Raw genomic sequence first — 120,419 nt, 5'->3', positions numbered from 1 at the left:
GTTGTTTGACCTGAGGCCAAACTATGATGGAGTTAATGAAGATAATGGCAACCTCCTTCAAAAGGCCCTGTGCATACACTGCTTCACTCAGGGCCCCCAACCCTGCAGCAGGCCATCGCCAGCCCATGTCTCCACCTGAGACTCCTGGACACTCAGGGGCAAGCTTGAGTCAATCTCTTGTGGGGTCACTGCTCTTTTCTCCTGAGTCTTGGGGCCCTCCAAGAGTCTGTTTCCCCAGTCCTGTGTAAGTTCTGGTGGGGCTTAATGGCCACCTCTTCCAAGAGGGCTTATGCCATACCCAGGTCTACTGCACCCAGAGCCCCTGCCACTGCAGCAGTCCATTGCTGACCTGTACCTTTGCAGGAGACAGTAAAACACAGTTCTGTCTCAGTCTCTGTGGGGTCTCTGGGTCTCTGTGGCTCAAAACAAGGTTTGTTTGAGCCCTCCGAGCATCTCTGGTGGATATAGGGTTTTATTTCTAAGCCCTGATTAGAAATATTTATTTGCCAGGCCAAAGGAAGACAGATGTAATTCCAAACTTGCATACGTGTGTGTGTGTACACAAATTTGTGTGTATGTGTATATGTGTGTGCACATACATGTGTGTGCATATGCACATGTACATATGTACTCACTGACATAAAAATGTTTGCAGAACACTACTCTATTCAATTTAATTGTCTTGGAGCCAGGAACCAAGTGCATCTTTGAGTCCTGTATTCTGAGACTGGGCTTCCAGAGGTCAGATAGAGAGTCCTACATAATTGATTAGCTGAGGACTTCAGCACAGGTGATTCAGAAGCCTGGCTAATCATATCTGCAGTTTTAGGAACAATCTTTGGCACTTTAGAAAACTATTATTAAATGAAAGACAAGGGCCAAAGAAAGACCCAAGGTTAAAAACAAATCAATATTAAAAAACAAACAAACAAACAGTGGTATTCTGAGAGCCAATTTCAATTGCAGATACTCATTTTTTCAGTGATACTTTTTGTGGGAGTCTGCTTTAGGTGCTGCGGATACAGCCTTGAACAAAAAAATAAAAATTCTTGGCCTCATGGACTGTAAATTAGGAGGGGATAAAAATGATAAATAGATTGAGAGAAACATTTTAAGTTCAATAGTAGTAAATGCTAAGGAGAAAAATAAGTCAGGGAAAAGGGATGAGAAGAGCCATGATTTATAATCTTAAATGGAGATCAGAGAAGTTCTCTTGAGATGACATTTGAGTAAAGATTGGAAGAAGCCAAGTGGACACTGGGCAAAAAGTACGCAGGCAGATGGAATCTTGGGTACAGAGGACCCAAGTAGGAGTAGGCCCGGTGTTCAGGGATGAGCAAGGAGTGCACGGAGGGGAGGGTGGAGTGGTAGGAGGTGAGGTTAGGGAAGAGCAGGGTCAGGTCTTACAGGGCTCCAAGGTCAGAGTGAGGATTTTGGCTTATATTCTGAGTGAGACTGAGTGGTGTTGAACGGCTTCCACCAGCAAAGTGTCATGTGCAGACTTTCCTTCAGAAATGTTCACTTCCCAGGGTAGAGCAGGCAGACCAGTATTTCACCAGGGTGTTTCAGAGAAAAAAAGACTTCAGAAAACTGAATGGTTTTCATGAGTTTAGTACTCTTCCATATATATATATATATATTGGTCAGCAGAATGCTTCAAGAATAATTATAAAAGTAGTGTTATAAGTCATCAGGGGAAATTCCCTGGCAGTCAAGTGGTTAGGACTTAGTGCTTTCATTGCCAAGGGTATGGGTTCAATCCCTGGTCAGGAAACTAAGATCCCACATGTAACGCAGCACAGCCGAAAAAAGAAAAAACAGAAGTCGTCTCAGTAATTTACATAGAAAATGAGGTTATGGTGTTAGAAGTTATAGATCTAAGTTTTAAGCTAATATATGATGTTTATACTTCCAATGGATAATGAGAGGGGTAGATTTTAAAAAGGAAAACCACTCTTGTTGACAAAAGGACAAAATTATTAATCTTTTTTACCATGAGATTTTGCTACAAATGACAAATTTTACATGTTATAAGAAAAAGATGCTGTATTAAATATAAAAGAAAGTAGCAGCTGTATAATATGATAAAGTTAATATTGATTAGAAAATCCAATTATTTCTACAATTTATTCTGATCTATCCCAAGATAGCTGTTTGTCAGCAGGTGGAAGTTCCTATTTAATTGGCATGATTGAGTAATTAGATGTATTCTCAGAGCAGCAATAAAATGAAATTCTCATGTCTCAGGGACATGGTTGAGGTTTTTGTTTTACCCAGGTTTATCCAACTGAAACAAGACTTGTTTTATTTGGGAACAATTTTTGATTTAAAATATTTGTTAATTGTGTGGTTATGTAATTGCTTTTTATCATAAGAATGATAGGGAAAATTGTATGAATTTGACAAATATTTGTGATGATATATCTTTCTCTCATACAAAATCCTTCAGGCCCTCACTATCTCCTTCCTGTAAGACCCTTCTGATTGTTCTCTCTCACTACCTCCAGACCTTTCCATCAGGTCAATTTATATTCTAGAAGAAAAATTTGGTCTGTGTATCATATCTTCTATATCATGTAGTAATTTTCATTCATTCAGGTAGTAAAATTCATTCATCTGTAAATAACAAAAAAAAAAAAATGCTATTCTGGTGGATTAAAAAATAGGGGTTCATTTGTCTCATGCATTACAAATTCTGGGGATATAGTAACTCTGAATTGCTTCCAGGGTCTGTCTCTTCTATGTTTCTGCTCTATAATTCTTATTATGTAGGCCTTCACTATGATGCCATTTGCTGCCTGAATGCAAGATGGCTGTTGTACCTCCAGACCTTACTTCTAGAAAGTTAGGAAGAAGGTAGAAGGATGAAGAGGACAAGAAAGACAAAAAAGCCTCAGGATAACTTTGTCTCTTTTTCCACAAAGAGAAGCTCTTTCCAGGCACTTTGACTAGTTCCAGGGAAGCTGAAGAATTGGATATTTTGGCTTTTAGCCTCAATAGTAGACACAGTCAAAGGATAAAGTAGATTATTATTGGCTTTTGGATAAGCAAACTTATCTTCCAGAAAGAATCCTTAAAAATTCACTATTGCTTACTGTGTGAAGTTCATATCTTTTATTACTAAATGATATAATGTCACAAAATGAGTTCTTACATAACTGGGAATTTGTAGATATCTTAGGGCTTCCCAGGTGGCTCAGACGGTGAAGAATACACCATCAATGCAGGAGACCTGGGTTTGATCTCTGGTTGGGACGATCCCCTGGAGAAGAGAATGGCTATCCACTCCAGTATTTTGGTCTGGAGAATTCCATGGCAAAAGGAGCCTGGAGGGCTACAGTCCACAGGGTCACAAAGAGTCAGACATGACTGAGTGTCTAACACAAGTACACAAATTCAAGTACACAATAGACTGACTACATTAACCATGCCTGAACGTTAGGAAATGACATTTTCTAAAAGGCAGAGAACAAAGGGCTCACTAGACACTGACATGAGTTCTGTAAGACTGGACATTTGAGTAGGAAAAGATGAGAAAGATGAGACTCGGGGAGGAAAAGGGAAATACAGGGCACTATAAGCCCTGATGAGGAGAGTCCGAGTAACTGAGGAGAAATGACCTCCACGGGTGATTCCCTTACCTGACTAAGTAATGAACCCATTCTTTCCTCAATCAAGAAGAGTTTGCATCAGAGAATGATCTTCTAAAACCCCCAGACACCAACAAAACAAAACAACATCGCAAAGCAACAGCAACAAAAGACTAATTATGTCAAGAGCAATGGGGAGTGAAAAGTTTTAAGTCACTTAAGGCATTTTCACATCCATTTCCTCTCTTTTTCATTCTGTCCCTTCTTTCAATGGGACATTGAATGTAGTTCATGTAGAGTTGACCTTGGATTGGCCTAAGTTATTTAGCATGTCTATTCCCATGGCCTCAGCAAGTAGCTCAGGAATGAGCCAGTAAGACACAATATACCATTTGCTGGAGTTTCCAAGAAAGTGTCCCCTTTTGCTGGATATCCTAGTGTCACCATGTGATACTCATAAACTGCTGCAGCCATGTATTTATCCAAGAGGTACCAGCTGGAGATAAAGCTGACACAGAGAAGACAGAACTACAAGACGAAAGGCTTGGTTATGTAACACAGTCTGAGTCTTGGATCAGTTCAGTTCAGTTCAGTCGCTCAATTGTGTCCGACTCTCTGCAACCCTATGGACTGCAGCATGACAGGCCTTCCTGTGCAACAACCCCCGGAATTTACTCAAACTCATGTCTGTTGAGTCGGCAATGCCATCCAACTATCTCATCCTCTATTGTCCCCTTCTCCTCCTACCCTCAATCTTTGCAGCATCAGCGTCTTTTCTAATGAGTCAGCTCTTTGCATCAGGTGGCAAAAGATTGGAGTTTCAGCTTCAACATCAGCACTTCCAGTGAACACCCAGGACTGATTTCCTTTAGGATGGACAGGTTGGATCTCCTTCCTGTCCAAGGGACTCTCAAGAGTCTTCTCCAACACCATAGTTCAAAAGCATCAATTCTTTGGCACTCAGCTTTCTTTATAGTCCAACTCTCACATCCATACACGACCACTGGAAAAAAATAGCCTCGACTAGATGGACCTTTGTTGGCAAAGTAATATCTCTGCTTTTTAATATGCTGTCTAGGTTGGTCATAACTTTCCTTCCAAGGAGTAAGCATCTTTTAATTTCATGGCTGCATTCACCATCTGCAGTGATTTTGGAGCCCAGAAAAATAAAGTCAGCACTGTTTCCACTGTTCCCCATCTATTTGCCATGAAGTGATGGAACCAGATGCCATGATCTTAGTTTTCTGAATGCTGAACTTTAAGCCAACTTTTTCACTCTCCTCTTTCAGATTCATCAAAAGGCTCTTTAGTTCTTCTTCACCTTCTGCCATAAGGGTGGTTTCATCTGCATATCTGAGGTTAATGATATTTCTCCAGGCAATCTTGATTCCAGCTTGTGCTCCATCCAGCCCAGCATTTCTCATAATTTAGTCTGCATACATCCCTGGTGGCTCAGAGGTTAAAGCGTCTGCCTGCAATGCAGGAGACCCGGGTTCGATCCCTGGGTTGGGAAGATCCCCTGGAGAAGAAAATGGCAACCCACTCCAGTATTCTTGCCTGGAGAATCCCACGGACGGAGGAGCCTGGTGGGCTACAGTCCATGGGGTCGCAAAGAGTCAGACATGACTGAGAGACTTCGCTTCTTCTAGTCTGCATATAAGTTAAATAAGCAGGGTGACAATATACAGCCTTGACGTACTCCTTTTCCTATTTGAAACAGGTCTGTTGTTCCTCCAGTTCTAACTGTTGCTTCCTGACCTGCATACAGGTTTCTCAAGAGACAGGTCAGGTGGTCTGGTATTTCCATCTCTTTCAGAATTTTCCACAGTTTATTGTGATCCACACAGTCAAAGGCTTTGGCATAGTAAATAAAGCAGAAATGGATGTTTTTCTGGAACTCTCTTGCTTTTTCAATGATCTAGCAAATGTTGGCAATTTGATCTCTGGTTCCTCTGCCTATTCTAAAACCAGCTTGAACATCTGGAAGTTCACGGTTCATGTATTGTTTAAACCTGGCTTGGAGAATTTTTAGCATTACTTTGCTAGCATGTGAGATGAGTGCAATTGTGCGGTAGTTTGAGCATTCTTTGGCATTGACTTTCTTTGGGATTGGAAGGAAAACTGGCCTTTTCCAGTTCTGTGGCCACTGCTGAGTTTTCCAAATTTGCTGGCATATTGAGTGCAGCATTTTCACAGCAGCATCTTTTAGAATTTGAAATAGCTTAACTGAAATTCCATCACCTCTGCTAGGTTTGTTTGTAGTGATGTTTCCTAAGGCCCACTTGACTTCACATTCCAGGATGTGTGGCTCTAGGTGAGTGACCACACCATCATGGTTATCTGGGTTGTGAAGATCTTTTTTGTACAGTTTTTCTGTGTATTCTTGCCAAGGTTACACCTTTTCTTAATATCTTCTGCCTCTGTTACGTCTATACCATTTCTTTCATTGAGCCCATCTTTGCATGAAACTTTCCCTTGGTAGCTCTAATTTTCTTGAAGAGATCTCTAGTCCTTCCCATTCTATTGTTTTCCTCTATTTCTTCACATTGATCAGTGAGGAAGGCTTTCTTATCTCTCCTTGCTATTCTTTGGAACTCTGCATTCAAATAGGTATATCTTTCCTTTTCCCCTTTGCTTTCCCCTTCTCTTCTTTTCACAGCTATTTGTAAGGCCTCCTCAGACATTTTGCTTTTTTGCATTTCGTTTTTTTGGGGAGTTCAAATAGCTCAACTGGAATTCCATCACCTCCACTAGCTTTGTTCATAGTTATGCTTCCTAAGGCCCACTTGACTTCACATTCCAGGATGTCTGGCTCTAGGTCAGTGATCACACCAACGTGATTATCTGGGTCGTAGAGATCTTTTTTGTATAGTTCTTCTGTGTATTCTTGCCGCCTCTTATATCTTCTGCTTCTGTTAGTTCCCTACCATTTCTGTCCTTTATTGAGCCCATCTTTGTATGAAAGTTTCCTTTGGTATCTCTAATTTTCTTCAAGAGATCTCTAGTCTTTCCCATTCTGTTGTTTTTCTCTATTTCTTTGCATTGATCGCTGAGGAAGGCTTTCTTATCTCTCCTTGCTATTCTTTGAACTCTACATTCAAATGGATGTCTTCCCTTTTCTCCTTTGCTTTTTGCTTCCTTTCTTTCCACAGCTATTTGTAAGGGCTCCTTAGACAGTCATTTTGCTTTTTTAAATTTCTTTTTCTTGGGGATGGTCTTGACTCCTGATTCCTGTACAGTGTCACGAAGCTCCATCCATAGTTAATCAGGCACTCTATCAGATCTAATCCCTTAAATCTATTTCTTACTTCCATGGTATAGTCATAAGGATTTGATTTAGGTCATACCTGAATGGTCTACTGGTTTTCTCCACTTTCTTCAATTTCAGTCTGAATTTGGCAATAAGGAGTTCATGATCTGAAAGTGCAGCCCTCAATATGCCAGCAAATTTGGAAAACTCAGCAGTTTTCTACAGGACTGGAAAAGGTCAGTTTTCATTCCAATCCTAAAGAAAGGCAATGCCAAAGAATGCTCAAACTACCGCACAATTGCACTCATCTCACATGCTAGCAAATAATGCTCAAAATTCTCCAAGCCAGGCTTCAGCAATACATGAACCGTGAAGTTCCAGATGTTCAAGCTGGTTTTAGAATAGGCAGAGGAACCAGAGATCAAACTGCCAACATCCGCTGGATCATCAAAAAAGTAATAGAGTTCCAGAAAAACATCTATTTCTACTTTATTGACTATGCCAAAGCCTTTGACTGTCTGGATCACAATAAACTGTGGAAAATTCTGAAAGAGATGGAAATACCAGACCACCTGACCTGCCTCTTGACAAACCTGTATGCAGGTCAGGAAGCAACAGTTAGAACTGGACATGGAACAACAGACCTGTTCCAAATAGGAAAAGGAGTACGTCAAGGCTATATATTGTCACCCTGCTTATTTAACTTATATGCAGAGTACATCATGAGAAACGCTGGGCTGGAAGAAGCACAAGCTGGAATCAAGATTGCCTGGAGAAATATCAATAACCTCAGATACGCAGAGGACACCACCCTTATGGCAGAAAGTGAAGAGGAACTCAAAAGCCTCTTGATGAAAGTGAAAGTGGAGAGTGAAAAAGTTAGCTTAAAGCTCAACATTCAGAAAACGAAGATCATGGTATCTGGTCCCATCACTTCATGGCAAATAGATGGGGAAACAGTGGAAACAGTGTCAGAATTTATGTTTTTGGGCTCCAAAATCACTGCAGATGGTGATTGCAGCCATGAAATTAAAAGACGCTTACTCCTTGGAAGGAAAGTTTTGACTAACCTAGAGAGCATGTTCAAAAGCAGAGACATTACTTTGCCAACAAAGGTCTGTCTAGTCAAGGCTACAGTTTTTCCAGTGGTCATGTATGGATGTGAGAGTTGGACTGTGAAGAAAGCTGAGCGCCGAAGAATTGATGCTTTCGAACTGTGGTATTGGAGAAGACTCTTGAGAGTCCCTCAGACTGCAAGGAGATCCAACCAGTCCATCCTAAAGATCAGTCCTGGGTGTTCATTGGAAGTACTGGTGCTAAAGCTGAAATTCCAATACTTTGGCCACCTGATGAGAACAGTTGACTCATCGGAAAAGACCCTGATGCTGGGAGGGATGGGGGGCAGGAGGAGAAGGGTACAACAGAGGATGAGATGGCTGGATGGCATCACCGACTCGATGGACATGAGTTTGAGTGAACTCCGGGAGTTGGTGATGGACAGGGAGGCCTGACGTGCTGCAATTCATAGGTTCGCAGAGTCGGACACGATTGAGCAACTGAACTAAACTGAACGGAAGTAAACTATGGTGGAGGTAATGAAGACAATGGTGACCTCCCTCAAAAGATCCCATGCATGTATTGCTACAGTGCGTGCCCCCAACCCTGAAGCAGGCCACCACTCACCCATGCCTTCGTTGGAGACACCCAGACACCCACAGGCACGTCTCCTGTTGGGTCACTGTTCTTTTCTCTTGGGTCCTGGTGTACAAGGTTCTGTTGTGCTCTCCAAGAGTCTATTTCCCAGGCCTATGTAAGTTCTGGAAGTCTATTGTGGGGTTAATGGTGACCTCCTCCAAGAGGAGTTAATGCCATACCCACACCCAGATCCCCTGTCCCTGCGGCAGACCACTGCTGACCCGTACCTCCACAGGAGATGTTCAAACAGTCGGATCAAGCTTTAACAAAACTAGACTACCCCTAAAATGCTCAGTTGAGACAGACAATTCTTTTTCATTTGATTTAAACCCATATGGGTTAGGCTATCTGTCACTTGTGACAGGAATATTCTTAACTGATATATGTAACATGATCACATTTACATTTTATAAAGCTTGTTTGGGCTACAGAGATACATTGTAAGCACGAAGGCAGGGAGAACTGTTAAGAGTTGAATAGTAATCTGGTTGAGAAATGGTATGGCTGGTGGGGGCAGGGATGGGGGCAACTGGAGCAGAGAAAAGTGATAGATTTAAGGGATATTTAGGGTACTAGTTAGAGGATTTGGATGTGGAGAGAAAAGTTAAAAATGACTTGTGTCAATAGGCTTTCTGACTTGAGTTAGTGGATTGGGGGCACCATTCACTGAGGTGAGGAGATTGGATATTGTTTGCCAAACAATACTGGATATTGCTTATTCAATCCAGATTGCATAAGGTTTGCCTATAGAATGTCTGTGTGAGATGACAAATGGGGTACTGAATATATGGGTCTGAAATTCAACAGAGAGGACTAGGCTGTTACAGATTTAAGTGTATTCAGAGTAAATCAAGTTGTTTAGTAAGAAAGACAGAATATCAATATCTAAGAAAAGGCAAAGGAGATGAAGAAGGAACAGACAGAAGGTAATTCATGAATGTGCAGCATCACAGGAGCCAAACACACACACACACACACACACACAAAACGGTTTAGGAAGGCCAGAGTGGCAAATGCTGTTTTGTTCAACTCTCTGTGACCCCATGGACTGTAGCCCACCAGGCTCCTCTGTCTATGGAATTTTTCAGGCCAGAATACCATAAGGGGTTGCCATTTCTACTCCAGGGGATCTTCTAGACCCAGGAATGGAACTCACATCTTTTGTGTCTCCTGTATTGATAGGTGGATTCTTTACCACTACTGCAACGTGGGAAGTAAGAGGTAAAGTTGGATGGAAATGGAAAGGTTCCTTTAAATCTAAGAACATGGAGGTCATTAGCAAATTTTGAACAATAATGGGTACAATCTAGATTATAGCAGGTTGAGGGTAAGTGAGTGTGTGTTTGTGTGTGTTGTATGTGAGAAAGTAGAATCATCAAATGAGAAGAACTTTTTCTAGTTATTCTACTTTGCAGTCACATTTTTCAAAAGTCATGAGCTAAGTCATCAGCCCCCTTTAGTTTCTAATACTGACCTAGTTGGTGCTCTTATCCAGTCTCATATCTTTTTGGTGGTTACCAGTTTGGAATAATTAGAAATCATGCTCCAATAAACACTATTTTACACATTAAAAAAAAGTATGGATGAGATGGTATCAGACCATTATCCTTCCTCTAGTCCTTGAGGTCCTATGCTGCTACTCTGCCCTAATACCTACTACTCTGTCCCTTGGTTATTTGGTACTCATTAAACATAAGACACCTTCCTGTTGTAGACCCTTTGCACTGGCTATTCCTTGTTCCTGGAGTATTCCTAAGATCTTCACAAGGCTCTCTCCCTCTCCTCTTCTAAGTCTGTTCCTATGGCACCTCCACAAAACTCACCTGGCCACACTATTTAAAATTCCAATTTGCTTCCCTGATACTCTCATTCCCCTCTACCCTGCCTTACTTCTTTTCTTCACACAACTAACATGTATAAGTTCAACATACAGTGAATTTCATTATGTTTATGACAAAGATAAAATATTAAAAGCAACAAGAGAAAAATGACAAATAAGATACAAGGGAACTCCCATCAGGTTATCAGCTGATTTCTCAACAGAAACTCTACAAGCCAGAAGAGAATGGCATGATATATTTAAGTGATGAAAGAGAAGAACCTACAACCAAGAATATGCTACCCAGCAAGACTCTCATTCAGATTTGATGGAGAAATCAAAAATTTTCCAGACAAGCAAAAGTTAAAAGAATTCAACACCACCAAACCAGCTTTACAACAAATTCTAAAGGAACTCTAGGCAGGAAACAAGACAAGGAAAAGACCTACAGAAAATAAACCCAAAACAATTAAGAAAATGGTAATAGGATCAAACATATCAATAATTACCTTAAATGTAAATGGATTAAATGCACCAACCAAAAGACACTGATGAAAACATGTACTTCCACTTACCACATCACTGTTTGATCCCCCAAACTGTATGTAATTATGTTAGAGTTAGGTTAATCATGTTCCCATTATGGCTTGCAATTGTCATTATCCTTTACTTTTTGTCTGGCTATTGATTGTGAAAACTGATAAACAACTTTTATTATTGTGATTGTGTAACTTATTCACTTAATACCATTGTATCATGATTGGTCACAGAAAAATAATAGAATTCTACATCACCAAAACTGTCATTTAATAGAAAAACCTGTAATCACTTTCTAAAATCCAGATGCATATCAGAATTATCTTGGGAACTTTTGAAAAATACAAATGCCCAGATACTGTTTTTTTTTCCTCCAAAGCTCCAGATATGTTTCTAGTGAGCAGTCATGTTTAAAAACAACTGGACTCTGATGATGTTTTACTTTTACCTAGTTTGTTTCACTTTTTCTATTTCATATTCAGTGTTCCCGTTTCATTTAGTTTATGTTTTCCAGTTTCTCCATCTCTCTTTGGTTGTTGTTCTTCCTCAAGCCTTTATTTAGTAGAAAAACTTTTGTATACGTATATATATAATATATATATTAGATAACATTAATTTTTACCTGATAAAAAATTTATGGCATTAAATAAATAAATCTAAGTTGGATAAGGAAGGGAGTGAAGATATAAAGGGGCTGAGAGGAACTAAAAGGTTCCATGAACTACAGCAGTGATTGTCAAACTTTAGTGGTGTAAGAATCACCTGGAAAGGGGCAGATTCTGAATTATTCTGTAGGTCGGAGTGAAGACCAAAATTTATTTTCAACAAAGATCCTAGTTGATTCTGATGTAAGAGGGCCATGGACCAATTTTTGAGTAGTAGTGGATGTGAAATGATAGTTTAAAGTGCTATTTTGAAAGAAGCTGAGAGAAAGAGAGAGGGAAATAGTGGGGGAGTGGTGATATTTACTGCAGGAATAGGTGGTTACAGTGTGAGATGACTAATTTATTATCTCAAAGATGGAACAGCCTAGAATGATGAAAGGTTTAGAGTATGCCCAAGGCAGTGGGTGGCTGAAGTGGAGAGTGAAGTGGAAATAAATATCACCAGGGGGGAGTGCCAAAAGTCTAGGTAATAATCCATGTGGACCCTAAAGCTGCCCCAGATGATGGCAGTACTTGTAAGCCACAGGCAAAACTATGAGCAAAGTTCAAAACCATTAGTAAATGAGGGGAGGGAACTACAGGTGGGTAGAGACCAAGCCAAAATATGAAGTTGAAGGACCTGAGTTTTTATGCAATGGCAGAGAAGTGAAACTGGCCAATAGTAGGTGAGCCCTTATTATCTGGCAGGCTTTACTTACATCAGTCCATTTCACTCTCACCAACAACTCACAAACTTCATATAAAGTGAAAGTGAAAGTGAAGTCACTCAGTTGTGTCCGACTCTTTGCGTCCCCATGAACTGTAGCCTACCAGGCTCCTCCATCCATGGGATTTTCCAGGCAAGAGTACTGGAGTGGTTTGCCATTTCCTTTTCCAGGGGATCTTCCCGACCCAGGGATCGAACCCAGGTCTCCTGCATTGTAGGCAGACACTTCACCATCTGAGCCACCAGGGAAGTCATATAAATAAAGTAGGTGCTATTTTTATTCCACTGTTATGAGGAAACAGAAGCTGTTTTAATACAGTTTAGCAAAAAAAAAAAAAGATCTCCAGAATATTGTTAGGGGTGAGGTTACCAATGGAAATATTCCTTTAAATTTTATTTTTACTGAAAGATTTTTTGTTTTCAATATCCAGCAAGTGGCAGCACCAAGTAATTTTATATTAGATCATTTAATAGAAACAACACACTCTGCGTGTATCAAGAGTTCTGTCTACTCCATGCCTTGATGATTTCTTCAGCAGCATCCAGTGTACTGTCTTTCTGTAAATTAATGAAATAGTTATCATTACAAATCAAAATAAATTCAAGATGAAGTAAAGATTTAAATACAAAAAGTAAACCAAAGTCAGTCCATCTGTAAGAGTCATGTAGTGGTTTGGGAACTGAGTGGTCCTCAACCCCTGATAACTTGAGCCAGGCTTTAGCTGGTCCTTAGCCTCTGCAGCTAAGACAGAGTCCAGGACCATGGCATGGGGATGGGGGATACCTTGAGTGGTGTCACTGGAAGCTCTACTTCATTTTAAACCACTTAACCTCAGCAGGAACACAGAAACTGGGAAGTGGCATCTATAGCATCATCCTTTGCCTTGGTGGCCAAATACACAAGTCACAAGCTCTTTAAGGAGCCTAGCAGCAAATCAAACAGGCCGAATATTTATAATGCCATTATCCCATTGCTGTTGGGCTATAAAAGTGAATGAGCCTCACAAGAATTCAATGTTAGGGGAGCTATAGACGTGTCAACAGCAGTCATTACATTATACTATTTTGTGATGCTGGCTGCCAGTTCAGAGCACTTTATTACTACTATCCTGACACCAAAAGAACTTTGCAAATTAATTAATATGGGGCCAAGGAACATTACCAAGAAAATGATCAACAATCTGTATATACAGCTCAGTCTGAAAACAGCTTAACCTAATTCCAGCCAAAACCATGTCTGTCAGATCAGTGTGGATGCCCTCACTGCCAAAGACTCAGACTTATAAATGACATTGATGCGGGAGAGCCTGAAGGATGTACTGATGAGATCCATATTTACGGTTTAGTTCGTTTGGGTAGAAGAGCGCAAAATCACAGACTTCTCTCAAAAAGCCTTGTAGACAACAAAAGGAAACCCCTCCCTTAGCTCTCAACAAAGAGGATGCCAGGCGGAGTGAGACTACAATAATAAATTAATATACAATTACAGAAAAAAGTCAAAGGATACAGAAGAGTTTACACTGAAAAACAGTCATCTGTTTCTTCCCTTCTTGTGCCTTCCTACTACTCCCATCATCCTCTAAGTCAACTTCCTAAGGCAATCGTGATTTTAGTTCTAGTGATTACCATCAAAATCTAAGTAATGTATGCTCCTAATTTTTTAATTTATCAACTTCAGACAATGTTTACCATTCTCTGCTCTGAATGAGGAAAAATTGGTTCTTTCATACTACTCTGCTCCTTCCTATTGAAGTCTCACAGTTATAAACTCCTAACACCACAGTTAGAGGGCCAACTGTAATGATATAATTTATTTGTTTTTTGAATAGGTAATATGTACATATGGTATAGAATTAAATTGATGGATAAACTTCCTCTTGCTTTCTCTACTCTTTTCCTTTCTCTTCCATCTCTACAGAATGACTTACTCCAAAGCCATTAGGAGGGAAACAGATCATGTATGGGGGTGGGAGAGCCTCATCAGCCTGGTGCAGGATGCTACAGGCAGAGTAAGTAAGAAGACCTTCCAACATGGGTGGCACGAGGTGGTGGTGATGACAGTAGTGGCACTGATCAGGATCAGGGCGTCAGAATCGAGGGGTAAGTAAGCAAGGCATCTGTATGGCAGGGTAGTTCCAGGCAGCATGGAGCCTGGAGGGGATGAGGCAGGCATCTGCCAATGCAGACGGGTATGGAGTGTCAGAGCCTGTAAGGGAAGAGGAGCGCTTCTATGCAGTGGGTGACAGTGGTGGCTCTGTATGTGGTGCTGGAGACTGAGGAGAGTATCTCTGCAGGAAGGTGATGGAAGCAGGTCAGCACATGGTGCTGAAGCTCAGGTGAGGTGAGGACGGTGACCATACAGGGGAAGGGCCGGCAGACTGGTAAAAATGTCAAAGCCTGAGTAGGGTGAAGGGTGTCTGTTGGGGTGGTGGGTGGAGGGGCAGTAGCACGGACAGGAGACTGGTCACACGCAGAGGTACCAATCAAAGAAGTGGTTAAGTGATGAGCAAGGTGTTTCTACTGTCAATACTGTCAAAGAAGGTTGTGACTAACATGTATAGGGAGAAAGCTAGAATAAACTTGGAGGTGGTTTCAATGTATTTAGATAGTCATAGGAATAAGTAGAATAGATACAGACATAGAAAGGATGGACATACATTTACATGTTCCCTATCTCTGTCTTCTGGGAGGGCCTGGGAATACTAATACCCCAATGAGCACTCGTCATGCCCAGATCTTGGTTTCTTAATACCATTCTCCAGTAAAAGGTGATTTCAGGTTGAGCTGGACAATGACAAAGTGAACCTACTGCATCTTGAAATGCCAGAAAGTAAGAAAATGCTCAAAAAATGATGGGAGACGTGTCAAAGGAAACAGAGAACAGCTTAACGGGGTTCCTAATGGCCAAATTTTGGAAAATTTGAGCATCAAAATAAGTAATAATAATAAATTTTAACCCACTGAATAAAACAAGAATCTATGAGTCCTTACATATATGAATGGTTAAATGAATAAATTATTTGATGTGATATGGAATATTTTCATAGTTTCAAAGTACTTCACCACAAAACATTCATTATTCATCAAGGAAAAAGTGAAACTTTACAGTAGAGAAGCCTGGCAGACACCACCTCAATAAACTTATTAAACTTAACATCACCAGTTGTAGATAAAACTAAAATCATGTGCTATCTGATAGGATGCAAAACAATGAACAAAATATCACTTCTGTAGTTTCTACCAAAAGTGCATAACCTGAATCTATCCATGAGTAAATGTCAAACAAACATTGAGGGACTTTCTTCAAAATAACTGGTCAATAATTTTCAAAAGTATCAAGATTATGAAAATCAAGGAAATCTGAGGAAACTTCCCAGCTTGAAGAAGACATGACAACTTAATGCAATGCACGATTCTGGCTTGGACTGACTGACTGATGACTGGTTGATTGACACAATTGTGGCCTGGGTTTATTTATTTATTTGCTTGTTATAAACAAGGACATTATTGGGGCAATCAGTGAAACCTGAATTAGATCTGAGGATTAGACAGAATAATATAGCACTCTTAAGTTCATAATGTTGATGGTTATATTGTAGAAGAATGTTGTATAATGGAGAATGCATAATAAGGTATTTGGTGGTAACAGAGGCATCAATAATTAAGTTAGGAACTTGCCCTACAATTGTTTGGAAAAACAGGTTTCAAAACTTATTTACTGAGACTATTTAAACATATATTTCTTTAGGTAATCCAGCCTCCCATCCATCTCTCTCAGCCATTCAGTTTTCCTCCCCAGAAGCAACACTGGATTTTATTATGTATCCTTCCAGAGAGACAGTTGAGGCATTTAAAAGCTTCTTCTCCTTCCCTTTCCTTCTTTTCCTTTTTATGTAAATGATATCGTTCCTCACAAACTAGTCTGCTCCTTGCTTTACACTTATTCTCTAGCACTCCACAGAGCTGCTTCACTGGTTTAGGTATGTGAATGTACCATAATTTATTTAAGCAGTCTGCACTGGTGAGTATTGTGGTTGTCTATTATAACTTTTTGATATTACAAACAATGCTGCATTGAAAATCGTTGAATATAGACCTTCAATATGCAAGTAAATCCACAGGAAAAAATCCTACAAGCAGAATTGGTGGGCCAAAAGACATGTGCATCTACATTTAAATAATTTTCAAACTAACCACTGTAGAGATTTTACAAATTATACTTGTACTCTCAATCAATGCATGAGAGTATCTTAGGAAACTTTCCAGTTGTTTTGGTTATTTCCAATCTAACAGATAATATAAAATTTCATGGAAGTTTTATTTTTCATTTCTCTTATTATTGAGATGTATCCTTTTATATATTTGACAGCTACTGAGGATTTTACTAATAACCATTGTAAAGTGCTGCCTTTGGTTTGTTTTGTCCTAAAATTCGACCTGCTTTCTTTCAGCTTCCACTTTCTTGGCATGTTTTGCCATCCTTTTCTTTTTCGCTTTTCCAAGCAATTGGGTTAGGTGTGTCAGCTTTCCCTAGGGGCTTGATGTTGCTCCAATACTGAATGCTGACGCAAAGGAGGTGAGTCTACACTGACCTTCCTCCTTTCCTGTCTCCATGGAGGCCTCGATCACCTTGTGTAGGTACCAAAGGATCATTTATGAAGTCCAATATATTAAACAAGGTACATCTCAGCGTTTTTCTGTGACATTCTGTGACATTCCTGAGGCAAGCCATTTCCTTCCTTGTTTCAAATGGAAAGGATTCTCAAAGCTATAAAATTCTTTCCCAATTCTATTTGTTCTGCCCCCCTCACCCCGACCCCCCACTCCTCCAGGAACTCTAGGTGTATCATTTGTCTTCCACATTTATACTTTTTCTAACATTTAAAAACTCTTTGTTCCTGGGAATTCCCTGGCAGCCCAGTCCTTAGGACTCCATGCTTTCACTGCTGAGGGCCCAAGTTCAATTCCTGGTCGGGAACTAAGATCCTACAAGCTGTATGGTATAGCAAAAAAAAAAAAAAAAAAGAAATTCTTTGTTCCCTTCACTTCTTTTCACCCGCTTTCCTCAATCCTCAGTGTGCTTACAGAAGAATTTAGTGTTCTCTATGCTGCTTCCAATGTCACTACAGTTACCAATAGCTATATTTTTTCCCCTTCAATTTCTTATCTGATCTCTGACAGCTACCATTTCATCTTCTTACATTATCTTACTCTAGCTTCCCTGAATTTTAAAAAAAACTTCTGCTGTTAACTCTTGTTTTAAATGCTTTGAATTTGAAATGTAACACTTTTTTTTTGCTCTATGGCAACAGTTCTTTTTGTTTTTTGTTTTTTTTTGTTGTTGAATATTCTCTGATACTTATTTTTCATTATATCTTTCTCCTTCTCCTTAATAGCATCTTTATAGATTCATAGCTGGTTCCTTTTTATTACTCATTTTTGGGTGAATTCTCTTTGTAAGATGACTAAGCTACTTGCTGGCTCTGATTTGAACATGTATTTGTAGATTTGTATAAAGGAGGAGACAGGAAAGAACTAGAAGGGAGTAGAAATTATCTTTGGCTCACAGTAAAGTTAAATGATTGATGGAGAGTTCAGTGAAGGGGAGTTCTTTTAGACTTTATTTCTTTTTAACTAATTTAACTGTCTCCCTCCGATTTAATGTATCCACCCTGCCTCAACACAGCTTTAGAAAAAATGAGAGGAAAGAGTAAATCTATAGCCCTTTCTTTCCACTTGGTTCGCATAGGTACTGGATGACATGACCATATGTTTCTACTCTGCCTTGTCCATGCTGCCAAATGGGTTTGGAGAAGTTTCCACTCCCAGTACACGTACTGTTCCTGCTGTTCTGGATAATGAGTAGGCTACCTATTGGCTCTGCCTATTAGGCTGTAGAAGCAGGAGCTTTTCTCCATGTCTTCCCTCCACCATTTCCTTCACTGTATTTGGCAACTCTTCCTCATTTACTGGGGGATTTGGAATTTTTTTTCTATTTTCCTAGCTGTTCTTTTTAAAAAATAATTTCCAAGAAGAGAATGGGAGAAGGCCTGTTGACCATTTCTAAAACTGAAAGTCTTATGTTACTTTTTTGTTCTATTAGTTATGCTTATAACTTCAAACAATATATATTTATTCCTCTATAAATCCACTATAAGATACAAGTATTAATGGCCTTACCCTTTCTTCCACATTTCAGATAATCAAATGTTGACACTGTTAGACTGTTAAAATTTATATTCTATTCTAAATAAGTCTCCCATAGTTTGTCTACATGGTGTCTCTAAAAGTTGAAAACAGTGTTTACATCATTCTGACCAGACTTAAAGATGAGTGTGTTGGTATAGACAGTGCCTTAATTTTGATAAGACTGTTTTCAGTAGTGATAACATCTTAAAAATAGCAACAATACATTCAGATTATTTTTTTTAACACAGATCTGATGGTGCTGAATTATCTTAGCTTTAATTTATCAGGGATGTATATTTTGTTTTCAGTGTAAAAGGATATTTTCCTGAATATAGAATTCTGGCTGACATATTTTTTATGTCAGCACTTTAAAGGTGCCACTTCATTGTAATCTGGTCTCTACTGTTTCTGGTAAGAAATTAGTCAATATTCATATCTTTGCTCCCATGCATGTGAAGTGTAGTTTTTCTCTGGCTGCTTTCAAGATCTTATCATTATCTATAGCTTTCAGCAGTTTAATTATGATGTGTCAAGTTGTGATTTTATTTGTATCCTGTGTGGTTCACTGAATTTTTAGATCTCCAAACCGCTATTCACCAAATATAGGGAAATTTAGTTCTTTATTAAAATATTTTTTCTGCCACATTCTCTCTCTTTTTTTTTTTTGGATACTCCAGTTACATGTATATTATTACTTGACATTGACTCTGAGGCTCTGTTTATTTTTCAAAAATAATTTTTCCCTCTTTTTTCAGATTGGATGATTTCTATGGATCTGTATTAAGGTGGACACTTTTTTCCTCACATCCTCAATCTTCTGTATGTTAAGACTATATATTTTTCATACCAAGTATTACATTTTAAAATTCTTTAAGTTCCATTTGGTTCTCTTTTTAATTGCTTTAATCTAGTTGCTCATTATGACCATATTTCCCTGAACACATTTATAATATCTGCTTTAAAGTCCTTGTCTACTAATTCCTACATATAAGTAACCCTTAAGATCTGTTTCTATTGATTGTATAGAAGTCACATTTTTTTCTTTTTCATTAAAGGTTGCATTTTCTTGTGTCTTCAAATGTGTCTGGATATTTTAATGTTATAGGTAAGGAGTCTAATTATGTTGTAATCCAATAAACTCAGCTTCAAAAAGTGCTGAGTTTTGTTTTGATAATTTTATGGTAGCAAGCCAAAACTTAAAAACTGCATATGAGCACATCATGCCTAGCAATAGAAAAAAAAATGGTGCTTTATAAACCGAAAGGAAGGACATTATAAATGTGTAGAACAGGGAACTTACTTTAATGAAGCAAAATCGCACAAATTTCTCAAACTGTGATTTGGTTTCTGCATTACAGAATGCTGAAACTGGGATGGCTGACAGTTTCTGAAAAACAAAAAGAAAAATATAAAAACTACGTACACTTTAAATATTAATTTTTAGAGCACAAACATTAAAAGCAAATAGATACTTCCAAATACCCACAAGAATTTCCAAAAGAAATGTATTTTTAAAATCCTCCAGAGAATTCTCTGGTAAACCAATGGTTAGGATTCTCTGCTTTCACTGAGAAGGGCCTAGGTTCAATCCTTGGTCACAGAACTAAGATCCTGTCAACTTCATAGTGTGGCCAAAAAATAAAAATAAATAAATAAAATCTTCCAAATAACTGTGAGTAGAATATCAGGGAATAAAACTACAGTTCACATTTTTCAAAGCATGTCAACAGGCTTCCTTCATAAATCAACTATAACATACAGCACAATATTGCAAAAGCCAATAAACATTACCTTATTTTTAATCATCCATTTCACGAATTTATAGTCATAAGGTTCATTGCTGTCCTTCATATCGAAGAGGTCTACATCTAAAACAATAATAAAAATTGGATGGCTATGTATTATATCTGAGGCAAAGTGTATTTCATTTGTCTACTAAGATTCAAGATTTCCTCATGCTGGATTCATACTGCATGGTATGGTGGGAAGTAAGGAATTCCCAGAGAAGCTTTACAGATATGATACTCTAAGGCACTACTCACATATACATCTGGTTGATCATGTTTGTGTTTTAGCACTGGAAGACAGTAGGAAGAGGCAGGACAAACAGCAGTGTTACCTTTCCACTTAGAAATAATATATGCCTCTATGATCATTATTAAGGAAATAACCTCAATTTTTAAGGTATTCATCTATAAGAATTTTATTTCCAAATGGTAATTCATTATTAGATTGTGAGCTCCACAGGGATATTGCAATTTATCACTATCCCCATTTCCTAGGTCAGTATCTAGCATGTAAGTACTGAAAAGCATGTTTGTGGAATGAGTAAATTAATATAATTCACTATTTATGAAGGGAAAACATCTATATAGTTCTCCCAAGTGATGTATTTATTGTTTCCCTCTTCTAAATATTATGCTTAATTTTTTTAAAAATTTGGTGAAAAACTTCAAATACACATTCCTATATTTATCTCTTGTTCCAATCTTGCTTTAAGGTCTGGACAAGATATTTCTCTGGCACTGGGATTCAGAAACCTACATTTCATATTGTTTCAACTGTACTGACTTGTACTCAAGATCTTTTTGAATGCCCCAAAGCAACAAACACTGATGGTCACTGTAATCAATTATTTTATCCTTTATTGTGGCTACCCTGGTAGCTCAATTCATAAAGAACGTGACTGCAATGCAGGAGATCCAGGTATGATCCCTAGATAGGGAAGATCCTCTGGAGAAAGGACTGACAACCCACTCCAGTATTCATTCTTGCCTGGACAATTCCATGGACAGAGGAGCCTGGTGGGCTACAGTCCATGGGGTCGCAAAGAGTCAGACACGACTAAGCAACTAACACACACATACTTTATTGCTCAAAATAAATCAAGGCAGTTATCTTCTTTCTTTTATTCACTAAATTTTATTCACTAAATTTTTATTCACTAAATTTTATTCACTAAATTCACTAAATTCTGGGTTTCTTCAAATTAATAGCGTAAAAACCTTGACACTAAAGAAAGTTTCACTTTTATTTTTTTAAATGACTTAATATGGCTTTCCTTACTGATTTTATTTCAATTTTCTCCTGTGATTTAAGAACGTAAAATTTCCATGTAATAATGCTAATAATATTATACCATTTATTACTATCTGTTAAACACGTTACATGATTCTCTCATTCATTTGTCCTATAATTCTGTGAGATGCAACAATTCTCATTTTACAGATGAAGTTAAATTACCACTTTAAGTCATATGTATGTATGTATGTTTAATTCAGATTTGACTCTAAAAAAATGACAACTTAAAACAGAGTCTAATTGCAAATTATGTGAAAACTCCAAGTGACAATTACATAAGACTTAGCAGCAGTAGCAGCAGTAGCATACTCAAAGTTAACCTGGAGAGTAGTGATTACAACAGTAGAAGGAAAAAAAGGAGGCTACTGACAAATTGTAATTAACACTGTCTAAGAGTCAGATACAACTGAGCGGTTTCACTTTCACTTTTCACTTTCATGCATTGGAGAAGGAAATGGCAACCCACTCCAGTATTCTTGCCTGGAGAATCCCGGGAAGGGGGAGCCTGCTGGGCTGCCGTCTGTGGGGTCGCACAGAGTCGGACATGACTGAAGCAACTTAGCAGCAGCAGCAGCATACTATTCATTTATTCTCTCTTTTTTTTTTAATTTATTGAGGTATAGATAGTGAGGGACAGGGAGGCCTGGTGTGCTGTAATCCATGGGGTAGCAAAGAGTTGGACACAACCTAGCAACTGAACAGCAACAACAAATAGTTGATTTACAATGTTGGGTTAGTTTCTGCAGTATAGCAAAGTGAATCAGTTATAAACATACATATATCCACTCTTCTTCAGACTCTTTTCCCATACAGGTCATTACAGTGTGCTGAGAAGAGTTCCCTGTGCTACACAGTAGGTCCTCATTAGTTATCTATTTTATATATAGTAGTGTGTATATGTCCAGTTCTTCCATTTATCCCCCTCATCCAGCTTTCCCCCTTGGTAACCATAAGTTTCACTCAGTATGGTAACCACTCATTTATTCCTCTAACACTTAGAAAAGAGAAATTTATTGCCATGGTACTGAAAGAAAAGGAAGGGAATAAATACAATTCTAAATATTTTATAGTTAGGACAAAGTTGTAATCTACTTCTTTTCAATGCTTCAGTTAGAGATGTTGAAACAAACTAAATAAAATATTTGTTTACTGGAGGTAGGAGTTTGAACCATATTACAGTATCACTCGCACAGAGTCGGACACGACTGAAGCGACTTAGCAGCAGCACTAGCAGCAGCTTATTTAAGTAATCTATGAAAACAAAAATTGGTTGTTGTATTCCCACTATCTCCTCCCTAATTTCACACCTTGTCTTACTATCTTCCTATTTGTAATCTTGTCTTCTGATTAAATGTTTCCCTTTTTAGTTCTAGGATGATGCTCACTGGTCAGGGAAGTTGCTAAGTATAGCAGAAAATATGTAAGTTTACCAGTTAGTACATGGATCTCTGCATTCAGAGTCTACCTCTGCTACTTATTAATTGATTAACTTCAGTAAATTTCTTGACTTTTAATGACATCTTTCTCAACTATCAATGGGGATATAACAGCACCAATCTTATGGGCTTTTGTGAGACTTTGATGTTTGTAAAGCAAATTACTGTATCATAATGCTCAAAAAATATTAACCAGTTAGTCACTGCTATGAGCTATAAAGAGAATTACTATGTCCATGAATTTTATGGTTCATTTTTATCTTTAAGCTACCATCAAATGAAAGTTTTGTTTCTTGCTTCTGTCTTTTGAAAAAGGTGGGACCAACCTCCAGTATATGGAAGAATTTCTATATTCAAAATAATCAGATGAAAGAGAAAAATAAAATAAATTTGTCTTCATATATAGAAGGGTCTTATAGACATTAACATTCTTTCTCACACAGATGAAGGACCATAAAGAACACACATCTTTTCCCCCATCATCATAAAAGTTGTTTTCTAGCCCAAATCCTTTCTTTTCCTATTACAACCATACTAGTTCAAGATCTAGGACCTAAACCAACACTGCATGCAGGCTGGGATTGACTGAGGATGAAATGGGAAACTATTTAAGAGCTTAATGCAAACAAAAGTTGCATTACTGTCTTTTTGATGTTTAATGTCAAAATCTGATAAATTTCTTTTAGAATTTACTACCTGGAAAAGTTTGGTTCCAGGAAAGACTTACTCTTATCTAAAAAGCTGTTAAGTTTAATTTTATAAGAATCACGTAACTAATTCCATTTTTCTATTTGTCTTTGTTGCCATCAAGCTTGGAACCAAGTTAAGGCTAATTACAATACAGCTGACCCTTGAACAATACAGGTTTGAACTGCTTAAGTCCACTTACACAGATTTTTTTTCAACAGCAAACACCATGGTATATACAATCCATGGTTGGTTGAATCCACTTTTGTGGAACCTTAGATAAGGAGGGACTACATACACAGAAGGACCTCAGATATGGAGGGCCAACTATAAATTATACATGGATTTTCAACTGAACAGAGTCACCATCTTGCAACCCCTGCATTATTCTAGGGTCAACTACATATGAACCCAGGTGACTAAAATATTTGCTTCCCCTACTCCATGTTACATTAACATAGGAATATTTCTACTTACATGTTATTGCATAGAAGACTTTAAGTATGAATTAGCTCAAAGTTTTATTGGAAGCAGATAAAAGTAAAATAATTTTCTTCTGAATAGATGAAAACTGTGCTGTTTCTTTTTATCGTTTCATGAAATGAGCTACACATTTAAGCCCAATACAAGAAAACTGATTTCTAAACCTTAGACTATAGAACATCATAAGGGTTTTTATATAAGAAGAGATCTTAGAAGCCTGACAAATATACCTCTCTGGCAACAGCAGAGCCAAGAACTCCTGGTCACTCTGCTTTTCTTATAACAAATGAGTAAATAATAATCACTGTTTTGTTATAATGTTGAAAGTTTCTAGCTTTGTAAAATTTAGTATATATAAAAGAATTTTCAAGCTCACTGGCATATCACTTCACTGTAATAAAACCTTAAAAACATTTAAAACTATGCAGAATTGCTGTAATTTCTGTCAAAATAAATTATGCTCTTAAATTTACTGTGATTAACACCACAGATCTGGGGAAGAAATATGTTATACATAAAATATTATTATGCTTCTAACTTTAGATTTGTACGGCATGTCAGAATTCCATATCATAGCTTCAAGTAATGTAAAGGTCATCGTTTTTTGGAGACAAAATTATTTGGAATCTAGCTGTATGACTTCAGGCAAGTTACTCCCTAAGTCTCCATGTCTTTAAAAACAGAGATAACAATGCTTTTTAAAAAAAGGGTATTTGAAGCGTTGGCATGCAGTAGACCCTCAATAAATATTACTTTGCTCCTTGACTTCATTTCTGTATACTCTAAAGTGACAAGTATTCTCCAATAGCATCAATATTTTAGAAATATTTTTTTTCTTGAGTAGAAAGGAAACTAAAATTTTACTGAAAGGAACACAAGGGACATATATTTTTTCATGTACCTGTTTTAAATTACATACCAGAACAAGGTTAACAGAAAATTCTATGTTTATTAGAATACCTAGAACAAATAACTCCATAATAGTTATATTCAAGGTCAATGGCCTAATCATCAAGATGATTGCAGAAAAACATTGACACTGTCGAAATCCATTTTCCCATAAATGAAAGGCTGATATTGGCTTTGGTACCAATCTTTTCTTCATAAATTTGATATAATTCCACACCTAGGTTTCTGCATATTTGAATAATAAAAACCTTTACAAACCTAGCATAGACACGTCAGCAATGATGAAGTATCCCCCATCAGGAACTATGGATTTTAGGCCAACACTTTCAAGTAAATGTACCATCCGATCTCTTTTTACTTCTAACTCTTTTGGCAAAGAATTGAAGTAACATTCTGGGTCATCCATGCGCTTGATGTCAATCCAGAAAGCTTGAGCCAAGGCTTCCTGTATATTAAGATTGAAAAATATGGAAAGGAAATATGGCAATGTTATGTACTGCCAAGTTTATTGGTATAATAAATAAAGATTGTCTGAGTAATATTACCAGAGAAGGCAATGGCATCCCACTTCAGTACTCTTGCCTGGAAAATCCCATGGACGGAGGAGCCTGGTAGGCTGCAGTCCATGGGGTCACCAAGAGTTGGATACAACTGAGCAACTTCACTTTCACTTTTCACTTTCATGCATTGGAGAAGGAAATGGCAACCCACTCCAGTGTTCTTGCCTGGAGAATCCCAGGGACAGGGGAGCCTGGTAGGCTGCCGTCTATGGGGTCGCACAGAGTCGGACACGACTGAAGTGACTTAGCAGCAGCAGCAGCAGCAGAGTAATATTACTGACAAGAAAGTCATTCAGGGAATTACAGTTGAACCTATGTGAAATTCTACAGACTAATGGAAGAATAAGTTACATGGAAATGATTACATCTAATGTGAAGAACTGAGGATGAACCACAAAAATTCAAGTTGAAATAGAAGTACAGTTGTCCCTTACTCTTCACACAGGTGACTGGTTCCAGGGCCCCCACAAATACCAAAATCCAAGGATGTTCAAATCTTTTATATGAAATGCATCCATGGGCTCTGCATCTGTGAATTCAACCAACCCTAGATCCACAATCTTTAGTTGAATCAATGGATGCAGAACCTGTGGATAGGGAGGGCCAACTGTATTATATAAAGATGCCTTACTTGGAAATGAAAAAGACAATGGTGTTTTCTACTAAGATTAGCGTTAGAGTGATTTGCTAGATCTAAGCCTGAAGGACAATCAGAGAAATGATAAACTAACCAGCGTTTCCCCATTACCTTTCAGGACAAGAAAAGTGTAAATGAAAGCTGATCGATCCACTGTGTCACCCTTCATAAGTATATGAATCCCTGTACTAATCATTCACATTTTTTCTCCACTGCTTTTATCAACATCTGACATATTATGTTATTAAAACATTTACTTGTTTATTATCTGTGCTCCCCCAACAGGCTATAAGCTCCAAAAGGGCAGGAATTCTTGACTGCTTTATCTCTGACACTCAGTAAGTATTTGTTTAATAACTGAATAGATTTATTTTGAGAATGAAAAGAGTTGAATACAATAAAATCAACATCCAACTAGCTTTTATCATGATATCACTCTATAGTCATTTGAAAAAAAAAATTATTAGGATTTTTTTTCTTATTCAGTAGGTATTTTTGATAGGAAACAAAAAAGTTTATTGTAGCCAACATATTCCCAGTTTTGGCTTTTTAACTGCTTCCCAACAAATAGTTTTCAGTATTCTGATTATTCACAGAATGATAATACATAGATCCCTGTTTTATAGATATTAAAAAACTAGAAACAATACAAAAAAAAATATACATTAAAAAGTCTTGCAACCCACCCCAGACCCTATCTATACTAGTTTCATGTGTTCCCTTTACCCCAGATAGCCACTTTAACTATTTTCATATGGTTCTTCCAGAGATTCTTTAAGAAAGTATAAGCAAATAGTTTTCTCCCTTTCTTATACAGAATACAACATAAATAATAATATATACTGCTCTGTATCTTGCTTTTATTTTTACAATGTATCTTGGATATCTTTCCATATCAGTAATTATAGAATTTTCTCATTCTTTTTTGTTTTTCCTTTCCCTTTCCTTTCTTTTCACTTTTAAACAGCCATCGTGATAGAGTAATGGCCCCTAAAGAAGTCCACATCTTAATGCCTGGAACCTGTAAATATGTTACCTTGCACGGTAAAATTAACATTGCAAATGTGATTTAAGTTAAAGACCTTGGAGATAGAGAGATTATCTTGGATTATCTGTGGGCCTAATGTAATCATAAGGATTCTTCTAAGAGAAAGAAGGTGGCAAGAGAGTCAGTGTTACAGGGGCTATGTGTTGATAGAGGCAGAGGTGGCAGTAATGTGACCATGGGAATGCGAGTACCACCAGAAGCTGGAAAAGACAAGGAGCAGATTCTGCCTTGGAGCCTCCAGGGGGAATGCAGCAGGGTCCACACTTGCTTTTAGCCTTCTGGACTTCTGACCTCCAGAATGTAAGATAAAAAACTTGTGTTGTTTTAAGCCACTAAGTGTACGCAAGTGTTAGTTGCTCAGTCATGTCCAACTCTTTGTGACCCAATGGACTATAGCCTCTGTGCATGGAATTTTCCAGTCAAGAATACTAAGTGGGCTGCCATCTCCTACTCCAGGGAATTTTCCTGACCCAGGGATGGAATCCAGGTCTCCCACAGATTCTTTACCATCTGAGTCATCATGGTGGTAATTTGGTACAGAGAACTAGGAAACCAATACAGTCATATAACATTAAAATGTTTAGATAGACCATAGTCTATTTAATCCATTGTCTATAGATGAACTATTCCCCATCTTCTGCAATGACCACGTACACATAGAGCTTCTTTGATCTGCAGAGAACAGCTATAAGGTAAGTGCTCAGAGGATACACTGCTGCTTCACAGAGCACACATACCTGAAATTTTGCTTGGGGCTGTCATATCCTCCAGAGAATTTGCAGCATTTTGCAATCCCCAGCAGCAATGTATGAGTGATTAAAGTTAAAATTTTTGTGTTAAAACCAAAACCATTCTTGATAGTAATGAGTATGTGCTTGCTTCTAAATTTCCAAATTATACTGGAAGGACATGAAGGAACTGAGCCAACTGAAAGTGAAAGAAAGTGAAGTTGCTCAGTCGTGTCCGACTCTGTGCGACCCCATGGACTACAGCCTACCAGGTTCATCCATCCATGGGATTTTCCAGGCAAGAGTACTGGAGTGGGTTGCCGTTTCCTTCTCCAGGATATCTTCCTGACCCAGGGATTGAATGTGGGTCTCCCGCATTGTAGGCAGAGGCTTTACCATCTGAGCCACTAGGGAAGTCTGAGACAGAAGTACACAACATAAATATAACACCTCTGCCCAAAGACCATGGAGCAGCCCTAAATTACTGTAACACATACCTGTAAAGGGGTTGCACAAGTATAAACGGTGTTTTGCTGAACTGTCTGTAAATGTTTTATCAAATGTTTAGGACCAATGGACCAGCCAAGCTGCAAAAGGAAAAGATTTAAAAATGAATCTAATTGTACGTACCAGATCTGATAGAGTAGCTAAGCTTAACGCAATTATTAAATATATGCATTTCTAAAATGTTCACACTATGAAAGCTGTGTAGTCTTAGTAGTTAGAAACATTTCAACCTTGATCTTTTTGTGGAATAGTTTCCAACTGAAGTCACTAAATCCTGCCTTCAGAAGGCAAAGAGTGCTTGCAATCATTATTATCTACCCCTCTCTTTGAATTTGCTATTTTTGATATTCTGAAAGTCTAATAACTGGTAACAAAGCTTCTTTGAATTAGATATAGATAAAAGTAACTTTCAACGAGGGCCTTAAGGGACTTTTCCACAATTTCATTCTCCAGGCTCATTTTTGATAATCCCTCCTTTGTAGCCAAGTTTAGGAGAAGTGAAACTGGAAGACAATCAAGTTTCAATTGGAACAACTGTGATTGTATTACATAATACAGTGGTTAAGTGCATGGATTCTAAACCTAGATTTCCTGCCCTGGGTGGAATTCAACTTTATTAGCAATGAAACCTTAGGCAAGTTACTTAGATTCTCTGTACTTCAGTTTTATTGTCTGTAAAACAGGAATAATAAATTATGCCCACCTTATAACATGGTTATGAGAATGAAAGGAATCAGTATGTGTAAATCTCTAGAACCTGGCACATAGTAAGTGTCAAAACATTCAGTTCAGTTCAGTTCAGTGCAGTTCAGTTACTCAGTCATGTCCAACTCTTTGCCACCCCATGAATCGCAGCACACCAGGCCTCCTTGTCCATTACCAACTCCCGGAGTTTACTCAAACTCATGTCCATTGAGTTGGTGATGCCATCCAACCATCTCATCCTCTGTCGTTCTCTTTTCCTCCTGCTCTCAATCTTTCCCAGCATCAGGGTCTTTTCAAATGAGTCAGCTCTTTGCATCAGGTGGCCAAAGTATTGGAGTTTCAGCTTCAACATCAGTCCTTCCAATGAACACCCAGCACTGATCTGCTTTAGGATGGACTGGTTGGAGCTCCTTGCAGTCCAAGGGACTTTCAAGAGTCTTCTCCAACACCACAGTTCAAAGGCATCAATTCTTCAGCGATCAGCTTTATTTATAGTCCAACTCTCACATCCATACACGACTACTGGAAAAACCATAGCCTTGACTAGATGGACTTTTGTTGGCAAAGTAATGTCTCTGCTTCTAAATATACGGTCTACGTTGCTCATAACTTTCCTTCCAAGGAGTAAGCGTCTTTTAATTTCATGGCTGCAATCACCATCTGCAGTGATTTTGGAGTCCCCAAAAATAAAGTCTGACAGTTTCCCCATCTATTTGCCATGAAGTGATGGGACCGGATGCCATGATCTTCGTTTTCTGAATGTTGAACTTTAAGCCAACTTTTTCACTGTCCTTTTTCACTTTCATCAAGAGGCTCTTTAGTTCTTCTTCCCTTTCTGCCATAAGGGTGGTGTCATATGCATATCTGAGGTTATTGATATTTCTCCCAGAAATCTTGATTCCAGCTTGTGCTTTCCCCAGCCCAGCGTTTCTCATGATGTACTCTGCATAGAAGTTAAATAAGCAGGGTGACAATATACAGCCTTGATGTGCTCCTTTTCCTATTTGGAACCAGTCTGTTGTTCCATGTCCAGTTCTAACTGTTGCAGCCTGACCTGCATACAGGTTTCTCAAGAGGCAGGTCAGGTGGTCTGGTATTTTCATCTCTTTCAGAATTTTCCACAGTTTATTGTGATCCACACAGTTCAAAGGCTTTGGCATAGTCAACAAAGCAGAAATAGATCTTTTTCTGGAACTCTCTTGCTTTTTCAATGATCCAGCAGATGTTGTTAATTTGGTTTCTGGTTCCTCTGCCTTTTCTAAAACCAGCTTGAACACCTGGAAATTCACGGTTCACGTATTGCTGAAGTCTGGCTTGAAGAATTTTGAGCATTACTTTACTAGTATGTGAGATGAGTGCAATTGTGTGGTAGTTTGAGCATTCTTTGGCATTGCCTTTCGTTGGGATTAGAATGAAAACTGACCTTTTCCAGTCCTGTGGCCACTGCTGAGTTTTCCAAATTTGCTGACATATTGAGTGCAGCACTTTCACAGCATTATCTTTCAGGATTTGAAATAGCTCAACTGGGATTCCTGCCTCTTGCGAAAACTGACCTGCCTCTTACGAAACCTGTATGCAGGTCAGGAAGCAACAGTTAGAACTGGACACGGAACAGCAGACTGGATCCAAATAGGAAAAGGAGTACGTCAAGGCTGTATATTGTCACCCTGCTTATTTAACTTATATGCAGAGTACAGCATAAGAAATGTTGGACTGGAAGAAGCACAAGCTGGAATCAAGATTGCCGGGAGAAATATCAATAACCTCAGATATGCAGATAACACCACCCTTATGGCAGAAAGGGAAGAAGAACTAAAGAGCCTCTTGATGAAAGTGAAAAAGGAGAGTGAAAAAGTTGGTTTAAAGCTCAACATTCAGAAAACTAAGATCATGACATCTGGTCCCATCATTTCATGGCAAATAGATGGGGGAAGAGTGGAAACAGTGGCTGACTTTATTTTTTGGGCTCCAAAATCACAGCAGAGGTTGATTGTAGCCATGAAATTAAAAGATGCTTACTCCTTTGAAGGAAAGTTATGACCAACCTAGACAGCATATTAAAAAGCAGAGACATTACTTTGTCAACAAGGGTCCCTCTAGTCAAGGCTTTGGTTTTTCCAGTGGTCATGTCTGTATATGAGAGTTGGACTCTAAAGAAAGCTGAGCACCGAAGAATTGATGCCTTTGAACTGTGGTACTGGAGAAGACTCTTGAAAGTCCCTTGGACTGCAAGGAGCTCCAACCAGTCCATCCTAAAGCAGATCAGTGCTGGGTGTTCATTGGAAGGACTGATATTGAAGCTGAAACTCCAATACTTTGGCCACCTGATGAGAAGAGTTGACTCATTTGAAAAGACCCTGATGCTGGGAAAGATTGAGGGCAGGAGGAGAAGGGGACGACAGGATGAGATGGTTGGATGGCATCACCAACTCGATGGACATGGGTTTGGGTAGACTCTGGGAGTTGGTAATGGACAGCGAGGCTTGGCATGCTGCGGTTCATGGAGTCGCGAGGAGTCGGACACGACTGAGCCACTGAGCTGAACTGGGATTCCATCACTTCCACTAGCTTTGTTTGTAGTGATGCTTCCTAAAGCCCACTTGACTTCACATTCCAGGATGTCTGGCTCTAGGTGAGTGATCACACCATTGCGATTAACTGGGTCATAAAGATCTTTTTTGTACAGTTCTTCCCATTAGCTATTATTTTTTCTCCTTTTAATTAATATACAGTAATCCAAGCATTGCAAAGAAAAGAGTATCATCAGTTGGTTACTTATAAATAAGCAAATTACCCTATTTTTCTTACTTCAAAAGAATGATTACATCTCAAAAAGGATAAAAACATGAAAACTGAATAAGAAAGCAGATCAGTAAGTATAAAAACCTGTGTAAACTGAGTATTTATGCATTTACAACACACAAAAAACTCTACAAGAAATAAGATATGTGCCTGTTTTCAAACAATTAAATTTTTCATCTTACCTTCCAGCCAGTTACACTGAAAGTCTTTCCAGCACTTCCTATGGTTATTGTTCTCTCCCACATACCTGGAAAAGTGGCTGAATAGCAAAAAAGCGGGGGAAAAGGTTAGTTAATTGCTTTATGATCCGTCTACACTCAGTATAATCTAATAACAAAAATGCCTTATAATATAGGCAGTATAGTTATTTCAATAGGTTTTTAAGAGATAATTTAGCTTTAACTGAAACTCAGCTGAAAATATTACCAAGCTTGAAAACATTTAAGTGGCAAATCATCTCCCAGGGCAGGAATGGTCAGAAGCTGCAGCCGGCAGCGCTCCGGGCCGGTTCAGTGCAGTGGTCATGGGAGCAACAGCACCCGGCTCTCAGTGTTAGTGGTAGCTGGCGGCCAGCACGATCGTTCTGTGGCACAGTTCTGGTTGTGGTTCCGGTAGTGTTTAGCTCACCTCTACTCTGTCCTTTTTCTGAGTCTGATTGCTACAGGATTCCTAAGGCAGTGGTTCTTAAAATACATTTCCCACTTAGCAAAATCAGTATCACTGGGGAAGTCATAAAAAAGACAAATTCTTGGATCCTCAGAAACTCTGGGGAAGGCCCAGCAGTTCGCAGGCATGTGCAAGAATGAGGGTGTGTATTTTAGAAATAGCACACTGAGATGTAAATCCATGATGTATCTTGAAGTCATCTTCTCATAGCAAGTAAAGTGTCTACTAAGATATCAGGTAGCTAAAGAAAGTTCCATAATGTAAACATATGCAATTTCAGCCTATCATGAAATATCCATCAATATTTATAAAGGTAGGAAAGCCATATAAATTGGAAGAGTTACCATTGTATTCTCTGTGAAACCCAAAAAGAAATCCCAAAAGGACAAATTAGAAAAATATTTAGAGGGTCTATTCGAAGACAGAACATTCTAAGATATATCCTCTCAAGTTTTGAGACATTTCTATTCTTCCAAAATATTCCAAAGGACATGGCATGTTTTACTTTCCTATTTGACCACAGAAATATCTAAACTATGTATAAGGCAGAGTATCAGTCCCTTTAAAGTAATAATAAATATCCCAAATCAGGAACATCTATTATTAAGAACAACACTTAGAAATAAATTCTTTGAAAATAAGAACTACCCAAACTAATACAAACCTAGCATGTTCTAACAATAAGTTAAACATGAAGTCAATAAAAACTATGTACACATCAAATGTAGGTTACATTCACAAAATATCAAAACTAATTAAAGTATTTAAAAGCTAAGTATTTTCTTGATGGCTATTTTGGCCATATAAAACTGAATCTTTTTGCTTTTTCTTTCAAGGAGTAAGATGATCAGCTAAATAATTTATGAGAAATTCTATACTAATTTTCCAAATATCAAGGGGTTAGTATATAAATACCAATGTATTAGTATAATCTCTTCCAGAACAGAGGTTTCTTTTGTTGAATGTAATGTCATTTTACTGAAAACTGGAGACACCATTTGAGTCAAGAATGTGACCCAGTATGAACAAATTCTACAATTCCAATTAAAAGAGTCCTAAGTAATTTAAAACCTGGCGAATGAAATGGCAACCCACTCCAATATTCTTTCCTGGAAAATCCCAGGGACAGAAGAGCCTGGCGGGCTACAGTCTACGGGGTTGCAAAAGAGACATGACTTAGTGACTAAACACACAGACGCACAAGTAATTTAAGAACATCTAGATAATCATGCCCTCTCTGTCTCAGAGATTTGGGGAGCTACAGAAGTTAAACAGAGTAGATGACCACAACACTGCATGTGCATATAGCAACAAAGAAAAAAAAAGTCTTTACAGATCGGATGATTTAGAAAAACCGTATCTAGTTTGAGTACTGGTAAGTTTAGCCTGCAGTTACACATGAAAGGCAACTGGTCTTTGCACTTCTCATGTATGACCCACCCTCCTTAAATCAACCACAGCAGCTATAACAGTTATTCACAGGTGACTTAGGCTTCAATAGAAGTCAGATAAAGATTAAGACATGATGAAGAGTGCAAGCTACACCTGGGAAAACTGTCTCTGTGACATGAAGCTGATGCTAATTTCATGATGTGTGGCCAGAATCTTATTGTATTAAAGAGCTACTATTGCACTCTGCAAATTGATGGAATAGCCATTTCGTATCTTTCAGGTAACAAAGTCCACCGTATTTAACAGAATACGTTTTCACATGTTTGTACTCTCTAAATAATGAAATAGAATGAATAATGAAATGAATAATAATGATAATGAAACAGAAATGAATAATGAATTCATTTTTTTCTTGTTTTAACATCCTGAGTTGTTACAACTAAAAAATCTGAGTTAAAAATATATGTCTTGATATCTTTAGCAAATAATATCATTTACACTTTTACCATAAAGTATTTATAAGGTTCAAACAAGAAGTTTCAAGATCATTTAAAGCAATATTTTGAAAAGAATATTGCTAAACTGAGTTAAATAAAATTTAAAAGCTTTGAGTTATTGCATAGACATGAACATTTGTAAAATGTACAAAATGTTAAGCACAAAATGTATTAGTTTTGCCAAATATCAAAATGAATCCGCCACAGGTATACATGTGTTCCCCATCCCGAACCCTCCTCCCTCCTCCCTCCCCATACCATCCCTCTGGGCCGTCCCAGTGCACCAGCCCCAAGCATCCAGCATCATGCATCGAACCTGAACTGGCAACTCGTTTCCTACATGATATTTTACATGTTTCATTGCCATTCTCCCACATCTTCCCACCCTCTCCCTCTCCCACAGAGTCCATAAGATTGTTCTATACATCAGTGTCTCTTTTGCTGTCTCGTACACAGGGTTATTGTTACCATCTTTCTAAATTCCATATATATGCGTTAGTATACTGTATGTTTTTCCTTCTGGCTTACTTCACTCTGTATAATAGGCTCCAGTTTCATCCACCTCATTAGAACTGATTCAAATGTATTCTTTTTAATGGCTGAGTAATACTCCATTGTGTATATGTACCACAGCTTATCCATTCATCTGCTGATGGACATCTAGGTTGCTTCCATCTTGGCTATTATAAACAGTGCTGCGATGAACATTGGGGTACACGTGTCTCTTTCCTTCTGGTTTCCTCAGTGTGTATGCCCAGCAGTGGGATTGCTGGATCATAAGGCAGTTCTATTTCCAGTTTTTTAAGGAATCTCCACACTGTTCTCCATAGTGGCTGTACTAGTTTGCATTCCCACCAACAGTGTAAGAGGGTTCCCTTTTCTCCACACCCTCTCCAGCATTTATTATTTGTAGACTTTTGGATTGCAGCCATTCTGACTGGTGTGAAATGGTACCTCATAGTGGTTTTGATTTGCATTTCTCTGATAATGAGTGATGTTGAGCATCTTTTCATGTGTTTGTTAGCCATCTGTATGAGAAATGTCTATTTAGTTCTTTGGCCCATTTTTTGATTATTTTTCCTGTAGGAAGAGATTAGTTGTTTGGGAGTTTTATAGTTTCTGGTCTTACGTTTAGATCTTTAATCCATTTTGAGTTTATTTTTGTGTATGGTGTTAGAAAGTGGTCCAGTTTCATTCTTTTACAAGTGGTTGACCAGATTTCCCAGCACCACTTGTTAAAGAGATTGTCTTTAATCCATTGTATATTCTTGCCTCCTTTGTCGAAGATAAGGTGTCCATATGTGCGTGGATTTATCTCTGGGCTTTCTATTTTATTCCATTGATCAATATTTCTGTCTTTGTGCCAGTACCATACTGTCTTGATAACTGTGGCTTTGTAGTAGAGCCTGAAGTCAGGTAAGTTGATTCCTCCAGTTCCATTCTTCTTTCTCAAGATCGCTTTGGCTATTCGAGGTTTTTTGTATTTCCATACAAATTGTGAAATTATTTGTTCTAGCTCTGTGAAGAATACTGTTGGTAGCTTGATAGGGATAATCTATAAATTGCTCTCATTTTCACTATATTGATTCTTCCAATCCATGAACATGGTATATTTCTCCATCTATTAGTGTCCTCTTTGAACCAGTGTTTTATAATCTTTAGGATATATTCCTAAGTACTTTCCGTTGCAATGGTGAATGGAATTGAATTTCTCTTTCTGTTTTCTCATTATTAGTGTATAGGAATGCAAGGGATTTCTGATTTTATATCCTGCAACATTGATCTAGTAATTTTCTATCTTTAATTCATGTCATCTGCAAATAGTCTGGATAGATTGCTGTGGCCAAAACTTCCAAAACTATGTTGAATAGTAATGGTGAAAGTGGGCACTTGTCTTGTTCCTGACTTTAGAGGAAATGCTTTCAATTTTTCACCATTGAGGATAATGTTTGCAGTGGGTTTGTCATATATAGCTTTTATTATGTTGAGGTATGTTCCTTCTATTCCTGCTTTCTGGAGAGTTTTTATCATAAATGGATGTTGAATTTTGTCAAAGGCTTTCTCTGCATCTATTGAGATAATCATATGGTTTTTATTTTTCAATTTGTTAATGTGGTGTATTACATTGATTGATTTGCAGATATTGAAGAATCCTTGCATCCCTGGGATAAAGCCCACTTGATCATGGTGTATGATCTTTTTAATGTGTTGTTGGATTCTGATTGCTAGAATTTTGTTAAGGATTTTTGCATCTATGTTCATCAGTGATATTGGCCTGTAGTTTTCTTTTTTTGTGGGATCTTTGTCAGGTTTTGGTATTAGGGTGATGGTGGCCTCATAGAATGAGTTTGGAAGTTTACCTTCCTCACAATTTTCTGGAAGAGTTTGAGCAGGATAGGTGTTAGCTGGTAGAATTCAGCTGTGAAGCCGTCTGGACCGGGGCTTTTGTTTGCTGGAAGATTTTTGATTGCAGTTTCAATTTCCATGCTTGTGATGGGTCTGTTAAGCTATTTCTTCCTGGTCAGTTTTGGAAAGTTGTACTTTTCTAAGAATTTGTCCATTTCTTCCACGTTGTCCATTTTATTGGCATATAATTGTTGATAGTAGTCTCTTATGATCCTTTGTATTTCTGTGTTGTCTGTTGTGATCTCTCCAAATTTTGTTGATTTGATTTTTCTATGAGTCTGGCTAATGGTTTGTCAATTTTATTTATCCTTTCAAAGAACCAGCTTTATATGGTCTCTCTTTTGCATTTATTTCTGCTCTAATTTTTAAGATTTCTTTCCTTCTACTAACCCTGGGGTTCTTCATTTCTTCCTTTTCTAGTTGCTTTAGGTGTAGAGTTAGGTTATTTATTTGACTTTTTTCTTGTTTCTTGAGGTGAAGCACAAAATTATATTTATTCATTAGATAGATGCCTCTTCCTCTCTCTACTTCTAAAAAATTATCAAAAATGAAATTGTCCATGTTGGTTTGATTTTCAACTGGGGAGTAGTTAATGACCTGAGACAGAGATTATCAAAAAGATGTGGGGAGGTGAACTCTGATGCAATTTTGACAAATAACAAAATGGGCTGTGCTAAGATACCACACCTTACAAATTTCTGGCTCTCTTCTTTGTTTATACATTCTCCTTTAGAAGATACATTGTCTTCCATGTGTTCCACTATCAACAAAATTTTGGTGACTTTCAAAAATGAATCCCTTCACAATTTGATCCTGACAATCAGGCCTATAATTCTACTTGTCTGTAGACATCTCCTCCTCTATGTCTCAAAGACACTGAAACTTAGCATGAGAAGCAGGAATTTCCTTTGCTCAGCTCTTCCCACAGACCTGTCTCCTTCCATTTCCATCCCTGATTAAGGCCTCATCACTGCTGAGTGGTCCAGGCTAGAGATCTCAGAATCATACTTGCTTGCCTTCCCACCTTCAAATGCTATATTCTGTGCCCTACAGTTTATACTTCTAAACAACCCCAGCATATGATCTCCACTGCCAGGGGATCGGACTTAAAATTCTCACCTGCAGCTCATTCTTACCTTTATAAAACAAATCCAATACAGAACCAATTACCCTGCCTCATCACACCTCGTCATTGCCTGTTGCAGCTGTTCTCAAAGTACGCTCACTGGTACCTTGATGATCAAATTAATTATTGAGTTTTTTTAATAGAGCTTGAAAAAAACTGATTTTAAGTTTTCCACAAAATTTTCTTTAGCACTTCAAACTGCTACTGGTTATCTCAGTGGTAAAGAACCAGCCTGCCAGCGCAAGAGACATGGATTTGATCCTTGGGTTGAGAAGATCCCTTGGAGAAGGAAATGGCAACCCACTCCAGTGTTCTTGCCTGGAAAATCCCATGGACAGAGGATTCTGGTGGGCTATAGCCCATGGGGTCACAAAAAGAGAGTTGGACATGACTTAGTAACTAAAACAACAACTGGTTATCTGATGGTGAATGCTGCCAATAGTGAAACAAATGAGCATCAGGAAATGAACAATAATGGCAAAAATCAGAAAGACTCAGATGTATTTATTTCAGTAACACTTTGTTACAGGTGAATACACACAGATTTGTGATTTTTATATTGACTTCTAATTATTAAATTTCTGTTAAGAAAATTACCTCTAGCTTCATGATGAAATACAGTATATATTGTCACTAATTCATCAGATGAACACTGTGACTTCATGATACTCTTATCACTAAAATATAATAAAAGTTTAAGAACCATTGGCCCCACCTCAATGAAATTTAAATTCTTTATATTCATATATAAAGTCCTTCAGAATCACCCTCCTTTTCCATTCTCATTTGTGCCAGTTACTACAACACACTCTTATAAGCCAGTTAAGTATATCTTGATCTTTCATGCCATCTCACCTTAGTACACAAGTTTATCTGAGAAGACTTTTCTTTCTACTTCTCTGACTAATTCCATCTTTTGCCCACTTTGTTGATCTCCTCTGTGTCTCCACAGCAGTTTGTAATTTACCACAGATAATTATGATGTGTGCAACAACTATTTATGTATAAATACACTAATTTTAAAATTTATTGGTTCCTGCCAGTGATATTATTCTTCCCTCACCCTTTCATACTTCCTATTCATTTTATTCAACAATTATTTTCTGATTGTCTGCCATGCACAAGACCCTATTCTGGGAACTGATGATTCAGAAGAGATCAAAACATTTAAAAATTCCTACCTCCTTGCAGGTTAGAAGTAAAAATATATAGATCCTGATATTTGTTATACAGGAAAACACAGGACAGAAGGGTTTTCCTGGTAGTTCAGTAGTTAAAAATCTGCCTTGCAATGCAGGGGACATGGGTTCGATCCCAGGTCCAGGAAGATCCCACATGCCTCAGAGCAACTAAGCCTGTGTGCCACAACTACTGAGTCTGCATTCTACAGCCTTGTCCTGCAACAAAAGAAGCCACTGCAATGAGAAGTCCGAAGACCGCAATGAAGAGTAGCCCTGACTCCCCGTAACTAGAGAAAGCCTGAGTGCAGCAACAAAGACCCATCACAGCCAAAAAAAATAAAACAAAACAACAGGAAAAGGACAAAGAAAATGCACAGAGGTTTAAATCTTAAATGTGTGGTCATAAAATCTGAAAACTGAATAAATACCCCAGGGAGGTGACACTGAGTCGTTTGGATATCTGAGGGAAAACTGTTTCCAAGTATAGGAAGGGAAAGTGCAAAGACCCAAAGATTGAAGCACAGTTATAACCCTATAGGTGATACAAGTTTGGATCACCCCAGAAGACACCATGGTATCTGTGACATGGCCTGGGTGTGTGTGTGTGTGTGTACACTCAGTCACTTCAGTCATGTCCAACTCTTTGTGACCCTATAGATCATAGCCCACCAGGCTCCTTTGTCCACAAGATTCGCCCTCCTCCAGAGGATCTTCCTGACCCAGGAATTGAACCCACGTTTCCTGCATTGCAGGCAGATTCTTTACCATTGAGCCACTGGGGAAGCCTGAGATGTAGTAGTAATGGTGAAATCCATTGCAGCAATACCTTACTGTCACAGCAATTTCTTTCCTGTTCATCTGGCATTTCAGCATTTCCCTTAGTAGGGACAGGCCAGTTCAGGAATAAGTAAATTCCCTATGTCTTATATACAAAGTAATAGTTAGATTATTGGGGAAAAAAAAAAAAGCTAAGAATGAAGGCAAAAGTACTACTTCTCTGGTTTCCTAGTTGTATACTGTGATCTAAAACCTTGTCTCCTAAGTTTGTACTGCTTGTCCTTCAACCTGTTCATAAATCCACTCAAACATCATTCATTCAAGTCCCGTTTTTAAGTGCTCACAGACATCTACCCATTACAAAGACTATTCTAAAGCTGTTCTGGGATTCTTTCCAGATACTCCACATGTGTGCAAACACATTTAGATTTGTGACTCTACGTAATAATTGGTACCTATTTTAAAATGCTTATTTCCAGTATATACAAGCCATTCATAAACCTCATCACTGATGCAGAGTGTGTCATATTTGATGCAAAGGTCGGCAATTACTTGGAGTTCCTCTTTGGTATACACCTACACATATGAAAGGAAACAAAAGAGCAGAGCCAATTATTCAACGTGTGAGAGAATGATGGATCAGAAGATGCATAAAGAGTTCAAAGACTCACCTTGCCAAGGGGGTTATGCGGAGTATTTAGTATTATAGCTTTGGTTTTGGAATTAAATTTGCTTGCCAGTTCTTGAGGATCTAAGGTCCAGTCAGAACTAGAGCATTTTTTCCCATCAACAGGTTTCTAAGCATGAAGAATGAAGATGTGATTTAATCAGTTAATTCATGTTTGCTGTATTATAAATAAATAACCTAATAAGGAAAACAAAGTAGAGAAAGGCATGGCAAAGGTAACTTAATAGATAACTAACAAAGAAAAGAAACAAAAATAACTAAGATTTACTTCTGCCTTAAGAGCCCAACAGGACTTGAGTCCCATGCTCATACCTGTTAAATGGAAACATGAACTCTGTCAACATTAACAGCTGTAAAAGTGCCTAAATTCCCTCAGAGGAGCCAGCTATATGGTTACGGTTAACACGTCTGATTATAGTTAACACGTCTGATTCTATAAGGCTAATAGAAGATTCTGTGATTCACCCTAGTGTGTTACTTACTTTAATAAGATTTTTTAAAAAGACAATTAAACTATACTGTATTCCTAAAGATAAAAGTAGAGTAAAAAAACCAAAACACTTCATTCAGAATTGAGTAAGTATTTATTGAATACCCAGCACACACCCTAGGATTCCCAGGGGGTTCAATGGTAAAGAATCAGCCTGCCAAGCAGCAAACCCGAATTCAATCCCTGAGTCAGGAAAATCCCCTGGAGGAGGAAATGGCAACCCACTCCACTATTCTTGCCTGAAAAATCCCATGGAGAGGAGCCTGGAGGGCTACCATCCATGGGGTCACAGAGTCAGCCATGACTTAATGATTACCAGCACATACCCTGCACTGTTAGTTACTGGGGACTAGAGCTATAAAAGTGAGTCAGAAATGGTCTCTGACCTGGTGGTGCTCAGTCAGTAGGGGAGATACATAACCACAAAAAATACTATTACATACAAGGTAGAAGCTGTTAGATACATGGCAAACATATGATGAAGTAATAAAAATCCCCCCTTAAATAGCTGTTACCTTCAGTCATGGTAGAGATATACAGTAAATCCCAAAATGTAATCAAAGTAGAAACTTTATTGACAACAAAGTAATAGGCATTTTCAAAACTTTTTAAAAAACGTAAATCATAGGGGCAGACTTACACATCTCAGGGGAACAAAAACAGGTGTTGCTCCAGCCATTCTCACCATGGACTCATAGCAGTCAAAGAAAGGCACTATCACTATGACCTGGAATCAAACCAAATAACGAATCAATCAATAATTAATCCATTTAACAAATACGGAGAAGGCAATGGCACCCCACTCTAGTACTCTTGCCTGGAAAATCCCATGGACGGAGGAGCCTGGTAGGCTCCAGTCCAGGGGGTCGCTAAGAGTCGGGCACGACTGAGCGACTTCACTTTCACTTTTCACTTTCATGCATTGGAGAAGGAAATGGCAGCCCACTCCAGTGTTTTTGCCTGGAGAATCCCAGGGACGGGGGAGCCTGGTGGGCTGCCGTCTATGGGGTCGCACAGAGTCGGACACGACTGAAGCGACTTAGCAGCAGCAGCAGCAGTGTACATACTATGTGTGAAGCACTATACAACATGCTAAGATGCAGCAGTGTACTTTGTCTTCACACACCTGAGTGAAAAAGACCTTGGGAACAAACTTGTCAGGAGCCTTAATTGGACCCCTTGATTTCCTAGGGAGCTCTGTGGATAGGCTTGCAGTGGGACCCTTCAAATCGTATGCAAAATTTTCTACATGCATAGGTTTATTTTTCTGGGAAAAGGGTCCATAGCTCTCATTACATTCTCAAAGGGATGATCTAGCCAAAAACAGTGAGTTTAAATTTCAAATTAGAAAATAAACAATCAGCAGCACAGCAAGACCAGAAGGAAAGAGAGCACTGCAGGGATTCTCTCTGTTATGGTGTAGTAATTTCTAAGTATCGTCCTGAGAGAAGAACAGGGAAGCCTGGCGTGCAACAGTACATGGGGTCACAAAGAGCTGGACATGATTGCGCGACTGAACAACAACAACAAAGACATTTCTTTTTCAAAAACATCACCAAACAGAGAGAGAATGCAAGAAGACAGGATGCTACCGTTAATGTCTGATACCCACAATTTTCCTCCAGGTGACTTATATCTGGATTCTTTTTTCCTAGCTCCTTTGCTCCTACAAGGTCCTGTAGGCTACTACAGGCTCTCTCAATCTACTCATGGCCTGTCTCTCAGGTCAGTGGGCCAGACTAACCTGTCCAGACTAACCTAACCAGCAATATGCCAGTCTGGACCTAGTATCCCTGACTTTTTGCTTTTCTATAATGAGTTTAAACACGTGATTTATATTCATCGTCGACATTCAGTTTTTCTATCTTTTTTTACACGCAGCAATACTTCACAAACATTTAATATTATTTAGTTTTAATGCATTGTTTTAATGGCTATTTGAGAGTCTACTGAATTCTAGGATAATTTTATTATAGTTTGTATAAATAACAGTACAGTGAATTAGTGACTGCATAGTTTCTCCATTTTAGTGCTTGTTACTGCTAGACTAAAGAGTATAAACACCTTTTAAGGTACTCTTTCTCTCTCTATATATATATATTCAAACTGCTTTTGAAAAATCTGCCAACAATGTATAATTTTACAAGTGTACACTTAAATTGAAGAAAGTAGGGAAAACTACTAGATCACTCAGGTTCTGACCTAAATCAAATCCCTTACGATTATACAGTGGAAGTGAGAAAGAGATTTAAGGGACTAGATCTGATAGACAGAGTGCCTGATGAACTATGGATGAAGGTCCGTGACATTGTACAGGAGACAGAGATCAACACTATCCCAAGAAAAAGAAATGCAAAAAAGCAAAATGGTTGTCTGAGGAGGTCTTACAAATAGCTGTGAAAAGAAGATGCGAAAAGCAAAGGAGAAAAGGAAAGATACACCCAACTGAATGCAGAGTTCCAAAGAATAGCAAGGAGAGATAAGAAAGCCTTCCTCAGTGATTAATGCAAAGAAATAGAGGAAAACAATAGAATGGGAAAGACTAGAGATCCCTTCAAGAAAATTAGAGATACCAAGGGAACATTTCATGCAAAGACGGGCTCAATAAAGGACAGAAATGGGATGGACCTAACAGAAGCAGAAGATATTAAGAAGAGGTGGCAAGAATATACAGAAGAACTGTACAAAAAAGATCTTCAAAACCCAGATAATCACGATGGTGTGATCACTGACCTAGAGCCAGACATCCTGGAATGTGAAGTCAAGTGGGCCTTAGAAAGCATCACTACGAACAAAGCTAGTGGAGGTGATGGAATTCAAGTTGAGCTATTTCAAATCCTAAAAGAGGATGCTGTGAAAGTGCTGCACTCAATATGTCAGCAAATTTGGAAAACTCAGCAGTGGCCACAGGACTGGAAAAGGTCAGTTTTCATTCCAATCCCAAAGAAAGCCAATGCCAAAGAATGCTCAAACTACCGCACAATTGCACTCATCTCACATGCTAGTAAAGTAATACTCAAAATTCTCCAAGCCAGGCCTCAACAGTGCATGAACTGTGAACTTTCAGATGTTCAAGCTGGATTTAGAAAAGGCAGAGGAATCAGAGATCAAATTAACAACATCCATTGGAGATCATCAAGAAAGCAAAAAAGAGTTCCAGAAAAACATCTACTTCTGCTTTATTGACTATGCCAAAGCCTTTGACTGTGTGGATCACAAAAAACTGGAAAATTCTGAAAGAGATGGGAATACCGGACCACCTGACCTGCCTCCTGAGAAATCTGTATGCAGGTTTAGAAAGCAACAGTTAGAACTGGACATGGAATGACAAACTGGTTCCAAATAGGAAAAGGAGTACGTCAAGGCTGTATATTGTCACCCTGCTTATTTAACTTCTATGCAGAGTACATCATGAGAAACGATGGGCTGGATAAAGCACAAGCTGGAATCAAGATTTCTGGGAGAAATATCAATAACTTCAGATATGCAGATGATAACACCCTTATGGCAGAAAATGAAGAAGAACTAAAGAGCCTCTTGATGGGAAGAGGAGCATGAAAGAGTTGGCTTAAAGTTCAGCATTCAGAAAACTAAGATCATGAAATCCAGTACCTTCACTTCATGGCAAACAGATGTGGAAACAGTGACAGACTTTATTTTTCTGGGCTCCAAAATCACTGCAGATGGTGACTGTAGCCATGAAATTAAAAGATGTTTACTCCTTGGAAGGAAAGTTATGACCAACCTAGACAGCATATTAAAAAGCAGAGACATTACTTTGCCAACAAAGGTCTATCTAGTCAAGGCTATGGTTTTTCCAGTAGTCATGTATGGATGTGAGAGTTGTACTATAAAGAAAGCTGAGTTCCAAAAAATTGATGCTTTTGAACTGTGGTGTTGGAGAAGACTCTTGAGAGTCCCTTGGACTACAAGGAGATACAACCAATTCATCCTAAAGGAAATCAGTCTTGAATATTCTTTGGAAGGACTGATGCTGACACTGAAACTCAAATACTTTGGCCACCCAATGCAAAGAGGTGACTATTTGAAAAGACCATGATGCTGGGAAAGACTGAAGGTGGGAGAAGGGGATGACAGAGGATGAGATGGCTGGCTGGCATCCCCGACTCACTGGACATGAGTGTGAGTAAACTCCGGGAGTTGGTAACGGACAGGGAGGCCTGGGTGCTGCCATCGATGGGGTCACAAAGACTTGGACACGACTGAGCGACTGAACTGAACTGAACACTAAACTGCCTTTAAGTTTGTGTTGGTTAAATTCATGGCACCTAATTATCATCCTAGATTTCTACTTTTTACTATTTATATTTCCGGTTCAAGGCTTGTCTCACTGAGTTACAGGAGGCCCTTACATTCTAAAGTTCCTTTCTTTGTACTGGCCATCTAATTCACACTGAATATTTTCTACACAACATGCTATGTTAGGCTTTGGGTATTGCAGAGGACAAGACATGAGCCAGGAATGGATGTTTTCCTGAAGTTCATTAGACTGTGAAATTCTTAGGGACTAAGATGACCCATCTTTGCAGCCCTGATGAGACACATCATGCCTGGTATGAAGTGAGAGCTCCATGAAGGAAAGGAAACGGGGGAGGCAGCGAGGTGGAACTGAGAATATACCTGACACTCTTCCCTGAAATTTCCTTATTTTTACAATGGAAACGATTCCCCTCTCTTTTTGACGAATATTTACCGAGCACTCGCTATTTCAACTGCTGGCTCTATAACAATAAACTAATTTTTCTGGAACTTAAATTCTACAGAGAGAGACATAATAAATAAGAAACAAGGAAGTAAATTAGATAATTTAAGATAGTAATAAATATTATAAGGAAAATAATAGGCCTATATGATGCAAAGTGATGTGTGTGGTTTCAAAATATTAGATAAGTTGATTGGTGAAGAAGAATAGAGAAAAGATGGCAAAAGGCTGAGCCTTGGGACACACCAACAGAGTGCAGAGAAGAAGGAAGCAGCAAAGGAGTAACACGATCAAAGCCTGAGCTGAAACTTTCAGTTACAGGAATAAAGGAAATTACATATATGAAAGTATGACTATACTTCCTTACCATGATTCCTTAAGTAACTTATTGTTTGGCAGAGCAGAGGGAATAGAGATCTAATAGAAAAGGTAACACAAAGTCACAGAGGTATCTTTCATAAAGGAGGTACAGATAAAGTGCTGGGGGGGTGGTGGTTCAGGACCTCCCTGGTGGCTCACTGATTAAGAATCTGCCTGCCAATGCAAGGGGACACAGGTTTGATCCCTGGTCCGAGAAGATCCCACGTGCCCTGGAGCAGTGAAGCTCCTGCGCCACAACTACTGAAGCGCCCTCTCTACAATAAGAGAAGCCATTGCAATGAGAAGCCCACACACAGCAACGAAGACTAGCCCCTGCTCACCACAGCTAAAGAAAGCCTGCACTGAGCAATGAAGACCCAGTGCAGCCACAAAATTTAAAAAAAAAAAAAAAAAAGTGCTGGCAGAGTTCAAAGAAGGGAATTAACAATACAAATCATGGCAAATATTCATTCCTCAGACTGGGCTTACCCAACACCTCTCTGGAGCTTTCTGGACCTATATTAGCAGAGTTCATCACTTCTTCCTCTTGTCACCATGGTAACTTACACATTCCCCACCACTGCCTATCACACTGCATCCTTCTGTATCTGTTTACAAGTTCATCTCCTTCACTAAACAGGGAACCTCTTCCACATAGAAACAGTCTTTTAAAAAAATCTCTCCCACATCGTCTAGCATATCCTCAGTAAATTTTGAATAAATGGAAAAGGTGAGTAAATATGAAAGCAAGGGTCCTGGAATGATAATGGAGAAGCAGGAGCAGAGCTACTGAGGTCAGTGCTGAAGTGGGTTTTATATCACTTCACTAAATTAAAAAGTCACTCAGTTGTCTTGTTATGCATCCCTCACATGGTGCTGCTAACAATACAGGGCACAAAAAGACAGTGACCAAATACTTGTTGATTGAGTTCATCTTCCCATACTACTGCTAGCCTCTTTTACCTGCCCTTATGTAAACAGGCTGTAAACAGAAGAATAAACAACACGCAACAAAAGTGAATAAATCTCACAGACAAAATGATAAATGAGAGAAGTCAGACTCAAGAGTATATACTGTATATTCTATTACATCAGGTTAAAGAGCTAGTAAAATGAATCTCTGACAGAATACAGAAGACTGTTACCTCTGGAAGAATACAGACTAGGAAGGGGCAAGAGGGAGCCTTCCAGGTTGCTGGAAATGTACTCTATCTTCATCTGGTTTGTGGTTACAGGGAGACAAACATACACACACAAGTAAACATTTACTAAGTTGTACTTAACAGTTTTTTGTGAACTTGACTGCATATGTACTATATTTGAAAAATACTTAAAATAAGCATGAAAAAAGTGAAAATATAAAGGCAGCACGATAATGTTAATATACTTACTTCATCCCCCTCATCAATCAATCCTTGAATGGCATTAAAAAGAGATCCATATGCTCCTACTGTCACAAGGATTTCTTCATTTGGATTGATTTTATTGTGATAAAACTTTTCATATAGGCAGGACAGAGCTTTCACAAGTGATGGATGACCCTGTTGAGTGAAAAGGAAGAACAAAACCTTGAATTTAATTATGAGACCTACTTCTTTGAGATAGTTTGGCTCTGAAATGTTAAAAATTTTTTAACATTTAGGTTTTACAATTCTCTAATGTGTATTTTTATGGCAACAAATTAAAAACAAAAAAATCGTTCCCCTTATTTTCAGAAGGTTCCTGAATGAATGGTCATGATGATTTGCTAATGATTAAAAACTTCCCTATTAAATGACTGATTTTTGAATACAAAATTTCAAGGTATCAGCTTTGTTATCTGATATCTTGATATTTGCTTTTTTCTGCCCAGCGTCTGCATCCTCTTTTTGCTTTCAGTAACCACCTTGATTTTCAGTCATTTGCAGAAAATATTAGTAAGTGTCCAAGTGCAGGTCTTGTGACTTTGTTAGGAAAGCACCAGGCTCTGGAGTAATAAACTGGGTCAGGATGCAGGAGAAGAGGGAGATTGCTTAGCTATATCTTGGGTTACTGAGGTAAAAGAGTACGGCTCCCTCTAAGTTGTCCATCCCAGTTCATATGAAGAGAAGGCGGAATTTTTTTGTTAAGGATGTATTTACTTGTCGTCTTTTTATTTCTTTTGTAACAGTGGCATGTATGTCCCAGAGCCTCACCTGGTTAAAATCAATAAAAGTGAAGCCAGAGCACATTTTTCATATTTTGAAATTAGGAAGTAGTATAGTATTAGAGAAGCTGGTTGTAATTAGTAATAGAAGGTCAAAAAAAATACACAAATTGTTGAAAGAGCAGCAAGAGACAGTTGTCACCCCTCCCAGAAATCCAAAATTCTCTTTGAATTCATTTTAATAACAGGTTTAACAAATTCTAGCAAAGGGTGATATGAAAGCAACTATAAACACCATACATCTGCCCTTACAGTAATAAGGATTTGTGCTTAAATTTTTAAATTACAAAGTGACTCATGATTCATATAAGTAAAATTAGGCAAAAGATACATAAAGAAAAATTATCTTTCCTCAAAATCTCTTACCTCCCATGCCCTGAGGTGACCAATGTCCACAGCCTGCTGACACCGCAACCCCATCCCCACTGCTACACCGATATAAACACACACACACATATATATACACTCATATATATTCACAAAAGCTGGAAAATATATGAACGATGGGTACAGGGATGTTCCAATAAAACCTTACTTACAAAGTCAGGGATTGGTTGGACTTGGCCCATGGACTATAGCTTGCCACTCCTTGCCATGGATCAATTTAGGGAGAACTGACACCTTAACCATACTTAGTCTTCCAATCTATGAACATCATATATCACTCCATTTATTTAGGTATCACTTAATATCTCTCAGCAAAGTGATGTAGTTTTCAGTGAACAAACGTTGTATGTATCTTTAAAAAATCACTTCTAAATTTCAGTGTGTTTAGATATTATTGTAAATGGCATTTTAAATAATTTTACTTTTTAACTTCACTTTTAGTACGACAGAAATACAACTGATTTTTGTACATTGGCCTTGTGTCCCGAAGCTTTGCTCAATTCACTTAGTAAGTTGTGGTACTGGGAACTCTCTGGCTCTAGTAGGCATTGTAGCAAGAAGGATGAAGTTGGGCTGAGGCAGAGAGAAAGTAACTAGTTGGAAATAAATGATATTAATGAAGAGACCAGTGATGAGGCTGCATAAGTATGAAAGGAGAGAAAACATATCTCAAGTGAATACTCTCCTTCCTTTGTTGCCATGGGAACCCCATCTTGGAATAGTAGTAAAGGAGGGGCCGAGACAGGACTGTGGAGAAGCTGGAATTAGGGGACAGCTTATCCTCAGATATAAGGGCAAGGGTGGGGGTTCCTTTGCCCATCAGGTTAGGATAGTTGGTTCTAGAAAGCCAATTACAGAGAAGTGACAGAAGTATGTTCACACACAATACAATACAAAATACACACTCACACCACACACGGTGCTCATATACTTACAAAGCCCCGTGTGTACTGATTCAGATTATCAATTGCTGCAATCTTGGATAATTCTTCCTTTACATATACAGGAGGGGATATATCTGGAAGGCCTTGGCCAAGATTCACAACAGAAGGGTCTGCAGCCAGTTTGGTAAATTCAATCCTAAGATAAAAAAGACTAGTGTTAGTAAGAACTATGATTACAAAGTTAGCCTTTTATACCTCATAGTCTTATAAAACTGAAAAATAAGATTTAGTCTTATAGATCAAAATAAAATTAATGAGTTCAAGACAATTTTACCATCTACAAAATGACTTTGTCTAGAAAAATGATGGTTGAACCAATAAACTTAATGTTTCTTACAAATCTCAGTTCCATGATGCCCATATTTTAATCACATTTTTTTTTTCCTCAACCATCTGCTGCTGCTGCTGCTGCTGCTAAGTCGCTTCAGTCGTGTCTGACTCTGTGCGACCCCATAGACGGCAGCCCACTAGGCTCCTCTGTCCCTGGGATTCTCCAGGCAAGAATATTGGAGTGGGCTGCCATTTCCTTTTCCAATGCATGAAAGTGAAAAGTGAAAGTGAAATTGCTCAGTCATGCCCAACTCTTATCGACCCCATGGACTGCAGCCTACCAGGCTCCTCCGTCCATGGGATTTTCCAGGCAAGAGTACTGGACTGGGTTGCCGTTGCTTTCTCCGGCTAGGTTCTCTCATTAGAGAGTAAAGCTAACAGGAAAAGTTCATGCATTAAGAAGGTAAGTTTCACAAGGTCATTACCCAATTTGTCCCTTTCTCTGTCCATTTCCAGTGCCTAGCACAGGGACTAGCACATTGGCTAAGAGAATAAATAAGTGTATGAATCATTACTTCCATTTCCAATGAAGGGATGCAAAAAAACTTTACCCAATTATTATTGTTCACTGTAAGGTACTCACCATATATTGCTATCAAGGCCTTCAATTCGTTTTGCATTTTTGAATCTCAAAGACATTTTCTGAAATATATAAAATTGAAGGGGTTTTAGAATTTTTTTCATCAAACAATAATGCCAGAAAATCATGGGCAACTATTTCTCTTCACTACTGGCACCATAGAAAAAGCAGTACCATAGAGAAAAATGTTAGATGCCATTAAAAAATCCCCAAGAGGAATTCATCTCCCATCTACTGTTCTAAATAAATCAATTTAAAGGCCTGAAATGTACTGAAGAGAAAAATGATGGTACTAAAAAGAAGTCAGTTAAAACAATATCTTGAGTCATGCTCTGAAGATCATTTTAGGTCAGGGGTATCAACACTTTCTCAAGTAAGTTCCTTATATGGCATACAGGAAGCACCAAAACAGATGGTTTCAAGACTACTCAATAAGGATTTCTAAATAATAGTAATAATAGGTAACATTATTGAGTGTGTACCAGGCACTATTCTAAGGGTCTTAAGTAATTAACTCCGTTAATATTTACAACAACCCCATGTTATGGTTCTATCACTAGCCATAATTTACACATGAGGAACGTGAGGTACAGAGAGGATAAGATCAGGTAACTTTACATCTGCCCAAGTTCATGAAAGCAAGTAGCATTTAAACCTAAACAGATTCAACTCAAGATCTGAACCCAGGTAGTCTGACTTCAGAACACATACTCAGCACTGTTTCCGCACACTGCCTTTTGCAGAAGACATTCTAAAAGAGACTACTAGAATGTTGCCTTTTAAAAAAAAAGTATATCAGACATTTAGGTCAGGTCTACTCACATTAAGCAAGCGTGACATATTAAAAGCTAAAATTACAGCAAAGCATTCAATTTTTTAGTTCTTTAAGATTCTAAAAGGAAGTTTACATTATCTCTCAGAAGCATGGAGCTATCTTTGATTTCATTGTTAATAAGCTGCTGAAATAAAAAATGATTGGCAGCATTTTTGCAAAGATTTTCTTAATAGAATAGTAAAGTAATTTGAAATCAATCTAGAAGGAAGATAGTGATAACAGTTATTAAATAGACCATTGTTCTCATTCTATTCCAATAATGGAACCAAGAAATATACCTTTTTGTTTTTCTCACATATTTTTTTTTAATCTTTGAAACTCCACTGAAGTAAATCACATGCAGATTCTCCAGAGGCTAATGTGCCTTCCACAATGGCATTATGATTAAGTGCCCACCTGAACATGATGCTATTTTAGAGACTACAATTATAAAACTAAAAACGCCCAGAAAGATAAATAGAAAAAGACTAACTTTGCCGTGCTGCGTGGCAGGTGGGATCTTAGTTCCCCAGCCAGGGTTTGAATCTTCACCCTGCTTTGGGAAGGCAGAGTCTCAACCACTGGACTGCCAGGAAAGTCCCAGAAAAAGATATCTCAACAACTGTCTTTTTCCATCTCTAAGAAAAAAAAAAAATTTAGTATTTATTTATTTAGCCTGCGCCAGGTCTTCCATCTTCTTTGCGATACTGGGGATGTTTAGGTGCAGCACATGAACTTTTAGTTGCAGGATGTGGGATCTAGTTCCCTAACCAGGGATCGAACCCAGGCCTGGTGCATTGGAAGTGTCTTAGCCATCGGACCACCAAGGAGATCCCTCTAAGAAATTTTTAAATCTTAATGATTTATTCAGCATGTGCCTACAAAGTAAAGATTCATACATAGAAGTAAGCAGAGTCTATAGTAGATAATTTAGACTAAAAAGTCCAATTTTACCTAAATTATCTAGATAAAGTCAAAATGCATTTCAGATTTAATTTTCTTTAAAATTTGTGTCTAGAACATTCTGATCTATCAAATATTCTATAGTCTTCTCTCACAAGGTTCATATGTGATCCTTCCTCCACACAACTGAGCTTTCTATACAAATGTTTCTCAGTCCTTTTTTTTCTTCTGGTCACCACTTTCCAATCACGGAGACTTTTTAGACATTTTTTCTAAACGTGCCTCCCCATTTCTCTCATTAAATGTAAAGGAATAATATTTTGTCAGACAGAGTTGAGCTTTGGATGATCAGAAAACACTGCAATAGCCAAGATTGCTTTCACCTGCCAAGCAGCATTTTTCTCCCCCTTGGGGGCAATAATGCCCCTGTTAATAAGGCATGCTCTACATTCAATCTAATCCCTGGTTTCCACAACCTTGTCCCTTCACTCCACTAATTCCTATTCCACCTGCCACCTTCAGTTCTCAAGTTAGACTCCGTTTCCTCCAGAGACCTTCTCTGATTCCCCAAGTCAAGGTCAGGTGCTCCTCTGTGCTCCCATGACACGGAGTATCCAGCATTTACTACAAAGCATGGTCTTTTTTATCTGTTTGCATTTCTGATTTTCGTCCCTTAGACTGTTAAGTCCTCATGAGGACTACTTATAGCTTGTTTGCACTGATGTGTGTATTAATTGGATTTTTCTATACGGACAGAACCAATAGGATGCACATATATACAGTGATTTATTTTAAAGAATTGGCTCTCAAGATTGTGGGAGCCAGCAAGTTCAAGCCCTGCAGAGCTCCAGCCAAGGAAGAGCTGGTGTTGCAGCTGAAGTCCAAAAACAGAGACAGAATTCCCCCTTCTTTGGGGATCCTCAGTCTTTTTCTCTACAAGTATCTCTTGACTTCCTACTTTTGCATTCCAGTCCCCTATAATGAAAAGGACATCTTTTTTGGGTTAGTTCTAGAAGGTTTTGTAGGTCTTCATAGAACCATTCAACTTCAGCTTCTTCAGCATTACTGGTTGGGGCATAAGCTTGGATTACTCTGATATTGAATGGTTTGCCTTGAAAACAAAGAGAGATCATTCTGTCGTTTTTGAGATTACATCCAAGTACTGCATTTCAGACTCTCTTGTTGACTATGATGGCTAGCCCACTTCTTCTAAGGGATTCTTGCCCACAGTGGTAGATATAATGGTCATCTGAGTTAAATTCACCATTCCAGTCCATTTTAGTTCACTGAATCCTAAAATGTTGATGTTCACTCTTGCCATCTCCTGTTTGACCACTTCAGTTTGCCTTGATTCATGGACCTAACATTCCAGGTTCTTATGCAGTATTGCTCTTTACAGCAACAGACTTTACTGCCATTAACAGTCACATCCACAACTGGGTGCTGTCTTTGCTTTGATTCCATCTTTTCATTCTTTCTAGAGTTATTTCTCCACTAATTGCCAGGAGCATATTGGGCACCTACCGATCTGGGGAGTTCATCTTTCAGTGTCCTGTCTTTTTGCCTTTTCATACTGTTCATGGGGTTCTCAAGGCAAGATTACTGAAGTGGTTTGCCATTCCTTTCTCTAGTGGACCACGTTTTGTCAGAACTGTCCACCATGACCCATCTGTCTTGGGTGGCCCTACATGGCATGGCTCATAGTTTCATTGAGTTAGCCAAGGCTGTGGTCCATGTGATCAGACTGGTATTGTGGTTTTCATTCTGTCTGCCCTGTGATGGAGAAGGTAAGAGACCTATGGAAGCTTCCTGATGGGAGAGACTGACTGAGGGGGAAACTGGCTCTTTTTTTGATGGGCTGGGCCATGCTCAGCAAATCTTTAATCCAATTTTCTATTGATGTGTGGGGATGTGTTCCCTCCCTGTTATTTGACCTCAGGCCAAACTATGGTGGGGGTAATGAAGATAATGGCGACCTTCAAAAGGTCCCATACATGCACTGCTACACTCAGTGCCCCCAACCCTGTAGCAGGCCACCACCGACCCATGCCTCCACCCGAGATTCTTGGACACTCACAGGCAAGTCTGGGTTAGTCTCTTGTGGGGTCACTGCTCCTTTCTCCTGGGTCCTGGTGCACACAAATTTCTGTTTGTTCCCTCCAAGAGTCTGTTGCCCCAGTCCTATGTAAGTTCTGGCAGCTCTATGGTGGGGTTAATGGCCACTTCCTCCAAGAGGGCTTATGCCACACCCAGGTCTACTGCACCAAGAGCCCCTGCCCCTGCAGCAGTCCACTGCTGACCCGTACCTCCTCAGGAGACACTCAAATACTGTTCTGTCTCAGTCTCTGTGGGGTCTCTGTGTCCTGGTGCGCACAAGGTATATTTGAGCCCGCTGAGCGTCTTTAGTGGGTGTTAGGGTGGGCCCTAATCCAACACCAATGGTATCCAAAAGAAAAGGGTAAATGTGGAGACAGAGTGGCACACAGGAAGAATGGAGCCTGAAGGTGAAGGTAGAGGTCAGGGTGATGCTCCTGTGAGTCAAGAAACACCAAAGACTGTCAGCAAATCACCAGAAGCTGGGAGACAAGTACGGAACAGATTCTTCCTCAGAGCCCTCAGAAGAAACCAACCTTGCCAACACTTTTATCCTGGACTTCTAGTGTCCTTAACTGTTCGGTAATACATTTTTGTTGTTTAAGCTACTTAGTTTGTGCTACTTTGTTAAGGTAGCCTGAGGAAACAATTATAGCAGGGAAAAAGTAAAAGATACCCAACGATGCCCAGAAATGTCAAGATTCAGCAGTAGGGGCAATGGTCACTGTCTGAGAGTTATTGTCCAGATTAGGTCCAATATTAGGAAAATAAAATAAACCTGAAATACTATCAGAGATTAAACAGGAGCCCCCGTTGTACAATGGAACATCTATAGGGCCTGTATCATTTCTGGACAGCTAACTTCACGAAGTGACTTCTGTTCCCAGATAGATGAATGCCTGGTATACATATACCGAATGTTACATAATAAATGCAAAGCTGCTGGTAAAAGCAGTATCTTTTGCTGTTAATGTAAAGCTGAAAAACTGCAGTTCTATAGAATCACCACTAGGTGCCACTCTTGGCAGAGATAAGAAACAGCTCACTGTTAGTCTGTAAAGTATTTTCTGTACCTGTCAGAACAGCTCTCACCAGGAACCCTGGTGCTCTACTGGTGGGACTGCAAATTAGCACAGCCACCATGGAAAATGTTAGGAGGTTCTTTTAAAAATGAAAAATAGGACTACCATACCACATTCATATATGTGTGCACGCTCAGTCCCTAAGTGGTGTCTGACTCTTTGGGACCCCATGGACTAGCCTGCCAGGCTCCTCTTTCCATGGGATTTCCTGGGCAAGAATACTGGAGTGAGTTGCCATTTCCTCCTCCAGGATATTTTCCCAACAGAGGGGTCAAACCTGCATCTCCTATCACTGAGCCACCTGGGAAGCCCCAAAACTAAAGCCGCAAGTCACCTATGAGTATTTACCTGAAATAAACAAAAGCACTAATTTGAAAAGATATACATACTCCAATGTTCACTGCATCATTATTTACCAATGGCCAAGATAAGTGTCCACTGATAGATAAACCTCAGACATGCAAGATGACACCACCCTTGATAAAAAGTGAAGAACTAAAGAGCCTGTCGATGAAAGTGAAAGAGGAGAGTAAAAAAGGAGGCTTAAAGCTCAACATTCAGAAAACTAAGGTCATGGCATCTGGTCCCATCACTTCATGGCAAATAGATGGGGAAGCACTGAGAGACTTTATTTTTTGGGCTCCAAAATCACTGCAGATGGTGACTGAAGCCATGAAATTAAAAGACGCTTGCTCCTTGGAACAAAAGTTATGACCAACCTAGACAGCATATTAAAAAGCAGAGACATTACTTTGCCAACAAAGGTCCATCTAATCAAGGCTATGGTTTTTCCAGTAGTCATGTATGGATGTGAGAGTTGGACTATAAAGAAAGTTGAGTGCCAGAGAACTGAACTATGGTGTTGGAGAAGACTCTTGAAAGTCCCTTGGACTGCAAGGAGATCCAACCAGTCCATCCTAAAGGAAATCAGTCCTGAATTCATTGGAAGGACTGATGCTGAAGCTGAAACTCCAATACTCTGCCCACCTGATGCAAAGAACTGACTCATCTGAAAAGACCCTGATGCTGGGAAAGACTGAAGGCAGGAGGGGAAGGGGATGACAGAGGATGAGATGGTTGGATGGTATCACTGACTCAATGCACATGAGTTTGAGTAAACTCCGGGAGTTGGTGATAGACAGGGAGGCCTGGCGTGCTGCAGTCCATGGGGTTACAAAGAGTCGGGCACAACCGAACTGAACTGATAGATAAATGGAAAAATAAGATGTGGTATGTGTGAATACACACACACACACACACACATAGAATATACTCAGCAATAAAAAAATAAATAAAATCTTGTCATTTATAACAACATGAGTGGATCTAGAGGGCATTATACTAAATGAGGGTTTTCCCTGGTGGTTCATATGGTAAAGAATATATATGCCTACCAGGCAGGAGATATGGGTTCGATCCCTGGGTCAGGAAGATCCCCTGGAGAAGGGAATGGCAATTCCTTTCAGTATTCTAGCCTGGAAAATTTCACAGACAGAGGGTACAGTCCATGGGATCAGACCGAGAAAGACAAATACCCCATCTATATGTGGAATCTAAAAAAAAAAAACAAAAAACAAATGAACAAAATAAAAACAGTTTCATAGACACAAAGAACTCCCAGAAGGGAGAAGAGGATAGGTGAAGGGGATGAAGAGGAACAAACCTGCAGTAATGCAGTAAATAAATCATGAGGATGTCATGTACAACATAAGGAATATGGTCAATAACATTGTAATAATGTTGTATGGGGACAGATGGTTACTATACATTGTTGCGATCATTTCACAATGTATACATATGTCAAATCATAATGTAATATACTTGAAACTAACACAATAGTGTATGTCAAATACAGCTCAACTTGAAAAAAAAATGTCTATTGCAATGGTACTGGAATAGGAAAGTTTGGAAAGAAGAAAAAAAAACTTAACCCATTATCCTAAGACTCAAAGATGCTCAGGTCAACTGTATATTATTTGAGGGTCTTGACTGGAAGATCTGATGCATTTAAGTGGGATAGGACAAATGTAGAAAAAAAAAAATGGTGAGCTCAAAGTGTGAAATCAAGGTGGCTGATAACTATGACTCACAGGGTAGTCAAGTGTAAAACAGAAAGAATGCAAGAAAAAGCCAGAAACAGAAATAACAGAGTTAACGGATGGAGAGGTGAAGACAATAACCAGGCATGAGAAGCAAATGGATTCAAGTATTTTAAGACTAGGCTGGACCAGAAAGGAAGCACCCATGCAATGCATACCGCTTAGTGTGACGCCAGGTTGCTGGGGTAGCCTAAAAATCTATTATCTTTTAGATCTATGGGTTAGTTAGTCACGTACAGATGTGAGAGTTGGACCATACAGAAGGCTGCACTGAAAAATTGATGCTTTCGAACTGTTATGCTGAAGACTCTTGAGAGTCCCTTGGACTGCAAGGAGATCAAACCAATCAATCCTAAAGGAAATCATCCCTGAATACTCACTGGAAGGACTGAAGTTGAAGCTGAAGCTCCAATACTTGATTTGAAGAGCTGACTAATTGGGAAAACCCTGATGTGGGAAAGATTGAGGGCAAAAGGAGAAGAGGGTGACTGAGGGTGAGATGATTGGATGGCATCACCAACTCAATGGACATGAGTTTGAGCAAACCCCAGAAGATAGTGAAGGACAGGTAAGCCTGGCATGCTGCAGTCCATGGGGTCACAAAGAGCTGGACACAACTTAGCAACTAAACAACAACTATGGTGATGACACAGTATCATTTGCCTTCATTTCTTAGCACTTATACAACTTCCTCAGTGTCTTTTGTTTAAACACAGATCTGTTTAAAAAAAAAAAACTTTGTGTCTTTCCCTTTGGAAAGATTAATTTATTGACACAGTACAAGTTTGACAGTCCATTAGAAATTTGGTTGTTCCCCAATATGACTTAAAAAAATAAAACAAAACCCAACAACAACAATAAAATACTTGGTTATGCTCTTTCCTAGCTTAGAAAATGAGAAGCAGACAAATGCAGAGATGCTCTGCTGCTGCTGCTAAGTTGCTTCAGTTGTGTCTGACTCTGTGCGACCCCATAGATGACAGCCCACCAGGCTCCCCCGTCCCTGGGATTCTCCAGGCAAGAACACTGGAGTGGGTTGCCATTTCCTTCTCCAATGCATGAAAGTGAAAAGTGAAAGTGAAGTCGCTCAGTCGTGTCAACTCCTAGCAACCCCATGGACTGCAGCCTACCAGGCTCCTCTATCCGTGGGATTTGCCAGGCAAGAGTACTGGAGTGGGTTGCCACAAAACTATACAAATCAGATCTCTTAGTTGCAGAGACAGAAACTCAATCTGAACACTTCAGGGGAAAAGCGAAATTTCTTAGAAGGCTCATGTTACCATGAGATGGTAATTGGTACAGCCAGACTCAAGGGTAACATTGAAACCAGAAACTTAATCTTCATCAGGGTTCCACTTTATCCACTTTTCCACACAATCTCAGCCCACTTTTCTCCACAAGAAACAATACATGTTTAGACTTCCCAATTTCACCACCATAGAGTGACTGAGAGCTTTCTCTGGTGCCAGTCTCAAAAATCCTAGGGAAAAGCACTGAGTGGCTTACCTTTGGCTAATGAATCATGGCCTTTCCCCCTGCCTCCCTCCCATTTAAAAAGTACTATAATAAAATGCCTGTCAATACAATGATGAAAAGATGAGAGAGAGCAGTGTGGAGGAAGATCATGACAGAAATGGAGATGCAGTCAAATGATAATTTTTTTTTACATACTTAGAGCACAGACTGGGGGATGCCACTAGCTCATTATAAAATCTCCAGAGACTCTCCTCAGTCCATGGAATGTACCTCACATTCCAACCTGGCATTCAAGGCCCTTAATCCCTTCCAGCCTTCTCTCCCCCTGCCCTGCTGTTTCATACACAGTGATGCAAGAGCACAGGACCTCTTGCCACTCTAATTATCTTCAGTGTGTTTCTTTTCACTTGCTTGCAATCAAGTTCTTTCCTCTGTTCGAGATGATCTACTTAATAATCCCCCCTATGCTTGGCTCAAAAACGACCTTCCCAAAGACATCTGCATCCTAATCCTTGAAATCTGTGAATGGTACCTTATAAGGTGATACATATCCTTACATCCTTGCAGATGTGATTCAATTAAGGATCTGAAGATGGGGAGACAATTTTGGATTATCCAGCTGGGCCCTAAATTTCATCACAGGTGTCCTTATAAGAGGAGGCAGAGGTAGATTATACACACACAGAGAAGGCCACGTAAAGATGGATCAGAGACTTATTTGGAGATGCCGGCCATGAAGATTAGGGTGATATGGCCATAAGACAAGGAGTTACAGCAGGTATCAGAAGCTGGAAGAGGCTAGGAATGGACTCTCTCTAGGGGGCTGGGGGGACTGTAGTCCTGGTAGTAGCTTAATTTTGACTCAGTGGATTCTGATCTTGGATTCTGGAGCCTAGTACTGTGAGAGTAACTGTCACTGTAATACAATCAAGTTTGTGGTAATTGTTATAGCTGACAAGACAGACCTTAGATTGAACATCTAAGCAATGTTCTCAGATTCTAAGTAACTTTTCCTTCCTCTATTCTCCCTCTGACCTCTCTCCCCCTCATCACAATTTCTATGGTACATGTGTAATGTCTGTTCTCAGGTTTTCTTTTAGAACCTGAACTGTGTCTCATGTATTATCTTTCAGGTTGCCTAGAAAAAGAGTACACATATATCTGTATATGTATCTATATATTTATATTCAAGTCTTAGATTCTCAGTAAAATATATTTATTGAGTTATCAATAATTTTGCTTGGAAATATACAGTACAATGATTGAAGACACTGACAGTGTGACTAAAGAAAATTACCAAACCCTCCAAGGCTGCATATTCTTACCAGTAAATTGGAGAAAACAAAACAGTGCTAACAATATACAGTTGTTACAAGGATTAAATAAGATATCATGTAAAGCACATGGTGATCACCTAAAATGTTTATTATTATTGCTTGACTTAAAAATATATAAAATCTATTATGATATTATAGGAGATCAGATATGTCAACCCAACCCATGCTACTTTGGCATAAGGATCATTGTGAAATAAAGGAAATCGTGAAGAGGCACACACAACAAAGGTTTCCCTGATGGCTCAGCAGTAAAGAATTCGACTGCAATTCAGGAGATTCAGGTTTGATTCTTGGGTAGGAAAGATCCCCTGGAGGAGGAAATGGCAACCCACTCCAGTACTCTTGCCTGGGAAATCCCATGAAGAGAGGAGCCTCGAGGGCTACAGTCCAAAGGGCCACAAAGAGTCTGAAGTGACTGAGCATACACACATAAGAAAACGTTTGCCCTCTCCCTTCCACCTGGATGAACAGGACAATTCTTAATCACCAGAGATAACTGAGATAGCACCAGACTCTATAAGACAAACCTTGTTAATGTAACCCCTGTTTTTATTCCTAAACTCTTTTTCCTTTGTCGAGTCCCTTCTCTACAAATCTACTGTTTTTTGTTAAGATGCTATTTATAAGCTCAATTTCTAATGACTCCTCTGAGGTACTAATTTCACTGCGTTCTCCTGTGTGTATACACAACATGTATGATAAACACTTTTTGTTTTACTCTTGTTTTAATCTTTCTTTTCAGTCTAATTCTTAGGGCCTCAGTCAGAAAACCTAGGATAAAGGTAAAAGTTGATTTCCCCCTCCCCTATAATATCTTTCAGTAGGCTCAAATACCTCTTAAATAGTTGCCAGGTAAGTCACAAAATTAAAGTGTTTGCAACATGTTATTTTACAGAAGACTTTTATTTAGAGTACATAAATACACATTAAGAATAGACAATTCAATAAGAAAGCAAACAATCCAGTTGAGAAAGGGCAAGAATTCTGATAGTCACTTCACAAAAGGCATATGAAAGGCCAAAAGGCACATATAAAGATGCTCAACATCATCAGTCATCAGGGAAATGCAAATTAAAACCACAATGAGCTTCCACTAGATACCCATCAAAATGGCTAAAATTATAGATACTGAATGTTGACAAGGATGTGAGGCAGCTAGAACTCTTGTACAACCTGAGACTTGTACAACCCTGGAAGAAATATGAAATGATACAACCACTTTGGAAAACTGCCTAACAATTACTTTAAAAACAAATTTAAAGCTACCACACAACCCAGTGATTCCACTGTTAGGTATTTAAACAAGAGAAATGAAAACCTATGTCCACACAATTACATGTACTCAGTGTTCATAATAACTTTACTCAAAATAGCTAAAACCTGGAAATAATACATAAGTCTATCAACAGGTGAATGAATGGTTAAACAAACAATCCATCCATACAATAGGATTCTTTTCACCAATAAAAAGGAATGAGCTCAAAAAACAACACGGGTCACTTTAAAATCATTATGCATGTGAAAGAACCCATACACAAATGAGTATATAGCACATGATCCACTTAGATAAAATAACAATTTTTAAAAAGCAAAATAATCTATGGTGACAAAGAGCATATTAGCAGAGTGACAAACGAACTGTGAAGGAACATGAAGCATCTTTCAGGGGTGATGGAAATATTCTATATGCTGATTGTGGCAGTGGCTTTATGGTATATACATTTAAAAATAATTATTGAGTTGTATACACTATGGTTTACTGTGCCATTATAAAGCTGATTTTAGAAAGCTGACAGGGTAGTTTCTTAGAAAACTAAAAATACTCTTACCATACAATCTAGCAATCACTCTCCTTGGTATTTACCTAAAGGAGTTGAAAAATTAAGTCCATATAAAATCCTAAACACTGATGTTTATAGCATCTTTATTCATAATTTCTAAAACTTGGAAGCAACCAGGATAGATGAATGGATCAGTTGTGGTACATCCAAATAATGGAATACCCTTCCATGCAAAAAAGAAATGAGCCATCATGCAAAGAAAAGACACTGAGGAAAATGCATATTACTAAGTGAAAGAAGCCAATTTGAAAAAGCCACATGTGTTATGATCACAAATGTATACATTCCGGAAAAGGCAAAATCAGACAGCAAAAGGATTAGTGGTTTAGAGAACTTAAGAGGGAAGGAGGGATGAATAGGTAGAAGACAGAGGATTTTTAGGGCAGTGATACTGTTCTGTGTCATACTGTAAAAATGGATTCGTGTAATTATACATTTGTCAAAACACACAGAACGCACAACACCAAGAGTGAACCCTAATGTAAATTATGGACTTTGGGTGAACATAATGTATTAAGGTAGTTTCAATGTTTGTAGCTAATACACCACTCAGGTGAGGGATGTTGATAGTAGGGGAGGCTATGCATGTATCAGGCCAGGGGATACATGGGAACTCTGTACTGCTCAATTTTGATCTGAAGCTATAAAGGCTTCCCTGGTGGCTCAGCTGGTAAAGAATCCACCTGCAATGTGGGAGACCTGGGTTCGATCCCTGGGTTGGGAAGATCCCCTGGAAAAGGAAACGGCTACCCACTCCGGTATGCTGGCCTGGAGAATTGCATGGACTATATAGTCCATGGGGTTGCAAAGAGTCAGACACGACTGAGCAACTTTCACCTACTTCACTATAATGCTCTAAAACATACAGTTTATTAAATTTTTTAAAAAATTAAAAAAAAAAAAAAAGAGCTGCCAGGATATTGTTAAATCATTTCCTCTTTCTCCCTTTGGACAAAATGCTGCCCAAGTAAGCAGACACTAACAGAATTATCTCACAGATATTAAATGTTTTCTAAGATATGGCTCTCAATTTAAAGAAGCAGACAAATTACATTATTTTGCTACTAAATGGCATAGGGAAATAACAAAATGTTTCTGTAACAGAAAAACTGAAAGTGGAAATGAAAAGTAAAGACATAGACTTAAAAGACTCAACATGATATAAAACACTTATACAGGTTACCCAGATTCAATAATGATATCAAGATTTGCCTCATTTGCTTCATCTCTCCTCCTTTTCCTTTCCTTTGGCACATATCTATACAAAATATTGATATTCTCTTGTATAACTTCAATGTCATCATCACACTAATAGTAATTCCTTAATATCATCTAATACCCAACCCACCATCATATTTCTCTGCTGCTGCTGCTGCTAAGTCGCTTCAGTCATGTCCGACTCTGTGCGATCCCATAGACGGCAGCCCACCAGGCTCCCCCGTCCCTGGGATTCTCCAGGCAAGAACACTGGAGTAGGTTGCCATTTCCTTCTCCAATGCATGAAAGTTAAAAGTGAAAGTGAAGTGGCTCAGTCTCTAAATGTCTTTAAAAATATCTCTTTACATTTCTGCTGATTGGATCAAGTCCCTAAACAAGGTCCATACATCATTCTGGTGGTTGTGCTTTTTAATGTTCTTTTCATCTCAGAGCAGTCCCTCTGAAATATGACCCACCCCCACTTTTTCCCCATGCTACTGACTTGTTGAAGAAACCAAGTCAGGAATCAAACCTGTGGTTACGACCCACATCTTGGATTTGTTTGCTTTTCCAATTCATCATATAATCTGGTCCTCAATCCACTGTATTTCCTACAATTGGAAGTCATGAGGCCTGCACTTACAGTCACTAGATTACATTCTTTCTTGAGCAGACGGAGCCAGACGTTTACAATGCATGCCAGAGCTAGAAAGAGATAAATGTGGTATTTTGACCTTGGGCAAGATACTAAACCTATTTAACCCTCCACATGTAAAAAGGATTATAGCAAATCATAACATGAAGAATTTTGTAAATAAAAAGTGAAATAATAAGGGGACTGGATCAAGATGACATGAAGCTCAACTCCCCTAACAAACACATCAAAAATACATCCACATGTGGGACAATTCTCATGGAAGACTAACTGGAAACTGACAAAAGAATACCTATACAACCAAAGCTGTAAGAAAGATTTCCATCTAATGGGGTAGGATGGAAAAAAAGCTTAGGGTTGGGAGCTCTGCGACAGTGAGGGATCTGAACGATCTGAGAGAACTTTTACCCAGCGGACCAAGCATATTGAGTCACAGACTGGGTGTCCCAGTCTCAGGATCTTACATGGAGGAGACAAGCCCCCTGGCTACAGGGAGAATTGTTGAAACAGACAGAAGGGCTGGAGAAGCCTAGACTCTACCCATGAAGAGTATATGGTGGTGACCTGCCAATAAGCAGGGCAGAGAGACCTCCACACTGGTGGCTGCTGGCTCCAGACATTTCCTAACCCAAGCAGGAAGAAGACGTCAGCCCCACCCACTCCACATGAGAGCCTAGCACTGGATCTGGGCCAGATAGGTCCTGGGAGAAGACTTTACTTAGGAATACAGATGGTGTAGGGGCCTGGGGCATGGTTGAACTAGAATGGTGGCCCTTGTTAGCACTTACTTCTGCAGCACCTGGGAATCTATGTGACTCGCATGATGGGGTCCCCTTCCTAGCCATGTGAGTATACCAGCACTACCCACCATACCAGAACTCAACACTGGATGTGGGGCAGACACGTCCCAAGTGAAGACTGCCACAGAGGCAGCCCAGGTCTCTGGTGGCAGCATTGTCACTTCATTTCCTACAGCCACAATGCCTTGACCCCAGTTCCAGTCAACTGAGTGCCTGGCTTGCCCACTCCATGCCAGAGCCTTGCACTAGATCAGTGATGATCACAAGGGGGAATGGACACTGGAGCCGCAGATACCTATTCAGGAGGCCCGCCAGACTTCTCTGAGTACACAGAAGGCCTCACCTTCTCCAGCAATCCCCTCCTGTAGGGCAGGGCACATACTCAGGGGAATGGAGTCTGACTGAGCCCAAACCTCAGGGCTTCTACTCTAACAACTAGGGAGCAGACCCTGCCCCTGACAGGGTGGCAAAGCTGCAGAGCAACAGGAAGTCCTGTGTCACACACTGCACAGGCTTTAGATCCAACTTCAACCACAATCCCTAACAAAGAGATAGAGGCCAGCACACCAGGAGGAGAGACCTGATATCCATATCAAAACCAGCCCCTGCACCAAAAGACAGTCTACACAGGGTTGCTCCAACATGAAAATACCCCTACAGGACCACAACAGATAACCGTTTCAGTTCACAGAGACAGAGAAAGTTAAGTAAAATGAAAAGGTAGAGGAAATTCTCCCAATTAAAAGAGGAAGAGAATTCCTTAAAAGAATAAATAATGAAAAAGACAATTGTGTGTGTGTTCTCAGTCACTTAGTCACGTCTGACTCTCTGCAATCCCATGGACTGTAGCTCACCAGTGTGAGTCAGTTGCCAGTTCCTACTCCTGGAGATCTTCGCCACATGGGAATCAAACCTGTGTCTCTTCTATCTCTGGCATTGGCAGAGTCTTTATCACTGGGCCACCTGGGAAACCTGATAGTCGGTCTACCAGACACCGAATTCAAAGAGTTAGTATAAGAATGCTAACTGAATTAAGAAAGAGAATTGGTCGAAACACAGATATTTCAACAAAGAACAATAGAACCTATAAAGAAGACCCAATCAAAAATAGATAAGTGAATTTCTGAGATAAAAAGCACTATAGAAGCAATGAATAGCTGTCTTAAATTACAAGAAGAAATGATCTGGAAGATAGAATAAATCACCCAAACAACAAACAGAAAAAGAAAAAAGAAAAAAAAGAAAGCAACATACAAGATTAATAAAATATAAAGTGTGCCAACCTTTGTATAACAGGAGTTCTAGAAGGTGAAGAAAAACAGAAGGGGATCAAAATGTATTTTAAGGAAGTATGGCAGAAAAATTTCCAACCCTAAAGAAGGAAACAGATATCCAGGTACAGGAAGCACAGAAAATCCCCCAAAAGATGAACCTATACAGACACACAGTAAGACAGATAATTAAATGGCAAAAGCAAAAGAGAGAATCAAAAGGCAGCAAGGGAAAAAGAAAGAATCATGTACAAGGGAACACCTATAAGATTATCAACAGGTAGTTCAGTTCAGTTGCTCAGTTGTGTCCGACTCTTTGCAACCCCATGGACTATAGCACGCCAGGCTTCCCTGTCCATCACCAATTACCGGAGCTTGTTCAAACTCATGTCTATCAATAGCCAGAGGACCCAAATAAAATACAAAATCAAAGACAGGAAATCTCAATACCACAGAGATTAAAAAAAAAATCAAAAGAGAATACTATGAATGGTTATACGCCAACAAATTGGACAACTTAGAAAAAAATGGACAAATTTCTGGACCCACATGGCTTGCCAAGACTGAGTCAAAAAGAATTTAACCAGACCAATCACTAGAAGTGAAATAGAATCTGTAATAAACAAAACTCCCTTCATTCCCTGGTGGCTCAGTGGTAGAGAATCCACCTGTCAATGCAGGATACAAGGATTCGATCTCCGTTCTGGGAAGATCCCACATGCTGCAGAACAACTAAGTCCATGTGCCACAACTACTGAGCCTGTGCTCCAGAGCTCAGGGACTGCAACTGCTGAAGTCTGGGCGCTCTAGAGTCTATGCTCTGAAACAAGAGAAGCCACCACAACGAGAAGCCGTTGAACCACAACTAGAAAGTAGCCCCTGCTCACTGCAACGAGAGCAAAACTGCATGTAGCAATGAATACCCAGCACAGCCACAAATAAATTACATTAAAAAGGAAAAAAACTCTCCTCAAACAAGTCTAGGAACTGATGGCTTCAGTGGGAAGTTCTACCAATCAAATAAAGAAGAACTTATTCTTTTCAGAGCATTCCAAAAAAAAAAAAATGAAAGGAAGAGGGAAAACTCCCAAGTTCACTCTACATTGCCACCATTACTCTGATACCAAAACCAGACAGTCATTAACAAAACAAGAAAATTATTACAGGCCAGTATTGATGGGCAGGGAGGCCTGGTGTGCTGCAATTCATGGGGTCGAAAAGAGTCGGACACGACTGAGTAACTGATTTGATCTGATCTGATCTGATCCTTGATGAATACAGAGGCAAAAATCCTCAACACAATACTAGCAAACAGAATCCAATAATACATACAAAGGATCACACACCATGATCAAGTTGGATTTATTCCAGTGTTACATAGATAATTCAACACATACAAATCAATGTGATACATCATTTCCACAACAGGAAACACAGAAACCACATGTATTCTCAATAGCTGCAGAAAAAGCATTTGACAAAACACAACATGAATTCATGATAAACACTCTTCTTAAAGTGGGTATAAAGGGTACATATCTCAACATAATACAGGTCATTTGTGACAAACCAATGTAATATTCAACACTGAAAAGCCGAAAGCATTCCTGCTAAATTCAGGAACAAGACAAGGATGCCTAATCTCATTGCTTTTATTTAACACAGTATTGAAAGTCATTGACACAGCAGTCAGACAAGAAAAATAAAATAAAAAATTGGAAGGGAAGAGGTCAATTTGTCAATAGTTGTAGATGACATGATACTCTGTAACAGAGAACTCTAAAGTCTCCACACAAAACCTATTAGAACTAAAAAATGAATTCAGCAAAGTTGCAGCATACAAGATTAATACACAGAAATCGGTTGCTCTTTTAGTCACTAATAATGAAATATCAGAAAGCAAAAGTAAAAAAACTCCCATTAAAAACCACATCAAAAACATAAAGACCTAATAAGAAACTTACCAAGGAGGTGGAGACTTGGAATTGAAGATGATTTAATTAAATGAAAAGATATCTTGAGCTCTCGGAATGGAATACTTAATATTCTTAAAGTGGCCATAGTACCCAAAGCAATCTATAGAATTTCTATCAAAAATATACATGACATTTTTCATAGAACTATAACAAATAGTCTTAAATTTACATGAGACCACAAAAGATCCAGAATTGACAACACAATCCAGAGAAAAAAGAAAAAAGCTGAAGGTATAACCCTGCTAACTTCAGACTATACTAGAAAGTGACAGTAAGCAAAACAGTGTGGTATTGATACAAAAACAGATACACAGGTTAAAGGAAGAAACTAGAGAGTCCAGAAATAACCCACTCAGCTTTGATCAGCTAATCTACATAAAGGAGATAAGATCATACATGGAGAAAAGACAATCTCTTCAATAAGTGGTGCTGGGAAAACTGGACAGCCACATGTAAAATAATTAGATTAGAACATTCTCTCAAACCATATACAAAACAAACTCAAAATGGCTTAAAGACCTAAATGTAAGACACGATACAATAAAATACTCAGAAGAGAACATACGTAAAACAGTCTTTGACATAAGTCAGAGCAATATTTCCTTAGTCTCCCAAGGCAAAAGAAATAAAGGAAAAAATTAACAAATGGGACCTAATCAAAATTAAGTTTTTGCACAGCAACGGAAACCATTAATGAAATGAAAAGACAACCTACAGAATGGGAAAAAATACTTGCAAATGATGAAACCAACAAGGAGTTAACACCCAAAATATACAACCAGCTCACACAACTCAGTATCAAAAAAACAAAAACCCAATCAAAAAATGGGCAGAAGACCTGAATAGATATTTTTCCAAAGAAGATATATAGAGAGATGGCTACTAGGCACATAAAAAGATGCTCAACATCACTAGCTAACAGAAAAATGTAAAACAAAAGCACAATGAGCTATCAACTAATAGTGATCAGAAGGGCTATTATCAAAAAAGTCTATAAATAATAAATGTGTAGAAAAAGGAAGCTTTGTACCCTTTGGTAGAAATGTAAATAGCTATAGCCAGTAAGGAAAACAGTATGGAGGTTCCTTAAAAAATTAAAAATAAAACTACTATATGATCCAGCAATTCCACTCCTGGGTGTATACCTGGGGGGCGGGGCGGGGGGTGGGGTGGGCGGAAACACCTCTAATTCAAAAGGATGCATGCTTCACAGTATCACTCTTTATAACAGCCAAGCCATGGATGGCAACCAAGCACCATCAACAGATGACTGGCTTAAGAAGATGTGGTACATATACAATGGAATATAACTCTCTATAAAAAATAATGAAATACCAACATTTGCAGCAATGTGGATGGACCTAAAGAATATTATGCTTAGTAAAGTAAATCAGAGAAAAACAAATACTATATGATAGCACTTATATGTGGAATCTAAAAACTAATTAATCTAAAAACAAACTTGTGGTTATCAAAGTGGGTGGGGTGAAATGAGGAGTGTGTGATTAACAGACAGAAACCACTATACAGAAAATAGATAAGCAATAAGGATTTGCTGTATAGCACAGGGAATTATACCCAATATTCCATAATAATCTATAATGGAATAAAACCTGTTTAAAAAAAAAAAAAACTGAATCACTATGCTGTATACCTGAAACTAACACAATATTGTAAATCAACTATATTTCAATTGAAAAAAAAAATAGAGATAATGAATAAAATGCCCTGCACTATGCCTAACAAGGCTATGGTTTTTTCAGTGGTCATGTATGGATGTGAGAGTTGGATTATAAAGAGCTGAGTGGTGAAGAATTGAAGCTTTTGAACTGTGGTGTTGGGGAAGACTCTTAAGAGTCCCTTGGACTGCAAGGAGATCCACCCAGTCCATCCTAAAGGAGATCAGTCCTGGGTGTTCATTGGAAGGACTGATGTTGAAGCTGAAACTCTAATACTTTGGCCACCTGATGCGAAGAGCTGACTCACTGGAAAAGACCCTGATGCTGGGAAAGACTGAAGGCGGGAGGAGAAGGGGACAACAGAGGATGAGATGGTTGGATGGCATCACTGACTCAAGAGTTTGGGTAAACTCCGGGAATTGGTGATGGACAGGGAAGCCTGGCGTGCTGCAGTCCATGGGGTCGCAAAGAGTCGGACATGACTGAGTGACTGAACTGATGCCTGACACAGACAGGCAAACAGCTATCTAGTGAAAGTCAGTTCTAGCTAATGACAAGAGATCATTTCAGCTTATATAACACAAATACTCATTTTAATAAAATAATTACAAAATAGCCATGAAAAATTGTCTTTTTCAAACACTGCAGAATATGTGCAATTTTATTTCTATAAGTGATTAAGCAATACCTACAGCAGAAGTAGAGAGTCCAAGGATTTTTGAAGCCCAAACTGTCTTCAGGAATTTAGGTCTACAGCTAAGGGTGCAGAGTCTCTCCCAGGCCAAAAACATGCTACAGAATAAAAGACAAAAATTTAAAGGGAGTAAACGTATACTTATACCACTATTAAACACAGCTACCTGACAGACCACAACCTTGTATAAAACAGAAATTAACTTTTTCTATAGCTGAGTTTTCTTTCTATGATATAATCTCTTATCACGAGAAATGTTCTAATTATTCCAACAGAATTCTTCCTTATACAAATTTATACATGTGTCATTTTAAACTAGATCTGTAAGGATATGGTGAATTTAAAAAATAATTTAAATTATTTTTTACCCTACTTCAGGGCATTAAACTACAGGAAGTAAAAGTTCCATTTCTAGTGGCCATAAAATCCAGAACGTTTCAATCTAAGAACTACTGAAACTCAGAATTATCTGGAGAAGTCACTAGTAAAAGCACAATTCATAACAGTAAATTAACGTTGTTAAAAGCAGGTTATTTAGAAAGCTGTTTGAAAAGGACTATAGTAGGTCCTTGAGAAATAAAAAGATTATATGAATGAATCTTTCCTTATTTATTCAGATGGTACTTCCCTCAACAATTCTATAATTGGCAAGCCCCATTAAGAGATTCCAGCTATGACTAGCAGGCATGCATTCTGAATTACTTCTCTACCTGATTCTGAATTATTTCTCTACCTATAAGGAAATTATTATCACTATGGGTCAATAGAAGGAGATCAAAGCAAAACGGACTTCTCTTATCATACTGCCACGTACAAGTGAAAGAATTCAGGGCAGTAGAAACTTCCCATAAGGTTTTACTCCAACAATATTCTATCAGTGGAGGGCATTTCCTTTATATCTAATAATCAAGCTTTAAAAAAAAAAAAAGACATACTTTATGGATTCAAACCGACTACTGAAACTAATTATGAATCTCCTTAATTTACCAAAATTTGAAGGCTACAGAAAGCTTTAGATGTGAAAAATAACATATTTGATGTTTCTAAAAAATAAAATAGAAAATCCTGACCTTGTCAACAAAATCTCAGCTTAAATGACAGCCTCTTAGCCATTCTACATCACATGAGCCTAGGTTAACTCTGCAAAGCACTTTGGCTGACAACTCACTCATTTGGTAATTTAATGTAAGTGCCGTGAGTAGGGGCCTGGTGTGTTTAGTTCACTTCTCTGGTACACAGGAGGCATATTATAAATAAATGTGTCAAGTGAATGAATACATAAAATCACCTTATAAATTAATGATTTAAGTGAACTATTTATAATGAGTCCTTTTATGAAATAGTGATTCCTTTGTAAATAACGACTTATGTTTCTTTCAAGTCAAAAAAGAAATAAAAGTGAAGTCGCTCAGTCATGTCTGATTCTTTAGGATTCCATGGACTGTAGTCTACCAGGCTCCTCCATCCATGCGATTTTCCAGGCAAGAGTACTGGAGTGGGTTGCCATTGCCTTTTCCGGGGAATTTTGCCAACCCAGGGATCGAACCCGGGTCTCCCACACTGTAGGTGGATGGTTTACCATTTGAGCCACCAAGGAAGTCTCTTTCAAGTCAAAGTTTTCTTACATCAAGAAATACCTGGGGAGAGAGACATTCTTAGAGAGTTAAAGCTGAGAGAATTCTGTACAAACAGGCCTAGTTAAAATAATTCTTATCTTCCTTTAAATCTCCCCATATTTTTTCGTTACTTTTCCACAATGGTCTCTCTTTGTTCAACCTGCCTTAAAACCATTTGGTTTTGTCACTTCTTTGGGTCTTCATTTTCTCACAAAAGCGTCTGTGTCACACAGAACTTAAACTAAATGTGTGCTTTTCTCCTGTTAATCTGTCTTATGTCAGTTTAATTCTCGGCCTCAGCCAAAAGCCATTAAGAGAATAGGCAATATTTCTCTCCCATAGTACAAAATGATTATTTTAATTTTTCCAACATTCCTCTAACAGATAACCCTCTGTAGTCTAAGCAGATGACCATGTTTTCTATCAGAGAGAAAATAGAAGCCATCAGATGGGAATTTTTCAACTTGCCCACATCTAAAAAAACTAAACTGAAAAAATTCCCTTTTTTTCTTCCTATTATAATAAAGTGATCCTGCTACAAAAGAACAGTCTCTCCTCCCACGACTTGGATGCTATTTCTCTCCCTTGCTCAATTGACTATTACCATTCTCTTCTATATATTCATCTCTCCTAGTTAAAAAGATGTAATTTTATTGACTGTCCCTTTTCCCGAATCTATACTTCTTAGCCCAGGGCAATCTAACATTTGTACTGATTACTCCACAGAGGCAGCTCTGGCCTAAGTCAATTTTGACCTTCATATTGTTAAATTCAGTGGACATTGTGAAATTCTTACTTTTCTTGAGTTCTCTGCAGCTTTATATCTGCTGGTTAAGCCCTATCTCCTTCCAGAAACACCCTGTTCCCTTGGCTTTTGACACACTACAATCTCTTTTTCCTCCCACGTCGAATGACGAAATTCCTCAGTGCCCAGATACAGGCTCGATTTTCTTCTCACTCATTACTCTCACTAGGTAATTTTGTTGTAGAAGGAATCGTGGGAGCATCAGTGAAAAATTGGCTCCAAAGAAATCTAAGCAGGCTAATATACACATATTCAGAATCTCTAAGACTTATTATTTCTTTCGTACTTTAAACAAACACTTTTTGAGCAACAGTTTAAAGCAATTAACCTTCCCTATACATATTCACTAATAAAAACATCTGAGATATCACTGAAAAGTTGGAAAAAATAAAAAGGTTATTTTTATTTAAAATAAAAATAAAAAATTAAACACCATATGGCTTTTATTTTTGAACATTTCACTTTTTTTCTCATTTATACTTAAAAACGATGCTCTGTGAAGAAAATCAGGAAATTGTGAATCAGTGTCATCTAGTAAATGTGAGTATGGCATATTATACATAAGATAAATTCCACTGTAATGTAGGCATGATCAATAGAAAATTCAATTATTTATTATCTTTGGTGTAGACTGCTTAAAATGAAGATACTGAAGGTATGTGTGGTGCATCTGGAAGTGACCTGAAGTTGAGAAGGCTGATGAACTGCTACAGAATCCAGAGCCAAAAGGTGAGTATGCTAAGTCACTTCAGTCGTGTCCAACTCTGTGCGACCCCATAAACGGCAGCCCACCAGGCTCCCCGTCCCTGGGATTCTCCAGGCAAGAACACTGGAGTGGATTGCCATTTCCTTCTCCAGTGCGTGAAAGTGAAAAGTGAAAGTGAAGTCTCTCAGTCGTGTCCGACTCCTAGCGACCCCAGGGACTGCAGCCCACCAGGCTCCTCCGTCCATGGGATTTTCCAGGCAAGAGTACTGGAGTGGGGTGCCACTGCCTTCTCCAAAAGGTGAGTAAAGCAATCCAAATGACTGGTAAAAAGTTTGAAGCTCTGGGCTTAAAATCCAAATGATGAATTTGTAACCACTTTATATACTGGGGAGGAGAGACAGGAAGAGATGCAGTGAATTTCACAAGTCCACAAAGTCCAGGTTAACTGCAAGCTCAAGGAAGATTAATGTATGCCTGCCAAAAGAGCTAGTGCTAATTAATGTACAAAACAGGTTAAAAGTCTGATCAAAAGTTTATTTCCACTTCTTGCTCTGCATGTTAGTTCACTTCTAGAATGTTTCTAAGGCTTACTGATACAACAGAAGGAAAGTAGGAGGTGAGTAAATAAGGTACTGGCCGGGAAAGTACAGTGGGAATAATAAACCTCAAAGCCTGAACCAAGAATGGAAAAATCAGCCATACAGAGCCGGTATAAGACAGGAGACATGAGCCTGAAATTGTTGAAAAGCTGTTTTGTGAAAACGGAATTCTAGTAATTATTAACTTCTGCAGAGGGCAGTAATATGCTGCTTGGTTTAAGTTGGCAGGAGTTCGGTTTTAGGCCCACGTGAGTTAAAACTTAGTAACGGTGGGTGCGCAGCCAGGTGTGGAAGGAGCCTGCTGGCCGGCTCACGTAGAGGTGGAGGAGACGAGCGCCGGCAAGACTGTACTAGGCGCGGGGCTCCAAAAGCACCAGATGGGACCGTTTTCCTTTTATCTAAAAACCATGGGTTCCACTAGAGTCATATGTTGTAAGTTAGCAGCCCGTTTCCTTTTTTATTGAGAATCTCGGTTACGGATCAACTGGAGTCGGTATCAGCTTCCTACACCGTTTACAAAACATCCAAATTGCAAAATCAAGCGCAAAAAGGGCAGACGAGGACCGGGGTCCCGGGGTCCCACTTTAGAAGGACAGCACTTCGGTGCCATTCCCTCTCCGTAGCGAACTCTCAAACTCCAGCGCTGACCCTTTGCAACGAGGCCCGCAGTCCACCGAAGCCGGGAGTCAAGAGGCCCAACTCCGAGCTCCCGCCCCAGTTCGGGAAGGCGAGTCCGAATCCTGAAGGAAATCCAACCCCTGCTCTTCCTCCAACCTCGCCAGTCGCGCGGCCCGGCAGCGCAGCCTAACCGATCTCCCACCTCATCTCGCTCCCCGTGGCTCTGAGCCAAAACGGCAACCATCACCCCCTAAATACTCTTCTAGCGCCCCACTGACCTTTCTCGCGCGAACACTTCGCTTTCCGGAGCTCAAGTCCCGCGAGGGCTCGAGAGCCTGATGGGGCGGGATTCGGGCTTAGGGGCGGAGCCTGAACGGAGATTGACTGGAGTCGCGGACTGGAAGCAATTGAGTAGGGGCGGGGGTGAAGTGGGCGGCGAAAGGTCAGGAGAGAGTAAGCCCGCAGGATGGAGCTTCGCTGCGATGTGATCAGGATTGTCTGTGGGGCTTGGATTCGGACGCGATTTGCTATGCGGACAGCCGGGACTGGGGACTGCACCAGGCAAGTGGAGACGCGGAGCCAGATCTGAGCTGCTGAATAGAGGCGGTTCTGGTTAAGGGGTGGGATGGGGCGGGGGGTTGTCTAAAGCCGGGATTGGGTATGTAATTTAGGTCCACAGCTCTAATTGGATGTATGTGACCGATTGGTTTGGGGCGGGTTCTAGGGAAGGATTGATTTGGAAGAAAGGGCGAGAGGTGGGGCCGCAGGACTTAGATGAGGGGAAGGCTGTAGTTAGAATGGTATTAGAAGGTGCCAGAGAAGGCAAGGCTAAAGAGAGTGTGCAAAAGGGTTTGTACGTGTATTTATCACCTGTGGGGGTGGGGGTGGGGGTGGGGTGGAGGGTTGAACAAAAAAGCACAAAGGAACTTCACCTTCCTGAACAGTAAAACGAGTTCGATTAGAGAATTGAAAATGTAATGTGATATGAAACTGAAAAGGAAAGTGACACAACGGTGAAGGAGAAAAATCGGCTAAAAGAAAAAGGAACACCATGAATTACTCATCTATTGAGGGCGGTGTTTAGTGAAAGGAGAGGTTCTGGTAAGAATTGAGTTTCATAACTAGATTTTTCTTCCTTTCCTAATTTAAGAAAACAAGTGGATAGAAGGAGTGGGAAGGGCTGCTGCTGCTGCTAAGTCGCTTCAGTCGTGTCCGACTCTGTGCGACTCCAGAGACGGCAGCCCACCAGGCTCCCCCGTTCCTGGGATTCTCCAGGCAAGAACGCTGGAGTGGGTTGCCATTTCCTTCTCCAATGTATAAAAGTGAAAGTGAAGTCTCTCAGTCGTGTCCGACTCTTGGCGACCCCATGGACTGCAGCCCACCAGGCTCCTCCGTCCATGGGATTCTCCAGGCAAGAGTACTGGAGTGGCTTGCCATTGCCTTCTCCAGTGGGAAAGGCAGTAGTTTGTTATTCAACTACAGAGGAGAGAACAAAGATAATCTTTGGTTGAGGGAATCTACTCTGCAACTAGGTACCAGGAGACTCTGAAGTTGATTAGGTGGGTGGAGAAATTACTGTGTATAGTAGGGAATCTACCCCAAACTGTGAGCTACTGTGAGGCACATTGGTTTGTCAGTACTCTCCACCAAGAGGCCACAAGGAACACACCTGTAGTTAAAAGGTTGGGTTTATTACTCCTTGCATAGAGGGAGAGCTTACATCTTGGGCAACTGTGGGTTGTTTCAATAACAAACTGGTAGATGAGACCTAGAGGATTTGGGCTTATACTGAGTGATTTGGGGGGAGGGTCCAAGGAAATGGAGATTTATGCTGTTTTGGGTGCTGTCAGGAAGTGGGCATAATCATTAGATTGGGTATCATACCTCATGTAGAAGAAGGGAGGAAAATTTCAAAGCTAATTTCATAATTGATAAAAAGCAGTGTTTTTGCTAGTCAGGAGAGGAGGAGGTTTGCTGTTTTGGTAGTTGGCAGTGACCTTGTTTTATCTGAGTTTAGGCGCAATTATTGCTTGAGCTTGTCTGTTGTGTCACTTTGTCGTAATTGGAGAGTGGCTGTCTGATGTTAGTATTCTGTCAGATTGCTATATTTTACCGGGAAACATCTGGGCTAGTTCCTAACAACACTGAAACCTTAAGGGTAAGTTTCAGTTCAGTCCCTTATAACAGGTACTGGTTTTTTGTTTTTCTCAGATTTAACAAATACATGAATTGACAGCATAGATGCCGAGCCTTCTGGGGGTAATGGGGCACAGAAAGTGTCTCAGACCTTAAAGAGGAAGAAACAGACAATAATCAAATAAATACATACATTGACTTCAGATGGTGATAAGTGCTCTGAAAGAAACAATGAGGGTTGGATACTGCAGATAGTTTAAATATGATAGTCAGGAAGTCTTTTTTGAGAAGGTAACATTTAAACCAGAACTGAATGATAAAGAGGCAGCCTTGCCAAAAGTAATTCTGGAAAGGAAAATAGCAGTTGAAAAGGCTCTGATATATGAGTAAACTTAGCAAGTGAGGAGAGAGGCCAGTATGTCTAAAACACAGTAATCCAGGGGAAAGTCCTTTCAGATTAGGATGGAGAGGAAGACAGGGACCAGATCATGCAGATGAAGACCACAGAAAGTTTTGACTTTATATTGACGTAGCCATTGGAAAACCTTAAGCAGAGGGATAAAGTAATCTTAGTCACATTTAAAATAAACACTCGAGTTCCTTTGGAGAAGAGACTTGTCGTTGGGCCCAGAGCAGAAGCAGAAAGATCTGTGGAGGTTGTTAGAGGGAGAGATGATATTTTCTGGGCTCAAGTGGTGGCAAAGGAGGGAAAGAGCGCTAAGGGTCACGATGTTTGTTCTGCTGACATCTACTTACTCCTCTAGGTCAGCTCTACCCTCCACAGTCACCTGTGGCCCTAACGGTCCAGGAGCAAGCGATGAGAATGAAGACAGAACACGAAATCTGGTGCAATGGATCAGGGGACATGCAGCCTCTATTGGACTGAGGTGCAGAGTCCACTCTGAGTCCAGCTTTTATTCCTAATTGCAGACTGCAAGACTTTTTTTTTAATCTTATCTTTCCCAAGACACTACACTGACATAGTCCAGATCTCTTCGTTTTTACCCCAGGCCGTTCCCTTTTGGGCTAGTCTCGGGAACAATCAGCAAGTGGGTAGGCAGCGTTCATGCCTGATGCCGACCCAGTGTTCCAAGGTCTATGCTTTCATGATCCCAGTCATACTCCCTTTTGGGTCTGGCCTTGGGGTTTGTAACAAGGAGATTATTCTTAAGAAAAACATGAAAGATAATCATTAACATAGTTTCTTAATATATGCTGTTTTTCCAGGTGCTAATTCTGTGGAATTTCCCAAGGATGTGAAAGTACACTATTAGGGATTCCCACTACAGTCACCTCTGCCTAGTTTCTCCTGACTTGGATCTTCTCTGTTTACACTCTTCAGAGTATAAACTGCCAATCTCTTGCTGAAGTGAAGGAGAACCGGTTATTGGGGGTGAATGAACTTGCTGTGGGGATCTGGTGATCTAGTTCTTTGTTAGAAAGGACTTTAAATGACCCTCCTGTGTTTAATCCTGAATCTTTGGAGAGTTCTGGCGGGGTAAGTGTAGTTGCTTTCTTGACTTTCTTTGTGACTGCTCTGGGATTCAGGTTTTTAATCTGCTCTAAATGTCTACCTGCCTATTTGCTTTCTAACATCTTTAGTCTTGCTGTCATGTCACTGTATTCCCCCTGTTTTGGCTCTTACAGGGTTATGGCTTAACAGAACTGCCTCATTGTTATTTCAGTGGGGTTTAAGTAGAGAGATCTCTAGTCTTTCCCATTCTATTGTTTTCCTCTATTTCTTTGCATTGATCACTTAAGGAAGGCTTTCTTCTCTCTCCTTGCTATTCTTTGGAATTCTGCATTGAGATAGATATAGCTTTCCTTTTCTCCTTTGCCTTTCACTTCTCTTCTTTTCTCAACTCATTGTAAGGCCTCCTCAGACAACCATTTTGCCTTTTTGCATTTCTTCTTCTTGGGGATAGTTCTGATCACTGCCTCCTGTACAATGTTAGGAATCTCCATCCATAGTTCTTTAGGCAGTCCATCAGATCTAATCTCTTGAAAATTTTGTCACTTTCACTGTATAGTTGTAAGGGATTTGATTTAGGTCATACCTGAATGGTCTAGTGGTTTTCCCTACTTTCTTCAGTTTAAGTCTGAATTTGGAAATAAGGAGTTCATGATCTGAGCTACAGTGAGCTCCCGGTCTTGTTTTTGCTGACTATATAGAGCTTCTCCATCTTTGGCTGCAAAGGGTATAATCAATCTGATTTCGGTATTGACCATCTGGTGATGTCCATGTGTAGAATCGTCTCTTGTGTTGTTGAAAGAGGGTGTTTGCTATGACCAGTGCATTCTCTTGGCAAAATTCTGTTTGCCTTTGCCCTGCTTCATTTTGTACTCCAAGGCCAAACTTGCCTGTTACTCCAGCTATCTCTTGACTTCCTACTTTTGCATCCCAGTCTTCTATGATGAAAAGGAGATCTTTTGTGTGTGTGTTTGTGTTACTTCTAGAAGGTCTTATACGTCTTCATAGAACCATTCAACTTCAGCTTCTTCAGCATTACTGGTCGGGGCACAGACTTGGATTACTGTGATGTTAAATGGTTTGCCTTGGAAAGGAAAAGAGATCATTCTGTTGTTTTTGAGATTGCATCCAAATACTGCATTTAGGACTCTTTTGTTGACTATGAGGGCTACTCCATTTCTTCTAAGGGATTCTTGCACACAGTAGTAGATATAATGGTCATCTGAGTTAAATTCACCCATTCCAGTCCATTTTAGTTCACTGATTCCTGAAATGTCTATGTTCACTCTTGCCATCTCCTGCTTGACCACTTCCAATTTACCTTGATTCATGGACCTAACATTCCAGGTTCCTATGCAATATTGTTCTTTATAGCATAGGACGTTACTGCCATCACCAGTCACATCCACAACTGGGTGTTGTTTTTACTTTGACTCAGGCTCTTCATTCTTTCTGGGGCTATTTCTTCATTCTTCTCCAGTAGCATATTGGGCTATGAGGATTTCATCTTTCAATGTCTTATCTTTTTGCCTTTTCATACTGTTCATAAGATTATCAAGGCAAGAGTGCTGAAGTGGTTTGCCATTCCCTTTTCCAGGGAACCATATTTTGTCAGAACTTTCCACCGTGACCTGTCCATTTTGGGTGGCCTTACATGGCATGGCTCATAGTTTCATTGAGTTAGATAAGGCTGTGATCCAAGTGATCAGTTTGGTTTGTTTTCTATAATTGTAGTTTCCATTCTTTCTGCCCTCTGATGGGTAAGGATATGAGGCTTGTGGAAACTTGCAAAGATGGGTACAATAAAGGACAGAAATGTTATGGACCTAACAGATATTAAGATATTATCTTAATATATAATATATCTGTTATATATAATAGATATCTTAATATCTATCTTAAGATGTTAAGATAGAAGATATTAAGAAGAGATAGCAAAAATACACAGAAGAACTATGCAAAAAAGATCTTCGTGACCAGATAACCACGATTGTGTGATCACTCACCTGGAGCCAAATATTCTGGAGTGCAAAGTCAAGTGGGCCTTAAGAACCATCACTATGAACAAAGCTAGTGGAGGTGATGGAATTCCAGTTGAGCGATTTCAAATCCTAAAAGACGATGCTGTGAAAGTGTTGCAATCAATATGCCAGCAAATTTGGAAAACTTGAGCAGTGGCCACAGGACTGGAAAAGGTCAGTTTTCATTCCAAGGCCAAAGAATGTTCAAACTACCACACAATTGCACTCATCTCACACGCTAGTAAAGTAATGCTCAAAATTCTCCAAGCCAGGCTTTAACAGTAGGTGAACCATGAGCTTCCAGATGTTCAAGCTGGCTTTAGAAAGGCAGAGGAACCAGAGATCAAATTGCCAACATCCGTTGGATCATAGAAAAAGCAAGCAAACTCCAGAAAAACATCTACTTCTGCTTCATTGATTATGCCAAAGCCTTTGACTGTGTGGATCTCAACAAACTGTGGAAAATTCTTCAAGAGATGGGAATAACAGACCACCTGACCTGCCTCCTGAGAAATCTGTATGCAGATCCAGAAGCAACAGTTAGAACCAGACACAGAGCAAGGGACTGGTTCCAAATTGGGAAAGGAGTATGTCAAGGTTGTATGTCATCACCTTGCTTATTTAACTTATATGCAGAGTACATCATGTGAAATGCTGGGCTGGATGAAGCACAAGCTGGAATGAAAACTGCTGGGAGAAATATCAATAACCTCGGATATGCAGATGACACCATCTTTATGGCAGAGAGTGAAGAGGAACTAAAGAGCCTCTTGATGAAAGTGAAAGAGGAGAGTGAAAAAGCTGGTTTAGAACTCAGCCTTCAAAAAACTAAGACCATGGGATCCAATCCCATCACTTCATGACAAATAGATGGGGAAACAATGGAAACAGTGAGAGACTTTATTTTTTTGGTCTCTAAAATCACTGCAGATGGTGACTGTAACTATGAAATTAAAAGACTCTTGCCCCTTAAAGGAAAGGCTATGACAAACCTAGATAGCACATTAAAGAACAGAGACTTGACTTTACAGACAAAGGTCCGTCTAGTCAAAGCTATAGTTTTTCTAGTAGTCATGTATGGATATGAGAGTTGGACCATAAAGAAGGCTGAGCACCGAAGAATTGATGCTTTTGAACTGTGGTGTTGGAGGAGACTCTTGAGAATTCCTTGGACTGCAAGGAGATCCAACCAGTCCATCCTAAAGGAAATCAGTCCTGAATATTCATTGGAAGGACTGATCCTGAAGCTTAACTCCAATACTTTGGCCACCTGATATGAAGAACTGACTCATTTGAAAAGACCCTGATGCTGGGAAAGATTGAAGGCAGGAGGAGAAGCAGCCAACAGAGGATGAGATGGATGGATGGCATCACCAACTTGATGGACATGAGTTTGAGTATGTTCCAGGAGATGGTGAAAGACAGGGAAGCCTGGCATGCTGCAGTCCATGGGGTCACAAAGAGTCAGACAGGACTGAGTGACTGAAGTGACTAAGTAGAGAGGGAGCATAAGTATGTTTGATTTGTTGTTACTGGTTTTTATGCAGGTTCATTAAGTGATTGAAAGACCAAATGCTGGGCATTCAAATATTTGTGATATGTTAAGCAGTATATGGAGAAGGCAATGGCACCCTACTCCAGTACTCTTGCCTGGAATATCCCATGGATGGAGGAGCCTGGTGGGCTACAGTCCATGGAGTTGCTAAGAGTCGGACACGACTGAGCGACTTCACTTTCACTTTTCACTTTCATGCACTGGAGAAGGAAATGGCAACCCACTCCAGTGTTCTTGCCTGGAGACTCCCAGGGACCGGGGAGCCTGGTGGGCTGCCGTCTCTGGGGTCGCACAGAGTCGGACACGACTGAAGCAATGCAGCAGCAGCAGCAGCAGCAGCAGCAGCAGCAGCAAGCCGTGTATTATTCTTTGTAGTCATGTTGCCTTTTGAAAGAGCTATATAAGTTACTCCTTTGAACTAGAAAGGAGTCACATATAGCTAATGAGTGTACTTATATCTTATGCTCATTTGTTTTCTGAATAAAAAGGCAGTATCTCCCAAGGGCTTCCCTTGTGGCTCAGCTGGTAAAAAATCCACCTACAATGCAGGAGACCTGGGTTCTATCCCTATTTTGGGAAGATTCCCTGGAGAAGGGAAAGGCTACCCATTCCAGTATTCTTGTCTGGAGAATTCCATGAACTGTATAATCCATGGGGTCACAAAGAGTTGGATACGACTGAACGACATTCACTTCATGTTATTTCATCTCCTTTATGGAGATAAAGCCTTTTCCATTGCCTCCTGCTGCTGCTGCTGCTGCTAAGTCGCTTCAGTCATGTCCGACTCTGTGCTATCCCATGGACTGCAGCCTACCAGGCTTCTCCGTCCATGGGATTCTCCAGGCAAGAACACTGGAGTGAATTGCCATTTCCTTCTCCAATGCATGAAAGTGAAAAGTGAAAAGTGAAAATGAAGTCTCTCGGTCGTGTCCAACTCTTAGCGACCCCATGGACTGCAGCCTACCAGGCTTCTCCATCCATGGGATTTTCCGGGCAACAGTACTGGAGTGGGGTGCCATTGCCTTCTCCTTCCATTGCCTCATAGAGAAGACTAAAAATATTCTGAGATACAGCAGAGAGAAGGCAATATAGCCTGCTTGGCAAGCCAAACTGTGTGGATCAGATCTCAACTGTGCAGTTTTCTAGCTGTATAACCTTGGACGAGTTACTTCATATCTCTATGCTTCAGTTTCCTTATCTGTAGGATGTAGATTATAGAATCTTTACTTATAGTGCTATTTTGAGGATTGAATGACTCCATAGACCTAAAAAAAAAAAAAAAAAAGCTTAGAACTGTCATTTCTTCCTAAGTTCTGTACAATTGTTCCTTAAGATAAAAGGAAAGAGAGTCTTTAGGATGGGGCTGCTAGTTATGCCCAAATATTTAGTGTTCTTTTCTTCTGTAGCAGTACTACTCCCAAATTTCAGCAGAGTATTTGGATGCTTGCTTAAAGACTGCATTCCCAGTCTCTGTTGTAGCTGATGAGCCATAGGATATAAGTGGAAGCTGTCTGTGCTGTTTCTAGGAAATGCCTTGAGCACCCCTATTGATCTCTAGGTTAGCGGTTTCTCTGACAGTTTGAGTGCAGAAATGTTGGCTATTTGAACCCCCAGGTGGAATCTTCAAGTTGAAGATTGTAGAAAAATGGGTGGGAGAGAAGGAGCCTGAGCTTTAATATCATGAAGCCACCATTCTAGCTCTGGGCCTCTTATATTGACGTAAGAGAGAATTCAACCTCAATTTTGTTGAACTCCTTCATATAGGTTTCCTGATGTGCAGTCATAGTACTGCTGTGATGGTTTATTGACCCCTCTTGTTTGCTGACCAAAGGCACTTCACTTTACATGGACCTTCCAGATGACCATAGAGTAACAGAGGGGAGAACAAAGTGAAAGATATTAGCAATGCCTTATAATCTGGAAATGCTTCTCAAGTGGCATTTGTCCCTTGTAGGTACTAGGGGTCAGGCAGGCAGAACTAACTTCTTCCTTTACTCATAATCCTAGAGCACTACTAGGACGGACCTTATCCAGGAGAAAATGACAACTGAGTCTAAGTTTGCAAGTGTCTAGAACCTTTCCCATCTTACATTCCTCCTGCTATAAAGAGTTATGTTCTTGAAAGTTGCTGAGAGTAAATCTTAAGCATTTTCAACATACACACACACACACACACACAGAGAAGAATTAACTATGTTAACTGTGTGAGGGAGATGTATGTGTTAATTATCTTGGTCTCCTTAATCATTCTACAGTGTATATGTATATGGAATCACCATGTTGTCTGCTTTAAATGTATACAACTATGTCAAAAAAGAGTTATGTTTAGTTTTCAGTCTCATGCAGCTATTTTAAATGGATTTCTTTGTGTGTGCATGTATATTATTACAGTAAATTAGTGTTTTTTTGGCCAGATTATGATAGCTGTACAAACATTAGCTTAAACATTTCAAAAATTATAGTAGAAAGATTGGCCAGCATAACTATGTATCTATTTTTTATATTTGTTTGTCTACCTGTGTACCTTCTCAAATACACATTTGGCAGCATTTATAGCAATTTGGACTGATGCTGAAGCTGAAACTCCAATACTTTGCCCACCTCATGTGAAGAGTTGACTCATTGGAAAAGACCCTGATGTTGGGAGGGATTGGGGGCAGGAGGAGAAGGGGACGACAGAGGATGAGATGGCTGGATGGCATCACCGACTCGATGGACATGAGTTTCAGTAAACTCTGGGAGTTGGTGATGGACAGGGAGGCCTGGTGTGCTGTGGTTCATGGGGTCGCAAAGAGTCGCACATGACTGAGCAACTGAACTGAACTGAACTGAATAGCAATTCAATTATTAACATGGTTACTGAGGATGAGAAAGTCTTCACATTTGTGGGCAATTTTTAAAAAGCAAAAATGAATTGTGACTTTACAAATCAGTTGGGTAATAAAAATTCATTCAGGGTTTCCGTGGTGGTCCAGTGGTTAAGAATCTGCCTGCCAATGCAGAGGACACAGGTTTGATCCCTGGTTGGGGAAGATTGCACATGCCACAGGGCATCTAAGCCTGTGTGACGCAACTGCTGAGCCTAAATGCCAAAACTACTGAAGCCCGTGCTCCTGGAGCCTGTGCTCTGCAACAACAGAAGCCACTGCAACAAGAAGACTGCACACCACAGCTAGAGAAAGCCTGTGCACAGCAATTAAGACCCAGCACAGGCAGAAATAAATATTTTTTTAAAAATTCATTCAAAACATGGGGACCATGTGTAAGGTATAACAATAAAAATTGTGCTGGTAGAGACATTATGCCCTTCAAGACATGGGTTAGGTGTGTGGCTTCTGGCTAATGGTATTAGAAAATGCTGCTACACAAGTATCACTGTGTTAGACCCTGGTAGAAATTGCTTTTCTCAGCATGGTGTTTTTCTTCCTTTCTCAGTCTGACTTTGCCTCTGGAATTCCTGGATCACACTGGAGCTTTTCAGCCTTCAGAGGCCCCTCTCTTAAGGGCTCTCGGCAGGTTCTCAGCTCCTGTCCTTTTCCCCTCAATTTGTCCTGGTGTGCAGTGTCCTTTTGGCAATGCTGCTGGTCCAAAGTCAGTACTTCATGCTTTATGCCAGGTAGTTCCCCAGAGCGATGGCAGACATAAACTGACACCTAGTTCTCTAGGTCTCTAAAGAAGGGATAATGAAGAAATCCTTTGTGGAGAGAAAGAAGGAGAAGATTCACTCCTAAATGGTACAAGGATACAAATGGCTATCAAAGCCTGGAAACATTCCATATGATGCTAAATAATCAAATGGTAAACTTTCAGGGAAAAACATCAGAAATGCAGTTGGGATGATAAATGCTGTGTATAAAATATTCATTCATGTGTTTAAAAATTCTTATTGTATGGGAGGGTTTACTATGTATTTGACAGCCTTCTAGATCCTGATGATTCCATAATAAACAAAATAGAGAAAGTTTCTGCCCATCTGGAGCTTATATTTTACTGAGGGAGTTAGGCAATAAATATGTACAAAATTAAGAGGTTTCAGGAGTGATAAAATATGAAGAAGAAAATTTAAAATACTGGCCACTAGATGGGGCTCGTTGCCTTTTTAATTTCTTTCACCAATTGCCTCAAAAAGATAGAGAAGCTGAGTGCATGACACACTGTGTTATGTTTTGGGGCCCTGTGATAGACCCTTTGTTTCCAAAGTTTGTTTCTCTTTCTATTTCTCCCTCCCAATTTTGATTTTTTCCTACTAGTTGATTGATAAGGGGAAACCTAGTTAAGACATAGTATGGCATCATCTGAGATATCTTGGTGTAGGTGGTTAGATCAACTCATTCCAAATCATAGAAATGCCCTCCCCTCAATTTCCTGGGTATTTAATTTCCTGTATTTATTTGTTTAATACCTGTGTTCATCATTAGACTGTTAGCTCCTTAAGAGAGAAACTTCAACTGTGTTTTGCAGTCCTTGGCAGTGTACCTGGTAGGTCCTTAACAAATATTTTGAATGGATGAATCCCTTTAGTCTGAGCAATTCCTGTTTTCCACATAGTCTCATCTAACTTTTCTTCTTGTTGTTCAGTCACTCAATTGTTTCTGACTCTTTGTGACCATATGGACTGCAGCATGCTAGTCTTCCCTGTCCCTCACCATCTCCTGGAACTTGCTCAAACTCATGTCCATTGAGTAGGTGATGCCATTGAACCATCTTGTACTCTGTAATCCCCTTCTCTTCCTGCCTTCAATCTTTCCCAGTATCAGGATCTTTTCCAGTGAGTTAGTTCTTCACATCAGGTGGACAAAGTATTGGAGTTTCAGCCTCAGCATCAGTTCTTCCAATGAATAGTCGAGATTGATTTCCTTTAGGATTGACTGGTTTGACGTCCTTGAAGTCCAAGGGACTCTCAAGAGTCTTTTCCAGCATCACATTTCAAAAGCATCAATTCTTCGTTGCTTGGCTTTAGAGTCCACCTCTCACATCCATACATGACTACTGGAAAAACCATAGCTTTGACTGTATAGACCTTTCTCGGCAATGTGATGTCTCTGCTTTTTAATATGTTGTCTAGGTTTGTCATAGCTTTTCTTCCAAGGAGCAAGCATCTTTTAATTTCATAGCTGCAGTCACCATGTGCAGTGATTTTGGAGCCCAAGAAAATAAAGTTAGGCCATAAATCTAACTTTCTAGAGGGATTGTTTTGGAGTTAGGTTGGAAAAAATCTCCATAATAAAAACTGGGCGAGTTTGCCTATCTTGTGTTCTGTGACTGGCTCTCTGTCAAGGATCTCCCAGTGGGATGGGAAGAGTGAGATATGTGTGTTTGTATATGGCAGGCAAATGATTTGGCATTTTGAGTTCTAACCCAAATTTTTTCCTCTTTTAATTTGGATAAAATCCCAACACAACAATGGACATATTTTTAGTTCTCCTTGGAACTTAGTCAGTGTTAGGCACATGCTTTTGTCAGGGCTGACTCTAGAAAAGGGTCTTAAACCTTCTACTTTGCAGTGAGTGGAAGGGTTATTGTAAAAACTCCTAGGGAGATGGAATCTATCCTGTAATCTCTTGGTATTTAATTGGTTTTCAACTTAGAGAACATGTACAGGTTTTGTTAGATTTATACCTTAAGTATTTCATTTTTTGGTAACTATTATAAATGGCATTAATTTTTCAGTTTTGGTCTCCTGTGTTCATAGCTTGTATATAGAAATACAGTTGAAGATAGATTTTTGTGTGTTGATCTTGTATGTTACAACCTTGTAGAACTCACTTATTAGTTCTAAGAGGTCAGTTTCCTGAGACTCTCTATATGGATGATCTTGGTGAGAATAAGGACATTTGATTTTATTCTTTCTGATCTAAATGCCTTTTCTTGCCATATTATGCTAAGACTTTCAGTGTAACATTGAACCAGAGTGGTGAGACAGACACTGACACCCTTGCTTTATCCTTTAGTAGGGGCCAAGTACTCAGTTTTTTCATCATTAAACTGATGTTAGCAATATGTTTTTTGTAGATGCCGCCGATCAGCTTGAAGAAGTTGATTTTTACTCCAAGGTTGCTGGGAGTTTTATCATGAAAGGTGTTTTGTCAAGGTTTTTCTGCATCTATTTATATAATTAAGTGGTTTTCTTTCTTCATACTGTTATATGGTGAGTTACATTAATTTATTTTTGAACCACTCTTGCATTCACATTATAAACCCCACTTGATTGAATTTCCTTATGTTTATATATTGCTGGATTTGACTTGTTAATATTTTGTTGAGGATTTTTACATATATTTTAATGAGGTTAATGGTCAGTAGTTGTTTTTTTTTTTTTTTTTGAGCTGTTTTTGTCTGATCATGGTACCAGAATAATGCTTTTTGTAAAATAAATTGGGAAATCTTTCCTCTTCCATTTTAAATTGGTGTTATTTTTTTCTTTAAATTCTTGATAAAATTCACTATTCTTAAGGGACCATCTGGACCTATAGAATTGTTTCCCAGAAGTTTTCAAATGTTTATTGAGGTATAAAGTTCAAAAGTTTATTGAGGTATAATGGGCCTATAGAGAGCTGCATACATTTAATGTGTAAATCTTGATGAGTTTGTGCATATGCAAATACTGATGATACCATCACTACAATCAAGACAGTTGACATTTCCAACACCTCTCATAAACTCCTTCCCATCTCTTCTTCTGAGATCATGAATCCGACACCACACACCGTAAGCTTGAGACACCATAAGACTCTTAAGAGTCCCTTGGACAGCAAGGAGATCCAACCAGTCCATCCTAAAGGAAATCAGTTGAATATTCCTTGGAAGGACTGATGTTGAAGCTGAAACTCCAATACTTTGGCCACCTGATGTGAAGAGCTGACTCACTGGAAAAGACCCTGATGCTGGGAAAGATTGAAGGCAGGAGGGAAGGGGACGAGAGAGGATGAGATGTTTGGATGGCATCACCTACTCAGTGGACATGAGTTTGAGCAAGCCTCAGGAGTTGGTGATGAACAGGGAAGCCTGGTGTGCTGCAGTCCATGGGGTTGTAAACAGTTGGACTCGACTGAGCGATTGATCTGAACTGAACTGAACTGAACCTCTTTTTCAGAGATCATGAATCCGACACAGTTCACTGAAAGCTATTGGTTTCAACTTTATATACACTCCTATTTCACAGAGCATTGTTTTCCAGCCAGTGCCTGTAAGCTGGCTTCCCTTTTCCCTGGAGCAGAGCTCTGATGGACTGTTGTGTTAGACACCACCCACTTCTGTCCTCTCCCTCTTTCCTGGGGGAGAAACTGCAGGGTTGTACACCTCCTAATTCCACAGAGCTGTGCAGCCCACCATAACCTCCTGCTTCTTTTCTCTAGGTTATTGTTGGTGCTCATCTGCGTGCTAAGTCGCTTCAGTTGTGTCCAACTCTTTGCAACCCCATGGACCGTAGACCACCAGTTTCCTCTGTCCATGGGATTGCAGAGTCAGACACGATTGAACTGCCTTAGCATGCAGATGAGCACAAACTGAGAAGTCTCTCTGAAATAGGTAAGAGGAGCATTTTTCCTTTAATAACATCAGCCTCCCCACTAAGCCAGAACAGCTCAGAACCTAGAAAAATCCACCCAGCCAATCAACTGGAGTGGGTTGCCATGCCCTTCCCCAGGAGATCTTCCCAACCCAGGGATCAAACCCTTATCTCTTATCAACTGGAGTGGGTTGCCATGCCCTTCCCCAGGGGATCTTCCCAACCCAAGGATCAAACCCTTATCACTCCTGCATTGGCAGGTGGATTCTTTACCATTAGCACAACCTGGGAGTTTCCTACGCTCATCTGAGCTGTTGCAAATTCTTAACTTGATTCTGGAGCATATTATTCTTGATTGGAGGTCTCAGAAAGGTATTTTGGCCCTAATAGCATTTTTAAAATGTTCCCAGCAAGGGTTAGGTTCTCCTATTTCACTATGTTACTGATATCACATCAGAGTTTTTAAATTTTTACTATAAAAATAAACTTCTTTAGAAGCTATAGGATTATTCAGGTCAACTACTTCAATTTAGGTGGGTTTTGGTAGTTGGCGCTTTTTGAGAAATTTGTCTGTTTCACTAAGTTGTTCCTCCTTGGAAGAGAAGCTATGACCAATGTAGACAGCATATTAAAAAGCAGAGACATTACTTTACCAACAAAGGTCCATCTAGTCAAGGCTATGGTTTTTCCAGTGGTCATGTATGGATGTGAGAGTTGGACTCTAAAGAAAGCTGAGCACCGAAGAATTGATGCTTTTGAACTGTGGTGTTGGAGAAGACTCTTGAGAGTCCCTTAGGCTGCAAGGAGATCAACCTGTCAATCCTAAAGAAATCAGTCCTGAATATTCATTGGAAGGACTGATGTTGAAGCTGAAACTCCAATACGTTGGCCACCTGATGCAAAGAACTGACTCACTGGAAAAGACCCTGATGCTTGGAAAGATTGAAGGCGGGAGGAGAAGGGGACAACAGAGGATGAGATGGTTGGATGGCATCACCAACACGATGGACATGAGTTTGAGTAGGCTCTGGGAGTTGGTGATGGACAGGTAAGCCAGGTGTGCTGCGGTCCATGGGGTTGCAGAGTCGGACATGACAGTGACCGAAATGAACTGAACTGAACTGAACTAAGTTGTTGAAATTATGCATTTATTGTGGTAATGTTTTTTTAATTTATCTCTTTATGTATCAAATATTCAAAATATTTCTTAAATCTTTATATTTGTGTGTTTTAGTAAATACATTTTCATTGGCCTAATAGATTATTGACTCTGGACAAAGTAGGGCAGGGATTTCTGCTGTTAATATTTTGCCAGGATCCCTTTATGGTGTGTTCCCTTCCTCTAGATCAGTGGAACTTATATTTCCTATATAAACTCATAGAAGGAAAAGTAATAATGTGTCACTTAGAGAAAATATACTTCTCTAGGCTAAAAAGAATTTTGACACAGAAACCCCATAAGGGTCAGCAAATATGGGCTCTAACATATGGTATCTTTGGCAGATTGAAAGTGTATCACCTTGAATTGTGGCTTTGTCATTATACTTCTCAATGACCCATATCAGATCTACTATATCACAAAGTCAGGGGAAGGGTAGGGGCCTGAGAATCCTTATATTTAATACATTTATTTTAATGCCTAGCTAGATTAAGGACCACTGGTGAAAGTAACATGCCTCCTTGGGAAGACAGCTGGATTTTGTTCCTGGAGATATTATAGAAAAAGTGTTAAACCAGAGGTTAGATGATTTGGAATCTGTTAAAGAAACTCTTGCTACCATTCTAGAGAAGAAGTTACCTAATTTAGTTTAGCTTTAGTTTTCTGATTTTTAAATAATTAGTAAAGAAACCACTATTTGATCTTGAAGGAACAGTTATTCTTTTCTATCATGAAGTCTCTTCAACTAATAAAAATGTATTTGACTTACTCCATTGTTGCAGCTCAGCTTGGAAAGTACAAAGAATTATCTACATAAATACTGCTTCTAATATGCTTTGAGTCTCATGTGGTTTCCTATAAAGTTGCAATTTGAGTAAGGAAGTACTGCTTATCAGAACTTGCCCAATTATGGAAGGAGGCATTCTCAATCCTGATGGGAACAAAGGGGATTCAGTAGAGTAAAAGTCCCAAAACAAGCAGGTTTATTATGTAGATTCAGTGGCATTAGCTGCATCCCTGCTTTTCTCTTATCATGTAATATTTTGAAACACTGCATAATCTTTTCACAATGCTCACATATATGATCTAATTCATATGTTCCTTACAAATGCAAGAAACATAAGGCAGGTTCATAGAATTTTGACTAGTATTTCTATTACATAAAGCAAGGGTCTGCAAACTATGGCTTATGGGTACCAGCTGTTTTTGAAAACAGTATTTTCTTGAAACATAGCCATGCCATCCATTTATGTATGGTCGATGGCTGCTTTATGGCAGAGTTGAGCAGCTGAGTCAGAGACCATATGGCTCACAAAGTCATGAATAGTTACTATCCCATCTTTTACAATAAAGTTAGCCAATATATGGCTATATAAAGTAAAACATTATTTTCTTGGTGAAATAATTTAAAAAATCAGGAATGTAAAGTTCAGTGAAGTATAATTTATTTCCAGATTGAAAATAATTCTTCATCGCTTTAAGAAACTTCAACCACATACTTAGGAGGTCGGTGCAGGATGGGGAACACGTGTACACCCGTGGTGGATTCATGTTGATGTATGGCAAAACCAATACAATACTGTAAAGTAATTAGCCTCCAGTTAAAATAAATAAATTTATGTTAGAAGAAAAAAAAAAAGACAACTGTGATAAAGTCCTAAGTAATACCAAGAGCAGTATTTTACTGATCAAAAGAAGTAAAAAACAACCCATATTGTCTTGGGGAAAAATAAGCAGGATTTCAAGTATGACTCTTAAGAATTGGGAAAAGATAGCCTAAAGTTTAAGGTTATAAACAATCTAATAATTAATTTAGCTCAGTTTTCTAACACATTGTCATCATTTTAAGTTCATCTTTGCAAGTTATAAATTGCTACAAACACACACAATGTATAGTTGTCATCCTGTTACTATGTTTAGCGTCACCTAAAATTCTAAAGAGTCCCATTAAATTCTAATCTGAGTGAATTGAGCAAGAAGGAAAAGTTTCCTTCTCTAGCCCATTTATTTATGATCCAAGTTATAATCATACTAAAGGCTTCTTCTGTCTTCCTGTGAAAACTTTGTAGAGATTCTAGATCACTATGTAAGGTATTTACTTTAGCTTGAAATTCACCACTAAGCATTGCCCACTCCCAGGCCCAGGAATCACATCACTGCTGAAAGACTGTGCAGTCTGGAAACAAGGGGACACCATATACTATCTTCTCTAAGAAGCTAGAATGGTTGTCCCTGATATTGGAACCTCTTGTGTATTTGGTCAAAGTCATGACCAACTATGTCCCAAGACTTTGACCTAAGACTTTGCTCAATATCCACTTGTCTAACTAGTGGTCATCTGGAAGAAGAAGCTCCTGATGGTATTAGTTTATGATGTCTCCTGTGCTGGCACAGAGGTAAAATGCATCTTGTTACACAGTTGACAATATTGTGAGGAAGATGCATGTGATTTCAATTATAGAGTGGCATGTCTTTGCAAATTTTAGTGTAATAAAAATGCAAAACCTAAATATTATCAAATATGGTGACACTTTTCTTAGTTTTAAACTTCTTGAGTAATGCCTTTGATAAGAGTTACCAGGAAAGCTCTATTCTTTAATTCTTTAGCATAGGACACATGGGTGCCTTGGCTCCTTCATCATCTTCTGGAGATTCTGTATTTCATTTTGAAGTCGTCTCTGCTCCTCTTGGAATCCTTCCTTTAGTAGTCGGGACTGTTCCTAAAAAAAATACAAATGGAGACTGAATAACATGTATCATTAAGAAAATCTTTAACTTCTGTCTAGTTTCCACATTTCATAGATTAAAAAAAAAATTTAATGTCTTCTTGAAATTTTCTCCATCATTAATTTTCATTATTCTTTCTCTTGAGCCTTCTAGCTCTGTGATTACTTTTCCTGAGTCTTCTTGAGTTAAGAAATATTTTGACTCATATCTCCTGATATGGTGATGAATCTCAATTATCCTTCTAATTTTTTCTCCCATTAATTGTATACAAGCTTTGTGGGCAATCTTAATGAAATGTTTGACTTCAAATCTATGCATTTTGATTTTTAAATACACACACATACACATATAATATAGAAATAAAAGAAGAATTTTAAAAATCTGATGCAGTCTGAATCTTAGATCAGGAAATTTGATCTAAGCTTCCACAATTTGGTGGCGGTGGGAGCAAAATATAGGTGAGGGAGTATCAGGGTACCAGACTTGACCATAGTGAATTTCTCCACATAATTCCCAACTTAACACATACTAGAAGCAGGGAACAGAAAAAAAGTAGGAGTAACAGATGGATACAGTGGTGTAAAAGTTAAGGAATCCTTCTACTTATGAAGGTTCCCTTAGAGCTAAAATTCATCCCAGGTGTGACAGGAAAAGAAATTATAGATTCCTCTAAGTAGTGAAGACAGTTCAGGTATCTTTCCAAGCGTTGTGACATAATAAAATTATTTAGTCTTATCTGAACCTCTGTTTAATTTCCAAAGTAATAGAGACATAACAGTTCTTGCTTCGTATAGTACTACGTAAGAGATACGGATAAGACCATTTTTAAAAAATAATGCCTGGCAGATAATAGCTATTACTGATTGACAGATATAGTGAAAAAGGACTGGGTATGACATAGCTGCAATAAAATCTTTTAACAACAAGATATTATAGGGGCCAGTTCAGGCAGGCAAAAAAAGATTGAAAAGTACAAGTGAGCAAGCAAGGTCTTTCTTCTGGGCTTCAAGTTCACTGCTGGGCCACGTTTGTGACCAGGGAGTGTGGAGGGAAAACAGAATAACAGGAACCACACGGTGTTGCAGTTAAATACCTGCAGTTTGAGAGCAAGAGTTCTCTCTTGCTCTTCCAGTAACTGGGCCCTATCCCTCTCCATCTTCTCAGTCAGCTGTTTCACATGTTCCTGATAGCTCTTTTCTTTCTGTTCCATCATCTGCTGGTTCTTTATTTGCATTTCCTCCTGCATTTTTGCTGCAGCCTGTGCAGATTCAGCTCTCACGCGTTCCACTGTCAGGAGGAAGAGGAAAAAGAAAAATGTATGTGGAGACCAAGTTGCTTCTTACTTCCATCTAAAGTTACCTATCACTGTTGCTACTGACTTCATATGCCCTACTCAGAAATGACTTTAGCAAGTAAGAGGCATCTTTTATCCTGTTGCTACAGTTTGAGGCTCCTAGGTTCACCCAGCGGACTTAGTTAGAACTTTTAAGAGCTTTCAGGGCTCTCTAGTCTCTTGACTAGCTCCTCACCTTCAATCAGCTTTTCCTTCTCTGAAAGTGTCTGGTCTGTTTGTAGAATTGCATCAGTCACAGACTCCTTGGACTTCAAGTATTCCTGAAGAATCTCCTCAGCCTGGGACCCGGAAAAAATGGGGTTAGTAGTAGGAAATGGCTGTAAGCACTTATTCCTGTTTGCCCACCACCTTTCCCTCTAGGAACTGCTCCTCTTGGCCCTGGTGTGCCTGGTGATCAGATTCCCTTTCACTGGGCTGAGCACGTGCTCCAGACTGGCCAAGCAAGGTGCCCTCCCAAGCAGAATCCTTTATAAGAGGCTGATATATATGTAAATAGTAATCCTCTGTTCTTTTGACTGAGAGCTCTGATTTTGGAGCTGTTGGTGCTGTGGTCCCATATGGCATGAGCCTGTTGGAGAATGAAGGCATCAGGGAGAAAGTGGATCTGAATAAAGGGGGTAGACGGAGAATGGGAGGGAGGGAAGTGTGGGGTTGAGGGGAGCCACAGTCAGAGAGATAAATGATGATGTTATTTGAAGTTTTGGATACATCTGGTAATCCAGTTTATAACTCAGCTGTTAATTGAGTGCAGACTCTTGGATGAGCACATAGGTTATACCTGGTGTAACAGGCTCCTTGCAGTGTTTATTGAATGAGAGTGTATCAACCTTGCTTACCTGTATGCCCTTCCTGGGCTCCTGAAGATACTTCTTCTTCAGCTCTTGCATCTTCTCAATGAAGAGGCGATAGCCCCCTGATTTCGAATAAATCCCCTGTTTCACATCTTCTTCTAGAGGACTGAAAATATCCTTCAGTAAAGCAGAGCAACGATCTGATGATGCTTTACGATTCTGATCACAAAAGTCATCTCGCTTTTTGTCTAGCTGGGCCTTTAATGCAAAACAATGGGAAGTGTTAATAAACAGAGGAGTGAAAAGATATTAGCTTGATGTTGAAATTTCTGGAAAAGCTTCTCAAAAAAATAAAAGTAAAAAAGGTCTCTGACCCCTAGACAGATTTATAGGCACTCAACAGGACCATATCCTTCCTCCAGAGTCTGACTTTCTACTAAAGCCCTTTCACCATGGGGTAACCTTCAGAGCAGTGATTACTAGCTATATGGTACACCTTTGGAGATAAACTCTGGCTTTTCACATTGGATCAGTGACTGCATATGAAATTAATGTGGCTCAATGTAAGTCTGCTTGTGATAACTAAAACATTTTCTTTATTGCCAAAATATCCAGTGAGTCTGATAACAATGAGCATATAATTTGATTAGAAGCTCTGCTACTTATATATGCATGTAATGAAACTATAGGGAAGAATATTTGTTTATTCATGAAAGAAAAAAGTTTCAGTGCATAATAAGATATATCATAATAAAACTGGTTCTTCTTATGTAACATAGATTGGTTTTCACCACTTAAATATCTAGTGAGTATTACTTTTCTCAAAGTAAGCACCCATCTCATTTTCCTCTATTATTTTACTTTCTAAGAACCTAAGCTGTATAAACTTGAGAAAAAAATTACCGCTAATTTTTTTTGAAATAATTGGTCTATATCTTTGAAGGAACTCCTCATGAAGACTTCAATGGTCTCTTTCTCAGTGGCCCTGTGCAGGTCCAGCAACTCCTGGAGGGTTTCTGTGGGCAGCTGCAGCTTCTGGCCCATCTGCTGGTCATAGTGGACAATGGCCTTTTGTACTGCGGCTGAGTTCTCGATCTCAGCCAAGGCCAGGACTGCATTCTCCATGCAGGGCAGATCTCCACTGTTGATGGCATTGACATAGGTCTGCACCAGGGTCCCTAGACCTACAATTGAGAACAAATGATGATGTTTATTTTATGCAGAGTGAGGAAACTTTCTCTTCTGTGGAATTCTAATGTCTATTACCAACCATTTGTCTTACAGCATCAATGCCTCAGCAGCATCTGAAAACCTGCTAAAAATGCAGACTCCCAGCCTCTGTCCCAGTTTGACTGACTTAGACCCTCCTCTTTGGCAAGATCCTCAAGTGGCATAAATATATCAGAGGTTGAGAACCTCTGTTCTAGATAGTGAAGTCCTGCATTCATTCAGTGCATTCACTTTAGCAGCAGGCATTGTTAGGCCAGAAACCATATTTCTCTCATTTATGTCTGTATCATCAGCCCTGGTAAGTCCATGGGAAACATTTGATTAATATTTGTGGAGCAAATCAAAATGAGTCCTCCATTTTGTTTATTCTAGCAGAACATTGTCCAGGAGAATCTTCTGTGATGATTGAAGTATTCTGTGTGTGCTGTCCAGGGTGGGAGCCACTAGCCTCAGGTAGTGTGAGCCCTTGAGACATGGCTGTGTGATCAGAATGTTAAATTTCTATATTTTTTTATTAGCTACATTTAAATTTAGATAGGCACCCTTGTCTGGTGAAAACCATGTTGGACAGGGCAGGTCCAGTTTACTAGGACAACTGTCCGCTCTCAGAGCTTTTATTTTTTGCCTTATGTATCTTTTCTCAATTATGAAGTCTGACTAATAAAACCTATCAGAAGTGTTGGTGCCATCTAGAATTTATCACGATAATATCAGTAGATGTGCATTTTTCAAAGTTGAAGCTACATGGATGTTATCACACCATCCTCTAGTTTTAACAGTGAGAGTGAAGACTGGGAAGAGGACTCACGAGGTCCATCCACCTTGATGCCTCCTGAGAGAGTTTTAGTTTTGGAATTGCTAAAGATGTAGGAACAGAAGACCACAGCTTGTTGCACAAATTCGGAGTCCAGTTCATCGTCACACAGTTCCTCAAGCTGGCCCAATTTCTTCCTATGAGTGGGCCGATCAAAGATGAAGCATTTCTTCTTTGGGAAGAACTTTCGGATACAGAGTCGAGGCAGATTAAAAGTTTTATCTTTCGGGCTGGTACCTGGAGGAAGAAAAAAGGAATTTACCTACTGTAGGGTCTTGCAAACACTTCCTGTAAAGGGTCAAACAATAGATATTTTAGACTTTGCAAGCCAGATGGTCTCTTTTCTGAGTACTCAAATCTTCTATTGTAGCCTAAAAGCAGTCATAGAGAAACTATAAATGAATGGGTATGACATTATTCCAATAAAATCTTATTTACAAAACCAACTGGCAGGCTAGAATAGACAATATTTGCCTGTAGCTATCCTTTACCAGCCCTGAACTGTGCATGGTTTGTGCTTGTATTTCTTTTCTTCAAATAAATGACCATTCTACTCCTACTCTTTGGCTAATTACAGCACCACAAGCCCTAAGCATGGAGATATCAATCTAATCACACCACAGGGAAAGGTGAAAGAAAAAGAAATTTATTCTTAGAACAGGGAGAAAAATAATCTAAAGCCAAATCTATTAGTTCAGCATTACTTCTTAGTAACTTCTTAGTAACAATCATTACTTCTTAGTAATCACCCCTTGAGAAGAAATAGAAACTACAAGGAGAAGACAACTGTTGACAGAAAACTAAGGAACAATAGTTTTTAGTGTTTTTTCATCTGTTTACCAATTCTAAGTCCCCTTTACCTTTCTTCAGCTTGAGTGAATTCTCCAGGTACTCGTCTGCTGTGATGGACTGTCCATCTGCTTCCAAGTCTAGGGAGAAATCCCTCAGTGTCCATACGAAGTCTGGAAAGAAGCTCACAAAGTCAGCTGAATCCTCAACCCCATCCACATCAGGTGAGGATTTTGCCCTGATTCTATCTGTCAGCTCCGTCACATAGCTGAGTAGCCAAATAAGGAAAACTGGCATGAATGAACAGTAACCCCTCCCCAATCCTATATTAGTTCCACATACTAAACCTTTATTTCTCCTTTGTTCTTAACCCAAGTATCCAAAGTATCAATTCTTCAGTATTTCCCCTTGCCATTGAATTCTTTTTTATATTTCTCGTGTTTGTTTCACCAGGATTCACAGTTAGTCAGCTGTTTTTTAAATATTGGTCTCCCCTCTGATTTTGATGTAGGTTGGATCCCAAAAGGATACTGCAGTTGGTCCATGGCCTGCTGGTTGATAGTTCCCATACTATTGTACACAAAAGTGCTGCTCAAGAGTATTGCTAGGGCAAAGATCCAGGAGTCATTCTGGTTGTCACCCTGAAAATCAGAACATATTTTACCAGGATTGTGTTTCATTCTTATGGCACTTTCCTGATCAGCAGTAGTAAAAGGATGCTCATGTAACTAGACTTTTTTTTTTTTTTAGACAAATGACCTGCAAGAAGAAACTAAATCCAACAAAAATGACTGTTAATAGGACTTGAAATTTGAATAGTTTTGTAATTAGTGTTTTTGGTTTACCCTGATTCTCACTGGACTCTTATGATCATTGGCAAGTAGTTGCAAAACAAATAGTCATTGCAGGTGGACATTCTAAGGACTTAAATATAATTCAAATTTAATTTTTTCTCTTTATTTTTACAGACAATTGTCTTAATATGGGGGCAATAATAATTGTATTTATCTCATTAAACAATTGTTGTTCACCTAACACCTTCCACTTCTTACCTTCTAAATATTCCAAACAATATCAGAGGCAAGTGTAGATCTATTACATCTGTTTTATAGATCAGAATAACTTGCTAAGGTCATTGAGGTACTGATAGACTTTAAATCCATGAGTATGGCACTTCAGAAGCTAAATCCTTAACTAAAGTTCTTTGCAGGATAATATTAGGTTGAATTTGTTTTTTCACTACATTGAATTTTTTATTCATTACATTGAATTTATTTGTTCTACCATTATGCATCTGGGTTATATGGCTCAGGTTATAGCCTTTTATTAATTAGAACACTGTCTATAGACCACCATGCTCTTCTTCTAGGATTCTGCCTTATGAATATTTTCCTGACCCCTGGTTGCTAAACTTGGTTTCATGACATGTAAACAGAAATGAAAAAACATGGACAAGTAAAGGTCTTATTTAAAGGAAAATTAAATAGTGTAGAAAATACACAGACATGAGGGCTTAGTCCAAATTGGAACCTCATTCCTTACCTTCTCCACATCCCCCAGGCCCTCAGTATCAAGCAGAACTAGAGTACGGTTTGGCTTCTTGGGATGAGGCACACACCACATCCAGATGCCCTTCGTGTGAGACTGCACTGTGGAGCCCAGAGGGAAGCCTGCAAGGGGGCATGGGGAAAAGAGAGGGTAGAGTTTTAATATTAGGTGGTTCTGGAAGTTGAGATGACAGTTAACAAGTCCTAAAACATCTCTTAAATCAAGTTTAGGAGAACTGAAACCACAACAAGTATTAATCTTACTTACAATCAGAGAAATAGGGCAATTAGAATGTTGAATACATGAAAAGATTAAATACTTTTCATGATAAAAGCAATCAACAAGCTAGAAATAAAAGGAAATGATCTCAACATAGTAAATAATAATAATAATGATTGTATTAAAAAAAGATACAGCCAACATTATATTGAATGGTGAAAGACAGAAATCATCCCTTCCACAAAAATTAACCAAAATTAACCAAAGACCTACAAGAAAATGAAAGTGAAAGTGAAGTCGCTCAGTAGTGTCTGACTCTTTGCGACCCCATGAACTGTAGCCCACCAGGCTTCTCCATCCATGGGATTTTCCAGGCAAGAGTACTGGAGTGGGTTGCCATTTCCTTCTCCAGGGGATCTTCCCAACCCAGGGATTGAACCCAGGTCTCCCACATTGCAGGCAGACGCTTTAACCTCTGAGCCACCAGGGAAGCCCTTAAAGACCTACATGTTAGAGCTAAAACACACAGAAGAACTTCACGATTTTGGATTTGGCAATGATTTCTTGGATATGATACCCAAAACATAAATAGCAAAATGAAAATACAGAAGTTGGACTTGATCAAAATTAAAACTTTTGTGTATCAAAGGACACTTTTTACAGATTTAGGTACATAACTCAGAATGGGAGAAAATATTTGCTAGTTATGAATCTGATAAGGGATTGATATCCAGAATATATAAAGAAGTCCTACAATGCAACACAAATAAGCAAACCAAAGATCATCCCAAATAAAAGAATGAGCAGAGGACTTGAATATACGTTTCTCCAAAGAAATTATTCAAGTGATCAATAAACATATGAAAACATGCTCAACATTCCTAGTCATTAGAGATGTACCAAGCAAAACCACAGTGTCTTGTAACAACCAATATTGGAAAGTAATCGGAAACATGTATAGATATAACTGAGTCACTTTGCTATACACCTGAAATTAACACAATATTGTAAATCAATTGTACTTTAAAAAAAAGCACTAGTGTAGATCTTAGTGAATCCTGAAAGTTGACTAATTATAAGAAAGTTGGAAAATTTAACACTGAATGAATTTGACAATATTAAATAATTTTTATTTAAAAAAACCCACAATGAAATACTATTTTATGCCCTTTGGGATGGCCACTATGAAAAATCCAGAAAATAACAAGTGTTGATGAGAACATGGAGAAATTAGAACCATTGTGTGTTTCTCGTGGGAATGTAAAATGGTATAGTTTTACATTTCCATCAGAATGTAAGCACCAGAATGGGACTTCCCTTGTGGCTCAGCTGGTAGAGAATCTGCCTGCAATGCTGGAGACCTGGGTTTGATTCTTGGGTTGGGAAGATTTGCTGGAGAAGGGAACAGCTACCCACTCCAATATTCTTGCCTGGAGAATTCCATGGACAGAGGAGCCTGGCAGGCTACAGTCCATGGGGTCCCAAAGAATTGGACATGGCTAAATGACTTCCACTTTCACTTTTCTGTGGAAAACAGTCTGGCCATTTCTTTAAAAAATGAGCACTGAATTGTCATATGATCCAGCAGTTCCACTTCTTGGTGTATAAAGAAAGTGAAAGTGAGGGCATGAACAGATGTTTGTGTACCCATGTTCTTAGTAACATTATTCACAGTAGCCAAAACAAGGAAACAGTCCAAATGTCCATCAACTAGATGATTGTATAAACAAATTAGTATCACATACAATTATTCAGCCTTTAAAAGGAAGAGAATTTGATACATGCTACAACATTGTTGGACCTTGAAGACATAATCTTCAGTGAAATAAGCCAATCGTTAAAGGACACTCATGTCTAATTCCTCTTGTATGAGACCAGTCAAATTTATATACAATATAGACGAGTGGTTGTCAAGGTGGTTGGGGCATTATTGTTTATTGGGATACAGAATTCCTGTTGGAGGAAGTTTATGGAGATGGATGTTGGTGATGTTTACACAACAGTGTGAATTAACTTAATACCACAGAATTTTTAAAAACAGTTACAGTGATAAATTTTGTGGTAAGTTTTATGTTATATATATCTTACAACAGTTGAAGAAAAGGAAAAAAAAGGATAGCCAATACAAATTTAAACATTTTTTTAAATCTTAAAGATCAGTGGAAAATGTTCTTACTATATGAATATCTTTGTAAGAGTCTTGTAGTTTATTGTTATATACATTACCTATTTTTATTACCACATTAGTCTTTCTAGGAAAGGAACAATTTATGCTTTTAAAACAGAAACTAAGGCAAAGTGTAAAGAGTGGTGAGCTGATTCTTTCAGGTCATAGTGATGATAAGAACATAACTGTGGACTGAAAGTTAGCTTTCAATATTCCTTCCGGGTCTCTCACTTCCTCTCCTCACATCACTGTGCTGCACGCAGGGAGTGTGGGTGGACAGAAGGGACTTGGCTGGGCTCTGCCTACGTCACTCACCCTTCTTCTTCCCGGCCAGCTTGTTCATCAGGTAGGACTTGCCTGTGCGGTAGAGGCCCACGATAGCCACCACCACAACAGGCTGCCTGATGGCAGACAGGATCTTCAGAGCTTCTGGATTAACCAGCAGTCTCCCATTAATATTCTTAATGAGGCACTCTGGGCCTGGCATGTGGATCTCTGAGGCCATGTCCCTTTGTCTGCAAGGGAAGATATGGGATGAATTAGAATTTCCAGTCTAAACAGATCAAGAACTTTCATGAGGTTATTTTTCATTCAGAAGGAGGAATCATAGAATCCCCCAACATGGCCAAAAGTTGTTTGTCAACAGTGAGAGAGACGAGAGAAAGATCTGCCTCCTTTTAGAAAGTTACAGAAGTCCAATCAGAGTAGTCCATTAAAAATATTGATATGACAATGACTTACCAGCCAACATTCAGCCACCCTCATGCACAAAATCTTCCATTTAGTTTACATGTAAATCTTTCCTTTTGGATTCTCATTTAAAAATTTATACTAGACATTAAGTGTAAAATAGAATAGGATTCAGAGAGATTTGTTGTACTTACTATGTATGAGAGATTTGCTATTTGTTTATTCACTAATTCTTACTATGAATAAAGAATTTCATGAATAAATGTTCATTGCTTGATATATATATCTCTGAACAATTTCTAATGATTTGAAATGCATGTTTTTCTCATGAGTTTTCCTTATTTCTACTGGAATAAGTGTCCACAGAACTTCTCACACTGCTATTCTAGAAGTGGAACTTACTTTAGCAAGTTTTATAAAAAATATGTAACTTTGTGAAACACATGGCTCAAGACCCTTCCAAAACCTTGGTATGGGCTTGTGGAAGCAAGGGATCGGAAAGTTAAAATTTATTACCTTCAGAATAAATAGCCTACAACAACGTGGGGGTAAACCTTACAACTGCAAATACTACATGTTGCTGAAAATTGTTTATATATATGTATGTGTGTGTGTGTGTGTGTGTGTGTAAGGGAAAAAGGAAAATGAAATAAAGATTAAAAGATCAGGAAGCATATCAGGAGAGCTAGAGAAGAAAGTTGTTGAAAGGAACTAGCTATATTTCCAGCCATACAATTCTAAGTTTTCTGTTTTGTTCTTTTTCCCCATGTTGTGGAAGAGAAGTGGAGAAGGAAGAGGGGTAGAAGTAAGGAGAGAGGGATGGGGAGGCAAAAAGGGAGGGGGGAAGCTGAAAAGGAGAGAGAGAGATGTCAGGATAGGTGATAAATGGAACTAGTGCCAAGTCAAGGAAATCAGCAGAAGAATTTCTAGAAGGCAAGATCATAACTCCTTGAGAGCCCAGAGAGGGCAAAGTAAACAATGATGGTGCCTTTAACATTGCACCATGGTAAAGTCTTTAAAGAGGAAGCTTTTTAGTAAAGTAGTGAGGTTGAATTCTGCTCCTAAGACATAAGACATCCTCGAGTTGGCACCAAGAAATTGAATGTAGTGAAACCTGTGGTATTTCTAAAGTAAGAAGTCCACTTTGAAACAAAGTTCACAAGTAGGGCTGAAGAATATGGTGTCTTCATGAGTCTGTATCTTTCACTTTGATTTTCAGGATTTTCTCTGTCTTCAGAGTGTCAGGTGGCTGTTACCACTACATCTCATTTATTATTATTTCCTTCTCATGAAAATAACATATTTGTCACCCTGTCAATTTCTTAACTGCAGTCAAATCAGTATTGAACAAATATAATAAAGACATTGGTAATATAACTGTGCCCCAGTCAACACAGACGACATCAGCAAAGAGAAGGGCAATACTCATTCATTTCAAGCTATCAGATTAGCCCAATAATTCCACACAAGCACAGTCACGACCCAGGACATGCTGCCACTTGATAACACCAGGATGTCATCCAACCTTGTGTCTCATGTCAGGATGAGCTGCAGCCTGTCTTGATGCTGTTCATTTAAAAATTTTTTTATTTTATTTTTAATTAGAGGAAAATTACTCTACAATATTGTGATGGTTTCTGCCATACATAAGTATGAATCAGCCATAAGTATACATACCCTCTGCTGCCAAGTTGTCCTCCCACCTACCTCCCCATCCAAACCCTCTAGGTCCTCACAGAGCACCAGCTTTGGGTTCCCTGCATTATTTGATGCTGATCATTTTTTAGAAAACTAATGAACTCTTGCAGATCCCTTCCCATCCCTGCATTAATCTTATCATGGTCTCCTTCTCCCAGAGCAGGGCTCCTTTAGCACAGGAGAGAAAGATGCTCTGAGGAAAAAATTAACTTCTTACCTGTTTTTTTCTCAGCTTAGTTGGAGTGGTTCTGCAACTTCTCTGTCTCTCACTAGATGTTTAGACTTCTGTTTCACCCGCTCGTATCCTAGACCTTGCTTGCTTTCCTTCAGCAACCAGACAGAAGTAAAGCAACTCTTTAACAGCTTTAGAGTAATATGAAACTGAAAGCACTGTACTGAAAGCAAAGCAATGACTCAACAACCATAAAAGGAATTTTTGGCAGCTGTCCTAGTATGAGGGAAGATGGGTTTCACATAATTTCTCAACTAGAACCTTCACATTATTTTTTTTGAAAGACATCTTAGAGATCAGTTAATATTTTGAAAAGTGTCTATTAGATACTTAAGTATAATGGAATGTGTCTCAGAATTCTGGATCAGTTTAGGAAACCTAGAAGAGGAAGCATATTAATTTTTAGGTTTAATTTCCTTAAATAATGGACACACAGTGGACCTGTCTCCTCATTTATACATGCCATAAGTGAAGAAAAAGACACATCTTACATATTTATGAACACACAGCCCCTGGAACTTAATACCAACTGCCCAGGCAGAAAGGAGTTCCCTGTGTTGCACACATGTTCCATGCGCTGTGCTGATGGCTCTACATGGGTTAAATATTGATATCTCATAACAGACATTTCCCTACCATTTTATAGAAACTGAGACACAGAAATATTTAATATCTTGTCTCATATTACAGCACTGTAAATAATCTGAACCAAATCATTCTTGTTTCCAACCCCTCCTGATTAACCTCTTCAATATATTGCCTTTCCTTGTCTGTTCAGTGAATAGCAGTAGAAGTAACAGCTTTATTTCTTGATTGTTCTAAGGGCACACATTTTACAAGTCTAATTCAGTCCTGAGTATAATCATGCAAAATAAGTGGTCTTGTCTCCATCTCACAGTGAAAAAACAAGAAGCCTTGAGGGAGGGTAAATAATATGCCTGGTCAAATTCACTAAGCACATTGTAGAGGTGGGATGTGAAGTTGAAACTGTATTTGCCCTTAAACTCTTCTTTTTCTCCTCCTCAACAGGGCTTCTGAAGGAGGGAATAGGAAAGTGAGGAGGAAGGGAGATATTCAAGGAGGAAGGGAAATATTTATAAGTTCTTCTGATCTCATGGTACATTGGTGTTTCTCCCCACCTGGAAGCCAATGTCTGAAGTTTAACAAATAGAATTATTTGTTTTAATTATTTTGTTTTATTATTATTTAACAAATAATTCTATTTGTTAAATTATTTTCTTTTCTTCTTTGCTATTATCTTTTAAAGTGTCTCTGGGTAAGAAGTACTTCAACTTGCTTTGAAAAATACGATTTATCTGGGTCTTCCATTTGCTGGAAGGGCTTCCCTGGTGGCTCAGATGGTAAAGAAACTGCCTGCAATGTGGAAGACCTCGGTTCGATCCCTGGCTCTGGAAGATCCCCTGGAGAAGTGAATCGTTACCCACTCCAGTATTCTTGCCTGGAGAATCACATGGACAGAGGAGCCCGGTGGGCTACAGTTCACGGAGTCACAAAGAGTCAGACACAACTGAGTGACTAACACTTGCACTTTCACTTGTTGGAACACACTCAGGTTGCTCTTGTCTTAGCAATCTGTGTATAACAATTTGCTGCATGTGAACCTGTCTTATGCTAGGTCTTGGCAAGACTGGTTCCTTCTTGTTCTACTGGTCTCAGCTAAATAGTATCTTCTCATGGAGGTCTTCCATGATTGCTAATCTCCATCCTATCATCCTGTTTTTTTTTTTTTTTCGTTCTTTTTACTTTTCCCTATGACTACCTGAGGGATTGAGGGCAGGAGGAGAAGGGGACGACAAAGGATGAGATGCCTGGATGGCATCACTGACTCGATGGACGTGAGTCTGAGTGAACTCCGGGAGTTGGTGATGGACAGGGAGGCCTGGCGTGCTGCGATTCATGGGGTCGCAAAGAGTCGGACATGACTGAGCGACTGAACTGAACTGAACTGAACTGATGACTACCTGAAATTCAGGTTCATAAAAGCATTGACTCCTTGTGTCAACTGTTGTATCTCCAGCACTTAAAACACAGTTTGACTGACAGTATAAGCTCAATGGGTATTATATGTGACTAAGTATAAAACAATTTCAAATATGAGAGTAACAACACCATTTGCTAACTTGAAGTGTAGAAGAAATATTAAAATGCTTATGTAAAGCATTTGTTAATTTACTTACATTTTAAAATTATATATTTTATATTTTATGTATATGTAAATCTACTTCTGCTTCATTGACTATGCCAAAGCCTTTGTGTACATCACAACAAACTATGGAAAATTCTTCACGCGATGGGAATACCAGACCACCTGACCTGCCTCCTGAGAAATCCGTTTGCTGGTCAGGAAGCAACAGTTAGAACTGGACCATGGAACAATGGATTGGTTCCAAATAGGGAAAGGAGTACGTCAAGGAGTACTGTATATTGTCACCCTGCTTATTTAACTTCTATGCACAGTACATCATGAGAAACGCTGGGCTGGAAGAAGCACAAGCTGGAATCAAGATTGCCGGGAGAAATATCAATAACCTCATATATGCAGATAACACCATCCTTATGGCAGAAACAAAGAAGTAAAGAGCCTTTTGATGAAAGTGAAAGAGGAGAGTGAAAAAGTTGGCTTAAAACTCAACATTCAGAAAACTAAGATCATGGCATCTGGTCCCATCACTTCATGGCAAATAGATGGGGAAACAGTAGAAACAGTGACAGACTTTACTTTTTGGGCTCCAAAATCACTGCAGATGGTAACTGCAGCCATGAAATTAAAAGACGCTTACTCCTTGGAAGGAAAGTTATGACCAACCTAGACAGCATATTAAAAAGCAGAGACATTACTTTGCTGACAAAGGTCCGTCTAGTCAAGGCTATGGTTTTTCCAGTAATCATGTATGGATGTGAGAGTTGGACTCTAAAGAAAGCTGAGTGCTGAAGAATTGATGCTTTTGAACTGGGGTGTTGGAGAAGACTCTTGAGAGTCCCTTGGACTACAAGGAGATCCAACCAGTCCATCCTAAAGGAAATCAGTCCTGAATATTCATTGGAAGGACTGATTCTGAAGCTGAAACTCCAATATTTTAGCCACCTGATGTGAAGAACTGACTCACTGGAAAAGACCCTGATGCTTGGAAAGATTGAAGGCGGGAGGAGAAGGGGACGAGACAGGATGAGATGGTTGGATGGCATCACCGACTCAATGGACATGAGTTTGAGTAAACTCTGGGAGTTGGTGATGGACAGGGAGGCCAGGCAAGCTGTAGTCAATGGGGTCACAAAGAGTTGGGCACAACTAAGTGACTCAACTGAACTGAATGCTGATATATTTTTCTTACATTTTATAAAATAACTTTTTGATTGAAATATAGTTGATATACAATATTACATTAGTTTCAAGTGTACTACATAATAACTTGACATATGCTACATTATGGAATGATCATCACAATAAATCTGTAACCATCAGTCCCCTTGCAAAGTTATTAAAGTATCATTGACCATACAGCTTATTCAGTATATTACATTACTGTGGTTTATGCATTATATAAACGGAGGTTTGTAACTCAATCCCCCTCACCCTTTGCCTGCCATGGCTCTGTATTTGCAAAAGTGCACTGAAACACTGTGGTGCTGTGGCCTCACTCACTATACTAACTGTGACATTCCGAGTAGTGATGTTATAAAGTAAAATGTCTCTGACTCTCCTCTACTTTTTCTTATGAGACAGCACTTTCTTCTGTCAGTTAAGGCCAGCTTGCAACTGTTCTATTGAACACATGCCAGCCAAAAGCAAAAGCAAGCTTAGTTTCTCAGAAATGGACTAGATGTTAGGAAACCAGCTCCTTCCTGATTAGCACAATGGGTTACGTGCAGTTTTGTGTTTGTTTTTGTGTGTGTGTGTGTGTGTGCGTGTGTGTCTCTCAAGCTGCTTGAAATATTTCCTAGGGACATTTTTTTTCTAAATGCTGGCTAGGAGGAAGCTGTAATTCCTCACTTTCCTGTATATGTGGAGTTGCAGTCTCTAGAATATTTACATTATTCTAAAAATAGCCACAGATCAAGTTAATTTGCAGGTTAGTATTATTGCATTAAACTTTGTATGTGTATAAATGCTTAATGTTTTCAAATGCTGTCCAAATTTTAGTTTCCATAAAACAGACTCTGAATTTTAGGTTTGGAATGTTTTTATATTAAAGTGCTTGACATGTGAAAAACTTCATGTGGCCTGTTCTAGTGTACTCAATACCAGGGATGTTATTCAGCTGGAGGCACTAAGTCTCATATACAAAGGAATCAAGACAGCACATGAGAAAATAGTCTGCAATATATGTGTATGTGTAGGAAACATATGTACTTGTGTGCACCTGTGCTAGGTGCAGATGGGTGTGTAAAGATCAATTAGACATAGTCATAGCCCTAAATACAGCTTAATCTAGTGGGTGAGACTGACTTGTACTCAAATAATAAAAAGAAAGGAATGGAAAGGATAGGAGGGAGGAGCACTATTATCCACATAGTAGTCTCAAGATCTCAGATTAGAACACTTAAAGCTTTACCCCATGAGGAATTTATTTTTAGGTTAGTTATAGGAAATAGATTGAATTTTAAGTATTTTTAAAAATAGCCTGATAGTTCTAATTAATATTTAACTTTATTTCTCGACCATCTATTCTGTCCTGCCTGTTCATCCTAGCAAACTCAGTAAAACACTTCAAATAATCATCATTTATATGTTGTTTCAATAATTTAGTGAATTCTTTGGCATATGTGTTTTGGTCTTACCCACAAATTATTAGTGAAAATTAAGATCACTTTGTGAAATTCCTCCATAATTGGGATTATGTCACATATAACAGGAAAATACAAATGACTTATAAATACTATTTTTAGTTAATTGTTTTTATATTTGAGTATGGATCACTACTTGATTTAAAACCATTTTTTAGTCTTTCAGTATTATTGTGTAGTTTTCTATCATTCTTTTCAAATTCAAATTAGAATTTGCCTTATTATTTTTCCTGTTTATTTGTAATTAAAAATAACAAATTTTACACTGTTTTAAGTGTACAAATTAAATATATTTAAATGTTAATTATATTCACATCATTGTGGAACAGATCTCCAGAGCTTATTTATCTTGCAAAACCAAAACTGTATACCCACTGAACAGCTTCCCATTACCCTCTTACCCTAGCCCTTCACAACCACCATCTCACCTTCTGTTTATATGAGTTTGGACTATCTAACATACTTCATGTAAGTGGAATCAGAAAGTATTGCTCGCTTTTGTAGCTGGGCTATTTTAATTAAAATAATGGTTTCATGGTCAACCCCTGTTATAGCATGTGGCAAGATTTTTCTTTTTTAAAGCTAACATTTTCCTTGTGTGTATCTACAGCAATTTTTTACCCATTCATCTGTGGATACGGGCATATGGTTTATTTTCACCTATTGACTATTGTGAAAAATGCTCAGTGTGAATAATTCTCTTTGAGATACTGCTTTTAATTCTTTTGGACATGTACCCAGTAGAGGAATTTCTGGCTCATACAATAACTCTAATTGTTTGAGGACTCACTGTACAGTTTTCCATAGGAGCTGCATAATTTTTCATTTCCACTCACAATTCACAAGAGCTCCAATTTCTTCATATGATCATCAATATTTGTTATTTCCTATTTTTTAATAGTGGCCATGCTCATATATGGGGCTTCCCAGGTGGTGCTAGTAGTAAGGAATCTGACTGCCACCAGAGGAGATGCAAGAGACGTGGGTTTGATCCCTGGGTTGGGAAGATCCCCTAGAGGAGGAAATGGCACCCCACTCCAAAATTCTTGCCTGGAAAATTCCAGGGACAGAGGAGCCTGGTGAGCTACAGTCCATGGGGTGGCCAAGAGTTGGACACAACTGAGCAACTGAGCACACACATGCATTGTTGTATACCTTTCAGCTCTAAATATTGTGTGATTCTGTTCTACAAGTGAGCTAATGGAAAAATAGCAGAATTATATTTTTCCAGCACTTCACAGCTACGTCTGGACATGACTAAGTTTGAAACTGGAATATGAGCAGAAGCACATGTGTGTCTTTGTGGAATGGAGCTGTAGAATGCTGAGCCTATACTTGGCCAACCTGTGTTTCCCTTCTTATTGTCTGGATTACAGATTTCACAGTAGTCAAGTTCTGACCTTGTAGGTAAGCAAAATATCTTAGTGGGTTCAGGATATCAAACTGAAAGAAAATTGAATCCCTGAATGACCCTTTCACATAAGCCTTCAGCGTTAGAACTATATCAATCATGCCTTCTAATCCATAGCAACAGCCTTTTGATCTCTATCTCTAATATCCACTTTATTCTGTCCTCCTGCCATCAGAGAGATGGTCCTCTAGCACAGCTCTGGTCAAGCCTAATAATAACCTTTAAGACTCTACCTGTCTTGAAGTCCATGACTCATGTCCCAGCACATCTTTCAAACTCTTTCTCCACAAGCTGCTAGATGACTACAGCAGATTAGGGCTGACCCCTAGAATCCCACCTCTGTCTATTTGCTTATTCCCCTCCTACTCCCTTGGTTTACAGATCCCAGTAAAACATACGCAGGTGTGTTGCAGGAAAGCCGCGGCACGTCCCACCTTGAATACCCCAAAATATGGACTGTTTAAAATATGGATCCTCTAATTTCACCATGATATCTTAAAAGAAGAATATATTTTAATACTTCAAATTGGGAAGGAGAGGATATGAACTCATATTAAGAGACAGATTTTCCATAAAAAATGTGGTTGGTTGCGTGTCATCACATGCCAAAGGAAATGGGTATATTTAATTTTTTAAATTAGAAATTTGGTTCCTGAATTTTCTCCATGTCAAGATTTTTTTATTACTTTATTTATTTTTTAACTGAAGGATAATTGCTTTACAGAAATTTTGTAGGTTTCTGCCAAACATCAATATGAATTGGCCATAGGTCAAAATCTTTCTTGATTCATCTGTCATTTTAAGACTCTATTTTTGACAGTTTTACAAAAAATGAATCTCTAATATTTAAGTGTTGGTTCATATTATGCCATTGCCAAAGAGTCAACTTTATACCAAGATACTGCTGAAAATGGAATTAACACTTTTAATGTCTTGTCATCCACTCAGAATATTCTGGGCAAAGTGGTTGATGATCCAAAGTGCACAGAGATTCCATGGCACAGTTCCCATCTATGTCCATCCAGAAGACAACAGATGTAGTAAAAGAGTAATTGGATTGTGCAATTCTAGTTCACTAGTTCAACACAGAGGAGTGTCTTACATTCCTACAGTTTTAGTTTCTCCAAAATTATTGCTCATGCTAACATTCAATGATTATCAGAAGAAGAAAAACTGAAAGCTGAGAGGAAAATGTTTGAAGATTTGACAGATTTCAGAAACTTAAATATTCACTTTTAAATTATTCTATTTTTTAAAAATAAGATATTGAAGTAAGGTTGATTTACAGTGTGTTAATTTCTACTGTACAGTGACATGATTCAGTTTGAGTCTTTATTTATGCATCACTGAAAGTGAACTCCCCAAATACACAAATCCTGGTCCCCCAAGTCTGCATTCATCCCAGGGAAAAAAATGGAAAATAAGCCTCTAAGTGATAGTGATTATTTTGAACTATAAAATCATAGTTTTATAAATATAAATAGATCTTTCCATGGGGCACCTTTGGACAAGACAGCTCCTCTGACATGGGCTCCAGGATGGCCTGAATGACTGTCTAAAGCCATGACAAACCTAGACAGCATATTAAAAGCAGAGACATTACTTTTTACATTACTATAAAGCCAACAAAGGTCCATATAGTCAAAGCTATGGTTTTTCTAGTAGTCATGTATGGATGTGAGAGTTGGACCATAAAGAAGGCTGAGCGCTGAAGAATTGATGCTTTTGACCTGTAATGTTGGAGAAGACTCTTGAGAGTCCCAGGACTGCAAGGACATCAAACCAGTCAATACTAATGGAAATCAATTCTGAATATTCATTGGAAGGACAGATGCTGAGGCTGAAGCTCCAAACTTTGGCCATCTGATGCAAAGAAAGGACTCATTTGAAAAGACCCTGATGCTGGGAAAGACTGAAGTCAGGATGAGAAGGGGAAGGCAGAGGATGAGATGGTTGGATGGAATCACTGATGCGATGGACATGAGTTTGAGTAGGCTCCAGGAGTTGGTGATGGAAAGGGAAGCCAGGTGAGCTGCAGTCCATGGGGTCGTAAGGAGTCGGACACAACTGAGCGACTGAACAACAACAAAAGTTACCCCACCTTAGGCAAAAGACTGGAATGAGATGTGGGAATGTATGAATGCTGCATAGCACTGTCTTTAAGAGCATCAAGCTCTTTGCCTTCTGTCTCCTGATGTCATGAAATGTCCCACTCATTGAGATGAAAGTCAGTACAGTTCAGTTCAGTCTCTCAGTCACGTCCAACTGTTTGTTACCCGTAAATTGCGGCATGCCAGGCCTCCCTGTCCATCACGAACTCCCAGAGTTTACTCAAACTCATGTCCATTGAGTCAGTGATTCTGTCCAACTATCTCATTCTCTGTTGTCCCCTTCTCCTCCCACCTTCAATCTTTCCCAGCATCAGGGTCTTTTCCAGTGAGTCAGTTCTTCACATCAGGTGGCCAAAGTATTGGAGTTTCAGCTTCAGATCAGTCCTTCCAATGAATATTCAGGACTGATTTCCTTTAGGATGGACTGGTTGGATCTCCTTGCAGTCCAAAGGACTCTCAAGAGTCTTCTCCAACACAGAGTGCAAAGGCATGGATTCTTCAGCGCTCAGCCTTCCTTATAGTCCAACTCTCATATCCATACATGACTACTGGAAAAACCATAGCTTTGACTAGACAGACTTTGTTGGCAAAGTAATGTCTCTGCTTTTTAATATGCTGTCTAGGTTGGTCATAGCTTTTCTTGCAAGGAGTAAGAGTTTTTTAATTTCATGGCTGCAGTCACCATCTGCAGTGATTTTGGAGCCCCCCAAAATAAAGTCTTTTACTGTTTCCACTGTTTCCCCATCTATTTGTCATGAAGTGATGGGACTAGATGCCATGATCTTAGTTTTCTGAATGTTGAGTTTTAAGCCAACTTTTTCATTCTCCTCTTTCACTTTCATCAAGAGGTTCTTTAGTTCTTCTTCACTTTCTGCCATAAGGGTGGTGTCATCTACTGTCATCAATATCTGAGGTTATTGATATTTCTCCAGGCAATCTTGATTCCAGCTTGTGCTTCATCCAGCCCAGCGTTTCTCATGATGTACTCTGCATATAAGTTAAATAAGAAGGATGACAGTATACCGCCTTGATGTACTCCTTTCCCTAATTGGAACAAGTCCATTGTTGCATGTTCAGTTCTAATTGTTGTTTCCTGACCTGCATACAGGTTTCTCAGAAGGCAGGTCAGGTGGTCTGGTATTCCATCTCTTTCAGAATTTTCCACAGTTTATTGTGATCTACACAGTCAAAGGCTTTGGCATAGTCAATGAAGCAGATGTTTTTCTGGAACTTTCCTGCTTTTTCGATGATCCAGTGGATGTTGGCAATTTGATCTCTGGTTCCTCTGCCTTTTCTAAATTCAGCTTGAACATCTGGAAGTTCACAGTTCACGTACTGCTGAAGCCTGGCTTGGAGAAGTTTGAACATACTTTATGTATGTATGTGTGTGTTCAGTCGCTCAGTCATGTCCGACTCTTTGTGACCCCATGGACTGTAGTCCACCAGGCTTCTCTGTCAACGGGATCCTCCAAGCAAGAATACTGGAGTGGGTCGTCATTTCCTACTCCAGGACTAGCATGTGAGATGAATGCAATGTGAGATGAGTGCAGTTGTGTGGTAGTTTTCAGCATTCTTTGGCATTTCGTTTCTTTGGGGTTGGAATTAAAACTGACCTGTTCCAGTCCTGTGGCCACTGCTGAGTTTTCCAAATTTGCTGGCATATTGAGTGCAGCACTTTCAAAGCATCATCTTTCAGGATTTGAAATAGCTCAACTGGAATTCCATCACCTCTACTAGCTTTGTTTGTAGTGATGCTTTCTAAGGCCCACTTGACTTCACATTCCAGGATGTCTGGCTCTAGGTGAGTGATCACATCATTGTGATTATCTGGGTAATGAAGATCTTTTTTGTATAGTTATTCTGTATATTCTTGCCAAATCTTTCTAATATCTTCTGTTTCTGTTAGATCCGTACCATTTCTGTCCTTTATTGTGCCAATCTTTGCCTGAAATGTTCCCTTGGTATCTCTAATTTTCTCAAAGTTATCTCTAGTCCTTTGCATTCTATTGTTTTCCTCTGTTTCTTTGCACTGATTGCTGAGGAAGGCTTTCTTATCTTTCCTTGGAACTCTGCATTCAAACAGGTATATCTTTCCTTTCCTCCTTTGCTTTTCACTTCTCTTTTTTTCACAGCTATTTATAAGGCCTCCTCAGACAGCCATTTTGCTTTTTTGATTAAAATAGCCTCCCTCAGATGCAAGACTCTTGTCCCACCTGAGAGATCCTCAGTCACCTTCATTATCTTCTCTCTTCTTGTCAATCTATAAACAAGAACTGTCTTTTTATTCCAGTTAAATAAATTAATCCTGGATACATATATTTACCTATACACATTGCAGCTCTTTCACTTCCATGTGGAGACACACTACATTTTTTATCTTTTTCCTTCCTTTGCCAGTCACTCCACTATCCAATCTGTCTCCTGTTCCCTTCTCATCTCACTAAACCTGTCCTCACCAAGGTTGCTGATCAGCTTCATCTCGACTCTTTCTTAGAATACACTATTTATAATTTAATGTACAACAATCTCTATCCCAATTCCTGATAATTTTATTTGTTGCTTATTTTTCTCCAGACCACTTACCATCATCTAACACATATATGGACTTTGACTGTTTTTGTTTTGTTAATCATCTGCCTGACCCTAGACTAGAGCTGCATGGGGCATGGGTTTTATCCACTTTGTTCAATTCTGGACACTGAGCACTTAGAACAATGCATAGTATGTGTAGGTATTCCACACATATTTGTTGCATTATTGAGACATCATGGTGTCTTGAAACTCCTAGAGGATTTTCTGACTCTACTCTCATCTCCTTCATGTCACATCCTGCCTCTGCTCACCCCTGAGATGTCGTGTTCTCAAGGCCCCATCACATACCCTTCGCTTTCTCATTCTCTTCATTATATGCATCCTATTAGTTAGTTCAGTTGCTAGTCATGTCTGACTCTGCGACCCCATGAATTGCAACATGCCAGGCCTCCTTGTCCATCACCAACTCCCGGAGTTCACTCAAACTCACATCCATTGAGTCGGTGATGCCATCCAGGCATCTCATCTTCTGTCATCCCCTTCTTCTTCTGCCCCAAATCCTTCCCAGCATCAGGGTCTTTGCAATGAGTCAACTCTTCACATGAGGTGGCCAAAGTATTGGAGTTTCAGCTTCAACATCAGTCCTTCCAATGAACACCCACGACTGATCTCCTTTAGGATGGACTGGTTGGATCTCCTTGCAGTCCAAGGGACTCTCAAGAGTCTTCTCCAACACCACAGTTCAAAAGCATCAATTCTTCAGTGCTCAGCTTTCTTCACAGTCCAACTCTCACATCCATACATGACTACTGGAAAAACCATAGCCTTGACTAGACGGACCTTTGTTGGCAAAGTAATGTCTCTGCTTTTGAATATGCTATCTAGGTTGGTCATAACTTTCCTTCCAAGGAGTAAGTGTCTTTTAATTTCATGGCTCCAATCACCATCTGCAGTGATTTTGGAGACCAAAAAAATAAAGTCTAACACTGTTTCCACTGTTTTCTCATCTATTTGCCATGAAGTGATGGGACCGAATGCCATGATCTTAGTTTTCTGAATGTTGAGCTTTAAGCCAACTTTTTCACTCTCCTGCTTGACTTTCATCAAGAGGCTTTTTAGTTCCTCTTCACTTTCCACCATGAGGGTGGTGTCATCCTCATATCTGAGGTTATTGATATTTCTCCTGGCAATCTTGATTCCAGCTTGTCCTTCTTCCAGCCCAGCATTTCTCATGATGTACTCTGCATATAAGTTAAATAAGCAGGGTGACAATATACAGCTTTGACATATTCCTTTTCCTATTTGGAACCAGTCTGTTGTTCTATGTCCAGTTCTAACTGTTGCTTCCTGACCTGCATACAGATTTCTCAGGAAGCAGGTCAGGTGGTCTGGTATTCCCATCTCTTTCAGAATTTTCCACAGTTTCTTGTGATCCACACAGTCAAAGGCTTTGGCATAGTCAATAAAGCAGAAATAGATGTTTTTCTGGAACTCTCTTGCTTTTTTTGATGATCCAGCAGATGTTGGCAATTTGATCTCTGGTTCCTCTGCCTTTTCTAAAACCAGATTGGACATCTGGAAGTTCACAGTTCATGTACTGCTGAAGCCTGGTTCGAGAATTTTGAGTATTACTTCACTAGCATGTGAGATGAGTGCAATTGTGTGGTAGTTTGAGCATTCTTTGGCATTGCCTTTCTTTGGGATTGGAATGAAAACTGACCTTTTCCAGTCCCGTGGCCACTGCTGAGTTTTCCAAAATTGCTGGCATAATGCATGCAGCACTTTCACAGCATCATCTTTTAGGATTTGAAATAGCTCAACTGGAATTCCATCACCTCCACTAGCTTTGTTCGTAGTGATGCTTTCTAAGGCCCACTTGACTTCACATTCCAGGATTCTGGCTCTAGGCTAGTGATCACACCATCATGATTATCTGGGTCGTGAAGAACTTTTTTGTACAGTTCTTCTATGTATTCTTAACACCTCTTCTTAATATCTTCTGCTTCTGTTAGGTCCATACCATTTCTGTCCTTTATTGAGCCCATCTTTGCATGAAATATTCCCTTGGTATCTCCAATTTTCTTGAAGAGATCTCTAGTCTTTCCCATTCTGTTGTTTTCCTCTATTTCTTTGCATTGATCACTGAAGAAGGCTTTCTTATGTCTCCTTGCTATTCTTTGGAACTCTGCATTCAAATGGGAATATCTTTTCTTTTCTCCTTTGCTTCTCTTCTTTTCACAGGGATTTGATTTAGGTCATACCTGAATGGTCTAGTGGTTTTCCCTACTTTCTTCAATTTAAGTCTGAATTTGGCAATAAAGAGTTCATGATCTGAGCCACAGTCACCTCCCAGTCTTGTTTTTCCTGACTGTATAGAGCTTTTCCATCTTTGGCTGCAAAGAATATAATCAATCTGATTTCGGTGTTGACCATCTGGTGATGTTCCTGTGTAGAGTCTTCTCTGGTGTTGTTGGAAGAGGGTGTTTGCTATGACCAGTGTGTTCTCTTGGCAAAACTCTATTAGCCTTTGCCCTGCTTCATTCTGTACTCCAAAGCCAAATTTGCCTGTTACCCCAGGTGTTTCTTGACTTCCTACTTTTGCATTCCAGTCCCCTATAATGAAAAGGACATCTTTTTTGGGTATTAGTTCTTTATTTTTTTTTCTTTTTATTATTATTTTTTTTTACTTTACAATATTGTATTGGTTTTGCCATACATCAACATGCATCTGCCACGGGTGTATACATGTTCCCAATCCTGAACCCCCCTCCCACCGCCCTCCCCATACCATCCTTCTGGGTCATCCCAGTGCGCCAGCCCCAAGCTTCCTGTATCCTGCATCGAACCTGGACTGGCGATTCGTTTCTTATATGATATTATACATGTTTTAATGCCATTCTCCCAAATCATCCCCCCTCTCCCTCTCCCACAGAGTTCAAAAGACTGTTCTATACATCTGTGTCTGTTTTGCTGTCTCGCATACAAGGTTGTTTTTACCACCTTTCTAAATTCCATATATATGCGTTAGTATACTGTATTGGTGTTTTTCCTTCTGGCTTACTTCAGTCTGTATAATAGGCTCCAGTTTCATCCACCTCATTAGAACTGATTCAAATGTATTCTTTTTAGTGGCTGAGTAATACTCCACTGTGTATATGTACCACAGCTTTCTTATCCATTCATCTGCTGATGGACATCTAGGTTGCTTCCATGGCCTGGCTATTATAAACAGTGCTGCGATGAACACTGGGGTACATGTGTCTCTTTCAATTCTGGTTTCCTTGGTGTGTAGGCCCAGCAGTGGGATTGCTGGGTCATAAGGCAGTTCTATTTCCAGTTTTTTTTTTTAAGGAATCTCCACACTGTTCTCCATAGTGACTGTACTAGTTTGCATTCCCACCAACAGTGTAAGAGGGTTCCCTTTTCTCCACATCCTCTCCAGCATTTATTGCTTTGGGTATTAGTTCTAAAAGGTCTTGTAGGTCTTCATAGAATGTGGGGTAACTCCTCTCATGCCTCATATGGGCATCATTAAAACATAAATAACTTTCCTGTCTAACAAATCCTGCCTACTTCTCTGGGCATTCAAGGTCTCATTATGGATTCAGAAACTATGTTTCAAGACTCAGTCCTCTCTACTCTGCTACTGGGAATCTTTTTCAGAACTTAACTCAGGTGGCAGCTCAATGATGATATGATACCTATGGTGATACGTTCTCCATTTCATTTTCCTCCTCTTCACATGGACAGAAGTAAGAAAAGGAAGTGCTACATGTTCATGAATAGGAATGTAGAGTTCTCATCTCAGCCTTCTCACAAATTCTGCTTATGAATGCATACTTTTCCTCTTGGGAGTCTGATAAAAATATATAGGTTAATAGAAGTTGCATCAATTCTATAACATATGGAGTTTAGCTTATAAAGATGTGTGGTGAATAACGGACAGAGAATGTTTCTTGAGACAGTATTTTATATGTATAAAGTTTGGATTGTCTGTTGAAATGAAAGTAATATCTCTTCCTGTTGGGCCCTTAATTTCTTGCAAGTTTAACTCCTTTAGATTCTGGGCAACCTGGACTACCTGCTGTCACTCACTGTATTTTGTGAACTTCTCTTCCCTTGCTGATTTCCATCTGGGATCCATGGTGTGATCTGAATCCAAGGTCATCTAAATGTGTTATGTACTGTCTTCCTACAAACACTGGTTCTTCTGTGCACAGAGCTTGAACAATGAGGATCATAGGAAAAATTTTGCCCTGGCCTTTTAATTTGCTGTCTGTTTTTTTTTTTAACTTTACAATATTGTATTGGTTTTGCCATATATCAAAATGAATCTGCCACAGGTATACATGTGTTCCCCATCCTGAACCCTCCTCCCTCCTCCCTCCCCATACCATCCCTCTGGGTCGTCCCAGTGCACCAG

The 120,419-nt window shown here is 39.2% G+C and overlaps 2 protein-coding genes, 1 long non-coding RNA gene and 1 other non-coding gene across 13 annotated transcripts; 2 read left to right on the top strand and 2 right to left on the bottom strand.

The window, feature by feature from the left end:
* The first annotated feature begins 5,031 nt into the window (after positions 1-5,031).
* On the top strand, positions 5,032-5,103 carry TRNAC-GCA (transfer RNA cysteine (anticodon GCA)). Its single transcript has one exon. It is a non-coding gene; the product is annotated as a tRNA-Cys (tRNA).
* A 7,419-nt stretch (positions 5,104-12,522) lies between these two features.
* Positions 12,523-75,735, bottom strand: KYAT3 (kynurenine aminotransferase 3). 7 transcript variants are annotated; one of them, XM_061411345.1, is made up of 15 exons: positions 75,307-75,727; positions 70,683-70,782; positions 52,074-52,133; positions 50,770-50,828; positions 49,848-49,992; positions 47,732-47,881; positions 41,898-41,984; positions 40,751-40,876; positions 40,535-40,655; positions 32,217-32,293; positions 28,518-28,607; positions 25,306-25,492; positions 20,243-20,319; positions 19,752-19,838; positions 12,523-12,820 (listed from the first exon to the last, which is right to left on the bottom strand). In XM_061411345.1, exons 2-15 carry the CDS (start codon positions 70,779-70,781, stop codon positions 12,758-12,760), a joined length of 1,428 nt encoding a protein of 475 aa, XP_061267329.1. In that variant the 5' UTR covers position 70,782; positions 75,307-75,727; the 3' UTR covers positions 12,523-12,757. The 7 variants fall into 7 exon arrangements, 6 of the variants coding, with proteins under 6 accessions (XP_061267329.1, XP_061267332.1, XP_061267330.1 ...); XR_009735360.1 differs by lacking the exon at positions 20,243-20,319; XM_061411348.1 differs by lacking the exons at positions 52,074-52,133; positions 70,683-70,782 and adding an exon at positions 57,054-57,212.
* LOC133244322 (uncharacterized) lies at positions 72,856-98,748 on the top strand. Of its 2 annotated transcripts, none has more exons than XR_009735361.1 (5): positions 72,856-73,645; positions 73,736-74,109; positions 88,224-88,359; positions 97,352-97,432; positions 98,664-98,748. It is a non-coding gene; the product is annotated as an uncharacterized LOC133244322 (long non-coding RNA). The 2 variants fall into 2 exon arrangements; XR_009735362.1 differs by having other exon boundaries at positions 72,858-73,645; positions 73,736-73,834.
* LOC133244317 (guanylate-binding protein 1-like) lies at positions 89,672-105,296 on the bottom strand. 3 transcript variants are annotated; one of them, XM_061411341.1, is made up of 12 exons: positions 105,122-105,288; positions 102,832-103,031; positions 100,125-100,252; positions 99,114-99,223; positions 98,654-98,850; positions 97,788-98,030; positions 96,653-96,933; positions 95,795-96,007; positions 95,134-95,236; positions 94,698-94,891; positions 93,503-93,597; positions 89,672-92,456 (listed from the first exon to the last, which is right to left on the bottom strand). In XM_061411341.1, exons 2-12 carry the CDS (start codon positions 103,019-103,021, stop codon positions 92,246-92,248), a joined length of 1,965 nt encoding a protein of 654 aa, XP_061267325.1. In that variant the 5' UTR covers positions 103,022-103,031; positions 105,122-105,288; the 3' UTR covers positions 89,672-92,245. The 3 variants fall into 3 exon arrangements, with proteins under 3 accessions (XP_061267325.1, XP_061267327.1, XP_061267326.1); XM_061411343.1 differs by having other exon boundaries at positions 92,301-92,456; positions 93,456-93,597; positions 105,122-105,286; XM_061411342.1 differs by having other exon boundaries at positions 92,301-93,597; positions 105,122-105,296.
* Positions 105,297-120,419: the final 15,123 nt, after the last annotated feature.

Source organism: Bos javanicus, chromosome 3, assembly GCF_032452875.1.
Source record: "Bos javanicus breed banteng chromosome 3, ARS-OSU_banteng_1.0, whole genome shotgun sequence".
Classification (NCBI taxonomy): domain Eukaryota; kingdom Metazoa; phylum Chordata; class Mammalia; order Artiodactyla; family Bovidae; genus Bos; species Bos javanicus.
Note: the sequence above shows the minus strand (reverse complement) of the source record. Positions and strands in the feature narration are given on the sequence as shown.

What these genes read in the sequence shown, in the direction of transcription:
- KYAT3 (XM_061411345.1), bottom strand. Translation starts at nt 70,781, where the DNA reads ATGTTTTTGGCCTGGGAGAGACTCTGCACCCTTAGCTGTAGACCTAAA. An exon ending in CTTGTGCAACCCCTTTACAG is followed by an intron (nt 25,493 to 28,517) that starts GTATGTGTTACA and finishes CTTAATATACAG; the next exon opens with GAAGCCTTGGCTCAAGCTTT. An exon ending in TGCGATTTTGCTTCATTAAA is followed by an intron (nt 12,821 to 19,751) that starts GTAAGTTCCCTG and finishes ATTAATTTACAG; the next exon opens with AAAGACAGTACACTGGATGC.
- LOC133244317 (XM_061411341.1), bottom strand. Translation starts at nt 103,021, where the DNA reads ATGGCCTCAGAGATCCACATGCCAGGCCCAGAGTGCCTCATTAAGAAT. An exon ending in CATCAAGGTGGATGGACCTC is followed by an intron (nt 96,934 to 97,787) that starts GTGAGTCCTCTT and finishes TCTCAATTGTAG; the next exon opens with GTCTAGGGACCCTGGTGCAG. An exon ending in AAGATGATGAAGGAGCCAAG is followed by an intron (nt 92,457 to 93,502) that starts GCACCCATGTGT and finishes ATTACTTTACAG; the next exon opens with TATTGTATTGGTTTTGCCAT.